This window comes from Pezoporus wallicus, unplaced genomic scaffold, assembly GCF_028554395.1.
Source record: "Pezoporus wallicus isolate ANWC-B61680 ecotype Strahan unplaced genomic scaffold, APGP_CSIRO_Pwel_v1 contig_7524, whole genome shotgun sequence".
In the NCBI taxonomy this organism is placed as follows: domain Eukaryota; kingdom Metazoa; phylum Chordata; class Aves; order Psittaciformes; family Psittacidae; genus Pezoporus; species Pezoporus wallicus.
Genome location: NW_026636854.1, coordinates 38,978 through 183,156, shown reverse-complemented (window position 1 = coordinate 183,156; position 144,179 = coordinate 38,978). Strand labels below are relative to the sequence as shown.

Below are 144,179 nucleotides of genomic sequence, written 5' to 3'. Positions count from 1 at the left end.
CCTGTGCGTCTCAGCGCTGAATAAAAAGAATACCTACTTTACAACTTTAACGAGTTGTGGAGTCAATCCGCATATCAGATGCATCATTACCCCCTTTTTTTTTTTCTTTTTCTCTGCCACCCTGATGCTGCTTGGGTGATGGTCAATAAACCTTGTGGTTGCACTACCCCTCTTGCTTTTTCAGTTAGCAGTTCTTGTTTCAACCGATCTATCTGTGTCCTCCAAGTCTTGGATTCACCCCCAGGTTACATTAAATACACTGAGCAAGGCTCCTACCACGCACCCAGCTTCTTGCAGGAGCTCTTTAGGCTTTGTCTGTGGTGTCTCCACAAACTGCCTCAATACTTCAATAGATCGAGAGGTATGTTGTTATGTATTATTATTATTATTTATTTGTTTTTGTTTTGTTTTTTCACTCCTCGGCTCTGGCGTCTATCTTGGCCGTTCCACCGGTGAAGCCCTGGGAGCCGAACTGGAGGGCAGCTTCTTTTGAACATGGGTACCGAACTCTCATCAAATACCTTTTTTTTTTCCCGAAGTCGCTCACCCTGCTTTGTGTGGCTACAAACGCCAGCCTGCTCAGCAGCAGCTACAGCTGCCTGCCTGCTTCAGCAGCAACCATAAATACCTGCTGGCAACTGCACTTTTGCATTAACCCTTTCTTGCCCGAAATGTTAAACTGCTACCCGTTAAAAACTTTACATAATACCATCTGCCCTCAACACACACACATATGGGATCTCACAAGCACACTCCACACAACTACAATATTTGAAGCACAAAATCAAGACAATCATTACTCCCACTACACAATCCCACGTACAGAACGTGGCACAAGGACCCTGTGGAGGCTAACAGGAAACCAGCCCACCAGCTCCGAGAAGCATCATCGCAGTGTGAGGCTGAAGGCTCATCCTTAACAGGCATCCCCGCAGAGGCTCTGCCTCCCCCACATCACATGAGGCTTGGGCTTTTATACTGACCAAAATGCACACTCATTCCGACACAGGTGGCCAGCCTATGTTGGAAGAAGTGGCCAGCAGTATCTATAAAGGTCTCCAAAGGTCGATAGAAACATGGACATACTTATATTTACCAACTTCTAGTACATGAGTATCACAGAGAGAGTGTATCAAATGAGTTGCATATGGGGTCCCAAGTCCACGGTCCATCACAGTATGCCCAATACCCCTGTTTAGGCCATACGAGAGACCTTCCCACCACCGGAAAATCACACAATACGTCTGTATCCCACACTGGTCTCGCTTCCCTGGAGGTTCGGGGGGGAAGGGGGGGCGGGGGAGGTGGGGGGGGGTTTTTTTTTTTTTTTTTTTTTTTTTTTTTTTTTACTTTAACCTAAAAAAGGTTGTTCCCTTCACTTTAAGAAGGACTGAAAACATCCATAAAACAGATGTCCTAATTTCAATTCATTCAATCACTGACAAGGGGGGTGTCCTGGGGCGATGCTGACTCTTTCCATGGTTTCACCCACCAAGCTGGCATCCACTGCAGACCAGAATCTGTAATTACACACATATAACCTCAACCAGTTAGTTTTACTTTCACACCATCTTTCCAAATGCCGGTTTCCAAATCCTTGTACTGGACCAGAATACCCGAAGTTTTAGTCATATAACCTGAACCTAATGCCTGACCGTATATTATAGCAGGGGAGTCATTAAAGTGTCCTGTCAATCGCACAAAATTCATATCATATGCAGCTTGAGTATAAGAGGATTTTAACCCATATGTGGTCACGGCTTGTCGGGCCTCCTTAACTATTTTGAGATCAAAAGCTTCCCACTCTTTACCTCCCTGCTGTGTAGTAAACACAGGATATGCAGAGAGGCCCATTGCAGAAAATTCACCTGTAATAATCGCATCTTTGATTAACCTGCGCCAACGGCGCGCAGGATTTGTGCCCCCCGATGCCTCTCCCACCCCCTCCCCCTGTTTGCCTTCTTTAAGGAAGGGTTTTTGCGGAGGATAAGGCGGTGGCGCCGATGGAGACGTCTCAATCCGAGTCTCGAGGGCTTCAAGCTTTTTTTATCACAGCGAGCTGTGCGAGGGTCAACGTCTCTGTCCTGAGATTATTTTTCTCCTTCTTGGAAAATCAGAGGGGATAGCGCAGAGACATCGCGATTCCCGACATCTCCCGATCCCCGAAGCCCCAGCAGCCCTTGCGAGAGAGAGGCTGACGTGGCGGGGGGCGTTTCCACGGTGACGGCGGGAGATTTAAAAGCGGCCTAAACTCCCTACTAGCATTCAGTCAGCTGATCGGAGCTAGCCTAGCTAGAGCCACAGCCGGCACGCTTCAGCGACGCGAGGGTCAACGGAGATTAGGAAAATCAGAGGGGATAGCGCAGAGACATCGCGATTCCCGACATCTCCCGATCCCCGAAGCCCCAGCAGCCCTTGCGAGAGAGAGGCTGACGTGGCGGGGGGCGTTCCCACGGTGACGGCGACCACTCCCCTGCTGCTTGCCTTGAAAAAGCCTTTGAGAGGGCAGCGACAGGTCGCTGCCCACCGGGCACAGGGAGGAACAAGCAGGTCGTGTTGCTGGTGTCCCAGACTGCGCACCAATATGGTTGCCTCCAGAAAGAGAGCTTGCAGTAAGGTGACTACAGCAACTCAGACAGAGACCCCGTCCCAGACCGTGGCTGTTCAGGTCTCTGGGTGCAGGGAGTGCCAGAGCCTGCTGCTGCCGGGGGAGGGAGGACAGCATTCCACCTGCGTGAGGTGTGAGCAGGTAGAAGATCTGCTTAGCCTGGTGGCAAGACTTAAGGAGGAGGTTGAGACACTGAGGACCATCAGGGAGTGTGAAAGGGAGATCGACTGGTGGAGTAACTCCCTGGCGGGCCAGTCGAAACGGTTCCAGGGAGATACCCCCCAAAAGGGGAAGGACCCCCTGCCTTCTCACACAGAGGGGGATGGCCCGAGGCAGCCCCTGCCCTGTAGCTGTTGCGCAGAGGTAGGGGACCAAAAAGATGACGAGGGTTGGAAGCGAGTTCCAGTTCGACGTCGTGGGAAACCCTCCCCCCTTCCTGCCCTGCTTCCCCAGGTGTCCCTCCGTAATAGGTTCGAGGCCCTGGATCTTGAAGGAGAGGTAGGTGAGAATGTGGGGCAAGGCCAGCCCACAAGGCCACATAGGAAAAGGGAGTCGACTTTGCACCTCAAGACTGCCTCTGTTAAGAAAGAAAGAAGGGTCATTGTAGTAGGGGATTCCCTTCTGAGAGGAACAGAGGGCCCGATATGCAGAGTTGACCCTCATCATAGGGAAGTGTGTAGTCTGCCTGGAGCCCGGATCAGGGATATCACCAGGGCGCTCCCCAACCTGGTGCACCCGACAGACTACTACCCGCTGCTGGTCTTCCAGACAGGTGGGGAGGAAGCTGCTTCCCGCAGTCTGAGGGGGATGAAGAAAGACTACAGGGCCTTGGGGCGGATGGTGAAAGAGTCTGGGGCTCAAGTGATCTTCTCCTCTCTCCTTCCATCTTCCACTGATGTGGGAAGGAATGGGAAGATTCAGTTCATGAACAATTGGCTTCGAGACTGGTGCTACAGGCAGGGCTTTGGATTCTTTGATAACGGCTGGTTTTATAGGGCACCAGTCTGGACAATGACAAGTGAGAAAGGTTTGTCTCACAGAGGGAAAAGGATGCTGGGGCACGAATTAGCAGGGCTCATTTGGAGAGCTTTAAACTAGATTCGAAGGGGGATGGGCTTGTAGCTGGGCTTGCCCCAGTGGGGCAGCGCTCCAGAATTAATGAAGACTGGGAGGCCTCCTACAATCCTAGGGTGAAATCGGTGTGCTCAGCTCGGTCCCTGAAATGCCTGTACACCAATGCGCGCAGCATGGGAAATAAGCAGGAGGAGTTGGAAACCTGTGTTAAGTCAGGAGATTATGATCTGGTGGCAATTACAGAGACGTGGTGGGACAGCTCACATGACTGGAATATAGTCATGGAAGGCTATGTCCTTTTCAGGAAAGACAGGCCAGCCAGGCGGGGTGGTGGGGTTGCTCTTTATATGCGGGAGGAACTACAATGCACCGAGTTCTGTCCAGGGACAGATGATGAGCGAGTTGAGAGTCTGTGGGTGAGAATTAAGGGGCAGGCTGGCAGGGGGGATACTGTTGTAGGTGTCTGTTACAGACCACCGGATCAGGGTGAGGAAGTTGACGAGGCCTTCTACAGGCAGCTGAGAGCGGCCTCACAGTCACAGGCCGTGGTCGTCGTGGGGGATTTTAACTTCCCTGATGTTTGCTGGAAGGACCACTCGGCAACCCAGCCGCAGTCCAGGAGGTTCCTCCAGTGTATGGATGATAACTTCCTCCTGCAAATGGTGGATGAGCCGACCAGGAGAGGAGCGCTGCTGGATCTCATCCTCACTAACAAGGAGGATCTGGTCGAAGCAGTAAGGGTTGAGGGCTGCCTTGGTTGCAGCGACCACGAGATGGTGGAGTTCAGGATCTTGTGTGGCAGGACTAGTAGAATACCAAGTAGAATTGCAACCCTGGACTTTAGCAGGGCAAACTTTGGCCTTTTCAAGCAATTGCTAGGGGAAATCCCATGGGCAGGGCTGCTTGAAGGTAAAGGGGCCCAAGATAGTTGGTTGACATTCAAGGACTGCTTTTTCCGTGCTCAAGATCGGAGCATCCCGACACGTAGGAAGTCAAGGAAGAGGGCCAAGAGACCTGCGTGGCTAAATAGGGAATTGCTGGGTATGCTCAAGTGGAAGAGGAGAGTTTACAGGTCATGGAAGGAGGGGCTGGCCACTTGGGAGGAATATAAGGCTGCTGCTAGAGGATGTAGGAAGGCAGCTAGGAGGACTAAGGCATCCTTAGAATTAAACCTGGCAAGAAGGGTCAAGGACAGCAAAAAGAGCTTTTTCAAATACATGGCAGACAAAACTAACACCAGAGGCAATGTAGGCCCACTGATGAACGAGATGGGTGCCCTGGTGACAGAAGATAAAGAGATGGCAGAGTTACTGAATGCCTTCTTTGTCTCTGTCTACTCTGCTGCGGGCAGTCCTGAAGAGCCCTGTACCCCTGAGACCTTAGATGAAGTCAGGTCGACGGAGCGGTTTGCCTTAGTCGATGAGGAATGGGTTAGAGACCAGTTGAGCAATCTGGACATCCATAAATCCATGGGTCCAGATGGGATGCACCCGCGGGTGCTGAGGGAACTGGCAGAAGTCATTGCTAGACCACTCTCCATCATCTTTACCAAGTCTTGGGAAACGGGAGAGGTGCCTGAGGACTGGAGGAAAGCAAATGTCACTCCAGTCTTCAAAAAGGGCAAGAAGGAGGACCTGGGTAACTATAGACCGGTCAGCCTCACCTCCATCCCTGGGAAAGTGATGGAACACCTTATCCTTGGTACCATCTTAAGGCATATCAAGGATAAGAAGGTTATGAGGGGCAGTCAACATGGCTTCACCAGGGGGAAATCATGTTTGACCAATCTCTTAGCCTTTTATGAGGAAATAACACGGTGGATGGATGATGGCAGAGCGGTGGATGTGGTCTACCTTGACCTCAGCAAAGCATTTGACACAGTCTCCCACAGCATCCTCACGGCTAAAATGAGGAAGTGTGGACTGGATGATCAGGTAGTGAGGTGGACTGCGAACTGGCTGAAGGAGAGAAGCCAGAGAGTTGTAGTCTATGGGGCTGAGTCTAGTTGGAGGCCTGTAACTAGTGGAGTGCCTCAAGGGTCAGTACTGGGACCGGTATTATTTAATATATTCATCAATGATTTAGATGAGGGAATTGAGTGTACTATCAGCAAGTTTGCTGATGACACTAAGCTGGGAGGAGTGGCTGACACGCCAGAAGGCTGTGCTGCCATCCAGCGAGACCTGGACAGGCTGGAGAGTTGGGCAGGGAGTAACTTGATGAAATATAACAAGGGAAAGTGTAGAGTCCTGCATCTGGGCAGGAACAACCCCAGGTTCCAGTATAGGTTGGGGAACGACCTGTTAGAGAGCAGTGTAGGGGAGAGGGACCTGGGGGTCCTAGTGGACGACAGGATGACCATGAGCCAACACTGTGCCCTTGTGGCTAAGAAGGCCAATGGCATCCTGGGGTGTATTAGAAGGGGGGTGGTTAGTAGGTCGAGAGAGGTCCTCCTTCCCCTCTACTCTGCCCTGGTGAGACCCCATCTGGAGTATTGTGTCCAGTTCTGGGCCCCTCAGTTCAAGAAGGACAGGGAGCTGCTGGAGAGAGTCCAGCGCAGGGCAACGAAGATGATTAAGGGAGTGGAGCATCTCCCTTATGAGGAAAGACTGAGGGAGCTGGGTCTCTATCGTTTGGAGGAGAGGAGACTGAGGGGTGACCTTATTAGTGTATATAAATATATAAAGGGGGAGTGTCACGAGGACGGAGCCAGGCTCTACTCAGTGGCAAACAATGATAGGACAAGGGGTAATGGGTACAAACTGGAACACAAGAGGTTCCACTTAAACTTGAGAAGAAACTTCTTCTCAGTGAGGGTGACGGAACACTGGAACAGGCTGCCCAGGGAGGTTGTGGAGTCTCCTTCCCTGGAGACATTCAAAACCCGCCTGGATGCATTCCTGTGTAACATTATCTAGGTGTTCCTGCTCCGGCAGGGGGATTGGACTAGATGATCTTTCGAGGTCCCTTCCAATCTCTAACATACTGTGATACTGTGACTTTCAGCTCGGGAACAGAGCTGATAACAAGGACTTTGTGAGCCTCATGCTCTGCCAGGGAGGAGGGGAAGCCAGGAGGAAGCAGAGACAGGACACCTGACCCAAACTGACCAAAGAGGTATTCCATACCACAGCACATCATGCCCAGGATATAACTGGGAGTGAGCCGGAAGGGCTGGGGGCTGCAGGGTTGGAGGAGGTATCAGTCGGTGCTTGGTCGGGCTGGGGGGGAGAGTTATCGGTCGGCTGGTGGTGAGGTGTTGTATTCTCTTCCCTTGTTATTTCCTTTATCATTATTATTATTGGTGGTAGCAGTAGTGATTTGTGTTATACCTTAGTTACTAAACTGTTCTTATCTCAACCCGTGGGAGTTGCATTCTTTTCGATTCTCCTCTCTGTCCCTCCAGGAGTAGGGGGAGGGAAAGAAGGGGGGGGTGAGTGAATGAGTTACCTGACTGGGTTTAAACCACAACAGTTCTTTTTGGCACCCAACGTGGGGCACGAGGGGTTGAGATAACAACAGATCTGACCAGATTAATAGTCATTCGTCACAATGCTGATTTATTGGCTCTCAGAGTTGTTCCTCTCGATCTCACAGTTTCAGAATCCAGTACATTACTTAGAGCCGGTATTTGCTGTGTTAGTGTTTATCAAGTGTGGGGCTTGGGCTAAGGTTCTTGTCTCACTGTACTTCATAGCGATGACTTGTAATACGGGTGGCCTCCAGTAGCAGGGCGGGACAGACGTGGCCGTGGACTTGTACCTGGCCGTCCAGCTGCTCTTCACCGTCCTGGCCCTCGCCCTCGCCTCCGTCTTCGTGAGGCTGCGGGGAGCCGAAGGGGAGCGGCCCCGGGAGCCGGCGGCAGCCGAAGCGGCTCAGGAGAGCGGCCCCGGGGACCAAGAGGCGGCGGGAGTGGGGCCGGAGGCCGCGAAGGGACGGCTGCCGGTGGAGGAGGTCGGGGCGGTCGAGGAGAGGAAGGGGGCGGCTGCCAAGCAGCGGGAGAAGGCGGCGGAGGAGCCGAGCCCCGCGGAAGAGCCGAGCCCCGCGGCCGAGCCCAGCCCTGCGACTGCCGAGAGCATTCCCCGGAAGCCGCCCGCCGAGCCCCAGGAGGATGCAGGAGACCACGCAGCATTTCCCAGCAAGGCAGAGGAGGAAGAGCTGGACTCAGGAAAAGAGAAGCTGGTGGTGGGAGAGCCGGCAAGCACAGCAGCTACACCAGCCCCAGTGACAAGTACAGCAGCATCAACTGAGAGTTCTGAAGGTTTTGAATGGCCTTTGGGTATCCTCGGGACCTGCCTGCTGATTGCGATGGGGATCAGTATGTTGGCACACACACAGGCTGTGTTCTACCCACGACCATTTTGTCTGATCTCAAAAGTTAAGCAGAGGCAGGTTTGGGGCTTGTCTGGGGTTAGACAACAATATAGGGGGACCAAGAGGTTTTCTCCAAGGCTGGACAGTCATGAGTGGCAGGGTGTGGGGGACAGTATGGGCAAGTATCTAGTACACTGGGCCCCTCCAGTGCTTTGGAAGCGTCGGAGATGGAAGGCAGCTGTATGGAGTCCCCAGCAACAAGCTGCAGAAACTGCTGAAGGGGACAGTGAATTATTTTAAGCCAGGTGGGCCCATGGCACTTCAGGCCATTAGGGCAGAGATGCAACATAGAGATGGACTCATGATCGAGGGGTGGACTTAGCAATGGACACTATTGCCCAGGTTATTCACGAGTGTGAACACTGCACACAGTCTCTCCTGCTCTGACTGTTACAAGAGATGGAGCCTGCCATCATGGACCAGATGGACTCAGCAGCTTTATAGGGACTGGTCCATGCACTAAGATAAGAGTATATTGAAAATGTGGGATCTGAGCATGACGTGAATGGTATGGAATAAGGGGTGGATAATGTCCTGGGTTCAACAGTAGCAGTCATTTTTCTCCTTCTTGGTAGCTGGTGCAGTGCAGTGTTTTGACTTTCGGCTCGGGAACAGAGCTGATAGTGATGTTTTGGTTTGGCCAAGGACTTTGTGAGCCTCATGCTCTGCCAGGGAGGAGGGGAAGCCAGGAGGAAGCAGAGACAGGACACCTGACCCAAACTGACCAAAGAGGTATTCCATACCACAGCACGTCATGCCCAGGATATAACTGGGAGTGAGCCGGAAGGGCTGGGGACTGCAGGGTTGGAGGAGGTATCGGTCGGTGCTTGGTCAGGCTGGGGGGGGCGAATTATCGGTTGGCTGGTGGTGAGGTGTTGTATTCTCTTCCCTTGTTATTTCCTTTATCATTATTATTATTGGTGGTAGCAGTAGTGATTTGTGTTATACCTTAGTTACTAAACTGTTCTTATCTCAACCCATGGGAGTTGCATTCTTTTCGATTCTCCTCTCCGTCCCTCTGGGAGCAGGGGGAGGGAAAGAAGGGGGGGGGGGGTGAGTGAACGAGTTACCTGACTGGGTTTAAACCACGACAGTCTTGAACACCAATCTCCAAAGTGTGGAGTGTTTCTGTGGATCTTTGGTCCCTTTACTAACCTTGCCATCACGGGATCACTTTAACAGCCTCTGTAAGGCGGCACTATCATATGGCAGTCCTCTCTTAGAGAGAATGTGTTGGAGGAGCTTCACCACCGCCTGTTCCTCTTTGGATAGCGAGTGCCCCATCTCCTCCCCTGCTGCTCACCTGATCAGGGAGAGATTCCCAAAGTTTTGCAGATGTCTGACTTCCCAGCGCCAGGGCAGCGCTGAATTTCGGCCGGCTCTCCGCCCCCTCCTTTTCGTCAGACCTTCAAACTCGTCTTTGTCGAGTTACCAGTCGGAGGGTCCCTGTTTGGGTGCCACATGTTGACGTGGGAGTCATGGACAACGCAGAGATGATCAATGTGATCAAGCAATTGCCAAATTTATTACAAAGCCTTAACACCTTATATACTATCTCTTACATGCACTTACAGTGACTTGGCATATTATGATTGGATACATTTCTTGAAGACCCTTAGTGACTAACATATAATTGGTTAAGCACATGTGTGAGAACTTGACCTCGAAAGCTTGCCAACAGTCCACAGTTCTCATTAACTCAGTGAATTCCAGCTTCTTCTTATCTTGCTTGCTTACGCTTCCTCGGGCCTCTCAAGGCCTTGCTGTATCTTTCAGGATTATTCAGAGTTTATGTACCAATTATCCATTCTCCTGTGAGAACACTGTCTGCACAGAGAGCAGTGAGACAGCCAGGTACAAGTCCACAGCCACTTCTGTCCATCCCTGCTGCTGGAGCCCGCCCGTATTACAAGCCATTGCCATAAAGTACAGTGAGACGAAAACCTTAGCCCAAGCCCCACACTTGATAAACACTAACACAGCAAATACCGGCTCTAAGTAATGTACTGGATTCTGAAACTGTGAGATCAAGAGGAACAACTCTGAGAGACAATAAATCAGCATTATGACGAGTGACTATTAATTGAGTCAGATCTGTTGTTATCTCAACCCCTTGTGCCCCATGTTGGGCGCCAAAAAAAGAACTGGTGTGGATTAAACCCAGCCAGACAGCTTGTTCACTAGCTCCCTCCCTTTCCTCCCTCTTTCTTTCCTTCCCCCTACTCCCGGAGGGATGGAGAGGAGAATTGAAAAGAATGCAACTCCCACGGGTTGAGATAAGAACAGTTTAGTAACTAAGGTATAACACAAATCACTACTGCTACCACCAATAATAATAATGATAAAGGGAATAACAAGGGAAGAGAATACAACACCTCAGCACCAGGTAACAGATAACTCTTCCCCCCCCCCACCGACTGATACCTCGTCCCACCCTGCAGTCCTAGCCCTTCCGGGTAACTCTCAGTTACCTCTTGGGCATGACGTGCTGTGGTATGGAATACTTCTTTGGTCATTTTGGGTCAGGTGTCCTGTCTCTGCTTCCTCCCAGCTTCCCCTCCTCCTTGGCAGAGCATGAGGCTCACAAAGTCCTTGGCCAAACCAAAACATCATTGTTATCAGCTCTGTTCCCAGGCCAAAGTCAAAACACAGCACTGCCCCAGCTACCAAGGAGAAAAATGACTGCTACTGCTGAACCCAGGACAAGTACATAAGCATGGGTGTGAAGACTTTGACGGGTTATGTTGCACGAATTTAAGTGACCACTCCAGTTCAATACATGCACAAATACAAAAGTTGAAGACCCTCACTAGCCAGCTAGCAGAAAACACCAGGTGGAACCACTTTCAGGGATGGTCGTAGGGTTGGGACTGGCTACGAAAAGCTGTTGTATTATTAGTGGTAATAGGTATTGGGTTTTTATGTATTTTATGTTATGCTCCTTGTCTTTTAGCGCTAATCTGTTCTCTTATAGGCAGCAGAGCAGTGAAACAGAGGGCTAGGGGCTTTATTTACTGCCTGGACGCGTCACAGTTCACCAAAAGACATCTCTCGGCATACTGAGATACTGCTTCAGGCCTTTTTATTTCAACAAAATTGTGGCTACAGTAGTATCTTGGGGGTTCAGGGGATCCTTATCCTTGCTGAGCTAGACTTGTGACTTATCCTAGCAGCCCTTCGGTATAATTATAATTGTAATTCACATTTGTCTATCACTCTGGATCTTAATGGATGCTTAGTGGATGATTGGCCTGACGATCAATAGTATCATGTTCTGTCTACTTGGGATGAGAGAACTGCATGTTAAAATAAATACTTCTACTATGCTAAAGATGCAGAAATCATAACTGGATCAATACAAAGTTCACCCATCAGTGCGAAGGGCCGGCACACAGCACAGAGGAGACCTGGCTGTTGTGCAGATGCAGCCCGCTTCACAAGTGCATTTGTCTGTGCCCTTTTTAAGTAGCCCAATAAGTCACACACATTTATCCACAACTAAATTCTTCCTAATCTAACCAGACAATTCTGAAACCTTTAATGGGCCCATGACTGTAAAATTATTTTGTCTGGGGTTTTGTGCAGTAATCTTCAAATTACAGGTCTGTAACAGCAATAATGGAACATGTCAGAAAAGAGTTTTTCCTCAGTGATCTATTATTGTCATAATGTATCTAGTCATCTCTACATTCCACATTAACCCTTTTTATGACAATTATGAGTAAAGTGCATCTCTCATTTTCATTAAATAATATCCTTGCAGCTCACTGAAACAGACTAGATAGGACTGAAAACAAAGCGACACACATCTGTTTTAGCAGGTTCTATCCATGCCACTAACTTGTTAAAATAAAACCCTCTAAAACGTAGAATTTTTCTTACACTTCGGTGTCCATGTAAGACTAACTTAAAATTCTGAGTCCCAATTGATGGCTCTAGGAAATTTCATTAGTAGAAGTTATACATTGCATATGCTGGAGCTATAGGCACATTATTTCATTTTAATACTTTAGCCAGAATTGGATCACAAAAAAGTCATGTAACACCACCAAAACAAAGCTCTGATAAAGTTTTACTGTGTGTAATCAAAAGATATTACAAGTTTCTTTTTTTTTAATATGCAGTAAGAAGATGAAGACATAAAATGATACAGCAGTGTTTACAAAGAGTGTGGATTTCATCAGTATTAGTACTAAAAATATTAAAATAACTTGTAACATTATCCTGTCCCTGTGAGTAATCTCTGACTACATATAATTTTATTACATTTTCCACATCAGTTCCCTCTTTATCTAGTTTTTCTAACTCATAAAAGCTTACGCTTCTTTTATAAGCATCTCTTTCTTCAGATTAATTCAGTTGAGATTTCTTTAAGACTATCATTTTACCTGTTCCACAAGTTCTTTCTACACATTTCTCTCTTTTTCACCATAAATGGATTTCAGTGCAAAGGTAGCACATACAGATAAGCAAGTCTGTGATTCCATATATTTTAATCACCACTGTTCTCTTTTGAAACCTGGCATTAAAGGTGGTTAGAAAACATGAGGTACAGTATGAGGCATTATTTGTCTCAACCTTACATAGTTTACCACTATTTTTACTTTTACAAGGGCTCATATTGCACCAGCACACAACACTATCTGGCTGGTTTTAATAAAGTTTACAGTTAGTGACAACTACACTCTCCCTGAAAGGTGTAGTGGGATTGAAATTCTGTTTAACATTATTCCTGTCTTTATCGTTACAGACCACTAAACTTCACAATGAACTATTTTCTGTACTCTTCTTTAGGAATTTGTCATTCATGTATTCTACAAAAGTCTGGAAAAAAACTCAGCTGTAATTTACATTCCTTTTATGAAATACGATGGGAATAAATATAAGTAACCTTGTATTATAGGAAAGCAAATCCAAATTGCTTGATGGAAGAATACTATAATAAGATCACCAATAATAGGCATTTTTCCAAAGAGAGTGCAAAGCTGTGGTGATATTCCTCTGCAACACTCTGAATGTTCAATGAAATACTGGTTTTGTATCAAGCAGAGCAGACTGAGTAGCAATTACATTAGCGTAATTGCTTGAAAAATAAAATAAAACCATTCTCTTTTGAAAGGGTTCAGTTGTCTTTGTATCTACGATCAAGGCAGCATTAATTGCATTTTAATTATTTTTTTTATACTTGTATCTTAGCTCTCTTAACAAAACTGAAGGTTTACATAACCTGCTCCATTAAGTAAATTAGGTCTTGTTTTATGTAACAGTGTTATTGAGATCAGAGTTTTGAAACATGTAGCATAATTAAGAGAAGATTATTAGACTTAATTTCTAATCCTCACAGAAAATATTTGAGGAAATTTATCAGGGCTTCTTATCAAAATTGTTAAGCTGTACTCTGTCAGTAAGCTCCACTGGACAGCAAGTCACCTGGTCACCTGAAAGGGACACAGCCAGGCCAGGACCAGCACCTCTTTATTTCTCCTTTTTACCTTTAAATATTTTCAGCCTGATTCAGTTTTAAAAGTATAACCTCATGGCACTGTATCAAGCCAATAATTATGTTGGTTGTTTCACGAGGCTCTCACCTATCCCCTGCTGACACCTATTGCTGCCTGCAGCACACTCCCCAGCTCCAGGTCCTGGGATCCTTTGAGCACCTTCCCAGAAACTCTGTGTACCTATGCTGCACTTACCTATGCATCTTACACAGATACAAGTTCCTACGAATTCATTCCACTTGTGACTCTACAGTAAAAGGCTATTTCAACACCACATGTACCTCCCCCGTGACTTTATCATTTAATAACTGTGTTTGGATTGATTTAAACTGTGGTGATCTGGGTTTTATTATCTACATACTAGAAAAGCACTGCAAGACAACAGCAAGTTCCCTGATCTACTAACATGTTAAATTGATTTCTTTCTTCTGCCTGTTCCTTTACATCTATCAAGGAGATGAGTTTGGATGATTTAATTTAGTTTATGATAAATCCTTTCATGCTTTGGTTATGTTAGGGGCTTACTCTCTCAGGTAACTGGAGTCATTAAAGGATTTATTGTTCTCCTTGACATACACAATCCTCAGTAAATGAGGGCTAAAGTAACTGAGAAGTGAGTTTCTTCTGCTTGTAAATGATAGAAGAACAATACCAAAATAAGGCTGAATCATGTGTCAGGTGTACAAATGTGTTTTCAGATTCCCCTTCGCATACAGAAATTCAGGCAAATAATGGGCTCAGTAAGGCCTGAAGTTGTCTTTATTGCTTCTTTTCTACAGAAGAAAATGAAACAAACTATCAAGAATCAAAATTTTTAGCCAAACATACACTAGCTGCATGAATTAATAAAGACTTATTTTAGAATTTAAGTAAGAGATCAAAGAGATTGTAATTAGAAACATGAAAGCATCTCTAAATTGCTATAGGACGAACACAGTGAATGTACATAAAAACTATCTCCTAGGGAGAGAACAAATATTTTCTTTGCTCAGTATGCATATTGTTATCACAGAAGATGAAAATAGCCACATGAGGTTGCTCAGCAATGTGCTTCCAGCCTCCAATTCCATGTTGCTTTTCAAAAAGAAAAAAAGAAAGAAAAAGCAAGCAACAAGCCAAAACACACCCCAAAATTAATAGCAATTAAATAAGGTGTTGCATACTATCAGGCATCAAATCAATCTAAAATTGAGCATGCATGGAAAAGCAAAACATAATTAGTGCTGAATTAGTGCTGGACAGAGACCTTCAAACGAGTTCAGTGACTGGTTTTTGTACTGTGTTGAAGAGTGGGGTTGATTGAAGAATAGGGTTGTAAATAAGTGACCTCAAGAACCTTGGGCTTTGCTAGCAACTATAGAGAAAATGAAAATTACTAAGATAAGCTTTGCCAGAACCACCTGGTGGTTACTCATATAACAATGATCCTAAAACAAAGTGATGAAGAAATAACCACCGGGGGTCCAAAAGCCCACTACCACATTTTTGTATGCATACAGGAGGCATTGTCTAAGAAGTATGATGTAATGTATGTAATCTAATGAATATGTATGTTTAAGGAAAATATAATCACAGCCTGGTTGATACCTGGTAGAAACAGGCTTGGAGGAGCTATCCCCCGTGTCTCTCAGCGCCGCAATAAAGAATACCTGCTTGTCAACTTAAAACTTTGTTGGTGAGTTCCTGGAGTTTTCTCCAAATCAGTGTGGAGAAGGGCTGGAAACAACTGCAGCACAGATGGAGAGGCTGCAGAGCTGCTTCCCTGTCACGCTACGCTGTAGTGTTCCCACTGCCAGCCTCAAAAGTGCTCCCTGGTGTAACATTACCCATTGGCTGTGAACACTAATAATTTTTAGAGCTGTCTTACACCCATACTTATGACTGGGAAACTTGTTCAAAGACTTAAGACTGATATAAATTAGCCAGACCATGACATTCAGCAAGATAAGCATAAACCATGCAGCAAAACTATTGTCAGAGATTTGCAGAAGAATCAAAGCTGCTGTAACCTTCAGTGGAGCTTAAAACCATGAAAAGTCAGATTTTCTTTTGCAGAGAAAACCCTGTAATCCAATATGGCCTTTAACTGTGGCTTAGCCTGTGCAGCAATGCTGTGGATGCTGTTGTGTGTTCGACCAAAGCATGGAAATAAAAGGAGAGCCTGTAGGAAATGGGCTGAAAAATGTGAAGGGAAAAATCACAGCAACAACTGTGTAAGAACCACATAGTAAGAAAGTAGGGGAATGAACAAGACAGCAGCTCTGTGGATTCAGACACACACTGTCTGCAAGTGTGCCTGGAGAGAAAAAATAAAATAAAAATTAAAAAAAGTAAAGGAAAATGAGAGAAAATTCCTGCCCTCACATTTCCCTTTTTCTGAAGGTAGAGTCATCTGAGATAACTTCCATATGCATCAAACTCTCACATGGGATCAATGGCACCCCCCTGATCTGACAGTTGTTTATTTATCCTTGAGGGCAAGGGAGCATGGTTGCATGCACTATTGCCCTGAGATGTCCTTTCCCTGATAGCTACATGGCTGTCAAAACTTTCCAGTTATTCCCTTAATAGAGTGGGAGATGAAGGTGCCAGACAGAGAGGCCAACTAAATTAATGAAAAATATTATTTTAACAGAAATAAGGTAATAAAATGGAAAAAAGTTACAACAGAATAACTTAAGCGAATATCCATCAGTATCTGGAGCAGCAGGCAGATGAGCAGGAATGATACAAAATGGTACCTACTTAAAATCAGAATTATAGGAAATCCTATAATAATTCCTATTATTAGGAAAACCTAAATAAATAATTACTATACAGAGTTCTTGGTCTGGGAAATCTCAAAAGTAAAAAGATGTTCCAAAGGTACTGAGGTGAGGGGGTGGGGGGAATCTACAGCAACAGGCAACAATAAAACCAACATATACATGAGTTTGTTTATATATTACACATTTATGAATTGTCTTAAACAGAAAGCAGTCAGTCTGGTAGACAGAACCAGCAGGGTCACAAATTCTAAATTAAATGTAGCTAACAGAAAAGTACTTTGATCTTGTACAGATTTGAGAGGAGTTTAGGTTAATACAATATATATACCTCAGAAATTCCCATGATACCCAGGTTGGTATATGAATTTACAGTTATCAGTGTGCAAATATCCTTCATTATGGCACTTTTTCCCACATCAGCATATTATTTGGTTTATCCATGTCTTGGGAGGTGCTGTGAAGATTAAACCAGTTTTAAAGCTTATCTGAATGAAATAGTAGGTATTTATTTATACTTAAATTTGTATTCACTTTGTGAGAATCATTTATAGACAGGTTGTGTTGATTTTTCAGTTAGCAACTCAACCAACCAGTTGCTTTGGGAGTTCAGTGCAACTAGCTTTTATGAACCTATCATTATTCACAGACCATCTTCGAACAAATGAACAAAAATAATTTTATGCATTCATGTTGTTGAGTACTAAAATATGGCAGCTCACATGTAATTTTCATGCAACTTTGAAAACCTGTGCATTTTAAAACAGTATTCTGCTACAGTAGCTTGTCAATTTTCATAAGTGACAGTAATCACAATGATTATTTTTAGTCTTAGTTATGCAATGCTCTTCTGCTCTAACTACACAAAAAATAGTGGTACTTAAGTCCATAAAAATGGCGCTGCACTAGCTTGAAAAAAAATAGTGATCCAAAGAGATAATATTTAATACCATTGCTTCATTAGCCAATATGGCATTGATCCATTTCCACAGCCACAGGTGTAGCAATCACAGATTCAATTCTTTTGGTCTCCCTCTTGCAAAGAACTTTTGTATTCCAATCAGTTAATTTGTTCTCCATCCTACATTCTCTGGACTTGATGGAAAAGCAGTGCCCATTGACTGCAGTGACACAGAGGTATGAATCACAAAGGTTTCCTGTTTCTCAAAAGCAAGGCACACTAGCAAATATTTATCTGCCAAGCAATTTTAAATTTTTCATCCTGTGTCCACAGATTTACTGAAAGTACAGTAATCCCAGTTGGAAACAACTACAATTACTCACTGCAGTGCTCACATTTAGCTCAGCACAGGTCTAGCCATATTTGTAGGCAATTTACTTCATGCATTTCAGCACAAAAGGGCTTGCTAGAATTTCTTCAAAGCTCTGTAATGTCCAGACTTCAGGGAACAAGAAGTTAATGCAAAAAACATATATAAATCTTGATGTGCAAGCATTCATGTTTTTAATATTACCAAAATATAACTTTGTATCATAAATATTTGTATTTACTGAACAAAGTATGCTCTCTTCCTTAGTGGCATTTTTCACTCCAGTGGTCATTACTGAATATTCTTCCTGAAGTTCTTCACAGGGAAGAACAGACACAGAGCAGAGGTCTGGATCAGTTTCAGATTGTACAGTACCAAACGAGAACTCTGCACCCACATTTGCTATGATCAGTGTCAGGCAGGCCTAAAGCCCAAAATCGATTTTTATGCTTTCCTGATGGCTCTGCATTCAGAGTTGATGAAATATGGAAACCAGCAGTAGCTGCATAATCAATTTATGTTAAATCATTTGGAAATTATTAAGTCAGAGATTCAACAAGATGTTATCAAAAGACGTAACTTAATCCTTCTCTTTTTTCTAGTCACGTAACACCAAATTTGGACCAATGAATCTAAAGTACAGTGTTATAGGTCTTACTAACACCTTTTTAAGAAACATGCTAACTCATAGCAGCCTTGGGGTCTAACCATTTCAAAATTGTGTTTGCAACTACTAATTCATTAATTCTTCCCTAATCTTCCAGGTTCTGTTTCCACAGACTGCAGCCAGAGAAACCACCAGAAGAAATGGAAATTGACCTAATGGGAAACAATATTAGAGAAGCATTAGGTTTTAGAACAGGGACAGATTTTGGCCATGGCAACCAAGACATTACACTCATTTTGACCAAGCACCCCAAGTTAACTATTCACCAAATAGTTTCCTTTTCTGAGTAGTCAGAGAACTGCAGGACACAAACACCTGTATATTTTTGCAGCTGGTTAGAGTCAAGAAGTAAAAATCTTTCTTTTTTTTAATTCAATATGCAAACCTTACACACCAGTCAAAATGGGTGCTTTTGCCACTTCTTCCCAGGCAGGCTGATTTCAACCTCCAGTACAGTCAACTCTTGGGATCCTCCTGTTAATCCAGAAATATAAATGGGTTCCACCCCTTGACAGCTTAATGGCATCAGGGTACACTGTGCACCGGTATCTGCAAGAGCATTATGTTTCTGTGGGACTGATGTGCCAGGCCATCTGATCCACAGTCCAGTAAATCAGATTGTCCCTTACCTCCACATGGCTGGAGGCAGGGCCTCTCTAATAGTGATCACATTAGTCACTTACGTCTTGTAGACAGGGATTAGTCTTTATCACAGGAGCTGGAGTAAAATCAGCTCTTCTACTCCCTCTGGGAACCTGCTCATCAGAGACTGAAGTCGCAGCTTTCATGGGATGATCGTCCTTGACTTTTGTTCTCCTCTTCAAATCACGCACCCATTCCTCCAGAGCTGAGGTAGGTTTTCCATCCCACTTTCTCATGTCTTCTCCATGATGCCACAGGTAAAACCATAGGGTGGCCCATGGCATATACCTCCTATATCTTCTCTCTTGAGCAGTAGGGCTCCTTTTGTTAATAGCTGAGATGGTGTCTTGGTACACATGGGGAGCTGGATAGATCAGATAGATAGATCGTCTCTCAATTGTCTGAGGTCGTGGGACAGTTTTTCCACAGCTGAAATGATGGAAAGGGTGAAACTGTCATTGAACTCTCAGAGTTGATGAATCATTTCATCCACTGTTGGTGGTACTATCTTATTCAAGGTTATTGTTGCCAATGAATGGGCATATGATGACAGCGAATTCCATGTAAATTTCCACACGAGTTGTGTACATTCAACTTCATCTGGATCTATGGGTGCATTCCCAGCATCCAGCCTGTGATGGATCATCTCTACGATGGCTGATTCCCTCAGAGACTAGATGCCTTTTTCTAGCATGGTCCACTTGGTTGAGCGACACATAACATCATCCTTTTAGGGAAACCTTTCCTTCACAGCTGCCAAGAGACATCTCCAAAGGCTGAGGGCTCATTTCTCTTTTGCAATCGCTTTGTCAATTCCCCCTTCCCTGGCAAGTGATCCCAGCTGCTTAGCTTCCCTACCTTCTAGTTCGTGACCGCTGGCCCCATTGTCCCAGCATCTGAGCAAACACATGATGATGTGCTCCCCTGGTTGATGGGTAAAACCTTTTTGCATATTCCGTAGCTCGGTTGAGGTCCGGGGTCGAGAAGTCATCTCTTCTCCTTCTTCTTCCTCTGATTCACGTAATAATAACTCCTGGCCAGATGCTGTCCTGTGTAGTAAGCGTATTGTTTCTTCATCTTGCTTCATCTTTCTTGCCTCTTCTTTTGCTTTTCCCCTTGCTTACAGGGGCAACCGATATTGGCACGAATCGGTCCTCTAGTTTAGCTGCGGTGATTATCACTGTGCTTGAAGTGGCTGCAGTATCTGTTGTCAGGGTTTGGGTAGCTGCTGTACTTGTTCCTGGGTTTGGTGTAGTTGCTGTGCTTGGAATTGGATTAGTTGCATTGTCTGTTGTAGTCAGAGTTTGAGTAGCTGCTGTACTTGCCACTGGGGCTGGTGTAGTTGCTATGCTGGAGCTGTAGTAGCTGCACTGTCTGTAGCGATTGGAGTTTGAGTAGCTGCTGTACTTGGCGCTCAGGTTGGTGTAGTTGCTCTATTTGGAGTTTGAGTAGCTGCATTCTCGGTTGCTTTGCCATCAGATCCAGAGACATTTTTTCCCCTTTTAAGGTTCTGGATAGTGTTGAACAAGGCCCTGTAAGCATAGGCCAAGCCCCAGCATGTTGCCATGATTTGACCCTCTCTGGTATGACCAGGATGAGAACATAACTCATTTAAGTGTTTTACTCATTTTTCTGGTTTTTGCACTTGTTCAGTGGTGAAGTTCCAAAGCACTGGAGGGGCCCATTTGCCTAGATACTTGCCGATACTATCCCACACACCCTGCCACTCATGACTGTCTAGCCTCAGGGAAAATCTCTTGGTCCTCCTATATTGTCATCTCACCCTAGAAAAGGCCCAAACCCGACTCTGCTTAACTTTCGGGATCAAACAAACACACACTGTATGTGTGCCAGAATGCTGATCCCCATCACAATCAGCAGGAAGGTCTTGAGAGTACCCAAACTCCATTAAAAACCTTCAGAACTCACAAATGATGCTGTAAATAGTCTGGTGGGGGGGCTGGGAAGGTAAGGGAATGTCACCTTCATAGGTTGACCACCCGAGGAGGGGAAAAAATGTGTAATTGCTAAACACTTCTATTGTATATATCCCAAAGTATAGAGGTGATGACCATACTGGGAACGCAAGCCACATCAGTTTCATGATCAATGAGTCTATTGTATTACAAGTCATTACTATGAAGTACAGTGAAAGAAGAACCTCAGTCCAGGCCCCCCAGCCGATAAACACTAAAACAGCAAATACTGGCTGTAAGTAAGGTAGGACATGCTGAAAATCCGAGATCAAAAGGAACAAGTTTGAGAGCCAATAAATCAGCATTGTGACAAATGACTATTAATCCAAAACAATGAATGCTTATCACAAATACAATTAGACACACTCTGGTCAGATCTGTCATAATCCTAACCCCTTGTGCCCCATGTTGGGTGCCACAAAGAACTGTCGTGGTTTAAGGCTAGCTGGCAACCCAGAACCATGCAGCCACTCGCTCAGTGTCCCTCCCCCCCCATCCTCCCCCTGCTCACAGAGGGATGGGGAGGAGAATCGAAAGAATGGAACTCCCACGCGCTGAGATAAGAACAGTCCAGTAACTAAGGTAGAACACAAAACCACTACTGCTACCACCAAGAATAATAATGAAAAGGGAAATAACAAGGAAAGAGAATACAACCGCTCACCACCTGCTGACCGATACCCAGCCCGACCCGAGCAACAATCTAGCCCTTCCGGGTAACTCCCCCAGTTTATATACTGGGCATGACATGCTGTGGTATGGAATACCTCTTTGGCTAGTTTGGGTCAGGTGTCTTTTCTCTGCTTCCTCCTGGCTTCCCCTCCTCCCTGGCAGAGCATGAGACTCAGAAAGTCCTTGGTCAGTCTAAACTTTACTAAGCAGGAACTAAAAACATCGGTGTTATCAGCGCTGTTATCAGTGCTGTTCCCAGGCTGAAAGTCAAAAACACAGCGTTGCACCAGCTACTATGAAGGAGAAAAATGACTGCTACTGCTGAACCCAGGACATCATGTCACTGACAAATATATTGAACAAGACTGGTCCCAATACCAATCACTGAGGGACATGACTTGTTACTGGATCCTGAATTCTAGTGAGTTCCCAGAACTCTTTTTTTTTTCTTGTGAAAGGACACTTCTAGTTGTTAAGTATACAAGAACCCTGACAGGATTTCATCACTCAAGTAATGGTTTTGAGAAATTACACTACCAACTTTGTCATGAAAATTTGCTGCCTTTTAGCGATATTTATATGAATTAAAGGGCATAGACTCAGGAGTCACAGCTTGTACAAAACTGTCCCATTGTCCATGTCACCAACAAAGATGTTGAACAAGACCGGTCCCAACACCGATCCCTGAGGGACACCACTCGTTATTGGTCTCCAGTTGGACATTGAGCCATTGACCAGAACTCTCTGCATGCAGCCAGCACTATTGAAGAGGCTTGGTACCAGCATGACCTAACTGCAGAAAGACTGAGCTTACAGAGAAAAAAAATAAAACCATGGCTTTAATCATACTGATTTTATCCAAAAGCTCAAAGTGCTTCATACAACATTAATTAACTCTCCCAGCAATCCTGTGAGATCAGTAAGCGTGATTGCAATTTTGCAGATGGCAAGAGATCAAAGTAAAGAGCAGCGTGTCCTGAGCCAAAGAGCAGCTGAGGAGCAAAGAGCAGGTCTCCCGATGCATAAGGTCAGTCTGACCAGTCGTGCTCTCGCTTGCTGGGAATTAAACCGACCACACTTGATGAGATGTGCATTATCAAATACAAGGCAAGGGCAAGGGGTCTACAAGCACCACTGGCTGTATTGTAGAGCAGCTGGTGATATGATGATTTACAGAGTACCACTGCTTTACTTCACCGGTTATCAACGTGATGGTGTAACATTTGGGTGAGGAGCAGAAGAAGGAATCTTATTCAGCTCACATTAAAAATAAACATGCAAACATGCAAATGTTGCCTTTTTGCATTTAATACTACTCAAAGAAAGATTCCTGCAGGTAAATGTCATAATTCAAGATGTTCATCCCAGACATTAAGACTTACATGTTGCTTTTGGGGCTACTGACAACTGTGATTTGGCTGCATATCTGAGTCCTGAAAATCTGACCCTCCAAATGTCTGTGTTTCCATTTGCTTCCATCCCTGCTGTGTGAGCCCCAGAAAATGCCTGAGGATCTGGCTGCTAAGGCTGAGACTTGTATTCATGGCTTTTAAGCTTTTTGTTTTTAGATCTGATGAAAGGTTCTTTGGTTTCTGCTGTTTACAGTAACACAAATTTGGAATAATTTCCCTGAACCTAATTCACAAGCAGAATTTCGCCTTTGATTTTTCAAGATGTCAACGAAAACCTTCCACCCTCAGCTGTGTCACTAATCGCATGGAGGACAGCACAGAGTGTTAATTACCACTTCTACTTGGGAAAGCCAGGTTTTATGTGACACATGTGAGAGGAGGTGACAGGTAGGTCTGGGTCCCGATAGGTGATAAACACCTCAGTATCAGACCCCTGGCCAGCATATGCTCAGACTGTAAGAAGGTTTAAAAAATAGATTCACTGACCTAACTGTCCTGGGTTCAGCAGTAGCAGTCATGTTTTTCCTTTGTGCTAGCTGGTGCAGTGCTGTGTTTTGACTTCCAGCCTGGGAACAGTGTTGGTGAAACCGATGTTTTCGGTTGTTGCCAAGTGATGTTTACCCTGACCAAGGACTTTGTGAGGCTCATGCTCTGCCAGGGAGGACAGGAAGCCAGGAGGAAGCAGAGATGGGGCGCCTGACTCGGGCTAGCCAAAGAGGTATTCCATACCACAGCACGTCATGCCCGGGGTGGGGGGTAACTGGGAGTTACCCGGAAGGACATGGGCTTCCGGGTGGGACTCGTTTCTTGGCCGGTGGTATCGTATTCTCTTCCCTTGTTATTTTCCCTTATCATTGTTGTAGTTGGTAGTAGCGGTGGTGATTTGTGTTGTACATTGGTTTCTGGACTGTCCTTGTCTCAACCCGTAGGAGTTGCACCCTTTCGATCCTCCTCCCCGTTCCTCCGGGAGCGGGGAAGGGGAGAGCCCCGGTGGGGGGGGACACACGGCCCTCGATTGTTGTCAGCTCGGCACCACTCACTGGGAGTGAGTGAACAAGTTACCTGACTGGGTTTAAACCACGACACCTAACTGAGAGGCTATTGAAGATCTGGAGAGGAGAAGGAAGATAAAAATGAAAAGAGGATTTTCCTGTCTGTCTGAACACTGAGCCGTGGGTGGGGCTGCAAAGCGCTGCCCGGATTTTCATCTGTGTAATGGGCTTTTTTGCCCCTAATGGCCATGGAGCCGCAGCCCCGCGCAATAAAACACAAGTACTATCCCCACACAGGCACCGCTGGGATTCGAACCCAGGATCTCCTGTTTACTAGACAGGCGCTTTAACCAACTAAGCCACGGCGCCGACAACCCCCTCCTACGTCTACAAGGCCATACTGCATCGGTGCGGCGACTACGCGGATCCCGCTGCTTTCTTGGTGTTCCTCCAGCAGCGCTGCCTAACGACCCTCGCAGGCTGGCAGAGCCCGCCGGCGGCCCCAGCTCCTGCCGAAGGTGAGCAGGGGTGGAGCTGCCGCCGGGAATAGCCGGGAAAGGAACAGCCTCTGCTCCGCCCTGCCAGCCCCAAGGCCAGGTTGGACGGGGCTTGGAGCAATCTGGTCTAGTGGAAGGTGTCCCTGCCCGTGGCAGGGAGTTGGAAGAGGATGAGCTTTAAGGTCCCTCCTATATTCCATTTTGTGATTTTGTGCCCCCTTGTTTCAAATTCCCCCCTTTTCCTGTCCTTTTGCAAATTCTTTTGCAACATTTTATATATTACCATTACCATCAAAATTCTTTCTGAAATAATTTCCTATTTCTACTTGGTGCTTAATTTCATTCCTTTTCCAATCATAGACCATTTACAATACCAGAGGGAACATTGTATCATACCACAAGTAATCAATATTAAAATAATTAACATCAATATTCCTGCAACCAGTTGCCTCAACCAGGAGAGATTGGGTAACCATGAAGTTAACTTTTTCCATATTTCTTCAAAACCCCAGGAGGTGTCACCTGTGGCCATTTCATGAAATATCTTAGTTTGTTTCCAAATTTCCTCCAGAGCTGTTTAGATTCTGCCACTTTGGTCTATATAGGAACAACAGCTTTCATTGATTATGGAACAAACCCCTCCTTGTGATGCCCATAACATGTCTAGAGCCATTTGGTTTTGTAATACCACTTTAGACAGGCTGGTTAAAATTGGGTATTACAGCACCTAAGGTGCATGCCCCCTTCCAGTTGGGGGGGGGGGGTAGAGTCTTATAAGCATTTTTTCCACATAACCAATACCATCCTTTACCTTTAGGAACGGGCCATCACTAAACTATGATACCATCTATATTAATAGTATGATTGCAATTTGAATGGTGACCTACATCTGTGGCATTTAAGCAAGATTTCCTACCCTGGTTCCTGGTGTAATACACCTTTATGCACAGGTGTAATATTTATTACCTGGATTAGGATTAACTATTCCAAATTTTAACCTTTCCTTCGAATACAGATTGCTGGTGTTCACCCACAAATCTGTCCATGAGACAGTGTTAGGAATTGGAACTCCAATTAATGGGCGATCCAGGCTTTCTCCTGATATAGGCAACTGTGCACACACCCAACAATCACTATGATTAAAAACATTAGTAACATTCTGCACTAATTTCAGGTATAAATTCTGGCCCCAATTTTGTGCGCCAGTTATCATATGAGTCCAAATTATGACCGACGAAATTTCACACGTAAGGGTCCTGAAGGTTCGATCCGCCATGTCTTCTCTGGCTCTGGTGCTTTCTTAATTCTTGAATAATGTATCCGAGCAGGTTGTTCCTTCATCTTCACTGCTGTAAAGGTGGTCAGTAATACCTGGTATGGTCCGCTCCACTTCTGTAGAGGATGTCCTGAAAAATTCTTAACGTAAACCCAGTCTCCAGATCTGAAAGGGTGAATCGGATAATCCAAACCTCTTGCTCTTGTCCCTACTATTCCCTTATTTATGTCCTCCAACTGTTTTCCCAGATTGATCAGAAACTGTCGGAGATAGCCTTCTCCCACTTCCGGAAGACTTTCTCCTTTAAATTGGGACTGATATGGTCTTCCATACAAAATCTCAAATGGACAGACCTCTTCTTTTGACCGAGGTTTAGTTTGAATTCTTAATAGAGTCAGTGGTAACGCCTGGTACCAATATAAATTCGTTTCCTGACATATTTTACTAATCTGTTGTTTAATCAGATGGTTCATCTTTTCTACTTGCCCACTGGCCTGAGGCCTATATGGAACATGTAGTTGCCAATCAATTTCTATTTTTTTTGCTAATTTCTTGTGACAATTTTGCACTAAAGTGTGAACCCTGGTCGGAAGAAATTGCCCCTGGTAGTCCAAAACGAGGTATTATTTCATTTAATAATGTTTTAATCACCTGTCTTGCATTGTTTATCCTATAAGGGAATGCTTCTGGCCAGCCTGAAAAAGTATCCATTAACACCAACAAATATCAATAACCCCCTTTTCTCGGTAATTCAGAAAAATCTGTTTGCCACTGCTGTCTCGGATAACTTCCTCTCCCAATTGTCCCAATTTGATTTCTATTTTCAGTTTTAGGATTATTCTTAAGACATACCTGGCATTGTTTTGTCACTAATTGAACTGTGGTGTATAGATTCCTTCCTACAATTTGTTTGTCTAAATATTTATACAAAGAGGTGCTACCCCAATGAGTTTTATTATGTTCTTCCTGAACTAAATTCCAGAGTTGGTTATAGGGGATTACAGTTCGCCCATCAGGTATTTGAGCCCAACCCTCTTTAGTTTCCTGCCCCTTTAGATCCTAAATTTGTTTTCTATCCTCTTTTGAATATCTAGGTTTAGATTTTTCAATTGTTAGTTTGCCCTCGGGGATTAAGGACATGATTTGAGATTGCTCAGGTGCTCGTTTGGCTTCAAAATCAGCCAAATTATTTCCAATTTCCTGATCAGAGTCACCTTGTTGATGTCCTTTACAGTACATAACAGCTACTTCTTCAGGTAGCTGAACAGCTTCCAGTAATCGTAGAATTTCTGTAGCATGTTTAATCTGTTTCCCTTGTGTGTTCAAAAGTCCTTGTTCTTTCCAGATAGCACCATGTGCATGTACCACACCAAATGCATATTTAGAATCAGTCCAAATATTTATCCTTTTATCCAATTCCAGTGTTCTCATTAATGCTATTATTTCTGCCTTCTGGGCAAAGGTGTTCCCAAGTAAAGGTTTAGCTTCTATTACCTGTGAAGTGATGGTAATGGCATATCCTGCCTTTTGTTTACCATTTTTCATGAAGCTACTACCATCAGTAAAACAAGAATCAGCATCTTCCAGAGGGTTTTCTTTCAGATCTGGTCGGCTCAAATATGCAGTCTCTATGGTGGTCAAGCAGTCGTGTGTTAGTGGTTCTGTCAATTGTTCCTGCAAAAAGGATGCTGGATTCACAACGTTAGTGATCACAATTCTATATCATCCTGTTCTACAGTGGTGGCCTGATATTTTAAAAAACGTGAAGGAGATAACCAGTGGGCTCCTTTCTGTTCCAGGACTGCTGATACCACATGTGACACTAGCACAGTAATCTTTTGTCCCAAGGTGAATTTGCGAGCCTCTTCAATATTCATGATGACTGCTGCCACAGCCCTTAGGCATCCGGGCAATCCTTTGCTCACTTCATCCAGCTGTTTTGAAAAATACGCCACTGCCCTTCTCTATGGTCCTAGTTTTTGAGCAAGGACCCCCAAGGCTATTCCTTGTTTTTCATAGGAATATAGCCAAAACAGTTTAGTCACATCTGGAGGTCCCAGAGCTGGAGCTCTCATTAACTCTATCTTTAAATTTCTAAAAGCCTCCTCTGCTCTATCAGTCCAGTCCAAAGAGGGAGGGTTTCTCTTCAACAGTTCGTATAGTGGTCTTACCAGAACACCATAATCATGGATCCAAAGTCTAACCATCCTGACATTCCCAGGAATGTCTGGAGCTCCTTGACGGTCGATGGTCGTGGAGTCTGGCAAATGGCTTCTTTTCTGGCAGTTCCAAGTTCTCTCTGTCCTCCTGTTATTTCATATCCTAGGTAGGAAACTCGGGTTTCAATTAGTTGGGCCTTTTGTCTGGATACCTGATAACCATTCAGTCCCAGAAAATTCAATAATCCCACCATTCACTGGACACATTCTTCCTTTGTTTCTGTAGCATTTAACAGGTCATCCACATATTGTAACAGAGTCCTCGTCTGAGCATGTGGCTTTCATAATTCTAATTCTCATGCTAACTGATTTCCAAAATTCACTGGACTGTTTTTAAACCCCTGTGGTAATACTGTCCAAGTTAATTGAGTTTTTCTTCCTGTGTCAGGATTTTTCCCATTCGAAAGCAAATAAATTTCGGCTTTCTTTGGCCAACGGTAAGCAAGAGAAAGTGTCCTTTAAATCCAGGATGGCAAGCCATTTCTGATTATTATTCAATTTAGTCAATAAATCATACAAATTAGCTACTACTGGACAAATATCCTCTTCAATTTTGTTGATTACCCTGAGATCGTAAACCAATCTGCAACTTTTCCCATCATATTTCTTTACTGTCCAGATACGAGTATTATATTCCAATTCACATTCAATTAATAATCTATATTTTAAAATTTATCAATTTTTTTTTTCATTCCCTTTGATCTTCTGATTTTAAGGGATACTGTTTTATTCTAATTGGGCAGGCCCCACTTTTTTATTTCCACTTTAACAGGCAAAGTATTTTTTGCCTTACCTGGAACTTCAGATGCTTGTACTCCCACATATACCTGATTAAGGATTTCTTCTATTTCAGGGAGGTCCTCCTGTTTGCTTTTCTGTTAAATTAAAGATAAACTCAAAACTGCAATTAATTGATTGTTTTTAACTCTAAATTCCATTTTGCCTTCTTTAAATGTTGCTTTTCGCCCTAATGAAGATTTTAGAGACTTTGGCGTGCATAAAAATTTAACACCAAATAAGTTGCTCCTGTATCCACTAAAATTCCTAAAATTCCACTTTATTTCCTCTAGTCCGTAGTTTTAATTTAATCAGCGGATCTGGTAGGGTAGATTCCCCCGGTCCCTGTCAGTCTGGTTCCAATTCAGTCACCAGAGCCACCCCATGGCACTGCCCCCCCCCACCCCAGGGCAGTCTCACTTCCAACGTCCAAACTCCCCATACCACGCACACCGATCCGGTTCCACAGAAGAGCCCACTCCCCCGCCGCCGCCCGTCGTCCCTCCTCCCATGCTCAAACATAGAAGCTGCCCGAGCTCCCCCCCTTTCCCCCTTGGTTTTCCCTTTTTTTTTCTGTTTTTCACAGCTGCTCACCCTGCTCTGCAGGGGTTGCAGATGCCTGCCTCTGCAACAGCGCTTCTGGTTTAACCCCTTCTGAACACTGAATGTGAATGTGTCGCTTGTTGCCAGTGACAGCAATCTCTTCCTCCTTATCAATATCAAATAGGACGGATACAGAGGCTGCTTCTCTCAGAGGTACCTGTGATACATAATTTTCAACCTATCTTCCTGATTACTGTTTTTTAACTTTAAACATCTTTCCCCAATATCACAGGTTGAACAACATCTCTTCAGCTTAACTTTCAGTTTTTCTCTGACCTTTTCCAAGGCCGAAATTAAGAAATCTGGTGGAGCTATATTAATTTTGCATTCAGTCTGTCACTCCGCGTGATTTCTTAAAGTGAAAAACATATCTGCATACATTACTTCATCCCATTTTCCTTGCCCCCTCAAAACAACATTAATTGTAACAATGTATTATAGTTCAGAGTTCCATTTTTAGGCCATTTTTCCTGATCTTCCAAAGTATACAAAGGCCACCATCGGTTACAATATTTTACCAATGTTTTCTTATTTTCCGAGCCCCCAGGAGACTCTCCAAGTTCTTTCCAGTGTGCCAAAATGCACCCAAAAGACTCTTTTTCAGGATGTCTTCAGTCTGCTGATTTTCCATTATCAATCTCACATTCACATACACACACGTACACAAACGGGATCCCACAGACACACTCCACACAGTTACAACACTTGAGACAGAGACTAAAATTCAACCAAACAAACAACAGTTAATAACACAGTTATAACATCCTGTCACCAGTACCAAAATCATTACTGTAAAAAGCCACAAAATAACACGAATACCAGTAGAATCAAAAGCAATACATCCTAACCCCTATGGCTCAGACCATCCCCTGCTTAGTTATAACAGTCTGTCACTCATACCAAAATCACAAGACCAAAATCCTTATGTAACAAGCCACAAAATAAATACCATCAAGATCCAAAACCATTTCCACAAGACACCCCCTGCATCTTTCAGGACCCAAAGGTCAAGAAGCCCCCTGCTTCTTATGGGTGCATGCCAGTAAAATCCAAAACCATTTCCACAAGACACCCCCTGTGGCTTGCAGGACCCAAACCACAAGAAGCCCCCTGCTTCTTGTGGGTGTATACCAAACGAACGCTAGCAGCCGGGTATACGCCTTTACCTACGAGATTTCCTATCTCGATTTACGGAAGGCTTCCAAACCATGCGTACACTTACCAATTTACCAAACCAATTTACCAAACTGAGATGCCCCCTGCACCTTACAAACTATATAAAAGAAAAGAGTGCCTTTTATGAGATGGTCCTTGTCTGCTCCTGCAGCGATCCGAATGAGTCAAGGGGTCCCTCCGGGAAAAATTCCCAAGGGCCCTAGGGAGCCCTGTCCTCAGCGGGTCCTGCAGCCGAGCAGAGAGGGTCCCATCTGGGTTGCCAAATTGATATGGAGAAAACTCCAGGAACAAACTTGCCAACAAAGTTTTCAAGCTGACAAGCAGGTATTCTTTATTGCAGCGCCGGGAGACATGGGGGATAGCTCCTCCTAACGTGTGTCTCCCCAATTGCCACACAAGCCGTCCTTTTATAGACACTGGGCATACATACATATTCATGAGGCTACGCATGGATTACATCATTTTCCAGAAAGTTCCCCGCATACGTACAGAATTGTGGTGGTGGTCTCTGAGAGTCGTTTACTTCTTCCAACAATTTTCATCACTTCTGGCAGCCTTTGAAGCATGCGCAGTAGATGTTCATAACAGTTTAATTGGTTCGTTAGTACCAGAGACATAATAATCCTCCTATCCTCCTACTTATCAGTTAGTTTAACTGTAGCCCATCCTGGACACCTGCGGTTCCCAGATACTCCTTATCCCTGTGTCCTGTTCTTCTAGACTGTTTTTCTTAAACTATGTCACAACTATAACAATTTATCTTGTGAGAATTCTCAGTATGTTCTCTAGCTGTACTCTATTTATTTTTCTATATGTATCATGCACCTCAGTAATTTTCCATTGCTACTGTTACAGAGCCATCAAACTTGACATTACTTAAATCTAATTCTAAAGGTTTCTATATTCCATTTTGTGATTTTGTGCCCCCTTGTTTCAGTCTAAAACAGCCTTACATCTTTGTCATAAGGTAGGAACAGAGACCGAGGGTTTTAGTCAGACTACAGGGGTACAAGAGCCAGAAAAATGCAGAAAATGTTGATAAAATATTGTAACCACTGTTGGCCTTTAAATGCTTTGGAAGATTACAAGAAATGGCCTAAAAATGGAACTCTGAATTATAATACATTGTTACAATGATACGCGGATAGACTCAACAACTCGGTAAAAGTTGTAAAGTAGGTGTGCTTTTTATTCACCACTGAGAAGCACGGGGATAATTCCTCAGAGTCATGCGTACCTCAGTGTTGTTTCCCTCTACATTTATTCTCTAAAGTTATATATATTCATAAGGTTGCACAATATGCCTATACATATTCATGTCCTATCCCCGCTTGGTATTATAATGAGCTAGAAGGTCCTTTGCACCTGCGCAGTGCCCCCTCTGGTCATGGGCAGGGGTCTCAAGATGAAGTAACTTAGTCTTCCTCCTGTGGGTAGGGGTCTTCAAGATGAAGTAAATGAGTCTTCCTCTTCTTGAACTTTTCACCTTTTAGTCTTCAGGTATGGCCTTAGGGTTTGGTAGGTGTCCCAGCCATAAACCATCTGCTTCTCCCCCTTCAGGCATCTGCTTTTCCTTGTCAATAGCAGCTTATCAGTAGAATCAGGCCTCTGCTTTTCTTTGTCAATAGAACCAGGTGTCTACTTTTCCTTATCAATGGTTAGTGCCTTTGTTCTACTTAGTAGGCATGATAGGTACAGACAATACTTTTGTTTAAGCAAGCAAATTCCTCTAACCCCCTTGTACAACCCCCTTGTATATTGGTTAACCCTGTATCAATGAACGTTGGTTTTGAGGTGGCCAGGAAAATGGGATGAAGTACTAGATACAGATATTTTTTTCACTTTAAGAAACTGTGATGAGTAAATTCCTGTTTGTTAATCAAATCTTGCTTGGTTAAGAGTTACTGGAAAATTACGACACTTCAATATTTTGCTTACAGACCGCAGGCGTCCAGAAAGTAAACGATGTATGGGGGAAGGAGATAAGGAGCCTTCCTCCCCACACACTACGGGAGGCAGAATGAGACTACTTATCAACAGGCCGGAGCCTGTTTCTTCAAACCCCCAGGAGATATTATTATTGGCCATTTTATGAAATATTTTAGTTTGTTTTCAGATTTCCTCCAGATCTTTTTCAGGAACAGCAACTTTCATTGATTCTTGTTCCACTTGGATTATATCAATGGTTTTACTTTCTATTTCCTCTATGGTTGCTGAGATATTTATGATTGCCTTCTCTAATTCACTTATTCCCAAAGATGGAATTAGCCAGCTCACAAAACATCTCACAAAATGCAGTATTCTGTTCAGCAATAGGGTTAAACCCTCACTTAACCAATACCGTCCTTACCCTTCAGGAACAGGGCACCACTGAACCACGGTAACATCTATACAATCTGAATAGTGACCGACACCTGTGGCATTTAAACAAACATAGCCTCCTATTCTGGTTTCTGGTGTAATATATCTTTGTATACAGGTATAATATTCTTTACTTGGATTAGGATTAACTATTCCAAATCTTAAAATTGTCCATGAGATAGTGCTGGAAATTGGAACGCCAATTAATGGAAGGCCCTGACCTTCTGATTCAGGCAACTGTGCACACACCCAACAGTCACTACAATTAACAACTTTAGTAATATTCTGCATTAATTTCAGGTAAGTATTGGTTCCAAGATGGTATGTCAGTTATCACATAAATCCAAATTATGACTGATATAATTTCATATACGAGGGTCCTGAAGTTTCGATCCGCCATGTCTTCTCTGGTTCTGGTGTTTTCTTTATTCTTGAATAATGTATCAAGCAGGGTGTACCTTTATCTTCACTGCTGTAAAGGTGGTCAACATTATCTGATACAGTCCACTCCACTTCTCCTGTCGAGGATCTCCTGAAAAATTCTTAACGTAAACCTAGTCTCTGGATCTAAAAGGGTGAGTCGGATAATCCCTTCTTTTGGACCGAGGTTTACTTTGAATTCTTAAAAGAGCCAGTGGTAAGGCTTGGTACCAATATCTTGACATATTTTACTAATCTGTTGTTTGATTATTGTTTTTCTACTTGTCCACTGGTCTGAGGCCTGTACGGAACATGCCACATATATGTACTTAAAAAATTAAACATATTCTAGTTTTCTACAAGTGGTGCTTCTGCACTGTAATTGGCTGCTTAGATAGGAGCATTATTAAACCAAGGCAGGTAATATTCATGTGCTCCTGGACATAAACCAGCTAATAGGAATTCTGAGGAGTGTCTTTTCAAAGCTGAGACGTGTATTCTGACTTCTAAAACATGAATTAGATAGAGGTATTAGGAAAAAGAGAACATTAACAAGCCTAATACTATTGAGACATGCTTTATATTACTGTTCCTCAGTTGGTTTTGGTAGTGGATTTGCAAGAGCTTGTGTACATTTTCCTCCTTGTCAATAAGCATTAACTGAAAGTGCATTAAAAATAACTTTTTTTCTTATTTCTATGATATTTTTATCAGACTTTCTTTTGCAGTAGCAAGTTTTCAAAAGCATGTAGCAGCTTTTTAAGCTTTTAAATAAGTTTTATAAATGTGCCAGCAGTGAAAATGTGTACATTCCTAAAAACATCAATTAACAGAAATTTGAGGATATGGTTAAAATTGGTACAGAAAATTATTTTTTTTTATGCATTTTAGCAATACTTAAAGCATACCAAACAATTAAAAAAAGGTCTCAAACTTTTTGTAAGTAGTTTCACAAGTAGGAAATTGACTCTGATAGAAGTGCCTTAAACTTGTGAATTTGTGTGTAGTCAGTAGAAAAACTTATTTGTACTGACTGTAGTGGATTAATAGTTCATCTAAAATTATTGTAATTGACAATTTTCCATTTGTTATTTTTCTTTTTTCATGTCTCCTTTAGTAAGTCAAAAAAGGAAACAAAAAAAGCCCCATACCATCTAGTGCTAATCACCATGAGAGGACAGCTAGAAGTTGAATACCCATCAAGCCACCCAAAAAGTAAATGTCCTGGGTTTAGCAGTAGCAGTCAATTTTTCTACTTCTTAGTAGCTGGTGCAGCACTGTGTTTTTGACTTTCAGCCTGGGAACGGTGCTGATAGCACCAATGTTTTTAGTTACTGCTCAAATGTTTGGTCTGGCCAAGGACTTTCCGAGCCTCATGCTCTGCCAGGGAGGAGGGGAAGGCGGGAGGAAGCAGAGACAGGACACCTGACCCAAAATGACCAAAGAGGTATTCCATATCACAGCACGTCATGCCCAGGAGGTAACTGAGAGTTACCCAGAAGGGCTGGGACTTTGGGGTTGGACTAGGTATCAGTCAGCGCTTGGTCAGGCAGGGGAGGGTGAGTTATCGGCCAGCGGGGAGTAAGGTGTTGTATTCTCTTCCCTTCTTATTTCCTTTATAATTTTTATTATTGGTGGTAGCAGTAGTGATGTGTGTTACACCTTAGTTGCTAAACTGTTCTTATCTCAACCCATGGGAGTTGCATTCTTTTAATTCTCCTCCCCATCCCTCCGGGAGCAGGGGGAGGGCAAGAAGGGGGGGGAATGAGTGAACGAGCTGCGTGGCTGGGTTTAAACCACGACAGTAAAGTGTCGTGGTTTAAACCCAGTCAGGAAACTTGTTCACTCACTCCCAGGGAGTGGTGCCGAGCTGACAACAATCGAGGTCCGTGTCCGTCTCCCCCCCCCCCCCTGCACCGGGGCTCTCCCCGTCCCCGCTCCCGGAGGAACAGGGAGGAGGATCGAGAGAGTGCAACTCCTACGGGTTGAGACAAGAACAGTCCAGCAACAAATCACCACCGCTACTATCAGCTAAAACAATGATAAGGGAAAATAACAAGGGAAGAGAATACGATACCACCGGCCAAGAAAGCGAGTTCCACCCGGAAGCCCCTGTCCTTCCCTGTAACTCCCAGTTACCCCCCCACCCCGCGCATGATGTGCTGTGGTATGGAATACCTCACCGGCTAGCCCGGGTCAGGCGCCCTGTCTCTGCTTCCTCACAGCTTCCCCTCCTCCCTGGCAGAGCATGAGCCTCACAGAGTCCTTGGTCAGGGTAAACGTCACTTAGCAACAACCGAAAACATCGGCTTCACCAACACTGTTCTCATGCTAGAAGTCAAAACACAGTACTGCACCAGTTAACACAAAGGAAAAAGATGACTGCTACTGCTGAACCCAGGACAGCTGGAGAGTACGCAACTCTGTCCGGGGACAGGTGAGCAGTCCACAGAGAGTTTGTGGGTCAGGGTTAAAGGGAATATAGCTATGGGAGACATTACTGTGGGCATCTGTTACAGACTGCCTGATCAAGGAGAACCTGCGGATGAAGCACTCTATAGACAGATAGGAAAAGCCTCACACTCGCAGGCCCTTGTTCTCATGTGTGACTTCAACCACCCTGACATCCGTTGAAAGGACGGTATAGCCCGACACAAGGAATCCAGGAGGTTCCTCAATTGTGTAGAAGACAACTTCCTTCTGCAAGTAATAGAGGATCCAACAAGGACACGTGCCATGCTTGACCTCGTGCTCACCAACAGGGAAGGGCTCGTTGGAAATGTGATGCTCCAGGGCAGCCTTGGATGCAGTGATCATGAGATGCTTGAATTTGAGATCCTCAGGACAGTGAGAAGAGCGTGCAGCAAGCTCACTGCCCTGGACTTCAAAAGAGCAGACTTTGGCCTCTTCAGGAACCTGTTTAGTAAGTGTCGTGGTTTAAACCCAGTCAGGTAACTTGTTCACTCACTCCCAGTGAGTGGTGCCAAGCTGACAACAATCAAGGTCCGTGTTCGTCTCCCCACCCCCCCTGCACCGGGGCTCTCCCCTTCCCCGCTCCCGGTGGAACGGGGAGGAGGATCGAGCCTCCCGGCTAGCCCGGGTCAGGCGCCCCGTCTCTGCTTCCTCACAGCTTCCCCTCCTCCCTGGCAGAGCATGAGCCTCACAGAGTCCTTGGTCAGGGTAAACATCACTTAGCAACAACCGAAAACATCGGCTTCACCAACGCTGTTCTCAAAACTAGAAGTCAAAACACAGCACTGCACCAGCTAACACAAAGGAAAAAACATGACTGCTACTGCTGAACCCAGGACATTATCCACCCCTTATTCCATACCATTCACGTCGTGCTCAGATCCCACATTTTCAATACACCATCGCTCTCCCACATATATACATCCATATACATACAGACCAAGAGGAAAAAAAATCATTTTCTTAGTGCATGGACCAATCCCTATAATGCTGCCGAGTCCATTCGGTCCATGATGTTCCAAGTTCATTCTCTGTTGGGATGATGGCTGGAGGGAAGTCAGGGCCAGTCGCTGGTGACCTGGAGACATCTAGTTGATGGGCTATAAAAGCATTACACAGCAGGCAACAGCATACAATTGAGTTCACTGGCTGTTTTCCCCTAAAATCAAATCCCCTTGAGGTATACATCGGACTTCCCCATCTTCCCGCATTACCCACCAAGTATATCCAGGTCCCTGAGCAAAAGCAATCCCACGAGTGGGTTTGCCTTTACCTGAAGCAGGAATAACCCAGACTGTCTTCCCCAGCAAATTCTTCATATGCACCACGGGAACTTTGTCCCCCTCTACAATATGTAAAAGTTCTGACTGGGCTGGGCCGGCCCTGTTGGCAGATCCTCTGGTGTTGACCAACCAGGTGGCCTTTGGTAAATGTGTATCCCAATGCTTGAAAGTTCCCCCACCCATCGCTCTCAGTGTAGTTTTTAACAGCCCATTGTACCGTTCGATTTTCCCAGAGGCTGGTGCATGGTAGGGGATGTGATATACCCACTCAATGCCATGCTCTTTGGCCCAAATATCTATAAGGTTATTCCGGAAATGAGTCCCATTGTCTGACTCAATTCTCTCTGGGGTGCCGTGTCGCCACAAAATCTGTTTCTCAAGGCCCAGGATGGTGTTCCGGGCAGTGGCATGGGGCACAGCGTATGTTTCCAGCCACCCGGTGGTTGCTTCCACCATGGTAAGCACATGGCGCTTGCCTTGGCGGGTTGGTGGCAGTGTGATATAGTCAATCTGCCAGGCCTCCCCATATTTATACTTCAACCATCGTCCTCCATACCAAAGAGGCTTTAACCGCTTGGCTTGTTTAATTGCAGCACATGTTTCACACTCATGAATAACCTGGGCAATAGTGTCCATTGTTAAGTCCACCCCTCGGTCACGGGCCCATCTATATGTTGCATCTCTGCCCTGATGGCCTGAAGTGTCATGGGCCCACCGGGCCAAAAATAATTCACCTTTATGTTGCCAATCTAAGTCCATCTGAGCCACTTCAATCTTAGCCGCTTTATCCACTTGTTGGTTGTTCTGGTGTTCCTCAGTGGCCCGACTCTTGGGTACATGGGCATCTACATGACGTACCTTCACCACCAGGTTCTGCACCCGGGCAGCAATATCTTTCCACAGTGCAGCAGCCCAGATGGGTTTACCTCTGCGTTGCCAGTTGCTCTGCTTCCATTGCTTCAACCACCCCCACAGGGCATTTGCCACCATCCATGAGTCAGTATAGAGATAAAGTACTGGCCACTTTTCTCGTTCAGCAATGTCCAGGGCCAGCTGGATGGCTTTCACCTCGGCAAATTGACTCGATTCACCCTCTCCTTCAGCAGTTTCTGCAACTTGTCGTCCAGGACTCCATACAGCTGCCTTCCATCTCCGATGCTTTCCCACAATACGGCAAGAGCCATCAGTAAACAAGGCATACTGCTTTTCACTTTCTGACAGTTTATTATATGGTGGGGCCTCTTCAGCACGCACCACCTCCTCCTCTGGTGACATTCCGAAATCTTTGCCCTCTGGCCAGTCCATGATGACTTCTAGAATGCCTGGACGACTGGGATTTCCTATTCGAGTTCGTTGTGTAATTAGTGCAGCCCATTTACTCCATGTAGCATCAGTTGCATGATGTGTAGAGGAGACCCTGCCTTTGAACATCCAGCCCAGCACGGGCAGCCGGGGTGCCAGGAGGAGCTGTGCTTCAGTGCCAATCACTTCCGAAGCAGCTCGAACCCCTTCATAGGCTGCCAGTATCTCTTTCTCAGTTGGGGTATAGCTGGCCTCAGATCCTTTGTATCCCCGACTCCAAAAGCCGAGGGGTCGACCTCGAGTCTCCCCTGGAGCTTTCTGCCAGAGGCTCCAGGTAGGACCGTTCTCCCCAGCTGCAGTGTACAGCACATTTTTTACATCTGGTCCGGTTCGGACTGGTCCAAGGGCTACTGCATGAACTATCTCGCGTTTAATTTGCTCAAAGGCTTGTTGCTGCTCAGGGCCCCATTTAAAATCATTCTTCTTCCGGGTCACATGATAGAGAGGGCTTACAATCGAACTGTAATTTGGGATGTGCATTCTCCAGAACCCCACTGCACCCAAGAAAGCTTGCGTTTCTTTCTTATTAGTTGGTGGAGACATTGCTGTTATCTTGTTGATCACATCTGTGGGGATCTGTCTACGTCCATCTTGCCATTTTATTCCCAAAAATTGTATCTCCTGTGCAGGTCCCTTGACCTTACTCCGTTTTATGGCAAAACCGGCTTTCAGCAGGATTTGGATTATTTTCCTCCCTTTCTCAAAGACTTCTTCCGCTGTATCGCCCCACACAATAATGTCATCAATGTATTGCAGGTGTTCTGGAGCTTGCCCCTGTTCCAGTGCAGTCTGGATCAGTCCATGGCAAATGGTAGGGCTGTGTTTCCACCCCTGGGGCAGTCGGTTCCAAGTGAACTGGACACCCCTCCAAGTAAAAGCAAACTGTGGCCTGCACTCTGCTGCCAAAGGAATGGAGAAAAATGCATTGGCAATATCAATCGTGGCATACCACTTGGCTGCTTTTGACTCTAGTTCATACTGAAGTTCTAGCATGTCCGGTACGGCAGCACTCAATGGTGGTGTGACTTCATTCAGGCCACGATAGTCTACTGTTAGTCTCCATTCTCCATTAGACTTTCGCACTGGCCATATGGGGCTATTGAAGGGTGAGCGGGTCCTGCTGATCACCCCCTGACTCTCCAGTCTACGGATCAGCTGATGGATGGGAATCAGGGAGTCTCGGTTGGTGCGATATTGCCGCCGGTGCACTGTTGTGGTCGCAATTGGCACTTGTTGTTCTTCAACTTTCAGCAACCCCACAGCAGAGGGATCTTCTGAGAGACCAGGCAAGGTGGACAGCTGCTCAATTTCCTCAGTCTCCAAAGCAGCAATACCAAAAGCCCACCGGTACCCTTTTGGGTCTTTGAAGTACCCTCTCTTGAGGTAGTCTATGCCGAGGATGCATGGAGCCTCTGGACCAGTCACAATAGGGTGCTTTTGCCACTCCCTCCCAGTCAGGCTGATTTCAGCCTCCAGCACAGTCAACTCTTGGGATCCTCCTGTTACTCCAGAAATATAGATGGGTTCCACCCCTTGACAGCTTGATGGCATCAGGGTACACTGTGCACCGGTATCTACTAGAGCCTTATACTTCTGTGGGACTGATGTGCCAGGCCATCTGATCCACACAGTCCAGTAAATCCGATTGTCCCCTACCTCCACCTGGCTGGAGGCAGGGCCCCTCTAATGGTCGTCACAGCATTGGACACTTAAGTCGTGTTGAAAGGGATTATTCTTCGTTATCACAGGAGCTGGAGTAAAATCAGCTCTTCCACTCCATCTGGGAAACTGCTCACCAGAAACTGAAGCCGTAGCTCTCATGGGACGATCAGTCTTGGCCCTTGCTCCCCTCTTCAGTTCACTCACCCGTTCCTCCAAAGCTGAAGTAGGTTTTCCATCCCACTTTGTCATGTCTTCTCCGTGATCCAGCAGGTAAAACCATAGGGTACCCCGTGGCGTATACCTTCTGTATCTCCTCTCTTGAACAATAGGACGTCTTTTGTTAATAGCTGAGACGCGTGTTGGTACACGTGAGGAGCTGGATAAATCAGATACATCGTCCCTCAATTTGTCGAGGTCCTGGGACAGTTTTTTCACAGCTGAGATGATGGAAGGAGTGAGATTGTCTTCGAACTCTCGGAGTTTATGAACCATTTCATCCACTGTTAGTGGTACTATGTCATTCCAGGTCACTGTTGCCAATGAATGGGCATATGATGACGGTGCATTCCGTGTAAGTTTTCGCCACATGGGTCGTGTACATTCAACTTCATCTGGATCTATAGGTGTATCCCCGTTATTCGGCTTGATGTGATAGATCATCTCTACGATGGCCGATTCCCTCAGAGACTGGATGCCTTTGTCTATAGTAGTCCACTTGGCCGAACGACTCGTAACATCGTCCTTGTACGGAAACCTTTCTTTCACAGCTGCCAAGAGCCTCCTCCAAAGGCTGAGGGACTTTTTCTCTCTTGCAATTGCTTTGTCAATTCCCCCTTCTCTAGCAAGTGATCCCAGCTGCTTGGCTTCTGTACCTTCTAGTTCGTGACCATCGGCCCCATTGTCCCAGCATCGGAGTAACCAGGTGATGATGTGCTCCCCTGGTTGACGGGTAAAATCTTTTCGCATATTCCGCAGCTCGGTTGAGGTCCGAGGTCGAGAAGTTACCTCTTCTTCTTCTTCTTCGTCATGTGAGGATGACTCCTGATCAGATTCTGGACCGGGTGGTGAATTCATTGGTTCTTCATCTCGCTTCACCCTTTTTGCCTCCTTTTTGCTTGTTCTCTTGCGTACAGGGGCAACCGATATTGGTACGAATTGGTCCTCTGGTTTGGCTGCAGTGATTATCACTGTGGTTTGAGTAGCGACTGTACTTGTTGCTGGGGGTGGTGTAGCTACCGTGCTTGGAGCTGGGGTAACCGCGCTGTCTGTTGCAGTTGAAGTTTGAGCAGCTGCTGTACTTGCCACTGGGGTAGCTGCGCAGTTCATTGCAGCCAAAGTTTGAGTAGCGACTGTCGCTTTGCCCTCAAATCCGCCGACATTCTTTTCCTTTTGAAGGTGCTGGATAGTGTTGAACAAGGCCCTGTAAGCATAGGCCAAGCCCCAGCACGTTGCCGTGATTTGTCCATCTCTGGTATGGCCAGAATGACCACACACCTCATTTAAGTGTTTTACTAATTCTTCTGGATTTTGCAGTTGTTCGGTAGTGAAATTCCAAAATACTGGGGGGCCCACTGACCTAGATACTTGCCCATACTATCCCACACACCCTGCCACTCATGGCTGTCCAGCCTCTGGGAAAATCTCTCGGTCCTCCTACATCGTCGTTTGACCCCAGACAAGACCCAAACCTGAATCTGCTTAACTCTTGAAATCAGTAGTGGGCAAAACACACTCTGTATGCGTGTTAGCATGGTGATTCCCATCACCATCAGCAAACAAGTCTCAAGAGCATTAAAAGGCCATTTAAAAAATTCGAAACTCTCCGGGTCAGGCGCCCCGTCTCTGCTTCCTCACAGCTTCCCCTCCTCCCTGGCAGAGCATGAGCCTCACAGAGTCCTTGGTCAGGGTAAACATCACTTAGCAACAACCGAAAACATCGGCTTCACCAACGCTGTTCTCAAAACTAGAAGTCAAAACACAGCACTGCACCAGCTAACACAAAGGAAAAAACATGACTGCTACTGCTGAACCCAGGACAGTAAGGTTCCATGGGATACAGCCCTAGAGGGCAGAGGGGCCCAAGGCTGTTGGTTGATATTCAAGGATCACCTGCTACAAGCTCAGGAGTGTTGCATCCCAACCAGAAGGAAGTGCAGCAGGAGGGCCAGGAGACCTCCTTGGATGGATAAGGAGCTCCTGAGGAAAATTCAAATGAAAAAAGAGGCTTATAATAAGTGGAAGCAAGGACAGGTGGCATGGGAAGAGTACAGGGATATTGTCCGAGAAGCGAGGGACCAGGTTAGGAAAGCTAAGGCTCAGTTAGAATTAAACTTAGCTAGAGGTATTAAAGATAACAGGAAGGGATTCTACAGGTACATAGCAAATAAAAAACAGACTAGGGAGAATGTAGGCCTCCTCAGGAAGCTTTCGGGAGAACTAGTTACACAGGATTGGGAGAAGGCTGAGGTTCTGAATGACTTCTTTGCCTCGGTCTTCACTGCCAAAGGCTCTGACTGCACCACCCAAGTCTTGGAAGGCAGATGCAGGGACTGTGAGAATGAAGACCTTGCGCCCACTGTAGGAGAGGAACTGGTTCGAGACCATCTTAAAAATCTGAATGTGCACAAGTCCATGGGTCCTGATGAAATCCATCCACGGGCCCTGAAGGAGCTGGCAAATGAAGTTGCGAAGCCGCTGGCCATCATATTTGAGAAATTGTGGCAGTCAGGTGAAGTTCCCAATGACTGGAAAAAGGGAAATATAACCCCCATCTTCAAGAAGGGGAAAATGGATGACCCGGGGAATTACAGGACAGTCAGTGTCACCTCTGTGCCTGGCAAAATCTTGGAGCAGATTCTCCTGGAAGGCATGCTAAGGCACATGAAAAACAACAAGGTGGTTGGTGACAGCCAGCATGACTTCACTAAGAGGAAATCCTGCCTGACCAATTTGGTGGCCTTCTATGATGAGGCTATGGAACTGATGGACAGGGGTAGAGCAGTTGATGTCATCTACCTGGACTTGTGCAAAGCGTTCGACACTGCCCCACACGACATCCTTGTCTCTAAATTGGAGAGACATCAATTTGATGGATGGACCACTTGGTGGATAAAGAACTGGCTGGATGGCCGCATGCAAAGAGTTGTGGTCAATGGCTCGCTGTCCAATTGGAGACCAGTAACGAGTGGTGTCCCTCAGGGATCGGTGATGAGACCGATCTTGTTTAACATCTTCATCGATGACATGGACAGTGGGATTGAGTGTGCCCTCAGCAAGTTTGCCGATGACACCAAGCTGTGTGGTTCGGTTGATACTCTGGAGGGAAGGAATGCCATCCAGAGGGACCTCAACACGCTTGTGAGGTGGGCTGATGCCAACCTCATGAGGTTTAACCATAACAAGTGCAAGGCCCTACACCTGGGTTGGAGCAATCCCAGGCAGAGCTACAGGTTGGGCAGAGAAGAGATTCAGAGCAGCCCTGTGGAGAAGGACTTGGGGGTGCTGGTCGATGAGAAAATGAACATGAGCCGGCAGTGTGCGCTTGCAGCCCAGAAAGCCAACTGTATCCGGGGCTGCATTAAAAGGATCGTGACCAGCAGGTCGAAGGAGGTGATCCTGCCCCTCTACTCTGCTCTTGTGAGACCTCACCTGGAGTACTGTTTGCAGTTCTGGTGTCCTCAATATAAAAAGGACATGGAACTGTTGGAACAAGTCCAGAGAAGCGCCACAAGGATGATCAGGGGACTGGAACGCCTCCCATATGAAGACAGGCTGAGGAAGTTGGAGCTGTTCAGCCTGGAGAAGAGAAGGCTGCGTGGAGACCTCATAGCAGCCTTCCAGTATCTGAATGGGGCCTATAGGGATGCTGGAGAGGGACTCTTCATTAGAGACTGTAGTGACAGGACAAGGGGTAATGGGTTAAAACTTAAACAGGGGAAGTTTAGGTTGGATATAAGAAGGAAATTCTTTCCTGTTAGGGTGGTGAGGCACTGGAATGGGTTGCCCAGGGAGGTTGTGAATGCTCCATCCCTGGCAGTGTTCAAGGCCATGTTGGAGGAGGCCTTGGGTGATATGATTTAGTGTTAGGTGTCCCTGCCCACGGCAGGGGGGTTGGAACTAGATGATCTTAAGGTCCTTTCCAACCCTGACGATTCTATGATTCTAAGTACAAATATGGGGAGGCCTGGCAGATTGCCTATATCACTTTCCCACTGACCCTCCAAGGTAGGCACCATGTGCTTGATATGGTGGAAGCAACCACTGGATGGCTGGAAACATATGCTGTCCCCCACACCTCTTCCCAGAACACTGTTCTGGTTCTTGAAAATGAAGTCCTATGGCAAAGCGGTACCCCAGAGAGAACTGCGTCAGACAATGGGAGTCATTTCCGGAACAGCGTTATGGACACTTGGGCCAAAGAGCATGGCATTGAGTGGGTATATCACATCCCTTATCATTCACCAGCCTCTGGGAAAATTGAACGGTACAATGGGCTGTTAAAAACTATACTGAGAGCAATGGGTGGTGGGGCTTTCAAACATTGGGATACACATTTACCAAAAGCCACCTGGTTGGTCAACACTAGGGGATCTGCCAACAGGGCTGGCCCAGCCCAATAAGAACCTTAATGTGCTGTAGAGAGGGACAAAGTTACTGTGGTACACATAAAGAATCTGCTGGGAGAGACAGTCTGGGTTATTCCTGCTTCAGGTAAAGGCAAACCCACTCGTGGGATTGCTTTTGCTCAGGGACCCAGATATACTTGGTGTGTAATGTGGGAAGATGGGAAAGTCCGATGTGTACCTCAAGGGGATTTGATTTTAGGGGAAAACAGCCCGTGAACTCAATTATATGATGTTGCCTGCTATGTAGCACTTTTAAAGCCCACCAACTAGATGTCTTCAGGTCACCAGGTACTGGCCCTGGCTTCTTTCCGATCATCATGCCATCAAAGAGTGAACTTTGATGAAACCTGATGAGTTCTGCGGTATCATCAGCAGGCAACAATCCAGCTCTGCACATTGCCTCTCTTGCTCTGAAAGACTGTTACAAGAGATGGAGCCTGACAACATGGACCTGATGAACTCAGCAGCTTTATAGGGATTGGTCCATGCGCTAAGGAATGATCTCTCTCTCTTTGTGTGTGGATGTATATATATATATGAGACAAGAGTGATGGTATACTGAAAAATATGAGATCAGAGCATGATGTGAATGGTATGGAATAAGGGGCGGATACTGTCCTGGGTTCAGCAGTAGCAGTCATTTTTCTCCTTCTTAGTAGCTGGTGCAGTGCTGTGTTTTTGACTTTCAGCCTGGGAACAGTGTTGGTGAAACTGATGTTTTTGGCTGTTGCTAAGTGATGTTTACTCTGACCAGGACTTTCTGAGTCTCATGCTCTGCCAGGGAGGAGGGGAAGCTGGGAGGAAGCAGAGACAGGGCACCTGACCCAAACTAACCAAAGAGGTATTCCATACCAAAGCACATCATGCCCAGTATATAAACTGGGGGCAGTTACCCAGAAGGGCTACATCACTGCTCAGGTTGGGCTGGGTATCAGTCGGCAGGTGGTGAGTGTTTGTATTCTCTTCCCTTGTTGTTTCCATTATCATTATTAGTATTGGTGGCAGCAGTAGTGGTTTTGTTTTATACCTTAGTTACTGGACTGTTCTTATTTCAACCAGTGGAAGTTATGTTCTTTCAATTCTCTTCCCCATTCCTCCGGGAGCAGGGGGGGGAAGGGGGGGAGTGAGTGAGCGGCTGCGTGGTTCTGTGTTGCCCTCTGGGCTTAAACCAAGACACCGCACAACAGAAGGATTCTCTGAGAGACCAGGCAAAGAGGACAGTTGCTTAATTTCCTACCTCCTCAAGGCTGCTATACCAGAAGCACATGAATACCCTTTTGGGTCAGCCTCCAGTACATTCAGCTCTTGGGATCATCCTTTTACTCCAGAAATATAAATGGGTTCCACCCCTTGACAGCTTGATGGCATCAGGGTACACTGTACACTGGTATCTACTAGAGCCTTATACTACTGTGTCAGTCCATCTGATCCAAACTGTCCAGTAAACTTAATTGTCCCTCTCCTACCACCTCACTGAAGGCAGGGCCCATCTAACAGTGATCATAAGATTCTCCACTTATGTCTTGTAGAAAGGGATTAGTCTTCCTTATCACAGCAGCTGGATTAAAATGAGCTCTTCCACTCCACCTGGGAAACTGTTCACCAGAGACTGGAGCAGCAACTTTCATGGGGGTACCATCCCTGACTGCTGTTCTCCTCTTCAGTTCATGCACCCGTTCATCCAGAAATGAGGTGGGTTTTCCATCCCACTTTTTCATGTCTTATCTGTGATCCCACAGGTAAGACCATAGGGTGGCTTGTGGCATGTACCTCTGTCGTGGTTTAAACCCAGCCAGCAACCCAGAACCACGCAGCCGCTTGCTCACTTCCACCCTTCCTCTCCTCACTCCCAGAGGTATGGAGAGGAGAATTGAAAGAATGTAACTCCCACGGGTTGAGATAAGAAGATTCCAGAAACTAAGGTATAACACAAAACCACTACTGCAACCACCAATAATAATAATGATAAGGGAAATAACAAAGGGAAGGGAATACAACTGCTTACCACTTGCTGACCAATACCCAGCCTGACCCGAACAGTGATCTAGCCCTTCCGGGTAACTGCCCCCAGTTTATATACTGGGCATGACTTGCTGTGGTATGGAATACCTCTTTGGCTAGTTTGGGTCAAGTGTCCTGTCTCTGCTTCCTCCCGGCTTCCCCTCCTCCCTGGCAGAGCATGAGACTCAGAAAGTCCTTGGTCACAGTAAACAGTACTTAGCAACAACTTAAACCATTGGTGTTATCAGCACTGTTCCCAGGCTGAAAGTCAAAACCACAGCACTGCACCAGCTACTAAGGAGAAAAATAACTGCTACTGCTGAACCGAGGACAACCTCCTAGATCTTCTCTCTTGGTCAATAGGGTGCCTTCTGTTAATAGCCGAGGCATGGGTTGATACACATGGAGAGCTGTATAGATCCTCTCTCAATTGTTTGAACTCCTGGGACATTTTTTCCACAGCTTAAATAATGGAAGGGGTGAGACTGTCTTCGAACTCTCAGAGTTGATGAGTCACTTCATGTAGTGTTGGTGGAGCTATGTCATTCCAGGTCATTGATACGAATGAGTGGGCATATGATGATGGTGCACTCTGTGTAAGTTTCTGCCACATGGGCCGTGTACCTTCAACTTCTTCTGGATCTATGGATGCATCCCAGCATCTAGCCTAAGGTAGTTCGTCTCTAGAATAGCTGATTCCCTCAGGGACTGGATGCCTCTCTGTATCATGGTCCAATTGGCTGAGCGACTCATAACATTGCCCTTGTAGGGAAACCTTTACTTCACAGCTGCCAAGAGCCGCCTCCAAAGCCTGAGGGCTCGTTTCTCTCTTGCAATTGCTCTGTCAGTTCCCCCTTCCCTGGCAAGTGATCCCAGCTGCTTGGCTTCCCTACCTTCCAGTTCATGACCATTGTCCCCATTTTCCCAGCATTGCAGCAACCAGGTGATGATGTGCTCTCCTGAAAGATGCCTGAAATCTTTTTGCATATTCTGTAGCTCGGTCGAGGTCTGGGGTCGAGATGTCACCTCTTCTTCCTCTTCCTCTGATTCATGTATCAATAATTCTTGTTCAGATGCTGTCCCCTGTAGCAGAGTGCGTTGCGTCTGCCTCTTTCTCCACTGCACGAGTTGCTCTTTGTGACTCTCGTTTGCTTTTCCCCTTCTTAAAGGGGAAACCTACTATGGCACAGATTGGTCCTTTGGTTTAGCTGCAGTGTCTATCACTGTGGTTGGAGTGGCTGCAGTATCTGTTGTTGGGGTTGGTGCAGCTGCTGTGCTTGGGGATTGAGTAGCAGCTGCAGCTGTGTTGTCTATTGCTGTCTGGGTTTGAGTAGCTGCTGTACTCGTCACTGCGGTTGGTGTAGCTGATGTGCTCGGAGTTGGAGTAGCTGCATTGTCTGTTGCTTTGCCATCAGATCCAGAGACATCTTTTTCCCTTTAAAGGTGCTGGATAGTGTTGAGCAGGCATAGACTAAGGCTCAGCACATTGCCATGATTTGTTCCTCTCTTATTACCAGGATGGCAACATAACTCGTTTAAGTGTTTTACTATTTTTTCTGGATTTTGCACTTGTTCAGTGTCGAAGTTCCAAAGCACCGGAGGGGCCCACTGGCCTAGATCCTTGCCAACACTGTCCAACACACCACGCCACCCATGACTGTCCAGCCTCGGGGAAAATTTCTTGCTGGTCCTCCTATATCATCACCTAACCTTAGACCAGACCCAAACCCGAAGCAGCTTAACAGTCAAGATCAGACAAAATAGGGCATTCTCAGGGTGGTATGGCTGTGAGCAAAACACATGCTGTATATTTGACAACATGCTGATCCCCAGCACAAGCAGCAGGCAGGCCTCAAAGGTATTCAAAGGCCACCCAGAACCTTTAGAACTCTCAAAAGCTGCTGTAAATAGCTTTCTGGGGGAGCAGGGGGTGTAAGGAAATGTCTCCTTCACAGGCTGACCCCCCTGAAGAAAAAAAAAAAATGTGTAATTGCTAAAAGTACAGTGAAACAAGAACCTTAGCCCAGGCCCCCCAGCCGATAAACATTAAACAGCAAACACTGGCTGTAAGTAAGGTAGGACATGGGGAAACTCTGAGATCAAGCACAACAACACTGAGAGCAAATAATTTTACAGGGATGCTGTCCATGAAGCTAGGGACCAGGTTAGGAAACCTAAGGACCAGTTAGAATTAAACTTGGCTACGGATGTAAAAGATAACAGGAAGGGATTCTATAGGTATGTTTCGAATAAAAGACAGACTAGGGAGAACATGGGCCCTATCTGTAAGGTATCAGGAGACCTGGATACCCTGGATTTGGAGAAAGCTGAGGTTCTCAATGACTTCTTTGCCTCACTCTTCACTGGCAAATGCTCTGACCACACCACACATGTCTTGGAAGGCAGACACAGGGACTGTGAGAATGAAGACCTTGGGCCCACTGTAGGAGAGGATCTGATTCAAGACCATCTTAAGAACCTGAATGTGCACAAGTCCGTGGGACTTGATGAAATCCATCCACGGGTCCTGAAAGAGCAGGCTAATGAATTTGCTAAGCCACTGTCCATCATATTTGAAAAATTATGGCAGTCAGGTGAAGTTACCAACAACTGGAAAAAGGGAAATAAAAGCCCCATTTTCAAGAAGGGGAAAATGGATGACCCAGGGAACTACAGACCAGTCAGGCTCACCTCTGAGCCTGGCAAAATATTGGATCAGATTCTCCTGGAAGGCATGCTAAGGCACATGAAAAACAACAAGGTGGTTGGTGACAGCCAGCATGGCTTCACTAAGAGGAAATCCTGCCTGACCAATTTGGTGGCTTTCTATGATGGAGCTAGGGAACTGATGGACAGGGGTAGAGCAGTTGAAGCCATCTGCCTGGACTTGTGCAAAGCATTCGACACTGTCCCGCATTGACATCCTTGTCTCTTAATTGGAGAGACATCTCAAAGAATTAAAGAACAACAAATAGCTTTCAAGACTTGTTTTATTGTTGAATGGATGGCTTCACTACAATTTCTTTTCCTTCCTGAGGGCCTGTGGAGCCACTGCCTCTCCTCCCCAGCACCTTTGGAGTGTGCAAGGACCAAGGGGGACAGGGCAGCAGTTGTGGAGGATCAAGCTTTACAAAGACACCCCCATCATGGATTTCAGCAGAAAGCCAGCCAAGTTGTGCAGTCTTTCCCTTTGTGAAACAAACATGACAGTTCTCTGGGACACAGCTCCCTCCTCCATCGCCACTGGCTTTCTCTGCCCAGCACCAGCTGCATGGAAGATTATCTGCAGCAAAATTTTCAAAGCATTCACATCTTTCCAACAAAGAATGCAGGCACTTAGTCCTGTGTTCACACAAGCAAGGCTCTTCAGTCACCTCCATTTCAAGAGGACACCAGGCACCTAGAAGCCATTGTGGACCTGGGCCTTAAATGCTTTATCTCAAACAGCAGTTGATTGGAATGTGGAGTCCTAGGCACTTCTGTGCTTCTGAAAATTTTACCTCACTTATTCCTGGCCAGGCCAACCAAAGCCCCGAAGTTCCTAAAATCTATTAAAGCACAGTTCAGAGTGGTTCTGTCCCACTTCTTCCCTAAAGTATGGTTTGTATCTTTGTGCCTTAGGCATAAAAACCTATCATTGCATTTGGAAGCACTGAAAAAACTTAATTTCAAGTGGTTCTGAAATTCTACCATCTGCATGGCACTGATGGTGTTCACATTTGCTCATTCAGCAGCGAGCAGGGAGGGACTCAGCCCCGACTGGAAATGTGGATTATAGCAAAACCTCATAAAGTACAGTCAGCAAGGAAATGAGGTCCCTGCAGCACAGATTTGGCAGTCTGACTAATCAAAACAGGCATTCAAGAAAGAAAAGAACTTTCATTTTAGCAAAAAGGCTAACCAGCACTCCAGTTTGGGATTCAGTCTGTATTTGGAAAAAAAGTCAACAAGAAAAATGATGGATAGAACTGTCTTAATTCACACATTGTACTCCAGAGGTTCAAGAGAAACACTTTTTTTTTTAAAAAAAATGTGTATCTCTGGATGACATTCAGCACCCTTGCATTAGCAAAGGCAGCAGGTGAAAGAGCTTGATTCTGGGACCTGTGTGCAGACCTCTCTGCTCCTATTTTGGTTAGTAGAAAGAAAGAGTAGGATTTACATTCTTTCAGTTCTCCCCAGAAGGTGGGGGAGTGAGCAAGAAGCTGCATAGTTCTGACTTACTGGCTGGGCTTAAACCATGACACATACAAATGTCACAAGCATGTAACTGAAGTGGAGCAGAGATTCCCAGTGGATGATCCCTAACCAAAAACATGAAGTGTGGCCCCAGATGTTCTCAGAGCAGAGCTGACATGTGGCAAGCAAGATGCATTTTTAAGAGTTACAGAATAAGACCAAACTTGCTGTCCAAATAACTTTTTTTTTTTTAATAAACTGGCCCCAAGTTCTCTTCCAATCTTTTAAGATAGCACAATATTTCCAAAGTGAATAAAACTTTCAAAACCAACACTGATTAAAAAGAGATGTTTGATGATACCTTAAAAAACACCCAGAATATGAAATTAATCCCAGTCCAATGTTATAATTAGTTAAGAATACCTCCTGAAAATTATATCCCCACAAAAAAAATGTGGGTACTGAAGTTAAAAGCATCAGAAACTTGAAAATACCACCAATCTTTTAACATTTAAAGACAAATCAGAACATTCTTTGGAATCACAAGGTTATTAAAACATGTGAGTTTCTCTCTGGTCTCCACACTGACCTTTCAAATCAGTCTGTGTACGGATTAAGTGTTTGAGCAGTTTAATATCCACTGTTGGAAAATAGAGTCTCTGACCAGCAAGAGGCTACATTGAACAGGAAAACATTGGCATTCTCTTTCTAGTACTGACTTCTCACAAAAACTTAAGCACAAGACAAAACAGCCCTGGTTTAGGAGATACTTATTTGCTCTTCTTTTCTAAAATGCATTGTATGTGTACTTCCACTGCAAATTTTTTCAGCACTTGTGACAGGCAAGAAGGAAAGGGGAAGAAGAGAGACAGTCTCCTATGATCTTGCTTGGAGGAACCAACAGCCATAGTGCACTGAACTACTAGCTCTCCTTATTCTTGAAACCAGTTTCCATTGCTGGCAACTTGAAATAGTTTATTAAAGATTTCATTTTTAAGATTAACAGATAACAGATTAGCATGAAATCTGGCGGTGGCTATGGTTCTATGTGCATGAAGATTGGTTGGAGATTCTTTCCCCTTTCAGCATTGGCTGTAGTTCACTGAAAACAAGTCTGGTATTTCTCCATGTGTCATGAAATGTGAGAGACCTGTCTGACTCGGGTTTGTATCTCCTGTCGACACAAATGGCAGGTCTCCAGCTGCAAGGCACACTCCATACACAGATCACTGCAGGAGAAGAAAAATCAGTTAAAGGTTGCATTTACAGTGTGAAAAACTCAACAAAACAAGAAAGAAAAACTCCAAGCACTAAGCAGTTTAGTTACCCTGCTAGGAACACCCAAGTCTTTCAGCGTGGAAATTAGGAATTGCAAGTCAGGTGTTGTGGATCCACAGGCTTTGAGAGGAGCTCCTGCTGGTCAGCATTTTACAGACTCAGCGCCATTGGTCAGGATTACACTTTGTTCATCTGGACACTGGGTCTGGAGAACAGCGGTCCCAATGCCCTGTGGGGAGCTGTTGCCACTTCTTGTGGACAAACGCTGGGCACCTCTCTCCTCTTTAACTTTCCAGCATCCAAACCCATGGCAAGACTGCTTCCATGAGTGCTCTAAAAATACTAAGGAACTGGATTTAGCTGGATTAATTTCCTAGTAGGCTCCTTAAAGGCAGGAAAGCACTATTATGGTATTATACTGCTGTCCTATTTTTAGCTTTTAGAGGAATTTGTGACTTGAGACAATCCATTTGTTAAACATTTAATGAGTGTTTGAGCATATAATGAATTTTCTGTTCTCTTCATGTGATCTGGATTTCACAGCACCAGTACTAAACAAGCACTGATCTAGTGGAAGGTATTCCTGCACATGGCAGGGGGGCTAGAACTAGATGAGCTTTAAGGTCCCTTCTAACCCAAACCATTCTAGGGTTCTAAATAAACCTTTGATATCAGGGAATAAAGACTCAGTAGCCCAGGGGTAGCATATGTATGTAGCTGTAGTACTTCCCCAACCCAAGACACACACAATTAAGTATTAAATCTCAGTTCTATAGTGAAGGGAACAGTGGGAATGCTATGCTTAACTTCTGTTACATCTGGAAGAGAAGGGGTTATTTCCTTTATACTTGGGAGTCAGTCAAGATAAGCAGGGACTGCATCTGATCTCACGTAAGCTGAATGTCAAATTCACATTTTCCCTCTTTTCTTTGGTTTTGGGTTGTTTTTAAGGTTTTACCTGTGTCCGCATGGCCCAAGTTCTGTGTCTGCTACCTCATCACAGCAAAGCGTACAACAGTTCTCTCGGATACTCACTTGCTTCAACAAAGCCAGGCGCCTGTGTCTGAAGGAGAAGACATCCCTCCCATTAGTCTGACTCAAAATAATAGATTCACACCTATTCCAATGATTGCATCAAGACCAGTGCAACACTTGCCTGTGCTACGCAACACTACTGCTGATAAACATCGATCATAACTTCCCCCAAAAAAGGGCTTAACACACCCAGAGATGTTCAAAACAGTCTTCAACTCCCTATTCTGGTCTGTCAGAAAGGGTCAAAGAGGGTGTCAGATTGTAATTTTTCTAGCTCCCACAGCAGAATACTTCAAATAAATTGTTCTTTAGTATCTGTGTACTTTTAAGAGTTGTGAAAAAATCCACAAGTAAACCACACAAACCCTTGCATCAACAAAATTCAGAAACCCTACAATGCTGTAACACAGTTTAGTTTAAAAGAATAGAAAATGAAAATAAAACCAACAGCCCAGGGTTGAGTAAAAAAATCCCCCATTTGATGAAATAAGACAGTTCAGATGTGGAAAACACATTACACATCTAAACTGTTCAATGGCAAGGTGAGTGTCTAGCCCAGACTACGACCCAAAGCTGGACACATTAAGTTCAGTAAAACTCTACATGAGTTCATGTTAGGTCCTGTGATGGATAACTAGGGTCCAGTCAGACCCTTGCTTTTATTCCTATCACTTTTAAGATCAATGCTATATATTAATTTAGGATTGGTTTATAGTTTCCAAACAGTTTGGGCCGTAAGGCAGGGATGATGTTTGGGTAAACAAAGAACAAGTGTCCCACCTTGAACGGAGTCTTTCAGTGCTATCACATAGTAAACAGGCTCTGTCACATGAGGCAAAGTTTCTCCCATCAGGCATCAACAGAAAAAGTTTCCCCCAGTTTCTCTCCACATCTTTTAGCACAGTCAAACAACAACTCTCAGCTAATGCTTAAACACTGCAAGAAAAGTGCCAGAATGATATCGACAGCGATCACATCTGATCATCAGCACCTCTACTGTGAAGAAAGGCTGAGAGCTGGGCTTGTTCAGCCTGGAGAAGGCTCCAGGGAGACCTGAGAGCACCTTTCAGTGACTAAACTACCAACAACTGGAAAAAGGGAAATAAAAGCCCCATTTTCAAGAAGAGGAAAACGGATGACCCAGGGACCTATAGACCAGTAAGTCTCACCTCTGTGCCTGGCAAAATATTGGATCAGATTCTCCTGGAAGGCATGCTAAGGCACATGAAAAACAACAAGGTGGTTGGTGACAGCCAGCATGGCTTCACTAAGAGGAAATCCTGCCTGACCAATTTGGTGGCTTTCTATGATGGAGCTAGGGAACTGATGGACAGGGGTAGAGCAGTTGAAGCCATCTACCTGGACTTGTGCAAAGCATTCAACACTGTCCTGCATTGACATCCTTGTCTCTTAATTGGAGAGACATCAGTTTGATAAATGGACCACTCGGTGGATAAAGAACTGGATGGATGGCCACACACAAAGAGTTGTGGTCAATGTCAGCTGGAGACCAGTAACGAGTGGTGTCCCTCAGGGATCGGTGTTGGGACCGGTCTTGTTCAACATCTTTGTTGGTGACATGGACAGTGAGATTGAGTGTGCCATCAGCAAGTTTGCCAATGACACCAAGCTGCGTGGTTCGGTTGAGATGCGGGAGGGAAGGGATGCCATCCAGAGGGACCTCGACATGCTTGTGAGGTAGACTGATGACAACTTTATGAAGTTTAACCATGCCAAGTGCAAGGTCCTACACCTGGGTCTGGGCAACCCCAGGCACAGCTACATGTTGGGCAGAGAAGAGATTCAGAGCAGCCCTGCACAGAAGGACTTGGGGGTGTTGGATGACGAGAAACTTAACATGAGCCAGCAGTGTGTGCTCACAGCCCAGAAAGCCAATCATACCCTGGGCTGCATCAAAGGAGCATGACCAGCAGGTCAAAGGAGGTGATCCTGCCCCTCTACTCTGCTCTTGTGAGACCTCACTTGGAGTATTGTGGGCAGTCCTGGTGTCCTCAACATAAAAAGGACATGGAACTGTTGGAGCAGGTCCAGAGGAGGGCTACGAGGATGATCAGGGGCTGGAGCACCTCCCGTATGAAGACAGACTGAGAAAGTTGGGGCTGTTCCGCCTGGAGAAGAGAAGGCTGCATGGATACCTCATAGCAGCCTTCCAGTATCTGAATGGGGCCTATAAGGATGTCGGTTAGGGACTCTTCATTAGGGGCTGTAGTGATAGGACAAGGGGTAATGGGTTAAAACTTAAACAGGGGAAGTTTAGGTTGGATGTATGGAAGAAGTTCCTTACTGTAAGGGTGGTGAAGCACTGTAATGAGTTGCCCAAGGAAACTGAATGCTCCATCCCTGGCAGTGTTCAAGGCTGGGTTGGACAGAGCCTTGGGTAACATGATTGAGTCTGAGGTGTCCCTGCCCATGGCAGGGGGTTGGAACTTTATGATCTTAAGGTCCTATCCAACCCTAACTATCCTATGATTCTATGACATGACACGGAGGAATGGCGTTAACCGGCCAGGGGGGAGACTGTAATGAGATCTTAGGAGGAAGCCCTTCCCTGTGAGGGGGGTGAGGCCTTGGCACAGGTTACCAAGAGAAGTTGTGGCTGCCCCATGCACGCCCCTGGCAGTGTTCAAGGCCAAGTTGAATAGGTCTTGAAGCAGGTTGGTCCAGTGGAAGGTCCCCTTGCCTGTGGCAGGGGTTTGGAACTGGATGAGCTAAACTTCATTAGGTGCAACAGTTTTCTTTATTTTTCAACCGCAAACATCAGCACCCCTCTGTTGTGCTTTAATCGAAGTGGCAAATCTGAGGAATGCTCTATCCCAGATTACACTATGAACTTTGTACGCTGCTTGTGTTCCCATAAGTTATTTCATTACTAATGACCCAAACAAGAAAAGTTATTAGTTTTCATTCCTAGCAAAAATTTGGTAAGTTAAGGAAAAATATACCCAAAATTGTTCTTACCGGGCTTGATTTTGTTTAGGTGGGAAAGTACTTCCAAATCTGAATAACCTTTGTCAACACCGTCATTCAGAAATGGGGAATGTCATGGTTTAGGCACAGCTGGTAATTCAGAACCACACAGCCCCTTGCTCGCTCTCCCCCGCTCCCAGAGGGATATGGAGGAGAACTGAAAGAATGTAAATCCCATAGGTGGAGATAAGAACAGTCCAGTAACTAAGGTATAATACAAAACCACTATTACTACCACCAAAAATATTGATAACAGAAATAACAAAAGGGAGAGAATATAAAACTAAAAGGGGAAAGGAAAAACAAAATGCAATAAACCCAAGAGATGCACAATGCCCCATTCTACCCTCCCCTCTGCTCCCAGAAAGATGGGGAGGAGAACTGAAAGAATGTAAACCCCATAGGTGGAGATAAGAACAGTCCAGTAACTAAGGTATAATACAAAACCACTATTACAACCACCAAAAATATTGATAACAGAAATAACAAAAAGGAGAGAATATAAAACTAAAAGGGGAAAGGAAAAACAAAACACAATAAACCCAAGTGATAAACAATGCAACTGCTCACCACCTGCCGACCGACACCCAGCCCAACCCAAGCAGCTATCTGCCCCTTTGGGGTAACTCCCCCCAATTTTTATACAGGGCATGACATGCTGTGGGATGGAATACCCCTTTGGCTAGTTTGGGTCAGATGTCCTGTCTCTGCTTCCTCTCGGCTTCTTGTGCCCCTCCTCACTGGCAGAGCATGAGACTAAAAACTCCTTGATGGGGGTAAGCATTACTTAACAACAACTAAAAACATCTGTGTGTTATCGGCATTCTTCTCAGACTAAACTTGAAAACACAGCAGTGCACCAGCTACTAAAAAGGAGAAAAATAACTGTTAGAGCTGAACCCAGGACAGGATCCACCCCTTATTCCTTACCATTCACATCATGCTCAGATCCCATATTTTCAAATATACCATGGCTTTTTGTCTCTCATATATATATATATATATATACCCCCCCACACACAAACAGAGAAATATCATTCTTTAGTCCATGGACCAATCCCTATAAAGTCGCTGAATTGATTCAGTCCATGATGTCAGGCTCCATCTCTTGTAACAGTCTTTCAGGGCAGGAGAGATGGTGTGTAGTGTTGGATTGTTGCCTGCTGATGACACCACTGGTGAAACTCGTCTGGTTTCATCCAAGTTTATTCTTTGTTGGGGTAATGATTAAAGTCAGGGTCAGTCAACAGTGACCTGAGGACAGTTCCGCTGCTGCTGGCTTTTCCCATGACTACTCCCTGATGATGACCATGACAGCACATAACTTCTTTTCATAGCCCAGAGTGGTAGAGATGGGCATCTAGCTGGTAGGCTACAGAAGTGTTATAGAGCAGGCAAAAGCACATAACTGAGATCACTGGCTGTTCCCCCCCCCCCTCAATTAAATCCCCTTGAGGTACACACCAGATTTAACCATCATCCCGCATAACCCACCAAGAATACCTGAGTCCCTGAACAAAAGCAATCCCATAAGTGGGTTTGCCTTTACCTGAATCAGGAACAACCGACTGTCTCTCCCAGCAGATTCTTTATGTGTACCACAGGAACTCTGTCCCCCTCTACAGTACATTAAAGTTCTTATTGGGCTGGGCCAGCCCTGTTGGCAGATCCCCTAGTGTTGACCAACCAGGTGGCTTTTGGTAAATGTGTATCCCAATGTTTGAAAGCCCCACCACCCATTGCTCTCAGTATAGTTTTTAACAGCCCATTGTACCGTTCAATTTTCCCAGAGGCTGGTGAATGATAAGGGATGTGATATACCCACTCAATGCCATGCTCTTTGGCCCAAGTGTCCATAACGCTGTTCCAGAAATGACTCCCGTTGTCTGACGCAGTTCTCTCTGAGGTACTGCTTTGTCATAAGACTTCATTTTCAAGAACCAGAATAGTGTTCTGGGAAGAGGTGTGGGGGACAGCATATGTTTCCAGCCATCCAGTGGTTGCTTCCACCATATCAAGCACATGGTGCCTACCTTGGAGGGTCAGTGGGAAAGTGATATAGGCAATCTGCCAGGCCTACCCATTTTTGTACTTCAGCCATCGTCCTCCATACCAGAGAGGCTTTAACAGCTTGGCTTACTTAACTGCAGCACGCTTCACACTCATGAATAACCTGGGAAGTAGCATCCATTGTTAAGGCCACCCCTCGATCGTGAGCCCATCTATATGTTGCATCTCTGCCTTGAAGGCCTGAGGTGTCATGGGCCACCAGGCCAAAAATAATTCACCCTTATGTCGCCGATCTAAGTCCATCTGAGCCACTTCTACCTTAGTAGCTTTATCCACTTGTTGGTTGTTCTGATGTTCCTCAGTGGCCTGACTCCTGGGTACATGAGCATCTACGTGGTGTACCTTCACCACCAGGTTCTGCACCCGGGCAGCAGTATCTTGCCACAGTGCAGCAGCCCAGATGGGTTTACCTCTGCGTTGCCAGTTGCTCTGCTACCATTGTTGCAACCACCCCCACAGGGCATTTGCCACCATCCATGACTCAGTATAAAGCACAGGCCATTTTCCTCATTCAGCAATGTCCAAGGCCAGCTGGATGGCTTTCACTTCTGCAGAATGACTTGATTCACCCTCTCCTTTAGCAGTTCCTGCAGCTTGTCCTAGGGGACTCCACACAGCTGCCTTCCATCTCTGATGCTTTCCCACAATACAGCAGGACCCATCAGTAAACAAGGCACACTGCTTTTCACTTTCTGACAGTTTATTATATGGTGGGACCTCTTCAGCACACATCACCTCCTCCTCTGGTGACATTCCAAAATCTCTGCCCTCTGGCCAGTCCATGACGACTTCCAGAATTCCTGGACAACTGGGATTTCCTATTCGAGCTTGATGTGTAATCACAGTGCAGCCCACTTACTCCATGTAGCATCGGTTGCATAATGCATACAGGAGACCCTGCCGTTGAACATCCAGGCCGGCACGGGCAACTTCAGTGCCAATCACTTCTGAAGCAGCTCCAACACCTTTCATAGGCTGCCAGTATCTCTTTTTCAGTTGGAGTATAGCTGGCCTCGGATCCTCTGTATCCCTGACTCCAAAAGCCAAGGGGTCGACCTCGATTCTCCCCTGGAGCTTTCTGACAGAGGCTCCAGGTAGTACCATTCTCCCTGGCTGTGGTGTAAAGCACATCTGTCACATCTTGCCCGCTTCGGACTGGTCCATCCCAGATCTACTGCATGAACTATCTCTCCCATTTAATTTGTTCAAAGGCTTGTTATTGCTCAGTGCCCCATTTGAAATCATTCTTCTTCTGGGTCATGTGATAGAGAGGGCTTCCAATCAGACTGTAATTTGGGATGTGCATTCTCCAGAACCCCACAACACCCAAGAAAGCTTGTGTTTCTTTCTTATTAGTTGGTGGAGACACAGCTGTTATCTTGTGATCACAAGATCCCCACAGGTATTTACATTCTTTCGATTCTCCTCCCCATCCCTCTGAGGCTGGACAGTCACAAGTGGCAGGGTGTGTGGCATAGTATGATGTCATGGTTTAAGCCCAGCTAGTAACACAGAACCACGCAGCCTCAGGCTCACTTCCCCCCCTTCTTTCACCCCCCTGCTCCCAGAAGAATGGGCAATTGAAAGAATGTAAATCCCATAGGTTGAGATAAGAACATTCCAGTAACTAAGTTATAATACAAAACTACTACTACTACTACCAATAATAATATTGACAAGGGGAAATAATAAGGGGAGAGAAAATAAAACTAAAAGGGGAAAAGGAAAACATTAAACACAAGTGATGCCCAATAGAATTGCTCATCACCTGCTGACTGATACTCAGACTGACCCGAGCAGCAATCTGGGCCTTTCAGGTGACTCCCCCCTGTTTCTATACTGGGCATGACTTGCTGTGGGATGGAATACCCAGTTTTGCTACTTTTGGTCATGTGTCCTGTCTCTGCTTCCTCACAACTTCTTGTGCTCCTCCTCCCTGGCAGAGCTTGAAACTCAAAGGTCCTTGATCGGGGCAAGCATTACTTAGTAACAACTAAAAACATCGGTGTGTTATCAGCACTGTTCTCAGACTAAAGTCAAAAACATGTCACTGCACCAGCTACTAAGAAGGAGAAAAAATACTGTTACAGCTGAACCCAGAACACCTACTCATTAAGTTGCACTGGAGTCTTTTCTAAAGGAGACCTTTGGAGGTGTGACCCTGTTAATGTTGCTACGTACAACATAAAGACTTTGCTACACACGGCATCTAGACAGGAGGATTACCTGGGCAAAATGATCTTCTCTTCTGCTGTCAGAAAGGCATAATCATTAAAAGTACTAAATTTCATTGATGGTGGGTATTTGAAAGGTTTTGCCCCAAAGTTGAACTCACATTGTTGATAGGACATGAAACTAGCTGCAGCAAAAAAGCCAGATCTGCAATATGAGGAACAGACATTTTAGAATGACTTAAACTATAGGAGAGATTTCCAGACATTACTATTATTAGCAGACAAAAATATACCCTGAAACAAAGAGACAAGTTCCTTCAATAGGAAGTTCTACAGCTAATTGCAAGAAAAGCCTCTAACACACCCAGTTTCAGATGCACATGTTCACCTTATTTAGTTCTCAGCTTTTGAATTTACTAACAGAGTTTAGCTGAATTTACTCTGAGTCAGCCAATAAGGGCTGCGTACTCTACAGTTAGGATTAGTCACACACTAAAAGCAGATACATTCATCTGAACAGTCTACAGCCTGTTCCTCTTTACACTGATCACCTCAGATATCTCCTCCAGCACTGGAAAAAAGTATTTTTCTTCCAAACAGCTGCTGTTTAGCAGAGCTGTGTGGAGCAATACCAGCTGCAAGGGACACCTCCACATCCACTGCTCCCCTCTGCTTTATTTGAGCAGGCAGGAACCTGGAGAGCTTGCAATGCTCATACACTTGTGTGGGATGAATCCAGGTCTGAGCACAACAACCATCTGCTCCTTCATGCCCTTGCAGGATTACCTCAGGACAGCTGTCTTCTTCACAGCCACCTTGTAAAAAACACCACAACTATTGCCTCTTTCAGTTTTATTTACTGAAAGGGCCAGAGTTGAGTAATACCTTAAGTTCTAACCAAGTAACAGAATCTGTTGAGTATATAAGTGACATAGTCCACATGAAGAACTATAAGTTGAATATACAAGATATTCTGCAACTCTTTAAACTGAACTACTCTTTGCTTGCATCTTGAACTTAATTTTAAGGAGAAAACATGAATGAAATTATTAGCTCAGTATTATTACTTTACATAGTACCGTAATGGTTAGTTAAGCTACACAAGAAGCTTCTTTCTCAAGTATCACACCAGCTTATCTTCTCAGAACTAAAAAGCTGAATTCCTCCATGAGCGTCAGAGGAGTTGGCCATGTGTTAATTTTAACAGAGCTGTCAAAATAAGCCTAACACCTTTCTATAATGATACCGAGACACCTTCCCATGAATACTCAATATGCTACTGCAGGAACTGGCCTCAGTGAGCAGCAGTAAGTAAACATTCTTCAGCACTTGCAGGACTAAGGTGCCTTGCTTTGCCTCCCCCCCCCCCCCCCGATAAAAAAATTCCTCAAGCACTACTAGAAATATGTTCATCTTTGCTACAACCTCATTCTATTTCAGTGCTGTGCTCATTTGACAGTAGAAAACATCGAGTTAAATCTACTTTGGAAAGTTCAAAGTATTTATTTTAGACCCTGAAATCCACCTGTAAAATGATCTCACTGATTTCTAAGCAACTTTCAGTTGGGAAACCTGCTTAATGATGGCTTCAAGTAAGCAAATATGAATGTACATCTCAAATGGGAAACACTTCATACAATTAAAATAATTATTGTGCAGGTCACTGTCCTTCTAAGTGAGCACATACTTACATAGAAGATGAAAATACTTGCTTCTCAGCAGGAAGCTGGTTTCCATTTAAATAGAAAATCATTTGCTTTTCCTGCAAGTCTAGTAGAAATCCTATTATGTCTCCTTATATGCAAAACAAAGATAAAGATTTCAGTCATTAAATGTCAACAGCTGAAACAGTTATTGTTTTAAGTAACACATATCTCAATATGAGTTGTCTCACTTAAAAGGAATCGTTTGCAAAAGCATAAGGGAAGAAACACTGATAGAAAAAGATAGAAAGAAGAAAACAGGAGAAAATAGTAAAATATTAAAATATTTTAGTCTGCCAGAGCACTAATACTGCACAATTGTAGAAGGATTGCAGAGTATTTGCCAAAGCCAGAAAAAAACTGCACTCTGTCTCTCCCTGGCTGTTTACACCTGTTGGAGCTATTCTCAGAACACATATTTGCTTAAATCTGTTTCTAACATGCTTGTGCTATTTAAGAGGCGTTTTAATTTAGCCATCCTTGGGAGAAGTTTTTAATAGAAGAGAAAGCAGCACAGTTCACACAAGCATGGCATGCACAGACTCCTACCAAGATTTCAAAGCTGAGATCAAAAACAGAACTTTGCTGTCCAAGTAGTTATCCAAGAATTTAAAGTAAGCAAGACAGCGCGATGCCTCCTTAAAAAAAACAACTCTAATTCAGAGATCAGGGTTTGGTTGTTTGGGTTTTTTTTTCCATTCTCTAAAATAACTCTTTCAACCCAGAAGGAAGATTTCAACCCCGTTTTGTAGGATTGCAAACATCTGGGCAGAAGCTTTATGATTGAATGTCCAGCAATGTTAGTTGGGGCTATAATTTGTACTCTGCTCGTTAAAAGAAAAAGCATTTAACCAAAAGATTCTTTTTAAACAGACTGGAGCAAAAGCATGGTGCCCACTTTGTACATTTAAACCACTGCAAATACTAGTAAAGGCACAATAATTATTAAACTTTTGGTATCATTGAGATTAGGCAGTAACTGCTCTGTTCCCACCTACTAACAAAATGATTTCTAGACACCTGCAAGAGTGTCCTGTGCAGAAATCCAGATCAACAGCAGAAGATGGACTGAATACCTTCTTTCCAACAGGGATGGGAATGTGGTTTACTTCTGGCATTATACCAAATCAGCTGCCGGCAGCCATCGTAGGCACAGGAATATTCATCATCCCCAATGCCATAACCTTCCTTTAGAAAAAGAGTAAAGCATTTCAGTCTGCAGGCAGTCCTCACACAGAAGGGCTCAAGTGTATTTTTATTCAGCTACACTACTCATCCAGAGCAAGAAGGGTTCTCCCACCTACATAGACAATTCTTTCCAACTAGTCTTAAGTTTCATTTCACATCAAAAGGAATCTGTTGGGATAAGGAGGGGGAAAGAAAGGGATATTGTCTCCTAAGTGTTTTTCATTCTCAGTGAGCTCAAATCAACCCTGTCTATTAAAATATTTAGAAATCAGAAGGCTAGTACCCAAATAGCTAGGTTAATTTTTTTGCATCTTAAAAAGTTAAACAGAACTGTAACTACCCTCTTATCTTGAAGTCCCATTACCAGACCTGTAGTACCTTCCCCCACAAGATATCCCAGTGCCACGAGAACGTACAAAGAGAGCAAACCCAATGTCCCTTCACCGGATTTATTGCATATTGAAGCCCTTTCAGTGCCAGCCTCCATCAGCTTGCAAAGAGGTTATCAAGTGACAGTGCCAAGGTCCAAGACAAATGCAAAACTAAAAGTTTCAGAGTGGGAGAAGAATCTGTCATGTAGGAGAGCCCAAACATGCAACCCAAAAAGCTTGTGCTAAGAATGATTTTTCTGAAGTGCAAATATTAGACAGCGCATCTGATTACACAAGCCTCCAAGTTCTCAAATTAAAGCTAAGCCCAGTTAATGGGTGTTTAATGTCACATTTAAGAATAGTCTTTTTGTTACACATGCTGTAAATAAGGAGCATATGGCTACTCTGATGACTGTGTTTGCAACATGCCCAGAAGATAATACCATGTATTTCAGGTACACACCCAATGAGCTTGAACAACAGCAGCATTTAGCGAACCAGCTGTAGCAACAGAAAAATCCTCCTGCTCAGATGTGACACTTCCTGTTTTCATACCTTGTACAGGAAGCACAGACAGAAAAATGCATCTACACCAAGCTCCTCACCAGTAAGTGTGAAAATTCTTGTAAGCCTCTTAGCAGTTTAAAGGCAGACACACAGCCTTTTATTTCAGTTTCCATTACACTCAACATCTACAATGCCTGTGCTCAGGGCAGATAAGTAAGAACCTTCTAGAAATGCAGGACTGGACTGTGGATGTGATGTAGATGTCATACACCAGTAGAGGACAATGCTAATGACATGAATAATTAGGAGAGATAAAGCAAGATGACTGAACTCACAAGGAAGACTGAAGTTAAATGGTAAGAAAAGCTACTCTCCCATTCCTTGGTTTTCTTGCCACTGGCGTTTGTTTCATGTCCTTGATATATTTCTGTCATACCCCCCACCATCAACATTTACTCACATGGATGTATTTAGCCTATCTTCATATTAGCTTCTGCATTTGACCCAGCTATAGAATGACTTTTTCCTATAACAATCAGAAATAAGCAGTTTTAACTGCTTATCTCTACATTAAATATATAAATATAATTCTTCTCCTAAATTAAATTCCAAGTAGAAACAGAAAGCCATGCAATTACAACAATAAAGAAGAGCTACAGGTACATTTCTTACTCAAGCTCAGCCAGTAGTAATGTCAACTTAAAATCCCAGCACTGTATTTCCATTGTGGTTAGTGGTGGTAGGCTGGCCACACTCGCCTTCTGTATTGCAATTCTACCTTGCACTTGAATGAATTTCCATTAAAGTTTGGAAGGCTGATCATATGGGAAGTCCTCCCTAAGCTGAAGCAGACAAGTTTTTTGGGTAGTAATCATTACACTTTCTTAGTATTATGGAAATACTCAAGTAAATTATGCTACAGCATACTGAGTTTACAACAGGCATACAGAGTTACTACAAAGATTTAAGAAGAAAGAAGTTCTAGTTACATCTCTACTAATGGTCAAGATTATTCTTTGACTATAGGCTTGGACTTCATGTGCACATGGCACATATTGCTTTAATGCTAATAAGTACTTGATTTTAATAGTAGAAAGAAGAATACTTAGAATTAAGAATAAGATATTAAGTTATCTAGATGAGAGGGAGAGGAAAGCAAACTATAAAATAAGACAGTGTACTTATGCTGTATTATCAGAATTAAGGCAAGAAGGGTTTCATGTTTTTGTAATCCTAATTTTTTTAAAAAGGAAGCTGTCACACCCAAAACGTACCATATTTCTGTTACCAAGTACATGTACTCACATGATTGAGAAATTTGCTGTCTCTGGTAGCCCATCCTATTTGCATCACTCCTGAAGTAATGACTGTAACTTCATAGTACCAAACTCCAGAATCAATGCAGAATGTACATCTAACACTTTCAAAGGATGAGGCATCACATCGAGCCTACCAAAACCAAACAAAAAATTAAGTTTCTACAAAATGAGCATTCAAACAAGCCCCTTTCTTCCCTGGATCAAGTTTCTGCATATAAGAATACAACAACATAATTTTAGAGGCACTTCAGACAGAAAGTGACCCCTCTTTATAGCAATAATTGTCACACAAACTAGTAGTATGCAAGACTGAGAATTGTTCAGTGGTAAGCCACAAGGGAAAGAAAAAAAAGTAGAAAGTTGACAGAGTCAATTTAAAGAATAAAGACTAAGACAGCCAGGATAGGAAGACCCAAGTCACTGGTTATTGACTCCTGGTATGAAGGACAAAGAGGTATTTGAATGTTAATGCATGAAAACCCATGTGTAAGTAGTCAAAAGCATTCTTAGAAAAAGTAGTGTGTGAGAGAAAGAAAAAAAAGCCACATGGCTGAGACAAAAATCCTGCTATGGGCTTTGCAAGACTAGACAATTAACAATTAGGAATTATATAAATCCCTATATTATTTAAAAAAATCCTATATTATTAAAAAAATAATTTTTATTAAAATAATGTTTATTATTATAAATTATTATAGATGAATTATACTTTGTGAACAATTTTAGTCAAAATGCATGAAGAGCCATCTGCCTCCTAAGCAACCTTGGAGAGGGGCTTTGGAAAAGGGCCTGTAGGGACAGGATAAGGGGGAATGGCCTTAACCTGTCAGAGTAGAGACTGAAATGAGATCTTAGGCAGTTCTTCCCTGTGAGAGTGGTGAGGCCCTGGCACTGGTTGCCCAGAGAAGCTGTGGCTGCCCCACCCCTGTCAGTGTTCAAGGCCAGATTGGATGGGGTTTGGAGAAACCTGCTCTAGTCAAAGGTGCCCCTTCCCATGGCAGGGGGATGGAACTGGATGAACTTTAAGGTCCTTTCCAACCTAACTAAACCATTCTAGGATCCTCCTCACTCTTCTGAGGTACTGGGGCACAGATACAGATGTTCCTTCAGTGTGAACCTTTCTGTAGCTGAGATCAGTATAGTGATGTTAGGACCCTCTGACAAAGCAAAGCTTCTATACAAAGCCAGCAGAGAATTTTGATTTATTCCAGGAAATAACAGGAGCAAGTAGCAATCAAAAAGAGTTAAAAACTGCCTTTTTCTTCAGGCTCCTTTTTAGCTTGGAATCATGAAATTATATCCTACCTCTAATCCATGTGGAGATATCTTCAGGTATTCACTGACATCGTTACTGTTCAGCATAGCCCTAATGTTGGTCAAGTCAACTTTCTCATATGTAAACTGCCTGCCTTCTTTCAAAACTGCAAAAGAAAACTTGTTTTAATTTCAGCTGCAGCAAACCTTTATTTTAATCATTTCATACCTGGACAATCAATCTCACTGGGATCCAATTAATTTTTGGCATACCTGAATGAGATATCGACATTTTGCCAGCATGAAAACAGCCTCACTTCCTATACACTGTGTGCTAAATAGCTGCTAAACATGAGAGCACAACCTAGACCTCTGACTAGAACACCTACAGTCTAGTTTCTACTTTCAGGAAACCCACGGGAAAAAGTAAGGCATCCAAGTTCATATCAAGAAGCCACTGCTACAGGATTTATCATTGTATTTGTATATTCAGCTGGGCAAAGTTCTTTTGATTCACCACAGCGGACAAGATGTTGGGGGTGGGAAAGGAGGGAAAGAGGAAAACAAGAAACCTGAACTGAGCTGAAGCAGCTCCTTCTCCTTGCACCCCCTTTTCACGTGAAAGGATCAGAAGTATTTATCTTGAAGGTTATACACCTACACAGATGTTTACTAAACACAACTGACATTGGCCTTTCATAAGCTGGCTAAAGCCCAACAAGAAGATTTACTTAAATTTCCCCAAAAGACATTAAAAACTACAAGGTCTTTAGAGTTGCACCCTCCAAATCAAAACTAAACAAGCAAATATGATGATTATTCATCATCCAAAAGGAGAGATCTCGGCAAGTGCTTTCTCAAACACACTTTGATTTTTATCACAAGACTGCATCTATACTTTAAAAAGTCCTTAATAATTCTCTATAACTGTGAACTGCTGGAGTATGATAACAGCAGTGACTGTCACCAGGATGTCAGTAATACAGCTGTTCCAGACACAGATCTGTACTACTCAGCAATTCAGCACATAAGCTGAAGAATAGGCTACAGGAATTACAGTACAAAGAACAATTTTCATTGCAGCTCATATTTGCAGAGTACAAATAACTTCATTTCACAAACATTATACTTGCTGTCATGGTTTAAAACCCGGCCGGTAACTCAGAACCACGAAGCGGCTCACACACTCGCCATCCCCCATTCTACCCTCCCCTCTGCTCCCAGAAAGATGGGGAGGAGAACTGAAAGAATGTAAACCCCATAGGTGGAGATAAGAACAGTCCAGTAACTAAGGTATAATACAAAACCACTATTACAACCACCAAAAATATTGATAACAGAAATAACAAAAAGGAGAGAATATAAAACTAAAAGGGGAAAGGAAAAACAAAACACAATAAACCCAAGTGATAAACAATGCAACTGCTCACCACCTGCCGACCGACACCCAGCCCAACCCAAGCAGCTATCTGCCCCTTTGGGGTAACTCCCCCAATTTTTATACAGGGCATGACATGCTGTGGGATGGAATACCCCTTTGGCTAGTTTGGGTCAGATGTCCTGTCTCTGCTTCCTCTCGGCTTCTTGTGCCCCTCCTCACTGGCAGAGCATGAGACTAAAAACTCCTTGATGGGGGTAAGCATTACTTAACAACAACTAAAAACATCTGTGTGTTATCGGCATTCTTCTCAGACTAAACTTGAAAACACAGCAGTGCACCAGCTACTAAAAAGGAGAAAAATAACTGTTAGAGCTGAACCCAGGACAGGATCCACCCCTTATTCCTTACCATTCACATCATGCTCAGATCCCATATTTTCAAATATACCATGGCTTTTTGTCTCTCATATATATATATATATATAACCCCCCCCCACACAAACAGAGAAATATCATTCTTTAGTCCATGGACCAATCCCTATAAAGTCGCTGAATTGATTCAGTCCATGATGTCAGGCTCCATCTCTTGTAACAGTCTTTCAGGGCAGGAGAGATGGTGTGTAGTGTTGGATTGTTGCCTGCTGATGACACCACTGGTGAAACTCGTCTGGTTTCATCCAAGTTTATTCTTTGTTGGGGTAATGATTAAAGTCAGGGTCAGTCAACAGTGACCTGAGGACAGTTCCGCTGCTGCTGGCTTTTCCCATGACTACTCCCTGATGATGACCATGACAGCACATAACTTCTTTTCATAGCCCAGAGTGGTAGAGATGGGCATCTAGCTGGTAGGCTACAGAAGTGTTATAGAGCAGGCAAAAGCACATAACTGAGATCACTGGCTGTTCCCCCCCCCTCAATTAAATCCCCTTGAGGTACACACCAGATTTAACCATCATCCCGCATAACCCACCAAGAATACCTGAGTCCCTGAACAAAAGCAATCCCATAAGTGGGTTTGCCTTTACCTGAATCAGGAACAACCGACTGTCTCTCCCAGCAGATTCTTTATGTGTACCACAGGAACTCTGTCCCCCTCTACAGTACATTAAAGTTCTTATTGGGCTGGGCCAGCCCTGTTGGCAGATCCCCTAGTGTTGACCAACCAGGTGGCTTTTGGTAAATGTGTATCCCAATGTTTGAAAGCCCCACCACCCATTGCTCTCAGTATAGTTTTTAACAGCCCATTGTACCGTTCAATTTTCCCAGAGGCTGGTGAATGATAAGGGATGTGATATACCCACTCAATGCCATGCTCTTTGGCCCAAGTGTCCATAACGCTGTTCCAGAAATGACTCCCGTTGTCTGACGCAGTTCTCTCTGAGGTACTGCTTTGTCATAAGACTTCATTTTCAAGAACCAGAATAGTGTTCTGGGAAGAGGTGTGGGGGACAGCATATGTTTCCAGCCATCCAGTGGTTGCTTCCACCATATCAAGCACATGGTGCCTACCTTGGAGGGTCAGTGGGAAAGTGATATAGGCAATCTGCCAGGCCTACCCATTTTTGTACTTCAGCCATCGTCCTCCATACCAGAGAGGCTTTAACAGCTTGGCTTACTTAACTGCAGCACGCTTCACACTCATGAATAACCTGGGAAGTAGCATCCATTGTTAAGGCCACCCCTCGATCGTGAGCCCATCTATATGTTGCATCTCTGCCTTGAAGGCCTGAGGTGTCATGGGCCACCAGGCCAAAAATAATTCACCCTTATGTCGCCGATCTAAGTCCATCTGAGCCACTTCTACCTTAGTAGCTTTATCCACTTGTTGGTTGTTCTGATGTTCCTCAGTGGCCTGACTCCTGGGTACATGAGCATCTACGTGGTGTACCTTCACCACCAGGTTCTGCACCCGGGCAGCAGTATCTTGCCACAGTGCAGCAGCCCAGATGGGTTTACCTCTGCGTTGCCAGTTGCTCTGCTACCATTGTTGCAACCACCCCCACAGGGCATTTGCCACCATCCATGACTCAGTATAAAGCACAGGCCATTTTCCTCATTCAGCAATGTCCAAGGCCAGCTGGATGGCTTTCACTTCTGCAGAATGACTTGATTCACCCTCTCCTTTAGCAGTTCCTGCAGCTTGTCCTAGGGGACTCCACACAGCTGCCTTCCATCTCTGATGCTTTCCCACAATACAGCAGGACCCATCAGTAAACAAGGCACACTGCTTTTCACTTTCTGACAGTTTATTATATGGTGGGACCTCTTCAGCACACATCACCTCCTCCTCTGGTGACATTCCAAAATCTCTGCCCTCTGGCCAGTCCATGACGACTTCCAGAATTCCTGGACAACTGGGATTTCCTATTCGAGCTTGATGTGTAATCACAGTGCAGCCCACTTACTCCATGTAGCATCGGTTGCATAATGCATACAGGAGACCCTGCCGTTGAACATCCAGGCCGGCACGGGCAACTTCAGTGCCAATCACTTCTGAAGCAGCTCCAACACCTTTCATAGGCTGCCAGTATCTCTTTTTCAGTTGGAGTATAGCTGGCCTCGGATCCTCTGTATCCCTGACTCCAAAAGCCAAGGGGTCGACCTCGATTCTCCCCTGGAGCTTTCTGACAGAGGCTCCAGGTAGTACCATTCTCCCTGGCTGTGGTGTAAAGCACATCTGTCACATCTTGCCCGCTTCGGACTGGTCCATCCCAGATCTACTGCATGAACTATCTCTCCCATTTAATTTGTTCAAAGGCTTGTTATTGCTCAGTGCCCCATTTGAAATCATTCTTCTTCTGGGTCATGTGATAGAGAGGGCTTCCAATCAGACTGTAATTTGGGATGTGCATTCTCCAGAACCCCACAACACCCAAGAAAGCTTGTGTTTCTTTCTTATTAGTTGGTGGAGACACAGCTGTTATCTTGTGATCACAAGATCCCCACAGGTATTTACATTCTTTCGATTCTCCTCCCCATCCCTCTGAGGCTGGACAGTCACAAGTGGCAGGGTGTGTGGCATAGTATGATGTCATGGTTTAAGCCCAGCTAGTAACACAGAACCACGCAGCCTCAGGCTCACTTCCCCCCCTTCTTTCACCCCCCTGCTCCCAGAAGAATGGGCAATTGAAAGAATGTAAATCCCATAGGTTGAGATAAGAACATTCCAGTAACTAAGTTATAATACAAAACTACTACTACTACTACCAATAATAATATTGACAAGGGGAAATAATAAGGGGAGAGAAAATAAAACTAAAAGGGGAAAAGGAAAACATTAAACACAAGTGATGCCCAATAGAATTGCTCATCACCTGCTGACTGGTACTTTCTTATTAGTTGGTGGAGACACAGCTGTCATGTTGTGATCACATTACTGTGATCTTGTTGATCTGTTGCCTTCCATTGTGCCATTTTATTCTCCAAAATTGAATCTCCTGTGCAGGTCCCTTGACCTTGCTCCATTTCATTTCAAAACTGTCTTTCAGCAGGATTTGGATCTTCCTCCCTTTCTCAAAAAACTTCTTTTGCTGTATTGCCCCCATAATAATGTCATCAGTGTATTGCAGGTGTTCTGGAGCTTGCCCCTGTTCCAAGTGCAGTCTGGATCACTCCATGGTAGATGGTAGGGCTGGGTTTACACCCCTGGGGCAGTCAGTTCCAAGTGAACTGGACACCCCTCCAAGTAAAAGCAAACTGTGGCCTGCACTCTGCTGCCAAAGTAATTGAGAAAAATGCACTGGCAATATCCATTGTGGCATCCCACTTGGCTGCCTTTGACTCCAGTTCATATTGAAGTTCTAGCATGTCCAGTACGGCAGCACTCAATGGTGGTGTGACTTCATTCAGGCCACGATAGTCTACTGTTAGTCTCCGCTTGCTGTTAGACTTGCGCACTGGCCATATGGGGCTATTAAAGGGTGAGTGGGTACTGCTGATCATTCCTTGGCTCTGCAGTCTATGGATCAGCTCATGGATGGGAATCAGGGAGTCTTGGTTGGTGTGATATCTCTGCCGGTGCACTGTTGTGGTCATGACTGGCACTTGGTGTTCTTCAACCTTCAGCAACCCCACAACAGAAGGATCCTCTGAGAGACCAAGCAAGGCAGACAGTTGCTTAATTTCCTCCATCTCCAAGGCAGCTATACCAAAACCCATCGGTACCCTTTTGGGTCTTTGAAGTACCCTCTCCTGAGGTAGTCTATGCCAAGGATGCATGGAGCCTCTGGACCAGTCACAATAGGGTGCTTTTGCCACTCCTTCCCAGGACGGCTGATTTCAGCCTCCAGTACAGCAAACTCTTGGGATCCTCCTGTCACTCCAGAAATATAGATGGGTTCCACCCCTTGACAGCTTGATGGCATCAGGGTACACTGTGCACCAGTATCTACTAGAGCCTTATACTCCTGTGGGACTGATGAGTCAGTCCATCTGATACAGTCCAGTAAACCAACTATCCCTCTCCCCCACCTGGCTGATGGCAGGGCCCCTCTAATAGTGATCATAAGATTCTCCACTTACTTGTAGAAAGGAATTAGTATTCCTTCTCACAGGAGCTGAAGTAAAATCAGCTCTTCCACTCTATCTGGGAAGCTGCTCACCAAATACTGGAGCAGCAACTTTCTTGTGAGGATCATCCTTGACTGTTCTTTTCCTCCTCCATTCTCACACCTGTTCATCCAGAACTGAGGTAGGTTTTCCATCCCACTTTGTCATGTCTTCTCCATGACCCCACAGGTAAAACCATAGGGTGGCCTGTGGCGCGTACCTCCTTTGTCTTCCCTCTTGGGCAATAGGGTGCCTTCTGTTAATAGCTGAGGCACAGGTTGGCACACGTTGGGAGTTGGACAGATCATCTCTCAGTTGTTCTAACTCCTAGGTCAGGAGCTTTTCCACAGCTGAAATGACAGAAAGGGTGAGACTGTCTTCAAACTCTCGGAATTGCAGACTCACTTCATCCACTGTTGATGGTGCTGCCTCACTTCAGGTCATTAATAGTGTTAGGTGTCCCTGCCCATGGCAGGGGGGTTGGAACTAGATGATCTTAAGGTCCTTTCCAACCCTAACGATTCTATGATTCTATGATTAATGCCAGTGAGTGGGCATATGATGATGGCACGCTCCATGTAAGTTTCTGCCACATGGGTCATGTACATTCGACTTCATCTGGATGTACGGGTGCATTACCAGTACATGACTTATGGTAGATCATCTCTAGAACAGCTAATTCCCTCAGGTACCAGAGGCCTCTCTCTAGTGTGGTTCACTTGGCTGAGCAACACATAACATTATCCTTGTAGGGAAACCTTTCCTTCAAGGCTGCCAAGAGCCTCCTCCAAAGGCTGAGGGACTGTTTCTCTTTTGCAATCACTTTGTCAGTTCCCCCTTCCCTGGCAAGTGATCCCAGCTGCTTGGCTTCCCTACCTTCTAGTTTGTGACCCCATTGTCCCAGCATCAGAGCAACCAGGTGACAATGTGCTATTTTCCCTTATTGCACGGCTTGGTCGAGGTCTGGGATCAAGAAGTTACCTCTTCCTCCGATTCTTGTAGTAATTCCTGTTGTTCAGATGTTGTCCCCTCTAGTTCATGCATTGGGTTTTCATCTTCCTTCAGTGCACAAGTTGCTTTTTGTGGCTCTCTTTTGCTTTTCGCCTTGCTTATAAGGGCAACTGATATTGGCATGGATTGGCCCTTTGGTTCAGCTGCAGTTTCCATCACTGTGGTTGGAGTAGCTGCTGTGCCTGTTGTCAGAGTTTGAGTAGCTGCTGTGCTTGTTGCTTGGGATGGAGTAGCTGCATTGTGTGTTGCTTTGCCATCAGATCCAGACACATCTTCTTCCCCATGAAGGTACTGGATAGTGTTGAGCAGGGCTTTGTAGGAGTAGGCCAAGCCCCAGCACATTGAAATAATTTGTTCCTCTCCGGTACTGCCAGGACAACAGCACCCATTTCCTAATTTTTCTGATAATTTTTCTGGATTCTGCATTTGTTCAGGAGTGATGTTCCAAAGCACTGGAGGGGCAAAATGGCTTAAGTGCTTGCCCATATGTTCCCCCACAACCTGCCACTCATGACTGTCCAGCAGCAGGGAAGATCTCATGGTGGTATTCTTTGACAGTCACTTAACTTTAAACAAGACCCAAGCCTGACCCTGCTGAACTTCCAAGATCAGACAAAATAGGGGGTTCTCAACGTGGTATGGCCATGGGTAAAACACATGCAGCATGTGCAGCAACATGCTGATCCCCAGCAAAAGCAGCAGGCTGGCTTCAAGGGTATTCAAAGGATATTCAAAATCTTTACATTTTTGAAATGCTACTGTAAATAGCCTGGTGGGGTAGCGGAGGGTGTGAGGGGATGTCTCCTTCATAGGTTGACCCTCCAAGGTGGAAGAAAATGATGTGTAATTGATAACGATTCCCATTAAATGCCTCCCAAAATACAGACATGACAGCCACATGGAGAACGCATGCCAGACCAGTTTCATGATCAATGAGTCTATTGTATTACAAGTCATTACCATCAAGTGCAAAAAAACAAGAACTGTAGCCCAGGACCCAAACCCGATAAACACCAAAACACCAAATGCTGGCTGCAAGTAAAGTATGAAATGCTGAAACACTAAGACCAAGCTCAACAACTCTGAGAGCAAATACATCAACATTGTGATGAGTAACTATTAATCCAAAACAATGACTGTTTATCACAAATACAATTAGACACACTCTGGTCAAACCTGTCGTTATTTCAACCCTTTGTGCCCCACCTTGGGCACCAGAAAGAACTATTGTGGTTTAAGCCCAGCCAGTAACACAGAACCACGCAGCCTCTCGCTCACTCTCCCCCATTCTTCCCTCTCCTGTTCCCGGAGGGATGGGTAGGAGAATCCAAAGAATCCCACAGGTTGAGGTAAGAACAGTCCAGTATCTAAAGTACAATACAAAACCACTACTACTACTACCAATAATAATAATGATAAGGGAAATAACAAGGTGAGAGAATATAAAACTAAAAGGGGAATAAGAAAACAATGAACACAAGTGATGCAAAATACAATTGCTCACCACCCGTCCACTGATACCCAGCCCGACCCGAGCAGCAATCTGGGTCTTCTGGATGACTCTCCCCAGTTTATATACTGAATCCATCACTTTCTTATACCTACACAGATTGTCTAAACTCCACTGGGCACAGAACCCAACCTGACGTTTTAAATAGTCTGGATTATCTGTCCACTTCTCAAGCAGGATCAGTTGGTCGCTAATGCATGATTGAGAAACTGTCAGTTTATTTTCACCTGCAATGACAGCAAAAAGTATGTTATAAACTAGTGACAAGTTCAGTTAAAAGTAGTAACATTCTACAAATGCAGTAGATCCCCCCCTTTAACCTATTACAAACAGCATAAATTTCTTTCCCCAAGCAGATGTGCATTGACTTCACGCTCCAATATACCAGTCCTCAGCACAGAGATTCATCAAGAGACTATTATATCACAGCTGTTCTCCATCTCTCTAACAGAGATTTATTTCCTTTCAAATAACCAAGGTCTTACATCATAAGTCTTTATGCAGCAATTTTGAAGCTGAGAAGAACTGAGTTTCCACAAATCCTGTAATGGTTTGTGGGTGGGGTGTCGTTAAAGCAATAAGTATTTTTTCCTGCTTGCAAATACCCAATCATAGCTGTTCTCTACCTGTAATAGATTTATTTCAGTGACAAAGGCCTCATGGCATGAGTCTTTCTACAGCAATTTCCAACTGGGAAGGACTGCACTGAGTTTCAGCAAATATTTCAAGAGTTTGCAGGAGTAGAGGGATGTCAATAAAGCAATAAATATTTCTTGTCTAAGTGGACAAACATTTTTCTTCCATATTTGTGTTTACATCAACCCAGCCTCTCATGCTCCCAACTTACAGTAGAAGCATAGTATAGCTGTTAAGAGCAGTATCAGGCTAATACTTACTTGTTTGTGCAAACTTCTCCAGTGCTATTAGTGCAAAAAGCATCACTGTCGGATGGGACTGGAAGTTCTAAACATGGGCAGGAAGAAAAGTTATTTAATAAATACCCAGCACAGATGGGTAGGAGAAGCTGTTAGTCTGCCACAGAATGCTTAAGGTTGAAGGGGAACTCCACAGCTCCTCTAGTTCAGCCTCCTGTGGAAAGCTGGTTTGAGATCAGGCTGCTCAGTGCCTTGTCCTAGTGACTTCTAATTATCTCCAAGGATGGAGATACTAGAGACTCTCTGGAATCTCAACTTTCTGTAACAGATATTACCAGTATTTACCAAATATGACCCTAATTTTTCACAATAATAACAAAAAAATGCATTTTAATTGCTATAAATAGATACATACAAAAAGATGGAAGACACTTACCAGGCTGTAAAGTAAATATTCCAATATGCCTGGGCTGAGTAAGCCTATGCTTGCAGGACCTACAAGGACATTAAAAGATAAACACATCCATGGGAACTATCATATACTCATCATTGCACAGACCTTTTAAACACAAGACAAAAACTAAAGAACAAGAACTTCTCAGCAAAGCAGAACTATAATGTAGAATCCTTGAATCATTTGCTGTGGAAGGGACCTTACAGCTCATCCAGTTCCAACTCCCTGCCATGGGCAGGGACACCTTCCACTAGAGCAGCTTGATCCAAGCCCCGTCCAACCTGGCCTTGAACACTGCCAGGGATGGGACAGCCACAGCTTCTCTGGGTAACTTGTGCCAGTGCCTCAGAACCCTCAAGGGGAAGAACTTCTGCCTAAAATCTCATCTCAATCTCCCCTCTGGCAAATTGCAGCCACACCCCTTATCCTGTCTCTACAGGCCTTTGTCCAAAGCCCCTCTCCAGGTTTCGTGTAGCCCCTAAAGTAGTACCTAAACTGGAAGTTGCTCTAAGGTCTCCCCAAAGCCTTCTCCAGGCTGAACAAGCCCAGCTCTCACAGCCTTTCTCCAGAGCAGAGCTGCTCCAGCCCTCAGAGCATCCTTGTGTCCTCCTCTGGACTCTCTTGAGCAGGTCCAAGTCCCAATGTATGTAGAACAATTATCATTGTTCCCAGTCAAATATTTGGTACACATTTAATAATTACACAGTTACTGGCAAATTACAAACATATTTGGTTTACTGTGGAGACAGTGTTCTCACAGGAGAATGGATAATTGGTACATAAACTCTGAATAATCCTGAAAGATACATCAAGGCCATGAGAGACCTGAAGAAGCCCTGAAACACTGTGTGCTTAATCAAGAGAGAGGTACAAGGGAACCCAACTCTGGCATCTACAAACTCAAACAAATTGCAGTGAGTTCCAACACAGCATTAACAGATTTGCTGCCTGAGCTGATACAGCAAGATCTCTGTCCACTAAAATGAAAGTAGAGACAGTATCTAATTTTGACTTAGTGATGGGACAAGGGGTAATGGGTTCAAACTTAAACAGGGGAAGTTTAGGCTAAATATATGGAAGAAGTTCTTTACTCTGAGGGTGGTGAGGCACTGGAATGGGTTGCCCAAGGAAGTTGTGAATGCTCCATCCCTGGCGGTGTTCAAGGCCGGGTTGGACAGAGCCTTGGGTGACATGGTTTAACGTGAGGTGTCCCTGCCCATGGAAGGGGAGCTGGAACTAGATGATCTTAAGGTCCTTTCCAACCCTAACTATTCTATGATTCTATAACAGGGTAGAAGTATTACAGTATGAAAAAGCTTCCTGCCCTTGTTCTTTACTTTTTTTGACAGAAACACTGAATTTTTCTAATAACCATTAGGTGATACCAGACAACCACTTTTTATTCCTTTTCCTGTCCACTTTCAGAAAAAGATCAAAGAGGTAGATAAAAAAATCAACCATCAGCAGGAAAGTAACTAAATCGTCAGTTTCCAGCAGGGTACTAGAAATGGCAAGGAATAAAAATGTATGTATGAGAAGACACCTTAAAATAGAATCCCAGCAATTTTCTTTTAAGTAACATAGAAGAGGGAATCTTTTCTGTGACCTACAATAGAACAATACATATTTAGAAGGAAAAAAAAAACATTTTTTGTTTCTATACAGCTTCTAAGTTTACTAATTTGATACTCCTGCCTACTGGTAAAAGAACTATGTGTTCTCAGTAATTCACACACAGCCAGAGTAGATCCACAGAAGAGACTGGTGACCAGTACTGAGGCAATATACCATAAGCAAACACTGATCCACAATCACTAACCACACATCAGAAAGATTTGATGCTTTTCAAGTATGTGGGATTGTGAACGGCTCATTCAGACCCAAGCTAGGGAGTGCTCAATGTTTTAATCACACAGTAGATTTTCACACGAGGTCTCCCCGCAATGTGAAACATTATTCAGTTCTAAGACAATGTTTCTGAACTTGTCTGCAGTATGAGTGCTACAGCAGATGGTGCCTCAGTGAGCCAAGTGCAAGCTTCCTGAAGAATCCCACAGCTTTACCTGCTAATTTCTCTGCTAAGCAGCCCAGCACTGCCGTTGTATTCCGGTGTTTGGCAGGGTGACAAGCATCCTGGCAAGCAGCAGCTCCACTTAAGTTTAATATTTCAGTTAACTTCTGTAATGCATCCTGAAAAAGATAAATCAGAAGTCTCATCATCAGTGTCAGATACAATTTTCCCCCTAAATCAATATAGTATAACCAATTATTTTTATATTATATTACTGAAGTCAGTATCACATCACAGACAGCACAGGATGGTTATCTTTTAAGATAAGAAGGTAATACAGAACAGATGGGAAGAAAAGTTCAACATAACCAAGAGTTATAACTTTACAATTAGCACCAAATTGGTCACTGGTGTGATCAACAACTCAGGACACTCTGGACACTGACAAGTAACCTACCTATAGCAATACAAATTAGACAAGTAGACAAAGGCAAACTACCAACCAGCATATCTGGCACACCACCTACTCTGTTTCCAGTGTCCTAAAACTCACACCCTTTCCAAACTAAAAGGGCAGTTTCAGACTTTAGAATTCAGAATCGAAGAGATAATTTCCCCAAAAAAGAGCCCACAATCCCCATCATAAATTTAGGAAGCTGTCAGCTTTGCAAGATATCATAAATTATGTTCTTGAGAGAATAAATGGCTTTCTGTAGCCACATTAATTTAGGAAGTCACCAGTGAGGGTAATTGTCCTGGGTTCAGCTATAGCAGTTATTTTCCTCCTTCCTAGTAGCTGGTGCAGTGACATGTTTTCAACTTTAGCCTGAGAACAGTGCTGATAGCAACAATTAAAAACATCAGTGTGTTTAGTAATGTTTACGCCGATCAAGGAATTTTAGTTTCATGCTCTGCCAGTGAGGAGGGGCACAAGAAGCCAGGAGGAAGCAGAGACAGGACACCTGACACAAACTAGCCAAAGGGGTATTCCATTCCACAGCACATCATGCCCAGTATGGAAACTGAGGGGAGTTACTCAGAAGCCAAATCTCTGCTCGGGATTAGTTACTGGACTGTTCTTATCTTAACCTGTGGGATTTACATTCTTTTGATTGTCCTTCCCATCCCTCTGGGAGTGTGGGGGGAAGGGGGGGGGGAGGGAGTGACCGATACCCAGCCTGACTGGATCAGCGACCTGGCCTTTCAGGTAACTCCCACAGTTTCTATACTGGGCATGACGTACTGTGGTATGGAATACCCCCTTGGCTAGTTTAGGTCAGACGTCCTGTCTCTGCTCCCTCCTGGCTTCCCGTACCCCTCCTTGCTGGCAGAGCATGAGACTGACAAGTCCTTGATCAGGGTAAGCATTACTTAACAACTAAAACACTGGTGTGTTATCAGCACTGTTCTCAGGCTAAAGTAAAAAACACAGCACTGCACCAGCTACTAAAAAGGAGAAAAATAACCATTACAGTTGAACCCAGGACAAGTGGTCAGTGAAAGGTATTCTAATTTGCCAAAACTCTTATCTAAATATTTCATAGTTAAAAATACTTCACGTGTTTAACTTAACACACACTGGTGTTGTATTGCTTATGCACAGGGCAGTAACAAATTCAGTAGGGACTTGTGAATGTGCAGCTTCCAGAACTGGAGAACAGAAAGACAGAACTTGGACTACTTTCATGGTATCTGCACAGCATACATGTACCACAGGGCAGTAGAGGACAGCAGGAAAAGCAGCTGAAGACCAAAGGCCTCTTGTTCTTTGCCATCAACAGCATACCCCCCACCCCCAAGCTTCTAGCATTAAGTAGCAATTATCATAGAATCATAGAATAGTTAGGGTTGGAAAGGACCTTAAGATCATCAAGTTCCAATACCCTTGCCATGGGCAGGGACACCTCACACTAAACCATGTCACCCAAGACTGTCCAACCCGGCCTTGAACACCACCAGGGATGGAGCATTCACAACTTCCTTGGGCAACACATTCCAGTGCCTCACCACCCTTACAGTAAAGAACTTCCTCCTTATATCTAATCTAAACTTCCCCTGTTTAAGTTTGAACCCATTACCCCTTGTCCTATCACTAGTCTCTAATGAAGAGTCCCTCCCCAGCATCCCTATAGGCCCCCTTCAGATACTGGAAGGCTGCTATGAGGTCTCCACGCAGCCTTCTCTTCTCCAGGCTGAACAGCCCCAACTCTCTCAAGTGTGCCTTCATATGGGAGGTGATCCAGTCCCCTGATCATCCTTGTGGCCCTCCTCTGGACCTGCTCCAACAGTTCCATGTCCTTTTTATGTTAAGGACTCCAGAACTGCACACAATACTCCAAGTGAGGTCTCACAATAGCAGAGTAGAGGGGCAGGATCACCTTCTTTGACTTGCTGGTCACACTCCTTTTGATGCAGCACAGGATACAGTTGGATTTCTGGGCTGCGAGCACACACTGCTGGCTCGTGTTCAGTTTCTCATTGACCAACATTATATATCATACCAATTTATAATTATATAGCAAGTCACCACAAATTACTCCAAATTGCAAGTCACAGCCATTTTCTGAACAGCTCACAGTTTTGCATCACTGGTGAAACCCTCTCAGGAGCTATCATGGGTGTGACAACCACGAATAACTGAAATTCAGCCACAGGTAAATACGTTTGCCTTAGACTCACTTTTGTTGGCAGCGGACATTCATCAAGTAGCAGTGTTATAACAGCTGGTCCCAGGGGATCTTCTAATGGAATAACTCTAATTAAAGATTGGACCACTTCCAACCAGCCTTCATCTGTCAACCACAAAACAGAAGTAACACTCGGAATTAACACTGCAATCCTGAAATGTTCAAAATACATCCCTAAATGTAAATTGAAGAACAACCCAACAGTTTACCTTTTACATCAATATCTTAGTTGGCAGTAGGTTAGAAGTTTAAATTCAAGGAGAAAAAAAGTTTACAGCAGCTTGGATAATAGTGAACCCCTCTCTTGTTTGGAGAACAGTCTTGCCCAGGCCAGAGCATCCTTGAGCTCCCACTGGTATTAGGAAGGAACACTCATGACCAATATGGACAAGCACTTTGTTCCAGTGAGATACTCTAAGAGTTCAGTGTCCAATATCAACACTTAAATGTGAAATGCTGCATTCATGATGACACTGAGGAAGTATTTCTTCTAGCAAGAATCGGAGGACTCTTCCTGAGTTCCCTCAAGTGGGAAGACATGGGCCTCTGAGGAACTGTATTAGTTTGTCCCATGCCTGGTGGTCTAAAGAAAATATTTTCCTAAGGAACAGCTCTCACTGCTTAATGAGTAGACAACAGCCTCTATTTGCAAGTATACAATAATCCACATATAAGATGTTAAACTACTAATAGAGTAAACAGATTTGGATTTACAAGAAAGTAGTTCCCTTCAAAGTGAAAATATAGACAGAGTCTGTATCTGCATATAGAAGAGTGAGGTTAAAGACACTTAGTGCTCCCTTCAACAGTGACAAGTAAATAGGTAATACACTGGAGTTTGAGTTTGCTTGAACATTCCCCTGAAAAACATTTACTGAAGTGTTGTAATATCTAATCAGGTTGATTTAATTATGATGATCTAGAAATATATTTCTTAAGACCAGTAGCAACTCTACCAAGAGACAAAAATCTTGAGCTGAGAGAATTTCTCCAACTGTAACAAAGTTGAAACAGCCTGTGCTGACAAAGCTCATAATGCAGAACTTAGGGACAGGGTTGGAACAACTATATCAATAAAGGAGAGGTGAGCACAGCAAAACCCCAGACAAAAAGTATGTACTATTTGCCAGCACAGGAGCACATGGGTTTAAACCATGTCTACCATACACATCTAGGTTGGCTCTGCCTTGCTGTAGACAGACATGCTTTGTAGCTTATGGTTTAATGCCGTTATGAGTTTTGGGCATCCGCTGGATGCTTCTAGAGAATTCACATGGGAAGTTTAACAGAGTTCAAAGCTGAGGCAAAGGCAATAAGGCTCAGTGAAGCTTCTGAAGAGTAGAACCGTATTCTGGATCCCAACTCTCTAGAGCTACATCAAATCATAACTCATATTGCTCACATGCATTTGTCCTTGCAAAGAAAAGGGGGTTGTGGCTTTTTCTGGGCTGTTTTTTTTTTGGTTTTGGTTTTGGTTTTGTTTGTGCTTTGGAGCCACAACTGAAATGCCCAACACAATGCCTTGATACCTGTTTCTGCCATTTCATGCAACGTGATCATTGAATAAGGAGGCTCCTGGTCACTGAAAGAGATATTACACAGGTCAAATTTTATGCACAATCATCAACATAATACACTAAATGATAATACACAGACAGAAAATTACTCCAGTATTTAACAAAAGGAAGTTTCATAGGCTGCAGACTGCTAATGCCACTTTCAGATCTGAAACACAGATGGGAATGGAGCCTCTCTCTGTCTCAAAATCAACATTTTCATATCTATAATAGCTGATGAATAAAATGGTGATCCATATCTGCATATCTAAAAGCTGAACATAATCCTTAGGCTTAGTGCTGCTCATTAGCAGGGTTCCCTGGAGTATGATACGAGACTGCCCTTGGCTCACTTCACAATCTCTGGTACAGTGCACAAGGGACACAGCTTAAACATACTTTCCCCCAGAAATTCTCTGCTAAATATATAAACACTAAAACCGAACAAAACAAAAAACACCCACAAAACTGAAATGTAAGCCACCTGCAAGCATCACAGACTTCAAACTCAGTAACAAGAACGTAAGAGGTAGGTAAGACAGTTGAACAGAAGCTATTTAACCCAGTCGCCTTTCCAACATGAAAACCATTAAGAGTTCAAATTAGATCAGTTCCTAAGGCTTGGTGCTGGAGCAAGGACAAGAAGCTATGGCCAGGTCTGCCCATTTGAGCATTCACTGCTACTGGGAGTTCCTAAAGCAAGATCTCAAAATCCTATTCAGTAAGCAGCACAGAAATCATTCACGACAGCATGTCCTAAATGCTATGTTTGGGCACTGCAGATTAACCCCAGGCTTAGAATGATACGTGCCATGCTCAACTTCTATCACACAGCTCTGAAATTAAATTAGAAATTTAAAATACAGATAAATTTTAGAAAATTTCAACACAGATTAATCATACAGATAATAAAACTTTCCATAGAAGGAAAAAAGAAGCTTATAAAAGGTGGAAGTGAGGACAGGCTGCCTGGGAAGAATACAGGGACACTGACCAGGAAGCTAGGAACCAGGTCAGGAAAGCTAAGGCCCACTTAGAATTGAGGCTGGCCAGGGATATCAAGGATAACAGGAAAGTCTTCTATAGATATGTTGCCACCAAAAGGAAATCTAAGAATAATGTGGCCCTCTCTGGAAGGAAACAGAAGCACTAGCTAGCCTGGATTTGGAGAAGGATGAGGTTCTCAGTGAATTCTTCGCCTCAGTCTTCACCAGCAAGTGCTTTGGCAACACTGCTCAAGTCTTAGAAGGCAGATACAGGGACTGAAAATGAAGACCTTAGGCCCACTATAGGAAAGGATCAGATTTGAGATCATCTTAAAAACCTGAACATGCACAAGTCCATGTGACCTCATTAAATCCATCCGCGGGTCCTAAAGAAGCTGATGGATGAAGTTGCTAAGCCACTGTCCATCATATTTGGAAAATCATGTCAGTCAGGTGAAGTTCCCGATGACTGGAAAGAGGGAAATATAACCCCCATTTTCAAGAAGGGGAAAATGGATGACCCAGGGAACTACAGACCAGTCAGTCTCACCTCCGTGCCTGGCAAAATCTTGGAGCAGATTCTCCTGGAAGGAGGCACATGAAAAACAACAAGGTGCTTGGTGACAGCCAGCATGGCTTCACTAAGGGGAAATCCTGCCTGACCAATTTGGTGGCTTTCTATGAAGGGGCAACGGAACTGATGAAAAGAGGCAGAGCAGTTGATATAATCTACCTGGACTTGTGCAAAGCCTTTGACACTGTCCTGTACGACACCCTTGTATCTAAGCTGGAAAGACATGAATTTGTTAGATGGACCACTCTGCTTCAAGTCTAGCAGAACAGCTCCTTAAACTTTTTTTTCAGACATATTTAGAGAGTTTGCCTTGTTAACAGACCCCTCCATTATTCATAACCATAGCTCTTTGTCTTATCTGCAAGAACTTGCAATATTTAGCTGCATTATAAAACTAGCTGGGGCTTGCCAGCTGCTTTAATACAAAACAAGGGAAACCAATATTCCAGTACAGACCATGTTTGGGCTCCTCACGACCAGACATCAAAGGAATGAGTCTAGCAGAAGGCTTCCAAGATGGCTGATGGCTGAAAATAAGTCACAGAAGCAGAAGCTATGAGAAATAGGTTTGTTCATCCATAAGGGGGAGCAGTGGAAAGGAGAAGAAATCATACTGCTGTCTGCAACTATGTAATGGGAAAGAGCAGAGAGGATATTCAGACTTTTCAGAGGTGCATGCAATAGGGGTGTGTTAGAATATGGTAAATTCCAACTTTTAAAACTATTTACTATTTAAGTCATGGGCATGGGCAAACACTAGAACAGGTACCCAAGGATGCGGAGGATTCTCTATATCATGAAAATGTTCAACACTTGACTGGGTAAAATCGTGAGCCACCTGCTCCTGCTAGACCTGGGTTTTAAGCAGGAGGCTGGAGTGGATGATCTTCATAAGGTCCCTTCCAACCCATGTGGTTATGGGAGTCTCAAAGTATTTCACTGGAGTCTGTATTAAATAAGAAACACAGTAGCTTCAGGAATTTATCAGAAACAGGACTCCAGGATCAGCAAAATAACTGCTCATTTTCCCCCTGTAGCATAAGAAAGCACTTACAAGATTACAAAACTGACTGCATGACCCACAGGAACAGGATCAACTATGCATGAAGTGTTGTGAAACAGCTTAAGAAGCTGAACTTAGGGGAAAGGGGAAGGCATGCAACATTAGGGAGAAGCTTTCAAAACAGTTTTAACTTTATGATTTGAAGACAGACCACAAAATAAAACCTGTTAAAAAACCCAAACCCCTTAGATTTAAATGCTCAGGGGGAAAAAAAAAAAAATCCTGGTATTTCCATTTAAAGCATTTTACAGCAGGAAGACAAACTCTGCAGGCACATTTCAAAGTAACAATGCAGATATATGAATCAAGGCTCACATTCTGAGCCTAGTCCACCTTAAAATCAAACCCTAGCTGTGAAGCTAGAATAGTTCCTTTCCTTCTGTTTTGGCCTTTCCAGTTCCTAATCCAAAAGGTGATGAGCTAATTTATCCCATCATTTGAAAGGTCCTTTTAAAACTTTGTAGAAAACAATGCAAAACAAACAAACAAAAATAAATATCCCCCACACCCTTAATGAGTGCTTTGAGCATGCAAAGAACACAGTTGAACAGTCACAACATGCAGTCACTTAAAACTAGAGAGAAAACCTCAGTCTGTTTATACAAGCTAACAAAGATCAAAGCTCTTAGTTTTACTTAACCATTTCCAAAGAAATGTAAATACAGCCTGAAAACAAAAAACTTGCACAACAATCAATTTTTAGGAGAGAAGTTCCCAAACTCTTAAGTGTTTGTTGCTTCCTAAACTGTGTATCTATGCCAGGTAAGAAACACTGAGCACACTCCTCATCCCACCTGGGCATAGTGCCATACAGGAATTGTGAGAAAGCTCTCAGGTCCTGGAAGACTCTGTACCTGTGCACTTCGGAGCTACTTCTATTACCTAGGAAAGGTGCTCCTCTCCTAAGCCTCCAGATGGAAACACGCAGCTGCTTCAGGGAGGGTCAGGTGCAGACTAGTGAGGATGGAGCCACAGTTTGAAAGGAGACAAGAACATTTTCACTCATGTTGGATTATTCCTTGAGGAGGTACTTACTTATCTACTAATGTCCGAATTACAGCCAATGTGTCGAGTACTAGTCCATCCACATTCTGTTTTTTCCTTCTTGGTTCATGAGGCCCTCGACCCCTCCTGGGTGGACGGACAGGATCCCTTAGGTGGCTTCTTGCTTCAGGTACATGTACTCTACTGGTCTCCATTTGCAGATTCCGAGATTCCACATTGTCTTCTGCTCCACTGTCATTGCGGCAAACGCATGAGTTTCCCATACTGCCAGCCCCCAGGGCTCCCAGTAAATGGGGAATGTGGTGCTCTAATGTCAACTGTAAACTTTGAAAAAGGCTTCTGCTAGCGTAGAACACAACCAAAGCAACTACAATCATCTAGAAAGTTTTAAGAGTAATGTTCGTGTGATCCTGAATCGTGACTTTTTTGCATTATAAGCATTGCTACCAGCTGGAATGAATGGGAAGTCAGAGACTTAGTTTCCGATACAATCGGTTAAAATACACATTGGTCATCCAGAAGGAGGTCTGAAAAAGCAAATCCAAAACAGAAGTCAGTGTTTCTACTTCTAATGAATAGCAGAAGAATTCCTATTTTAGTCAACAGAATCAGTCTTGGCAGATAAAGCACCTCAGAAACAAAGTTTGTACCTGAAATCTCTTGCAGGGAAGAGGAAAGGAAGGAAGAGGAGGAGAAGGAAGTGCCCTGGGTAAAGTAGCTCTCACCCACACACCATTCCTTTCTATACTACCTATTATTTCCCCTTTCTTCCATGGTTTTCTGGATGCAGAGAAACAACTTTGTCTAACACAGTGTCTAGCACGCTTTAAATCTATGACACTGCAACCCTTTAAGTACTACGTATTACCAAACCAATTTCATTTGTTCTTTACCCTTTATAAAGGCATACTGCTTAGACCATCCAAATAAAGGCTAAATACTTAAGGGTCTCATTTTGCATCAGGAATATTCAGTATCATTTCCAGAATCTACAAAATAGCCAACATTGTAAAGAACTGAACTTACAGTTATAGCATATCTCAACAAACTGTAGATTTAACAGTGAACCGTTTAGTCCATCTGCACATAAACATGTATTTTGGAATGTGCCTACATCAACTGGATCCTTACCCAAAGAAGCACCAAGTACCAACCCTGAGATAAACAGGAATTACAGACACCATTTTAATGCCTACAGATCTAACTGGGATTTTGAAAGGGGTGTTTTCCGTGCAGGTTTATGCTTGTTCAGATCTAGTGTCAAACCAATCTTCCCTTTTTGAAAACAAGAGCTAATTCAATTATTCCTTTGTTCTTTATACAAAGGGTTTGGATCAAATACAGGCCCACAAGCAACTGAGATTGTAGGGCAGTCCCTCCGAACCATTACACTGAGAATGCTAGCAAGAGAAAAAATATTCAGACCCCCATTTCATCAGAAGTGATTTTTCAAGCCATAGGGTGTATGATCTATAGATCATTAAAATCTCACCTAAAATAAAGCCTTACAAAAGATATAATTTCACTACTTAAGCGCTTCAGGCATGCCAGAATAAATAACTTTTAAGACTAAGCACATTTTATACTTTTAAGAATCAAGTTTAACTGGAGTTAAGCTACAAGTTATGGTGAATATCCTGTAACAGGTTATTACTATTCTACAGTCATTAAATAATTTATTTAACAGTACACATGTGGCACCATGAAGTTAAAAGAAAGGCTTTCAAACATGAAAGGCTGCCATTTGGGACAAGATCATAACAACATTACTTGGGAAGCAAGACAATGGTCATATGAGCAAGTCTCTGGATGTCCAGCTGCCACTGGAGAGCCCTGCAAACAAGCTCTTGGACTCTTCTCTAGTTTGAAGTACATTATCTTCTTTTAGCACAGTGAAAGGTTCTGCATTAAGAAATTAACTGAAGGCTAATTAGGGAAGAAAAAAATCCATCAAAGGATATTAATTGCAAAAAAAAAGTAATTAAAAGATCTTGACAACTTGTTCAAGAAACTCCTAAACCACAGATCATTAGAAGGGTTCTGGCACAACAATGTGCTTGCCTTACTCTCTAAGCAGTTGGATCACAACAAGAGGTAGGACACAAGGCTCAGGAGCCCTCCCATCTGAGACAACATAGCTGTTGGCTTCATAGTCAGCCAGTCAAAAGTACATGTGAGGGAGCCAGTAGAGATTGCATAGATCTTAAACAGAATCATGCAAGATCACAACAGGTTCAAATGGTTGGGGGTGTGTGTGGGGGTTATTTTTTAAAAAGAGCTAGTTACACTAAACACAAAACATGTCTTCCCAAGGAAAAAAATATGCATGGATCTATGAATCAAGATAATTTAAGGGCATTATAGTAACATAATACTTAAATGCAAAACAGTTACAGATTTCAAACCTGAATTAAGCTGTTCTATAACTTACAAAAACGTTAACACAGTGAATCACTTCTCATTAAAATGAGCATGGAAAAGCTGTATTTTATGAATTAGCAGTGAGTAAGAACCTACCTAAGGAAGAAAAATAGACATAAGACAAGATCAAAACTGAAATCCTGAAATCTAGGTTTTTCTGGTTGACAAATTAAAAGCACGATTAAAAACAAGTGGTTCTGATCAACTCACCCTTAGGTATGTTGGGCTCAGGAACAGCTGGGATTGCTCACAAAGAGCTGTAACAGAAGTGGACTGTACTTCAGGGCGTAGATGCAGTTGTATCTGGAACAGCAGCACTCTGTAAACCTTTATGGTGGGCAGTGAGTCATTAGGGCTGACCCTGCTTTCACTTTTAGGAACTATGCTGAAGAGTCTCTGAAGACAGATGGAAAAGAATAAACAATTCACTTGGAAACTGCCTCTAAGGTAGATGTTTTCCACCTCCTCCCTCTCCCTACACCTCCCATGACACCAAGCCATGCTGTTATTTTCAGCTACATTCAGCCTTACAGGGGAAATGCTCTTGAGGTTTCAAAAAACAGTTTGCCACCTACTAGCTTTAGGACTAGACACAGCTACAGAAAAACACAACCTGTTTTTTACGGCCTTGGTATTTGAGACACCATAGCACCAAGTGCAGAGCAGTGACTAACACCTTGCCTCAAATTACTGCTTACAGGAAGAAGAGGAGCACAATAGTATCTGTTCCAGGTCACCCTCAAGTAAGGAAAGCAGAACATAAAAGCAAGTACACCATAAAAGTTGATTATATGAATGGAAAAGTGACAGGATAAACTCCCCTTATTTAGTAGAAGCCAAATTTGACAGCACTGCCTTGGCTGTTGCTTACCATCATTTACAAGTTCTTTGTCAAGCCTCAGACAAACCCAGAAGCTCAATAATTAGGAACATAAGATAGAAGGCGGAGAGAGATGGGCCTGTTCAGCCTGGAGAAGGCTCTAGGGAGACCTTAGAGCAGCTTCCAGTGCCTAAAGTGTCTACAAGAAACCTGGAGAGGAGCTTTGGACAAGGGCCTGTAGGGACGGGATAAGGGAAATGGCTTTAACCTGCCAGAGGGGAGACTGAAATGAGATCTTAGGCAGAAGCTCTTCCCTGTGAGGGTGCTGAGGTGCTGGCACAGGTTGCCCAAAGAAGCTGTGGCTGCCCCACCCCTGTCAGTGTTCAAGGCCAGATTGGATGGGGTTTGGAGCGACCTGCTCTAGTCAAAGGTGTCCCTGCCCATGGCAGGGGGTTGAAACTGGATGAGCTTTAAGGTCCCTTTCAACCCAAACCAGTCTGGGATTCTATGAAGAAGAGACTGCTACAGATCTGCCTTGCAAACCAGATTATCTGAACAGAGTATCAGTGCATGAGGAAAGGTTCTGATGTGCAGAGGAAAAGCTCTTTAAGAGAAGTCTTTTAAAACAGTGATGCACTGGACTGCATGAGAGCTGGGGCATTTTTTTAAGGGCAGCTTTACAACATGAACTTCAGCATTTGGCTGACAGTGGCCATCCTGACTCCCTCACCCCCACTGCTGAAGAAAAGATGATGAAGGCATCAAACTTTAGTTCAGGTCAGCTTCATGATGGAACAGTGGGGGGGAATACAGCAGAGAGGGAGATGCAAGTGATGAGTGATCAATTCTGCTTCTGCCCAAACTTAGAGACCTCAGAGGCACAGCCAACACACAAAAACAAAAGCATTTTGTACATCATGAAAGATGTACAAGATATTATTGTTTCAGTATGATGTAACAATCTCTGCATACAGAGATGGAAAGAAATTTAAAAATTCACTTCAAGCCTAATTTTGGAACATCTCTGCTCTCAGTAAAACCTTGACACAAAAATGCTTTGTTTGGCTTTTAATTATAAAAATACTTCACAGTCCACTTGAAAATACTGCAAGAATAAAAGGGACCTTTTAAAATACTTTGTCTAAAAGAAAAAAAATATTTCAAGGAACAAACCAAGAAAGTTACAACAGCAGCACTGAGAGAGGCCAAGAGAAGCCTCCTGTCTTACCTGGCAGCAGACAGCTAAAGCCATACTAAGACAAACAGGCACTTACCTACTACTCAGCAGTTACACAGTCGAGTACCTGCAACTGCTCTGAAAATTCAGCAGTCTTCCATAAGGCCACGACCAACTGTTAACCAAAGAGTGCCAGTTTCCTTATAAATTATGCTACTGGAGAATTTAGTGTGGCTTGCTACTTTTACCTTTTGTGTTTGAACATCCCCTCCAAACACTCTTTAACCCAAACATAATGTGAGCTAACAGCTAAGATTCAACTAAGCAACAGAACCATTTTCTTTAACAATTAGTGCAGATCAAAGTGCAACTGAAAGTCTTCAGATGAAGCTGCTGTGTGTGCAAATACCAGCAAGACCTAAGCTACAGGAAAACAGATTCTCCATGCTAAAAAGCTGTGAGCCTTTTCATAGAATCATAGAATAGTTAGAGTTGGAAGGGACCCTAAGATCATCAAGTTCCAACTGCCTTGCCATGGGCAGGGACACCTCACACTAAACCATGTCACCCAAAGCTCTGTCCAACCCAGCCTTGAACAATGACAGGGATGGAGCATTCACAACTCCCTTGGGCAACCCATTCCAGTGCACTCAATCCCACTGTCCATGTCACTGACAAAGATGTTGAACAAGACCAGCCCCAACACTGAACCCTGAGGGACACCACTCCTTACTGGTCTCCAATTGGACAGTGAGCCATTGACCACAACTCTTTGCGTGCAGCCAGCCAGCCAGCCAGTTCTTTATCCACCAAGTGGTCCATCTATCAAACTGATACCTCTCCAATTCAGAGACAATGAAGTCGTGTGGGACAGTGTCGAACACTTTGCACAAGTCCAGGTAGATGGCTTCAACTGCTCTACCCCTGTCCATCAGTTCCATAGCTCAATCATAGAAGGCCACCAAATTGGTCAGGCAGGATTTCCTCTTAGTGAAGCTATGCTGGCTGTCACCAACCACCTGGTTGTTTTTCATGTGCCTTAGCATGCCTTCCAGGAGAATCTGCTCCAAGATTTTGCCAGGCACTGAGGTGAGACTTACTGGTCTGTAGTTCCCTGGGTCATCCATTTTCCCCTTCTTGAAAATGGGGCTTTTATTTCCCTTTTTCCAGTTGTTGGCAACTTCACCTGACTGCCATGATTTTCCAAATATGATGGACAGTGGCTTAGCAACTTCATTTGCCAGCTCCTTCAGGACCCGTGAATGAATTTCATCAGGTCCCATGGACTTGTGCACATTCAGGTTCTTAAGATGGTCTCGAACCAGATCCTCTCCTACAATGGGCCCAAGGTCTTCATTCTCACAGTCCCTGTGTCTGCCTTCCAATACATGTGTGGTGTGGTCACAACATTTGCCAGTGAAGACCGAGGAAAAGAAGTCATTCAGAACCTCAGCTTTCTCCAAATCCAGGGTAGCCAGGTCTCCTGATACCTTATAGAGAGGGCCCATGTTGTCCCTAGTGTGTCTTTTATTTGCAATATACCTATAGAACCCCTTCCTGTTATCTTTCACATCCGTAGCCAAGTTTAATTCTAACTGGGCCTTAGCTTTCCTAACCTGGTCCCTAGCTTCCCAGACAACATCCCTGTATTCTTCCCAGACCACCTGTCCTTGCTTCCACCTTTTGTAAGCCTCTTCTTTCCCCTCTAAGTTTCTTCAGCAACTCCTTATTCATTCATGATCGCTACAACCAAGGCTGCCCTGAAGCGTCACATTTCCAACCAGCCTCTCCCTGTTGGTGAGCATGAAGTCAAGCATGGCACCTCTCCTTGTCAGTTCCTCTATTACTTGCAGGAGGAAGTTGTCTTCCACACAATCGAGGAACCTCCGGGATTGCTTGTGCCGGGCCGTATCATCACTCCAACAGATACTGGGATGGTTGAAGTCCCCCATGAGGAGAAGGGCCTGTGAGCGTGAGGCTGTTCCTATCTGTCTATAGAGCGCTTCATCCACAGAGTCCTCTTGATCAGGTGGTCTGTAACAGATCCCCACAGTAATGTCCCCCATAGCTGTTCTCCCTTTGACCCTGACCCAGGAACTCGCTGTTAACTGCTCACCTGTCCCCAGACAGAATTCCGTACTCTCCAGCCTATCACTGACATAAATAACCATCCCACCATGTTTCTATGATACCAATTATATCATATCCCCATAGACGTGCATACATCTCTAATTCTTCTTGCTTATTCCCCATAGTATGGGCGTTTGTATAGAGGCATCTGAGCCGAGCTCCAAATGAAGCCAGCTCATTGGCCGGAGCAGCTGAAATATCTCTACATTACTCTGAGCATTTATTATAGGTGCTGGCAACTGACTGGGTATGTTGGGTTGGAATGATGCCCCCCTCCCCCAACACATCTAGTTTAAAGCTTTCTTGTCCAGCCTGGCACACCTTCTACCAAAATAGCTCTTCCCCTTAGACCAGCTCCACCAGCCTCCAGTAGACCTGGCCTCCCAAATCGAGTCCCATGTTCTAAAAACCCAAACCCCTGAGTATGGCATACCCTTCTAACCATTTATTAACCTGGCCAATCCTCCTAGCCTTTTTAAGGTTCTCCCCTTTATCCTGGAGAACTGATGAAAAGACTGAGCTCCAGAGTCCCTAACCACCTCTCCCAGTGCTCTGTAGTCCTTCCTTCCCTCACAGTTAGATTTTGTGTCACTCAGACATACTGCAATACTAGAAAAGCCCCATCCCATCAGTTTTGCACTGGCCTGAGGAATGTTTTTTTAGCAAATTTAGAAAGAAATAAACTACTATGAGAGCTGTCCACAGCAGCAGCCAGGTTGATAAAAGTGGTAACACTGCTTTACAGTGCTTTTTAACTAAAAGCTGGACACCATGCTTTGAAGTGCAGAAGATGGTAAAGGTAGCAGCAGCCAGTACCTGCTTTCCAACAGGCAGGGTCATCCATTCACCCTGAATTCTAACCATCAGATGCTACTTGTGCCACTGGGAGCATCTACACCACAGTGATGCAGTCACTCTCCTGGGCAGGTTCAAGCACATACACAGATGCACAAAGGAGATGCAAGCTGCACAGGCTGACCAGCTTGCCACTGCGGGAAACCCAAGTGAGCAAAATGAGCTCATCCTATAGTAGAACAAAGTGCTGTCCAAGTGGATATGCACCTGCAGGGCAGTGAGGATGACCAGCTGACCCAAGACTGGCCTCCCCTGCATCAACCCATTGAAACAAGGGGGCACAAAATCACAAAATGGAATATAGAAACCCTTATAATTAGTTTTAAGTAATGTTAAGTTTGATGGCTTTGTAACAGTAGCAATGGAAAATTACTGAGGTGCATGACACAGAGAGAAAAAAATAGACTACAGCTAGAGAACATACTGAGAATTCTCACAAGATAAATAGTTATAGTTGTGACATAGTTTAAGAAAAACAGTCTAGAAGAACAGGACACAGGGATAAGAAGTATCCAGGAACTGCAGGTGTCCAGGATGGGCTACAGTTAAACTAACTGGTAAGTAGGAGGATAGGAGGATTATTATGTCTCTGGTGCTAACGAACCAATTAAAATGGTATGAGCATCTATTGCGCATGTTTCAAAGGCTGCCAGAAGTGATGAAGATTGTTGGAAGAAGTAAAGGACCCTCAGAGACCACCACCACAACTCTGTATGCATGCGGGGAACTTTCTGGAAAATGATGTCATCCATATGTAGCCTCATGAATATGTATGTATGCCCAGTGGCTATAAAAGGACGGCTTGTGTGGCAATGGGGAGACACACGTTAGGAGGAGCTATTCCCCGTGTCTCCTGGCGCTGCAATAAAGAATACCTGCTTGTCAGCTTGAAAACTTTGTTGGCAAGTTTGTTCCTGGAGTTTTCTCCGAATCAGAGTATGCCCATGAAGTCAGCTCCAAGTGGCATTAGCCTCCTTCTCTCTGCAGTGTGCAGCCCAAGAGCCAGTGATTCATCCCCTCAAATATCCACTTAGAGCCAACCATAATACTGCCTCATGATGAAAATTGCCTTTCCTTTCCATGAAATGGGAGTGCAATGCCAAGGAAATAAAAAGAACCTCACACACACAAATAAGCAGAGAAGGTTTCAGCCACCAGAACCAGTTTTCCAGCTTCTGCCACTGTTACAAGAGTAAGACCAACAATTTCTCCTCACAAGAGCAGAGTAATGCAGAAGTACAGTCAGCAAACCACACAGTTAAGCTGACAGCTTTTCACGTGCAAAATAGAGTTTTGGGCAGCAGCTTCTTATTAAAGAGATAAAATAACTACAAATTTCTCCTCAGTATTTCTTTCCCAAAGACACAATTCTCCTAAAAGGGCAGAAGAGATGGAAATACTTGTCATACCAGTGGATGAAAAGTTCAAACTACCACAAGAAGGAAACACAGCTGATGAATTGCTGCAAGATAATTTACTTTAATACAGGAATGAGAGGGGGAAGCAGACTGTTTTCAAGTACAAGCTTTTACAATATGGAGAGGATATCAGGGTGGAAAAAACTGGAATAGGTGACGAAACCCAAGAATTTCCAATAAAATAAATACAATTATCACAGAACCATAGAATCCCAGACAGGTTTGGGTTGAAAGGGACCTTAAAGCTTGTCCAGTTCCAACCTCCTGCCATGGGCAGGGACACCTTCGACTAGAGCAGGTTGCTCCAAACCCCATCCAATCTGGCCTTGAACACTGACAGAGGTGGGGCAGCCACAGCTTCTTTGGGCAACCTGTGCCAGCACCTCAGCACCCTCACAGGGAAGAATTTCTGCCTAAGAGCTCATTTCAGTCTCCCCTCTGGCAGGTTAAAGCCAATCTCCCTTATCCTGTCCCTACAGGCCCTTGTCCAAAGCTCCTCTCCAGGTTTCTTGTAGACACTTTAGGCACTGGAAGCTGCTCTAAGGTCTCCCTAGAGCCTTCTCTTCTCCAGGCTGAACCAGCCCATCTCTCTCAGCCTGGCTCCAGAGCAGAGCTGCTCCAACCCTGTCAGTTTCTCCATCACCTCCTCTGGACTCACTCCAACAGCCTGTCCTGTCTGGACTCAGGTCCAGCAGCTCCCATGTCCCTCCTGTGTTGTTGCCCCAGAGCTGGAGCAAGACTGCGGGGGGGGAAGTACCACCCCAGAGTGCAGCAGAGGGGGACAATCCCCTCCTTTGACCTGCTGCTCATGCTCTGCAGGTGCAGCCCAGCACATGGGCATGGGGGGAGTGGGGTGGTGTTTCTGGGCTCAAGCTCACACTGAAGCTGGGCCATGGGGAGCTTCTCATCACCCAATACCCCCAAATCCTTCTCCTCAGGACTGCTCCATCCAATCTCCCCCAGCCTGTGTTTGTGCCTGGGATTATAATGTGAAATTAAGACTTTCTCAGAAGACTGCATTGAGAACAACTCTAAGACTAGTGCAACTAAAGAGAAACAACTACTTGGCATCCAGGATGGCTACCATGCAGCACATGCGTAAGTGGACCACAGCCTTCGGGAAGAGCAAGTAAATGCTGTGCCAGTCCTTGTGCATGCAGTAACCAAGCACTGAATTGTGTAATTGAAAACAAACCCCTAATTCAACTCTTTATTTTAAAAAATCTTGGAGAGTTAGAGCTAGTGTAAAAACCTCAGTGGAAGACAGCATTTACTCCTGTGCAGTGTGTCAACATCTGATGGACAAAGCCATTACCCCAGTCATTTGTTCTCTTGCTGCAGTCAGAGCACCCTAAACCAAAAGCAGACTGATCATGCCTGTTCCACAAAAAGGTAAAGAGGCTGAACACATCTGGAAAGTTTCCAGCTTCTGCCAAGGTACTTGGCAGTGAAACCCCCCAGGGGTGTGCAGGGGTTATGCTTAAATTGGGCATTAAACCTACAGTCTCCTCTAGGCAATTTTAGCATGGTCAGAAACACTGAGTAGCTGATCTCTCATTTGACTTGATGTAACAGTCAAAAGAGGAAGACACAATAGACACTAAGTACCACCACAGTAGTTTCTTCCCCATGAGGGTGGCAAGGCCCTGACACAGGTTGCCCAGAGAAGCTGTGACTGCCCCATCCCTGGCAGCGTTCAAGGCCAGGTTGGACAGGGCTTGGAACAGCCTGGTCTAGTGGAAGGTGTCCCTGCCTGTGGCAGCAGGTTGGAACTGGATCAGCTTTAAGCTCCCTTCCAACCCAAACCAGTCTGGGATTCTGTGAGTTTTATGTAGACTCATTGTGAAAGTCAGAGTTTATCATTGTTGGACTATTTTGTCTTTTTATTTCCTTTAAATCTGTTTATTAAACCAGTACAGGAATGCTAAAATTGCAACATCGATGCAAAGCGAACGTTACATTCTCACCTAAACGGATATCTCCAAAGTAGGCCTAGTAAAGAGACTCCTACCCTGACCAGGTTTTTCCTTACTTCTGGGTAGAGGCACACCCATGCTCAGGGCTCCTCAGGCACCAGAGACTATTCTGCTACAGCTCTTTCTGAAGAAGAAACTGAAGCAATTACCACCTTCTAAGCTTCCCCATCTCAGAGGTCCTAATTTGTCACCTCACAATCATTTAGGTGGAACTGTCCTTTGTACCCCAGCCTCCAGAAAAACTCAGCTTCACTTCATGTCTAAGCCACCCATTCAATGCTGGTATCAATCATGCTTCCTGATTCTCATCTCCCCAAGATATTGACAGGTCATTACATTTCTATTCAGAGACAAAGCTCAATGTTAGGCTTTGAGGCAAATGAATACACTTCTGAGATAAGAGTCTTTTAACCAGATAGTTGCATCTGATGGCTCCAGGGCAGCTGAACAGGAGCTGCCTCCAGCAGGTTGACCTGGTGTGGCAGAGCAGTACGATCTCAGCAGTTGCCCGAGGATCAGAGTATAATGCACTGTTTCAGAAGTGGCAGGAGGATAAGGATAATGCCCTGCAGATGGCAGGGAACACTAATCCTACAGCCTTAAGGGATACAAGTGATACAGGGTTAACCAATGTACAAGGGGGTTAGAGGAATTCACTTGCTTAAACAAAAGTATTGTCTGTACCTATCATGCCTACTAAGCAGAACAAAGGCACTAACTATTGATAAGGAAAAGCAGACACCTGGTTCTACTGATAAGGAAAAGCAGAGGCCTGATTATACTGATAAGCAGCTATTGATAAGGAAAAGCAGATGCCTGATAAGGGGGAGAAGCAGATGGTTTATGGATGAGACACCGACCAAACCCTAAGGCCATACCTGAAGACTAAAAGGTGAAAAGTTTAAGAGGAAGACTCATTTACTTCATCTTGAAGACCCCTACTCACAGGAAGAAGACTCATTTACTTCATCTTGAGACCCCTGCCCATGACCAGAAGGGGGCACTGCGCAGGCGCAAAGGACCGTCTAGCTCATTATAATACGAAGCGGGGATAGATACTAAATATGTATAAGCGTATCGAGTAATCTAATGCATATGTATACCTTAAGAGAATAAATGTAGAGGGAAAAACGACCCTGGGTGTGCATACTTTGAAGGAACTATCCCCATGCACCTCAGCGTAAAGCATACCTACTTTACAACTTTAACGAGTTGTGGAGTCAATCTGCATATCACAAGCATGCGGAATAAAACTGATAAGCTATACCATATTAAGTTTTGGCACACTCATTTGGAGGCTTAAAAAATAAATCCTTCAATTAATTCAAGTTAATCTTCTTTGCTTCCCTGAAAGTTACAGACCTTAACAATAAATTAATTAGCTAAATTTTGACAAAAGGATTCCCAATATCAGCATTAAAAAATTAAGGGGGGAAAAAAAATCAAGAAATTTCAGAACAGACAGTGCTGTTAAGAATGTGCAGACTCTGGGTACCAGAGAGGTATAGAATTGCAAAGAAACACCACAAACAACACATTGTTTTTTAAACTTTTTCTAGTAAATTTAAATAAGTCTGTTTCAGAAAGGATAAGGCTTTACCTATATTACTTACCCAGAAACCAATCAAAGTCCTCAAATTATGGGGAGATCAACTCCTTGTAGTAAACTGCTGTAATACATAAAGCACCTCATACATTAATAATACATAAACCCCAAAAGCATTTTGGAGGGACAAATCAAAAGACTGAGCAGCTCAGTCACATAGGGTAGTCCTGGTGTGGAAACTAGATCTTGGGTTGACACCCAACGCTACATCCATATCATATATATATCATATATATATATGTTGAGACAAGGAGACACAAAAGCACAAAACGTAATCAGTTCTAAGTAATGTTAAGTTTGATGGCTTTGTAATGGAAAATAACTCTGCCCTGCTTGAAGGTAGTTGACATAGTTTCAGGTCCTTAGGACCTTAGTACAAAAGGTGTAAGAAAAGCAGAATAGAAAAACAGGACCTGGGGATGAAGAGTATCTGGGACTAGCAGATGTCCAGGGTGGGCACAGTTAAACTAACTGATAAGTAGAAGGACAGGATGATTGCTATGTCTGTAATGTTAATTAAGCTGGTTATGAAGATTGTTGAGAAAAGTAAACGACCCTTAAAGACCACCATCACATTTTTGTATGCATACGGGAAACTTTCTGGAAAATGATGTAATATGCCCAGTGACCATATAAGGATGGCCTGCATGGCAATACGGGGACACACGTTAGGAGGAGCTATCCCCCGTGTCTCCCGGCGCCGCAATAAAGAATACCTGCTTGTCAACTTGAAACTCTGTTGGTGAGTTTGTTCTTGGAGTTTTCTCTGAATCAATATACACCCAAGATCATCCCATGGGCTACAGAAAGATGTTACAAGCAGGGTGTGCTGGAAGCAAGGGCAGATCCTTGTCAGCCAACCACCAGCTTCACATAACTGAGCCGGTACAGTGACAGCCCAAAGTTGTGCCATTTCTCGTCTGTAAACTAATCTTAGTGCTTTTGTTTCTTCTAAGTCAGAGATGGGCTTGTTTTCAAAGGAAGTCAGGTACAGAACTACTCTGCAGAAGGCAGAATAGTTTCCTGCTGTAGACCACAGAGAGGAGCCCTGGAAGACAGCATGACTAAGCTATTATGAGTGCGTAAAACACTGATAACAGTTTTGAATGTGTGAAAGATTTTGATAATGTTGCTGAAAAATTCAGTGATGCCTTAGTTGGAAGCTTGCATTTTTGGCTGTTTTGTCACCTCAGAGAGCAGAGCACAGAGCAGACAATGTCTAGACCCTCCAATTCTCAGCCTCACCAAATTTGTCACTTTGTGACACTGGTTCTCCCTAACATAAAAAAAATCTAACAAGTGCAGCAGGAAACAGGCTGAAGAAAGCTCCCCTTCTTGATTAATTGAAGCAGCACTGGAGGATTGCCTGATCTGTTGGTACCTATAGCTGAAAGCCAGAGTTGTGACCTTTATTGCTGGCCACAGAAAGCTGGCAGCTCTTTGCTAGCTCAAGTTCAGGACTTCAGCAGAGTAGAAGACATCTTTCTGATTCTCTTTCCTCCTGTAAGTGGATATGGTGACAGCTACTCAAGAGACTGTCATTTGAGTCAGATCTAACATGCAAGTAACTAGGTTAGCAAACCTGCCTCAGAGGCACTCACAGAAAGCATGATCCCTGATCTGTCGGGGGCATCCAGACCTGAAGTCTAATGTATGTACTTGATGCATGACTGATGCAGAGGGATGACCAATGTACAGGGGGGTTGTACACGGGGGGAAGGGGGGGGGGGAATGATAAAGGAATTTTGCCTGTTTAACAGAAAGAATTGTTTGCAAATACCTGTCAAGCTTGCCATGCAGTACCAGGACAATAGGCTATTGATAAGGGGGAGAAACAGTCTGATAAGGGGAAGAAACAGACTGATAAGGGAGAGGAACAGTTACTTAGTTCCAGTGAAGATCAGCTTCCTGGTTTGGACTTTGACCAGACTCCTAAAGAGCATGCCTGACGGCTAGAGGTGAAAAGTTCAGGCTTGAGGAAGACTCATTTACTTCATCTTGAAGAACCCTACTCACAAGAGGAAGATTCATTTACTTCATCTTGAGACCCTCACCCATGACCAGGGGGGACACTGCACAGGCACAAAGGACCTTCTAGCTCATTATAATATGAAGCGGGGATAGGACATGAATATAGGCGTATTGTGCAACCTCATGAATATATATAACTTTAGAGAATAAATGTAGAGGGAAACAACACTGAGGAACACATGCCTTTGGAGGAGCTATCCCCCATGTGTCTCAGCGCTGAATAAAAGAATACCTACTTTACAACTTTAACCAGTTGTGGAGTCTATCTGCGTATCAACTCTGGGCAGGTCACTGGAACCCCTTATCTCACCTATTCAAAAGGAAAGGAAAAAAAAGCAAACCCACATAAAACCCACAATCAAAAAAAAAAGACAAAAAAAAAAAAAACACCAAACCCACAATAAACGAATAGACAAAAAAAGACCCCCAAAACCCCTAACCACAAACAATCCCACACAAGACCCCAGCTTTGTTTCTCCCCATTTGTCTCTTCAGGTTCTTTCTCAAGGACCTTTTCTCTCTGCTCTGCTACAAGTCTACCAGGAAAGCACACTGCAGGAAATCCTGATGTGGAGTAGGTTAGGGGGTTAGGAAGGGGGATGAAGACAAATGTATATATGTTTCATCACAGTCTAAAGAAATGGCTTAAACAAGAGCATGTACCCATTTAGCTTGTCATCACTGCACACCAAAAAAGGCAGAAAGCACAACACAATTTAAGCAGGTTTCAAAAAGCTGTAATTACATTACTGATACACTGACCAGAGTTTGGGTGCAAACACACACATCATTCTCCACTCAGATGAATATTGTTAAAAGCATTGAAGAATTCTAAGCTTTCGGCATGTCAACAGACAGCTTTGCTTCTAAATAAAAATGAGCATCAGTATACCTGCTGGGTTTTCCTTTTCCATTATCACTTCCTAGCACATCCCACTGTCTAGAACATGTAAAACACACGCAAATTGCCCAGTCTTCCAGCACATGGTTCATTGGCTGTCCTCTAACCTGTGTTTCAAGCTATTTTAATATCAGTTTGTGCACATGCACTGAAGGAAGCAATCCCAAAATCTACACCAATGCTTCAGAATTTCCTCAGCTCTTGTCCTCCTCGTGTCTATCAAAACATCAAGATCCTCAGAAACTTACAGCAAGAGCAAAGTGTTTCCTATGGCAAAAGCAGCCTTAGAAAGGGAGAAAAATAACTACAGTTGCAAGTGTCTTGCATCTTTCCCCTTGGGAGAAAATGCATGCATCAGGAAAAGGACGGATTTCTTGTCACTGACCACGGTGGCCCACTGAACCCCCATTAATAAGGATACATTAACAATGAGGCATCCCAAACTTTGAACTGTCAGGTATCATCAAAGGCTCCTAGAATGGTTTGGATTGGAAGGGACCTTAAAGCTTGCCTGGTTCCAACCCCCTGCCATGGGCAGGGACACCTTCTACTAGAGCAGGTTGCTCCAAGCTCCGACCAATGTGGCCTTGAACACTGCCAGGGATGGGGCAGCCATAGCTTCTCTGGGCAACCTGTGCCAGTGCCTCACCACCCTCACAGAGAAGAGCTTCTGCCTAAAATCTCATCTCAGTCTCCTCTCTGGCAGGTTAAAGCCACTCCCCCTTATCCTGTCCTCACAGGCCCTTGTCCAAAGCCCCTCTGCAGGTTTCTTGTAGCCCCTTTAGGCACTGGAAGCTGTTCCAAGGACTTCCCAGAGCCTTCTCTTCTCCAGAACAAATAAAACCTATCAAATACACAAAGTTCCCATGGCAGAGTTGTGCTTCTAAAGCACAAGTTTGGCCACAGTAGCGGTAGATCAAGCAGGGTTGAAGAGAGATAATGATGCATTGGTCAGTCACACAATGAGTCACACATGAACATATGGAACATATGACTTTTTTTAGACCTCAATACCATAATGAATAATAGAAAAGGCAATAAAGATTACACTGGCAAAGGCACTACTGTGGCACGCCAGCTTCACAGCCACCACATACAAACTGGGAATTGGTAGGACACAAGGAAACACAAAGCACAGCAACATGACACAATGAGATACTCAAAAGACACAAATCCCAGCACAGCACCTCTGCCTGCACTACATTAAAGCAAGGAATAAATTCAAAGTCTATTGAGCAATCATAAGCTCAGGAGAAGGAAAACTAAAAAACACCACCATCACCACAAACCCAAACAGTTTAAAATGTTGAAAACCAGCTGACAATGGAGCAGAACAGGACAAAAACATCACGTTAGCTTGCCTTGAATTTATTACAAGGTGACAGCGTTTTACCTTAATGCTCCTGTGTCAAGAGGAAAATCAAGCAGTGCATATGATGAGCTCTGCTTCACTATGTGAAGACACCAACACATGTTGAAGTGACTTGGAGACCAAGAGGAGAAATTTTAAAACACAATATGTTAGCAGCTAGGGGAAATACTGATATGAAAGTAAATCTGAACAGAGAAGCCTAAAGAAGAGAACGCCAGTGATACAGGATTAACCAATGTACAGGGGGGTTGTACGGGGGGGGGGGGGGTTAGAGGAATTCACTTGCTTAAACAAAAGTATTGTCTGCACCTATCATGCCTACTAAGCAGAACAAAGGCACTAACCATTGATAAGGAAAAGCAGACACCTGGTTCTATTGACAAAGAAAAGCAGAGGCCTGATTCTACTGATAAGCAGCTATTGATAAGGAAAAGCAGATTCCTGAAGGGGGAGATGCAGATGGTTTGTGGCTGGGACACCGACTAAACCCTACGGCCATACCTGAAGACTAAAAGGTGAAAAGTTCAAGAAGAGGAAGACTCATTTACTTCATCTTGAAGACCCCTACCCACAGGAGGAAGACTCAGTTACTTCATCTTGAGACCCCTGCCCATGACCAGAGGGGGCACTGCGCAGGCGCAAAGGACCTTCTAACTAATTATAATACGAAGCGAGGGATAGGACATGAATATGTATAGCCGTATTGTGCAACCTTATGAATATATATAACTTTAGAGAATAAATGTAGAGGGAAACAACACTGAGGCGCGCATTACTTTGAGGAATTATCCCCGTGCGTCTCAGCGCTGAATAAAACGCATACCGACTTTACAACTTTTAACAAATTGTGGAATCTATCTGCGTATCAATTTGGCGAGCTAGCCAGGAGATCTCTGTTCGGCTGCAGGATCGGCTGAGGGGCGGACATCCTAGGTGCCCCAGGCTGCTTGTCTGGAGGAGCTCCGCTCCTCATCCGCTCACTGTGGGGACAGACAACAACCTGTACCGGCTGTGGAGAAACGGTATGCTTGAAATTTAGGCAATTTAGGGGGCCTGCAAGGCGTATGCGTGGCCCGGGGCTACTGGTAAGGCGCGCAGAGACGTCTGGTGCACAGCGTAGTTCCCCTTGGCAGGTAGGGCTTGCAAGTAGGGGACTCGCCGACCGGTAGAGCAGATGCTAGCGATCCTGAGGGTGGATCGGGTGAGTCCTGGTTTTCGCTGCATCCCAAGTTTTGGGAGCCAGGAAGGATCTGCTAATGACCGTAGTGGAAGCAGGTGAAGGGTAGGAGAACCCACCAGGTCTCCACTGCATCTGAAATTTTGGGAACCAGGACGGACCTGCTACCATAAGAAGCAGGAGAAGGGTAAGGCAGAACCATAGTGTGAGTGTGTGGGATCCCATGTGTGTTTGTGTTTCTGTGTGACTGAGACATAACATAGCTACAAAGCGAGTGTGGAGTCCTGATCCGCGGTTCCGTGTTCTCCGCGAGGAGAGTCTTTTTTTTGTGTTGTGCCTAAGTGTTTTGTGTGTGTGTATGTCTGTCGTTAGTGTTAAAGATTACAGCGTTTAAGTGGTGAGGGAGGAGTAGACAAAAGTAAACTGTGGCTAATGGGGGGGGTTAAGGAGAGTTCCCTCTCTGTGCCCCAGTGGCTGTATAAGAGAAGTATAACCTCTAATATCTGTAGTCCTACTCTTGAGACCTGGACTTTACACTCAGTACCAGAGGCTTGTAGCTTCACATATGGGTGCATAGTAACTTCTGAACAGTGGAACCTGCCGTGGATACTAGGACAGTGTAAATTGTGCTGGAACCGAAACTATGATCTAACAACAGGAGAGTTGATCTGCAGAACCCAGATATTATTTTACTGAACCCCTGAGAATATCATAAAACTTGTGTGTAGGTGCTCTCATATTTTTAAGTGCACTTGCAGAGCACTGGGAAAGAGAAGCTACAGAGATTTGTAAAAGATTGTTTGAAATGGGAGCTGGTCAAAACAAGGGAATTCTGAAGGAAAGCCCATTGGGTTACATTTTGGCACATTGGAAAGAACTGGGAGGGTCTTCTGGGGGCTCGGTAAACAAGAAAATGTTGATAAAATATTGTAACCAATGTCTGGTTTTACTTAGACTGTTGCCAGCTTAAAAGTTACAATTCTCCACTCCTGTAATTTTGCATGATGTACACCCCTGTTACTTTTAATTTTTAAAATTTGATATGAAACTTCTCTGGATAAAGTTGAGTACTTGATGCGTACGTGTGGAAATATCAGGTCTTGTGTGCAGGTGTATCTTTTTATGAAGACTGTGATGTTCCTATCTGTGTATGAATTGTATCTGTAAAAATACTGTGAGTGTAAAAAGCTTGCTTTTGAAAAGTTAATTGCCAAGCTTGTGATTGTTTATTAGATTGGGAAAGTTTTAATTGGGATTTTGGTGTGAAGTCTCTGAAGAGGACAGGTATTAGCCCCCTATTTATTATATGCTCATCCGTAAAAAACCCATAAGACATTCAGGAATGATATGGAAAGAGAACAGTGTGTCAATGAAACGGCTCTTTCCCATGGTCAATACTTGAACTTTCATTTCATCTATAAAGAAACAGTGATATTAATTAAATATGTTTGATTTGCCTTTCCAGACTTCGATTGCTCTGGAGACTGCTAAGCATTTTTCCAATTTGATATGGAATTTTCCATGGCTTGGATTCCTCCTTCTGCCTGTTGTGTGTAAGGGTTTGATAGCAGTTCTTTAAAGATGTTTGATGCCTAAGGCAGAGAATCCTTTATGGCAGTGTGTACATGTATAATTTATTTATTTTAAATTTGTCAGATCAGAAAATGGGGCTACAGCTCCCATTGTCTGGTAACTCTTAGTGAATTTAATTATATAAAGCAATGAAAATGGTTGAATTGTAGGAGAGAGATTTAAAAAAAACACATTTTAATCTCATAATGACATGTCTCAAGCTGGGCATGGGGAGGTTTAGTCTGGGTATTAGGAAAAATTTCTTCACCAAAGGTGATCAGGCATTGGAACAGGCGGCCCAGGGAAGTGGTGGAATTAGTGTCCCTGGAAGTGTTCAAAAAACATTGAGATGATGTTGCAGAATGACTCTAAGAGCAGGACCATAGAGTTCTGGAGGACTGTGCAAGCAAGGCAGGGGGTGGCCCCCACAGGTGGCAGGAGACCGGACCTGGGAGGAGAATGTGGAGGAATCTGTGGAGGCTAACCAATACTGTTATGCCAAGAAGGAGTGGCTGAATACCACTCCTATATATGTGTGAACTGCGTCACAAATAAAGTAGAAGTTGCTTATCACCCATATTGGGTTGGCCTGTCTGCTTCTCCTCGCCGCTTACAAGATGAGGCCTTTAATGACATGGCTTAGTCGTGGCTTTGGCAGTCCTGGGGTAATGGTTGGACTTGATGATCTTAAAGGTCTTTTCCAACCTGGTTAATTCTACAATTCTGTGATCAGGAGAAATGGCCTAAAAATGGAACTCTGAATTATAATACATTGTTACAATTAATGTTGGTTTTGAGGTGGCCAGGAAAATGTGATGAAGTAAGATATACAGATTCACTTTAAGAAACTACCCAGAGTGGCAGACAATGTGAAATTAACATAGCTCTGCCAGATCCCTAATTTTGGCTTTGGAAAAGGACAGGGAAAAACAGAAAGCTAAGCTGGAGAGATGTTGTTCAGCCTGTGATATTGGGGGAATGAAATAAATAGGAAAATTATATATCACAGGTACCACTGAGAGGAGCATCCTCTATATCTGTCCTATCAGATATTGATAAGGAGGAGGAGATTGCTGTCACTGGCAACAAGCAGCACATTCACATTAAACCAGAAGTGCTGTTGCAGAGGCAGGCATCTGTAACCCTTGCAGAGCAGGGTGAGCAAAAAAAAAAAAAAAAAGGGAAACCAAGGGGGAAGGGGGGAAGCTCACGCAGCTCCTGTATTTGAGCATGGGATGAGTGCTGAGGCAAGCAAACAAGTGGGAATAGACATGTTGATAGACGAGACTGAGGGGTTGTTGAATGCTTTGAAACTGGTGGAGAAGGAATGTCGGGCAAAGGTGGGGGAAGTGGGTTCTTCTCCTATGTATGGGACTGGATCGGCGTGTGTGTGCTGCGGGGAGTTTTGGACGTTGGAAGTGAGACTGCCCTGGGGAGGAGTGCCATGGGGTGGCGCCGGTGGCTGCATTTGAACTAGACTGACAAGGGACCTGGGGAATCTACTCTTGCAGATCCACTTTTTACATCTGGCCCGGTCCAGACTGGTCCAAGGGCTACTGCATGAACTATCTCGCGTTTAATTTGTTTAAAGGCTTGTTGTTGCTCCGGGCCCCCATTTAAAATAATTCTTCTTCCGGGTCACATGATAGAGAGGGCTTACAATCAAACTGTAATTTGGGATGTGCATTCTCCAGAACCCTACAGCACCCAAGAAAGCTTGCGTTTCTTTCTTATTAGTGGGTGGAGACATTGCTGTTATCTTGTTGATCACATCTGTGGGGATCTGTCTACATCCATCTTGCAATTTTATTCCCAAAAATTTAATCTCCTGTGCAGATCCCTTGACCTTACTCCGTTTTATGGCAAAACCGGCTTTCAGCAGGATTTGGATTATTTTCCTCCCTTTCTCAAAGACTTCTTCCACTCTATCGCCCCACACAGTAATGTCATCAATGTATTGCAGGTGTTCTGGAGCTTGCCCCTGTTCCAGTGCAGTCTGGATCACTCCATGGCAAATGGTAGGGCTGTGTTTCCACCCCTGGGGCAGTTGGTTCCAAGTGAACCGGACACTCCTCCAAGTAAAAGCAAACTGTGGCCTGCACTCTGCTGCCAAAGGAATTGAGAAAAATGCACTGACAATACCAATCGTGGCATACCACTTGGCTGCCTTTGACTCTAGTTCATACTGAAGTTCTAGCATGTCCGGTACGGCAGCACTCAATGGTGGTGTGACTTCATTCAGGCCACGATAGTCTACTGTTTGTCTCCATTAGACTTTCGCACTGGCCATTTGGGGCTATTAAAGGTCGAGTGGGTCCTGCTGATCACTCCCTGACTCTCCATTCTACGCATCAGCTGATGGATGGGAATCAGGGAGTCTCGGTTGGTGCGATATTGCCGCCGGTGCACTGTTGTGGTCGCAATTGGCACTTGTTGTTCTTCAACTTTCAGCAACCCCACAACAGAAGGATCTTCTGAGAGACCAGGCAAGGTGGACAGCTGATCAATTTCCTCAGTCTCCAAAGCAGCTATACCAAAAGCCCACCAGTACCCTTTTGGGTCTTTGAAGTACCCTCTCTTGAGGTAGTCTATGCCGAGGATGCATGGAGCCTCTGGACCAGTCACAATAGGGTTCTTGTGCCATTCCCTCCCAGTCAGGCTGATTCCAACCTCCAGCACAGTCAATTCCTGGGATCCTCCTGTTACTCCAGAAATATAGATGGGTTCCACCCCTTGAAAGCTTGATGGCATCAGGGTACACTGTGCACCGGTATCTACTAGAGCCTTATACTTCTGTGGGACTGATGTGCCAGGCCATCTGATCCACACAGTCCAGTAAATCCGATTGTCCCCTACCTCCACCTGGCTGGAGGCAGGGCCCCTCTAATGGTCATCACAGCGTTGGACACTTAAGTCGTTGTGAAAGGGATTATTCTTTGTTATCACAGGAGCTGGAGTAAAATCAGCTCTTCCACTCCATCTGGGAAACTGCTCACCAGAGACTGAAGCCGTAGCTCTCATGGGACGATCAGTTCGGGCCTTGCTCCCCTCTTCAGTTCACTCACCCGTTCCTCCAAAGATGAAGTAGGTTTTCCATCCCACTTTGTCATGTCTTCTCCGTGATCCCGCAGGTAAAACCATAGGGTACCCCCTGGTGTATACCTCCTGTATCTCCTCTCTAGAGCAATAGGACGCCTTTTGTTAATAGCTGAGATGTGTGTTGGTACACGTGAGGAACTGGATAAATCAGATAGATTGTCCCTCAATTGTCTGAGGTCCTGGGACAGTTTTTCCACAGCTGAGATGATGGAAGGGGTGAGATTGTCTTCGAACCATTTCATCCACTGTTAGTGGTACTATGTCATTCCAGGTTACTGTTGCCAATGAATGGGCATACAATGACGGTGCATTCCGTGTAAGTTTTCGCCACATGGGTTGCGCACATTCAACTTCACCTGGATCTATGGGTACATCCCTTTTATTCGGCTTGATGTAATAGATCATCTCTACGATGGCTGATTCCCTCAGAGACTGGATGCCTTTGTCTATAGTAGTCCACTTGGCTGAACGACTCATAACATCATCCTTGTATGGAAACCTTTCTTTCACAGCTGCCAAGAGCCTCCTCCAAAGGCTGAGGGACTTTTTCTCTCTTGCAATTGCTTTGTCAATTCCCCCTTCTCTAGCAAGTGATCCCAGCTGCTTGGCTTCTGTACCTTCTAGTTTGTGACCATCGGCCCCATTGTCCCAGCATCAGAGTAACCAGGTGATGATGTGCTCCCCTGGTTGACGGGTAAAATCTTTTCTCATATTCCGCAGCTCGGTTGAGGTCCGAGGTCGAGAAGTTACCTCTTCTTCTTCTTCTTCGTCATGTGATGATGACTCCTGATCAGATTCTGGACCGGGTGGTGAATTCATTGTTTCTTCATCTTGCTTCACCCTTCTTGCCTCTTTTTTGTTTGTTCTCTTGCATACAGGGGCAACCAATATTGATACGAATTGGTCCTCTGGTTTGGCTGCAGTAATTATCACTGTGGTTTGAGTAGCGACTGTACTTGTTGCTGGGGGTGGTGTAGCTGCTGGGCTTGGACCTGGGGTAGCCACGCTGTCTGTTGCAGTTGAAGTTTGAGCAGCTGCTGTACTTGCCACTGGGGTAGCTGCCCTGTTCATTGCAGCCAGAGTTTGAGCAGCGACTGTACTTGTTGCTGGGGGTGGTGAAACTGCTATGCCTGGAGCTGGAGTAGCTGCGCTGACTGTTGCTTTGCCATCAGATCCACCGACATTCTTTTCCTTTTGAAGGTGCTGGATAGTGTTGAACAAGGCCCTGTAAGCATAGGCCAAGCCCCAGCACGTTGCCATGATTTGTCCATCTCTGGTGTGGCCAGAATGACCACACACCTCATTGAAGTGTTTTACTAATTCTTTTGGATTTTGCAGTTGTTCGGTAGTGAAATTCCAAAGTACTGGAGGTGCCCACTGACCTAGATACTTGCCCATACTATCCCACACACCCTGCCACTCATGGCTGTCCAGCCTCAAGGAAAATCTCTTGGTCCTCCTACATCGTGGTTTCACCCCAGACAAGATCAAAACCTGACTGCTTAACTCTTGAAATCAGTCGTGGGAAAAACACACTCTGTATGCATGTTAGCATGGTGATTCCCATCACCATCAGCAAACAAGTCTCAACAGCATTAAAAGGCCATTCAAAAACTTCAAAACTCTCAAATGTAAATGGTCTGGGGGGAGGACTGGGAGGGTAAAAGGATGTCTCCTTCACAGGTTGAGCACCTGAGAAGGAGAAAAAAGATGCGTAATTGCTAAGCACTTCTATTATATACCTCCCAAAGTATAAAGGTGGTGACCACACTGGGAACATAAGCCAGATCAGTTTCATGATCAATGATTCTATTGTATTACAAGTCATTACCATAAAGTACAATGAGACAAAAACCTTAGCCCAAGCCCCTCACTTGAAAAAACACTAATACAGGAAATACCAGATGGAAGTAAGATATGATATACTGAAAGTGTGAGATCAAGAGGAACAACCTTGAGAGCCCATAAATCAGCATTGTGACCAGTGACTATTAATGCAGAGAGATCTGTCATTATCTCAACCCCTCGTGCCCCACACTGGGCGCCAAAAATTAACTGTCATGGTTTATACCCTAGCCAGACAGCTTGTTCCCTCACTCCCAGTGAGTGGTGCCAGGCTGAGAGCAATCGAGGCCCTCCCCCCCTGGGGCTCTCCCCTTCCCCGCTCCCGTGAGGGATGGGGAGGAGGATCGAAAGAGTGCAACTCCTACGGGTTGAAAGAAGAACAGTCCAGCAACCAATGTACAACACAAATCACCACCGCTACCACCAACGACAACAATGATAATAGAAAATAACAAGGGAAGAGAATACAATACCACCCGCCAAGAAACGAGTACGACCCAGAAGCCCCTGCCCTTCTGGGTAACTCCCAGTTATCCCCCACACCAGGCATGACGTGCTGTGGTATGGAATACCTCTTTGGCTAGCCTGGGTCAGGCGCCCCGTCTCTGCTTCCTCCTGGCTTCCCCTCCTCCCTGGCAGGGCATGAGCCTCGCAAAGTCCTTGGTCAGGGTAAACATCACTTAGCAACCACCGAAAACATCGGTATCACCAGCACTGCTCCCAGGCTGGAAGTCAAAACACAACACTGCACCAGCTACCACAAAGGAGAAACATGACTGCTACTGCTGAACCCAGGGCAGGTGTGCAGAATGCAAGGTACTGCATTAAAAGATTCTGAAGGAGCTTCCTAAGCAGATGATGGACAGCACATGTTGAAAGCAGAACCTTGAGAGTGTGTTTGGATGAAAAGGGGAGAGACAACAAGAAATAATCACATAAATACAATAGAGCTTCATGTATCTGGGAAAACAAAACCAAACCACTCCACAAAACAAAACCGGACATCAGGAGAAATACACAAGTATTCAACCAGACCTAGGAGAACAAACAGCAGAGATTAGGGCATGAAGGAATAACAGTAACATCCTAAAGAAAGAGACACAGGAACAGGTGCCAGCAGGAGAGAGGACCTCTTTTACTGAGTGGGTAGGTAACATACACACAGAAAAGCACTTGCAGAAGAATGGACCGGATTTAGATCAAAAAGATGAATTCTTTACATTTGGATAAATGCAAAAGAAAAATACATTTAACAGCATCCTGAATTCTCAAAAAAGAAGTATGAGACTCAAAGTAGTTTTCTTGCACAGTCCTGCAGAAATCCAGTCAAATACTGGAGTCCAGGAGGAGACAAGACATGAGGAAATATTTCCGATGGCTCATAGGTGCTGAGAACATCCAATGTGAACAGATTTCTTACGTTTAGCAGGGAAACAACAAAAAATTTTAATCCTAAGAAGTAAACAGGGGAATAGTCACAGGACACAAATGGATGTAGATCTCCATATGACAATAACCTCATAGCACTGATCTACATACAGAACACTGTAATGCAGAACTGAAGACCAGCATGAAGAAAAGAAAAACACACACACACACAAAAAAAAACAAACAAAAAAACCAACACCAAAACAAATGCATTCACTGTGAGACAAAGGACAGAAAAAATAAAAACATGAGGCAAAGCTAGTGCTAAGTGGAAAAAAAATCTTACGTTGAAGAAAACAAACACTGACACAGACCTAAAAGGAAAAAACAAGCCACCAAACAAACAAGGATTCAGAAAACAGTGCAGTATCTACAAGGCTGAATAAATTTAGAAGAGAAAAAGCAGCTCTTCTGTCCATGCTTCTCCATGGAGCAAAGTCCTCCTGTGCGAGAAACACTGACAAATGCAGGCTGAGCACAGAACGAGCTCTTGGCTCGGGCGGATACAGAGAGCTTCAGTGCAAGATTTTGGAATAACAGAACAGAAAATGAAACCCAGGATGACTACAGTCATTCTCAGTAATGTCTCCGCTATATTAAAACTCTACCCAGAAGGTACACTGCACCTACTGCTGCACAACAGCAGTATTAAAGAAAGAGAAGTGAGGAAGATATGCAAGATAGAAACAGTGATGAGCAGGACGGAATCAAAGTGCTTAAAAGAGAAATGCATGCCTGATATCAGCACAATGCAGGCAGTGCAAAGACCTGCTTTGTAAGCTGTGAACTAAGAGCAAAGCAGCACCCTGGTGTTACCGCTACACAATCCAGTGCCCAAACCAGAACCTCTAGGTAAAGAGCTGCACTTGGTAGCTCAATCCACATCTTCATATTTTCTCTGTAAGAGCAAAAACTTGCTCTGCAGAAATATTTTTACACTAACAGCAGTAAACAGTTGTAGGATTCTGACTTTTTACCTCAATATAAAAACATCCCAGGGCTCAACAAGATTTTTCCGAGTGTTCCCGAGCTCCCAGGAAATCCCAGAGCAGCCGGTCACCTCGCCCCCAGCCCACCCCGGACCGCTGGAGTAAAGCCCATGTTTGGCAAGTCGTACAAGCACCAGGACGAGCTCTCAGCACCCGCCGTGACACCGAACGGCCCCTGCCCCGAGGCGCCCGATTCCACCAAACCCCCATTTCATCCCACCCATCTCTTCCCGCTGGCTGCGTTCCTGCGGGGTACGGGAAATCCCGGCGAGACAGCGCGCTGCCACAAGAGCCAAGGGAGCGCAGCGCCTCACCCGGCAGGTTCCAGCCCTCACCCCCTCCCTCGGGATCCTGACCCAGTAGCGGCGGCACACGTGGAAGCCAGACGATAGGGTAGGGGCAAGCACCATACTCTCCCCTCGTTAACCCAAGGCCGGCCCCCAACATACCGGACCCGCCGCAACAGCGATCCCTTCCCTTCCCTTCCCTTCAGCACCAGCCGGTGTGGCGTGGTGTCGTGTCGTGCCGTGCCCTGCCCTGCCCACTCCATCTCAGCCTCGCGGTGCTCACCCACCCCTACCGTCCGAGGGCGGGGTGCTACTCGCCCCGCCGCCTCACCTCAGAACCAGTGAAACGCAGCAAGGCCGAGGCAGTGCGGCACGAGCCAACCACTCTTCTGTACCACAACGACACACGGCAAAAAGATGGAAGCCGACTCACAGCCCGTCCCCACCCCCCACCATCTCCCAGGTGGCCCGCTCCTCCCTCAGCACGAGCGCTTCACCTAATCGGGATGTAGGGACACCCTGACGTCACCTGTCGTCTGCCGTGCGCGCGGCCGTTCGCGTGTTCTTTCTTCCGTAAGAGCAACGGGGATTGGCCATCGGAGGGAAGGGGACGCTTAAGGAAAAGTTTGGTTGGATTTTATTGGCGGAAGGGGTGGTGTGGCTGCTAGCGGCGAGCGAGTTGGGGCGGACTGTTTAGAGGGGATCAATGGTGGCGTGCTGGGTCTGGTTGTGCTTCTCATTGTGACGGGCCGGCGGCTACGGTGCGTGTGGGCGGTGGCGGGATTTGCAGCGGGGCTGGGGCACTGCGGGCGTGGTGGGGAAACTGGCCATGCCTGGGCTGCGGGGCCCTTCGGGTGCAGGGGCGGAGAGAGCCGAGGCCGGGTCCTGCGAGTATGGCGAGCCGTTCTGTGGGGGGAGGCAGTTCTCGGAGCCAGTGGCGGTGGGGGGGGAGGTGGAGAAAGGAGGCCACGATGAGGGCTTGGCGGCGCGGGCTGGAGCAGGCCCCTGCTCCGCACTCCAGGCCTGCGCCAGGGAGGCTCGCTCGCTCCGAGCGGTACCGGCAGCGGCGAGGCCGGATCTCGGTGGCGTGTTCTTGACTGGGTACACCGTGGTTGGAGCGACGCCTCGCCCTAGCTCTGCGGTGGCTCCAGACTCGGGGCACTGCACTGGGTTTGATGTGCGGCGAGGTGCGGGGAGCGCCGCCGGGTGTGTTGCAGTGGTGGGGAGCGGGGCCCTCTGTTGAATGAGCTCTGAGGGTGTCGGGATCTGTACAGGGGTACCCAGGAACGGCTCCAGATCCCTTCCAGCCTGGACAGTGGCAAGGGCTGTGCAGATGTTGGTTTTGTTTTGATCCTGGGAGTGCTACCATCCGGTAGTATCAAGAGGTGCAGTTTACCGCTGTGACGTGGGCTTCTGTCATTCACCATGGCTGGGTGTCACTCGCTAGAACACAGTCATAAGTGCAAGTGGACTTAAATGTGATGCTGCTTGAGTGTTATTCTCCCCTCCCCCCCCATCCTTGTGCCCTGTGACGTGGTTGTCGGGTATTATTATTTGCTGAAATGCATTTGTTCAGCCACCAGTTTCCAGGAATGCAGTGCAAAACATTGTATGTCAAAACTTTAATCTGCTTTAGGTGTCTTAAAATATGATGTCTAAGTGAACTGGCTGTTTTCCAGAAGGCAGGTGGTTTGCCGTTAAAAGCTTTAGTCCCAGATGATACTGTGCCCTTGCTGAATCCTTCTCTTCCGGTTTGTTTTTATGACTTTCTGTCACCGTTGTATTGGAACACTTCATTTCCTCTCTAAATGGACTGTCTGAGGTGACGCAAGTGGAGAACCAGGTTATCTTGGGTTTACAGCACATGGGCAGGAAAGCTGGCCATGTGATTAGGACCTCTAGTCAGGAGGGAGATTAACTTCTCATTTTCTCTATATGTTTCCAGCTTGAATTGCCTTCAGAAATTACACTCAAAGGGCTAGTGTTCTGTGCTTTTTGGAAAGGGGACTTGGCTTAGGTTGTTTATTTTGTTAAATATTAAAAAATAAACAAAAGAAAGTTAAAAAAAAAGGCACCCTTGGCCTGACCTTCCTTTCCCCAGCACTTAAGAGGATCCTTCTGTCTTCTCTTGATAATTCCCACCTTAAGAATGCGTTCTTGTAAAAAATATTTGTCCAGTACCTTAAAGTGGATTTCTCCTGAGACTTCAATTTGTCATTTGTATTGCAAACAATACCCCACAGAAGTACCAGTTTTTGTAAGAACTTTGGGACTCTGCTTCCTGTAGGAGTGGTTCCTAGTAGTACAAAGGAGGGATAAACTTAGTTCTTCCATTAGCTGGGTTACTGAGTTCCTCCCTCCCTCCCTGGAAGAGTAAGTGTTCTAGGTTCTCTTCCAGAGCCAAAATGCAGGCAGGTTGAGATCCTAAGTGAATAATGCTTGGCAGTGCAGGGGTCAGTCATCTGTAGTCCTTGAGGTACCTGTTGAAGTTATACCAAGGAAATAAGAAGCTAGAAGAAAATGAGGTTAGAATGAATTGAAATGAACAAGTGTGTTTAGGTTGTGTCTACCTTGTACTTGCCTATACAGGCTTGGTGTAAGAAGCAAAAACAGGCATTAATGCTCTGTTCTTGTCATGGTTTAAACCCAGGTGGCAGCCAAGTACCTCCATTTTACTCAGGAGTTCTGGCAAAGTATTTACCACTTTCGACTTGTTGTCTAACCTTTTTGTCTTTTCCAATCTTCATAATCAATTACGGAACTTTTACAATACCAAAAAGAACACTGTATCATGCCACAAGTAATCAGTATTAAAAAAATTAGTATTAAGATTTCTGCAACCAGTTGCCTCAACTAGGAGAGATTAGGTAACCATGAAGTTAACTTTTTCTACATTTCTTCAAAACCCCAAGAGGTATCATCCTTGGTCATCTCATGAAATATTTCCATTTGTTTCCAAATTTCCTCCAGATCTGTTTCAATTCTGCCACTCTGATCTATATATGAACCATTGATTATGGAACAACCCCCTCCTTGCGAAGCCAATAAAAGTAAGATTGAGTACCACAGCACCTAAGGTGCATGCCCCCTTCCAGTTGAGGTAGTCTTATGAGCATTTTCTCCACATAACTAATATCATCCTTTCCCTTCAGGAAGGGGTCACCACTGAACTATGATACCATCTATATTAATAGTGTGATTGCAATTTGAATAGTGACCTACACCTGTGGCATTTCTTTGTACACAGGTATAATATTCTTAAACCTGGTCTCCAGATCTGAAAGGGTGAATCGGATAATCCAAACCTGTCGCTCTTGTCCCCTAATATTCTTTTTAACACCAACAAATATCAATAACCTCCTTCTCTCAGTAATTCAGAAAAATCTATTTGCCACTGCTGTCCCGGATAACTTCCTCTCCCAGTTCTCCCAATTGGATTCCTATTTTCAGTTTTAGAATTATTCTTAAGACAGAGCTGACATTGTTCTGTCACTAATTGAACTATGGTGTGTAGATTCCTTCCTATAATTTGTATACAAAGAGTTGCTACCCAATGAGTTTTATTATGTTCCTCCTGAACTAGCTTCCAGAGTTGATTATAGGGAATTACAATTTACCCGTCATGTATCTGAACCCAACCCTCTTTGTTTTCCTGTATTTTCAGATCTTCAGTCAACTTTTCATCCTCTTTTGAATATCTAAGTTCAGATTTCTCAACTGTTAGTTTGCCATCAGGGATTAAGGACATGATTTTAGATTGTTCAGATGCTCATTTGGCTTCAAAATCGGCCAAATTATGTCCAATTTTCTTATTAGGGTCACCTTGTTGATGCCCTTGTCCTGGGTTCAGCAGTAGCAGTCGTTTTTCTAATTCTTAGTAGCTGGTGCAGTGCTGTGTTTTGACTTTTGGCCTGGGAACAGAGCTGATAACACTGATATTGTAGTCTGACCAAGGACTTTCTGAGCCTCATGCTCTGCCAGGGAGGAGGGGAAGCTGGGAGGAAGCAGAGACAGGACACCTGACCCAAGCTAGCCAAAGAGGCATTCCATACCACAGCACATCATGCTCACTATATAAACTGGGGGCAGTTACCTGGAAGGGTGAGAGGACTGTGGGGTTGGAGGAGGTATTGGTTGGTGCTTGTTCGGGCTGGGGGGGCAAGTTATTGGTCGGCAGGTGGTGAGGTGTTTTATTCTCTTCCCTTGTTATTTCCTTTGTCATTATTATTATTATTGGTGGTAGCAGTAGTGATTTGTGTTATGCCTTAGTTACTAAACTGTTCTTATCTGAACCTGTGGGAGTTGCATTCTTTTGATTCTCCTTCCCATCCCTCCAGGAGCAGGGGGAGGGCAAAAAAGGGGGGGAGTGAGTGAGATGCCCGAGTGGTTTTAAACCATGACAGCCTTCTACAATACGTAATAGCTACAATACATAACAGCTACTTCCTCAGGTAGTCTCTGTAGCATGTTTAATCTGTTTCCCTTGTATGTTCAATAGTCATCTTTCTTTCCAGATGTCACCATGTGCACGTACCACACCAAATGCATATTTAGAATCAGTCCAAATATTTATCCTTTTGTCTTTAGCCAATTCCAGGGCTCTCATTCTACCTTTTGGGCAGAGGTGTTTGTGGGTAAACGTTTAGCTTCTGTTACCTGTGAAGTGGTGGTAACGGCCTTTCATTCATCATTTTTCATGAAGCTACTACCATCAGTAAACCAAGAATCAAATCTGGTCGGCTTGAATGTACAGTCTCTACAGTGGCCAAGCCGTTGTGTGTTAGTGGTTCTGTCGATTGTTCCTGCAAAGAGGATGCTGCATTCACAACATTAGTGACTGCAATTTCTATATCATCGTGTTCCACAAGGGTGTCCTGGTATTTAAAAAAACATGAAGGAGATAACCAGTGGGTTCCTTTCTGTTCCAGGACTGCTGATACAATATGAGACACCAGTACAGTAATGTTTTGTCCCAAGGTGAATTTGCGAGCCTCTTGAATATTCATGACAACTGCCACCACAGCCCTTAAGCATCGGGGCCATCCTTTACTCGCTTCATCCGGCTGTTTTGAAAAATATACCACTGCTCTTTTATAGGGTCCTAGTTTCTGAGCAAGGACCCCAAGGCTGTTACTTGTTCTTCATAAGAATATAGCCAAGAGGGTTTGTTTACATCTGGTAGTCCCAGAGCTGGAGTTCCTATTAGCTCTGTTTCTGAATTTCTAAAAGCCCCCTCTGCTGAATCAGTCAGTTTTAAAGAGGGAGGGGTTCCTTTCAACAGTTCATATAGTGGTCTTACCAGAACACCATGATCATGGATCTTAAGTCTGCAGCATATGGTCATTCCCAGGAACATCCGGAGCTCCTTGACGGTTGATGGTTGTGGAGTTTGGCAAATGGCTTCTTTTCTAACAATTCCAAGTTCTCTCTGTCCTCCTGTTACTTTGTATCCTCAGTAGGAAATTCAGGTTTGAATTAGTTTGGCCTTTTGTTTGTATACCCGATAACCATTCAGTCCCAGTGTTATCAATATTGTAGCCAATTTTGGTTTAAAGTATAAATTTTATTAAACTGAGTAAGCGATAGCAGATAAAACAGCGCTGGGTGCGCCGGGGAGCCCTCTGCTCCGCCCAAGACACATCTGCGGTCTCTGGGAGGTGGTCCTTTATCTTTTTCGGTTCAAGGCCCCAGCCAGTCCTGTCGCCCCTCCTCACTCGGATGTTGACATGGCTCTTCCCCATTGGTTCCCTTTGTTGCAGGGGTCTCATTGCCGAGAAGTTTCGGGAAGTTTCGAGAAGCGTCCACTGCCAGCCTCCTCACCGTCGCAGCACCCTCCCCTCAAGCGTTGCAACAAGACACCACTTCGAGCCACCCAGCCCCCCTTTTCTCTCTCACAATCCTGTGCAACAATACAACTGACCTCCCCCCATTACTTACAGAGTACAACAGTTACAGAATCAAAAAGGAGTATTGTTTCACATAAGACAGCCACAGAGAGCCTCCCTCCCCCCAAACTTCTTGATGAACAAACCCCACACATTACACCAGGAAATTCAATAATCGCACCATCCACTGGACACATTCTTCCTTTGTTTCTGTGGCAATTAATAGGTCATTCACATATTGTAACAGAGTCCCCGTCTGAGTGGATGGCTTCCATGATTCTAGTTCTTGTGTTGATTTCCAAAAATCGTTGGACTGTTTTTAAACCCTTGAGGTAATACTGTCCAAGTTAATTGAGTTTTCCTTCCCGTATCAGGATTTGCCATTCAAAAGCAAATAAATTTTGGTTTTCTTTGGCCAATGGTAAGCAAAAGAAAGCATCCTTTAAATCCAAGATGGCAAACCATTTCTGATTATTATTCAATTTAGTCAATAAGGTTTACACATTAGTTACTACTGGATGAATATCCTCTACAATTTTGTTGATTGCTCTAAGATCTTGAACCAATCCACAACTTTTCCCATCATATTTCTTTACTGGCAAGATAGGAGTATTATATACCAATTCACATTCAATTAATAATCTATATTTTAAAATTTAACAATGATTTATTTTATTCCCTTTGATCTTCTAATTTTAAGGGATATTGTTTTATTCTAATTGGGCAGGCCCCCCTCTTTTTGTTTCTACTATAACAGGCAAAGCATTTTGTGCTTTACCTGGAACTTCAGGTGCCATACTCCCAGATATACCTGATTAAGGATTTCTTCTATTTCGGGGAGGTCCTCCTGTTTGCTTTTCTGTTGAATTAAAGACAAACTCAAAACTGTAATTAATTGATCGTTTTTAACTCTTAATTCCATTTTGCCTTCTTTAAATGTTGCTTCTCACCCTAATAAAGATTTTGGAGAATTTGGCATGCATAAAAATTTATGCATTCCTGTTTGTTTTCCCAATTTGTACTTTAAGGGTTTCAGAAAGAATGCCTTTTTTTTTTTTTTTCCTTTTCCTTGGCAGCCAGTAGCTGCTAGAACTATAACAAATTCTTTTCCCTCTGATTTAACGCTGAATAAGTTCCTCCTGTATCCACTAAAAATTCCACTCTATTTCCTCTAGTCCCTGGCTTTAATTTAACCAGTGGATCTGCTAGGGTAGATTCAGGTCCCTTGTCAGTCTAGTTACAGTTCAGTCACCAGAGCCACCCCATGGCTCTTCCCCCCGGGCAGTCTCACTTCCAACGTCCAAACTCCCCACAGCACGCACAACGATCCGGTCCCACAGGAGAAGAACCCATTCCTCCACCTGAAATCTCTCCTTCACCTTTGGCTGACATTCCTCCGCAACCAGTTTCAAAGCAACCACCATAGCCGTGGCTATAGCACGACTCAGCTTTTTCTTTTCTACCTGTTCCTGATTCCTATACGCTCTCCATGCGTCCTCCTTCACTCCCGTCCTCATTAATCCAAACAAGCCCTCAGTACCGTCTGTCAACATGTCTGTTCCCACCTGTCCGCCTGCCCCAGCACTCATCCCATGCTCAAACACAGGAGCTGTGCGAGCTCCCCTCCTTTCCCCCTTGGTGTTTACCCTTTTTATTTTTTCCTCACAGTTGCTCACCCTGCTCTGTAGGAGCTGCAGATGCCTGCCTTTGCAATAGCACTTCTGTTTTAACCCTTTCTTAACTCTGAATGTGAATCTGCTGCTTGTTGCCAGTGACGGTCATCTCTTCCTCCTTATCAATATCAGATAAGACAGATGCAGAGAGTGCTCTTCTTCCAGGTACCTCTGATACATAATTTTCCAACCTGTCTTCCTGATTACTCTGGGGTTTCTTTTTCTTTTTCTTCTTTTTTAACTTTAAGCATCATTCCCCCAGTATCACAAGCTGAACAACATCTCTCTAGCTTAGCTTTCTGTTTTTCCCTGTCCTTTTCCAAAGCCAAAATTAAGGGATCTGGCAGAGCTATATTAATTTCACATTCTGTCTGTCACTCTGGGTGGTTTCTTAAAGTGAAAAACATATCTGCATACATTACTTCATCCCATTTTCCTTGCCCCCTCAAAACAGCATTAATTGTAACAATGTATTATAGTTCAGAGTTCCATTTTTAGGCCATTTTTCCTGATCTTCCAAAGTATACAAAGGCCACCATTGGTTACAATATTTTACCAATGTTTTCTTGTTTACTGAGCCCCCAGGAGACACTCCCAGTTCTTTCCAATGTGCCAAAATGCACCCTAAATAACATTTTCAAGATCTGTCCACTCTGCTGATTTTCCATTATCAATATCACATTCACACACATATGGGATCCCACAGACACACTCCACACAGTTACAACACTTGAGACAGAGACTAAAATTCAATCAAACAAACAACAATTAATAACACAGTGTCCTGGGTTCAGCAGTAGCAGTCATTTTTCTCCTTCTTGGTAGCTGGTGCAGTGCAGTGTTTTGACTTTCAGCTTGGGAACAGAGCTGATAGTCATGTTTTGGTTTAGCCAAGGACTTTGTGAGCCTCATGCTCTGCCAGGGAGGAGGGGAAGCCAGGAGGAAGCAGAGACAGGACACCTGACCCAAACTGACCAAAGAGGTATTCCATACCACAGCACATCATGCCCAGGATGTAACTGGGAGTTAGCTGGAGGGGCTGGGAGACTGCAGGGTTGGAGGAGGTATCGGTCGGAGCTTGGTCGGGCTTGGGGGGCGAGTTATCGGTCAGCTGGTGCTGAGGTGTTGTATTCTCTTCCCTTGTTATTTCCTTTATCATTATTATCATTGGTGGTAGCAGTAGTGATTTGTGTTATACCTTAGTTACTAAACTGTTCTTATCTCAACCCATGGGAGTTGCATTCTTTTCGATTCTCCTCTCTGTCCCTCCGGGAGCAGGGGGAGGGCAAGAAAGGGGGGGAAGTGAGCGAACGAATTACCTGACTGGGTTTAAACCACGACAGTTCCTTTTGGCGCCCAACGTGGGGCACGAAGGGTTGAGATAACGACAGATCTGACCAGATTAATAGTCACTCGTCACAATGCTGATTTATTGGCTCTCAGAGTTGTTCTTGTTGATCTCACAGCTTCAGAATGTTGTAACTTACGTAGAGCCGGTATTCGCTGTGTTAGTGTTTATCAAGTGTGGGGCTTGGGCTAAGGTTCTTGTCTCACTGTGCTTTATGGCAATGGCTTGTAATACGGGTGGGCTCCAGCAGCAGGGCGGGACGGACATGGCCGTGGACTTGTACCTGGCCGTCCAGCTGCTCTTCACCGTCCTGGCCCTCGCCCTACTCTCCATCTTCGTGAGGCTGTGGGGAGCCGAGGGGGAGCGGCCCCGAGAGCCGGCGGCAGCCGAATCGGCCCGGGAGAGCGGCCCCGGGGAGCAAGCGGCGGCGGGAGCAGGGCCGGAGGCCGCGAGGGGACGGCTGCCGGTGGAGGAGGTCGGGGCGGTCGAGGACAGGAAGGAGGCGGCTGCCGAGCAGCGGGAGAAGGCGGCGGAGGAGCCGAGCCCCGCGGAGGAGCCGAGCCCCGCGGCCGAGCCCAGCCCTGCGACGGCCGAGAGCATTTCCCGGCAGCCGCCCGCCGAGACCCAGGAGGATGCAGGAGACCACGCAGCATTTCCCAGCAAGGCAGAGGAGGAAGAGCTGGACTCAGGAAAAGAGAAGCTGGTGGTGGGAGAGCCGGCAAGCACAGCAGCTACACCAGCCCCAGTGACAAGTACAGCAGCATCGTTTGAGAGTTCTGAAGGTTTTGAATGGCCTTTGGGTACACTTGGGACCTGCCTGCTGATTGTGATGGGGATCAGCATGTTGGCACACACACAGACTGTGTTTTACCCACAACCATTTTGTCTGATCTCAAAAGTTAAGCAGAGGCAGGTTTGGGTCTTGTCTGGGGTTAGACGACGATGCAGGGGGACCAAGAGATTTTCCCCAAGGCTGGACAGTCATGAGTGGCAGGGTGTGTGGGACAGTATGGGCAAGTATCTAGTCCACTGGGCCCCTCCAGTGCTTTGGAAGCATCGGAGATGGAAGGCAGCTGTATGGAGTCCCCAGCAACAAGCTGCAGAAACTGCTTAAGGGGACAGTGAATTATTTTAAGCCTGGTGGGCCCATGGCACTTCAGGCCATCAGAGCAGAGATGCAACATACAGATGGACTCATGATCGAGGGGTATACTTAGCAATGGACACTATTGCCCAGGTTATTCACGAGTGTGAACACTGCACACAGTCTCTCCTGCTCTGGAAGACTGTTACAAGAGGTGGAGCCTGCCATCATGGACCAGATGGACTCAGCAGCTTTATAGGGACTGGTCCATGCACTAAGATCAGAGTGATGGTATATTGAAAATGTGGGATCTGAGCATGACGTGAATGGTATGGAATAAGGGGTGGATAATGTCCTGGGTTCAGCAGTAGCAGTCATTTTTCTCCTTCTTGGTAGCTGGTGTAGTGCAGTGTTTTGACTTTCGGCCTGGGAACAGAACTGATAGTGATGTTTTGGTTTGGCCAAGGACTTTGTGAGCCTCATGCTCTGCCAGGGAGGAGGGGAAGCCAGGAGAAAGCAGAGACAGGACACCTGACCCAAACTGACCAAAGAGGTATTCCATACCACAGCACGTCATGCTCAGGATGTAACTGGGAGTTAGCCGGAGGGGCTGGGAGACTGCAGGGTTGGAGGAGGTATCGGTCGGAGCTTGGTCGGGCTTGGGGGGCGAGTTATCGGTCAGCTGGTGCTGAGGTGTTGTATTCTCTTCCCTTGTTATTTCCTTTATCATTGTTATCATTGGTGGTAGCAGTAGTGATTTGTGTTATACCTTAGTTACTAAACTGCTCTTATCTCAACCTGTGGGAGTTGCATTCTTTTCGATTCTCCTCTCTGTCCCTCCGGGAGCAGGGGGAGGGCAAGAAAGGGGGGGAAGTGAGCGAACGAATTACCTGACTGGGTTTAAACCACGACACACAGTTATAACATCCTGTCACCAGTACCAAAATCACAAGGCCAAAATCATTACTGTAACAAGCTACGAAATAATTAAATACCAATAAGACCCAAAACCATTTCCACAAGTCACTCCCTGTGTCTTGTAGGACCCAAACCACAAGATGCCCCCTGTGGGTGTATGCCAGCAGCCAGGTATATGCTTTTACCTACCACCTGTGTATCGGTACACCAAACCCTTTGGGTGAGCACCCGTGCTCTTTACCTCGCATAGGACATCTCCTTACGACTTACAGGTATCCCCTTTACCTGGTTCAAACATACCTGATGATTCACTAGTGATGGTCCTTGTCTGCCCCTGCGGTGATCTGAGTGAGTGGGGGAGTCCTCCTGAGAAATCTCGGGTGCGCCCAGAGGAGTCCCGTCCTCAGCAGGTCTCGCACCCGGACAGAGATGGTCCCATCTGGGTGCCAAATTGAAGCACAGAATCAGACTCTACAACTCAGAGAGAGTTATAAAGCAGGTATATTTATTACAGCACCGGGTGCAAGGGGGATCCCTCCTCCTAACTTGCACCCTGAGGGGTTAAGCAAGCAGATATTCATTACACACAAACATACATATTCATTAGGTTCTCGATCGGGGGGGGGGGGGGAATATTACAATTAGTATAGGTACTCATTATCATAAGTTTCCTCCCTTTTGGCACTTGCGCACTGCCCTCTGATGGTCATGGGCAGGGGTCTTCAAGATGAAGTAAGCAGTCTTCCTCAGGGTGCACTTTTCACCTTTGGCACAGTTGGATGCCCCAGTAATCACAAATTAGCTGAAACCAGCCATATCTGCAAGTTTCTGATAGCTGGCAAAGATTTAAAACAGTGCATGTGCCCTTCATGTACAAAATTTATTGCCTCCCAAGCTAGCAGATGTTCGGGAGTCACTGTCTCCAAACTAACTGATAATTAGAAGGATGGTAAGAAATACTTCACTCATTAGAAGGATGAAAGGAAACAATTAACTCTTGTTAGTAAGACTACTAAGTTCTGTTATCTCACCACAGACTTACAACACAAACATTGTTCTCTATCTTAGACCTAAGCTAAGTTAAAAGTATTTTAACCCTATGTTTTCCAGGCACTTGCTTTCCTTATATCAGGGTGTCGGTCTGCAGGTGGTGAGCGGTTATCTTCTCTTCCCTTATTATTTCCCTTATCATTATTGGTGATAGCAGTAGTGGTTTTGTATTATACCTTAGTTACTGGACTGTTCTTATCTCAGCCCCTAGGAGGTACATTTTTCGATTCTCCTCCCCATCCCTCTGAGAGTGAGGGGAGGAAGAAGGGGGGTGAGTGAGCAAGTGGCTGCGTGGTTCTGGGTTGCTGACTGGGCTTAAACCACGTCAGTAGGTATCTCAATCAGTGTGGTGGTCTTTAGAGAACTGAAATTATTACCAGTGCTGCAGGTCTGTTTTTCAGTTTGTGTAGTAACCTGTTATGCACTGATAAGTGAAATCAGGTCTGTGACGTCTTTCATATTGTGTTTTTAGGATGGGCTCTTCCACAATGGATGGGGCAAATGATACTGCTGACCTTGTGATTAACAAGAGATTTGTGTCTGAATCTGAGCTAGAGGAGCGATGGAAGAGGAGGCAAGAGGAATGGGAAAAGGTCCGAAAATCTGAGGATCCAGAAGGTATGGGATAAATTTTAATAATTTTAGGAAGGAGATCTGAGAATATTTTGCTTTTGTGGAAAACAGAAATAAAAGGTAATAGTTTGTATTCTACGATTTCAAAAGGTTTCTACATAAAGGAACTAAGATCTGTTGGTGTTTTAGTGTTTCTAATGTATGGTCTCATTTCTCGATTTGTTCCTTCCTTTCAGAATGTCCAGAGGAGGCATACAGCTCACATTCCTTGTCTGAAATACTTCAGGAACAGAGAGAAAAGAAGCAGAAGGAGTTTGAGGAGCAGTTTAAATTCAGTAAGCACCAGTAGTTACTATTTTGAACCAAAACCCAGCAAGCTGCATGTATTGTGTGCAACAGCTGTGTACAACATCTGACTGAGGGACATATCTGTGTTTTGTCTGTCTCTGAGAGATAAATAGAGGCTTCAGAAAAGTATTATTCATGTCTTGTATTGTTCAAGGGTGGTAGATGTTCCTGCAGACAACACATTGTCCTGGGCCCTGTGACAGCACTGTGCAGGTGTGACCCTCAAAAGTTGCTTGCAGTTTCAAAGCTGCATTCCTGTAAAGCATGGAATGCTTGGCTTATTTTGCACAATTAAATCAAAAAATTCCCTGATACCAATTCCTGGAGGAGTGGAAATGTAATATGGTTTTGAGACTCTTGAACTTTGTCCTGGTTTCAGCTGTAACAGTTATTTTTTCCCCTTCTTAGTTGCTGGTGCAGTGCTGTGTTTTCAACTTTAGCCTGAGAACAGTCCTGATAACATAATGTTTTTAGTTGTGAAGTGATGCTTGCTCCGATCAAGGGCTTTCTGAGTCTCATGCTCTGCCAGGGAGGAGGGGAAGCCAGGAGGAAGCAAAGGCAGGACACCTGACTCAAACTAGCCAAAGGGGTATTCCATCCCACAGCATGTCATGCCCAATATAACTGGGGGGAGTCACCCAGAAGGCCCAGATCACTGCTCAGGTCAGGCTGGGTATCAGTCGGTGGGTGGTGAGCAGTTGTATTTGGCATCACTTTGGTTTATTGTGTTTTGTTTTTCCTTTTAGTTTTATATTCTCTCCCTTTGTTATTTCCCTTATTATTATTTTTGGTGGTAGCAGTAGTAGTTTTGTATTCTTTCGATTCTCCTCCCCATCCCCCCAGGAGGGGGGGGGAGAAAGGAGGGGAGTGAGCAAGCAGCTGCGTGGTTCTGAGTTACCAGCTGAGCTTAAACCACAACAAACTCTATTTGAATCAATAAAAAAAAAAGCCCTGTGTTCAGCAGCTGTTAGATTTCCAAGCCATAATTAGTTGACACAAAAGTGAGTTGAAGCTCAAGATGACTAAACATGCAGGAGTTGATTATTCTAAAAGTAGGTGTTTAGCTCTTCTGATGAAGTAGAAACCTAATTTCTGCTGATGTTTGAATTTCTGGTTTTATAGAAAAATCCTTTGCATTGTATCACCTGTATATGTGCTGCTGAGTGCAAAGATGATAATGAGAACTAGAAAATTATTAGTCCACCATTTTGGGAAAAAGGGAGCTATTGGCTCTTATCTAAAGAGAAGTGGGGATGATACTGTGAGACTCCATTTTAAGGTGGGTTCTGATCCATTTTTGTTCTTTAGCTGGAAGCCTTACCCCTAAATGATTGTGTTCTTTAAGCTCAAATTTGCCTAGCTGGATTCTGTCTAGAATTTCTCTTGCATTTGTGATGTGACAAAATCATGTTTTACCTTTATGTTTGGGACAATCTGAGTTTCCTTAGGTAATGCTCCCTGCCCCTGCAGATGCTATTGAGTACAGCACTGATGACCATGACTGCCTTTTGCTGTTTTGTAGTAGATGCTTTTAGAATCATTCCTATAGCCAAATTTCTGTGGGAGGAACTGGCTAACTGACAATTAGTGTTGGGTGGACTTTGGACCACTAGTTTTACCTCATCAGAGTTCATCTCAATTTGGCCACTTGTGACAAGATTTGTCCCCTTATATGCTTGAATTTGCCTTAAAATGTTCATAAATAATTTTTCTATCCATGGGAATTTTGGAGGTGTAGAAAACGAGTTTAGTGCACTGTCATTCTGATCTGTCAGAATTGGTGATGGGACTTGGGAGGAGAAACACCTTAATGCTGAAGAATTGTGTTCACATAAATACACAAACTTAGTTACACTCTGAACTTTTTGTGCAGATAAAAACCGGTACGCAGACTAGCAGTTCTTCTTTCTGCTGGGTTATTCAGCATTGCAAGTATGTCTTCCTTTTCAAAGTAAAGTAATTTTAGTAGACTGTTACAACATTTTAAATGAAGAATAATCATAGAATCACAAGAGTGATTTGTGTTGGAAGGGACTTTAAAGCTCATCTAGTTCCAACCCCCTGCCACGGGCAGGGACACCCTCCACTTAGAGCAGGTTGCTCCAAGCCCTGTCCAACATGGCCTTGAACACTGCCAGGGATGGGGCAGCCACAGCTTTTCTGGGCAACCTGTGCTAGCGTCTCATCACCCTCACAGGGAAGAATTTCTTTCCATTCTCTATAATTCAACTTTAAAAAAATTATTTCTGACTGATTATGTAACTAAAATAAGGAGAAGTGGAAGTTATTTCCTGTCTCTCAAGTGTCACTTGTATTTTTGGTGGTGAAAAGTGGAAAGTACAGATGGCAGCATGAATGCATAAAAGTCTCCAACTGTGCCTACAGGATTCTTTCCAGCTGGAGAGTTTACAGTTTACTGAGGTAAACTCTTGATTCAGGTCATCATTGGTGATTTGACTAAGCAATTCTTGTTCAGGTAGCCACCAGGAAACTGACTGCTAGCAAAGTGGATGGGAAAGACTTCTAGTCTTTCTACTCCTTAATTACAGAATCCAGCTGCTTCCTAAGTGGTTTTAGCTTATCAACATGCATTCTTTTCCTTTATTCAGAAAATATGGTAAGAGGCTTAGATGAAGATGAGACTCATTTCCTTGATGAAGTTTCTCAGCAGCAAGAGCTACTAGAAAATCAACCGATAGAAGAAGAGCTGAAAGAACTAAACGAATACAGAATATCCTTTACGTTAAAATGGCTGGTGGTTGTATAGAGGAGGAGAAGAGACAGGGCTAGTTTTATTCTGTGATAAACATTGCTTCTATAGAACTGCATTACAGAACATGTGCTATGATAGACTTTTTAACATTTAATGTTTTCATTGCAACTTGGATCTCCCACTGTAATGTTTGATGTTCCTCCCTCCTCCTCAGCCTACACATCTTTGGTACTTTTCTTTCCCCCTCCACTTGTTTGGGATTTTGGTTTAGTTTTCCCTGTTATTAAGGGCATGAAATACCATAGCTAAAAAGAGTAAAAGAACATAGAGGAAAATTAGCATATTACTGCTAATCTTTTGCTTCTTATTGGAAAGTAAATGTTCTTGTTTCTTTTTTTAACTGCATATTGGCTGGTTTTAACATGCCTGTTTGAAATAACATTTGAATGGTTCTCTGTTATTGTTTTGAAGTCTTATCTACTTTCTCTCTTGCTGATAACTGCAGGATGAGAAATTACATACATCTGTGCAGATGTGCTGACTTTCTTCTGGGAAGTCAGTGCCCATGGAGACTCAGCTCCTTTGGGTAATACAGACTTTTAGGCAGTATTAGGAGCAGGATAGTTTGGCTTTGCTGTTAAATGCCAATTTTTCAAGATGTGCTAGAAAATAATATAGGATGTGTTTTCTCTTAGATCATGCCAGTCAAGGTAGGTTGGAATGATTTGAGGATTTCTGTGCTAAGCTAAGCATTGTTTTTTTGAGGTTTACTGAATCTATGCAGAACCTGATGGTCTCTTGCCTCCTGATAAAAACCATTTTAAGTCATCAGTGAGCAAAGCACAAGTTCTCCAGGTTGCTTTAACATAAATGAGTTTGTTGGCACAAGGAGGTGACTAAAACCAGTCAGCAAGTGAAGCTGAATAGTGCCAATGCTACAAAGGTCTGCATTACCTTGTATTAGTTAATGTTTTACAATTTAGAGCATGTGTTCTGAGAAGAGCATCTAAGTTATCTCAGCAATGTGTTTATGAAAAAGCAATAATCCTAGAATGGTTTGGGTTGGAAGGGAGCTTAAAGCTGATCCAGTTCCAACCTGCTGCCATGGGCAGGGACACCTACCACTAGACCAGGTTGTTCAAAGCCCTGTCAATGCTCATGCATTTTTTTCACTTCAGAAATAGGTTGCAGTTGGTTGAATGATTTGGAATTTTTTCTTGATTTCTTGGATCTCATAATGGGATGCCCATAGGATAAATTAATTCGGAGAAATCTCCAGGAACTCGCCAACGAAGTTTAAGTTGACAAGCAGGTATTCTTTATTGCGGCGCCGGGAGACACGGAGGATAGCTCTACCTAGCGTATGTCTCTGTATTGCTACACAAGCCGTCCTTACATAATCACTGGTCATACATATTCATTACTACATACATATTCATGAGGTTGCGAATGAATTTCATCATTTTCCAGAAAGTTTCCCCGCATGTGTACAAAATGTGGTGGTGGTCTCTGAGGGTCGTTTACTTCTTCCAACAATCTTCATCACTTCTGGCAGCCTTTGAAGCACCCGCAGTAGATAATGTTTATACCAGCTTAATTGGTTCAGTTACACTGCAGACATAGCAATCATCCTGTCCTTCTTATCAGTTAGTTTAGCTGCAGCCCATCCTGGACACCTGCTAGTCCCAGTTACTCCCCATCCCCACGTCCTGTTTTTCTATCCTGTTTTTCTTACACTTATTGTTGTACTAAGGTAATAAGGACCTAAAACTACGCCAACTACAACAGTTTATCCTATACAATAATTCTTATTATGTTCTCTAGCTGCACTCTACTATTTTTTTTTCTGTGAAACATGTACCTCAGTTATTTTCCATTGCTACTGTTACAAAGCCATCAAACTTAACATTACTTAAAACTGATTCTACTTATTTACAAAGGTTTATTTTTCATTTTGTGATTTTGTGCCTCCTTGTCTCAATATTTAGTTTTGGTGATTGTTACTTGTGGGTCTGGCTGATTCAGGGATGTGCCATATAAGATTGTCCTGTGGAAGCAGCTGACAGCTCTAGTTAGGTCACATACATCTGGGGTGAACCATACTAGCCCAGAGGGAATCTTAGGCTGTCTTGAATTAGCCACATAACACATGGATCCCTGAATTTAGTGAGCAGGGCCTGTTCAACATGTACAGTCCATCTAACCTCAGTATTTGCAGTCTTGGAAATATTGTCTGGCTTTGTATCTGAAGTCTTGCTGTAAATTAAACTGCAGAAGTTATTACTGATGGAGTGGGTGCAGGGAGAATGTTTTATAGTTGCCTCATTTCATGAGGAACTGAGAAGTTTTGCTCATTCCTTTCCATTTTTTAATTTTTTTTATTTTTATTTAACCATAATATTTCAAGTAACCTCAGGGAAACTTGCAAAATGACTCACCTGTGTTTTGAAAGTTTTGGTGGTATGCTTTTGAAATAGAAAAGGTGTTTTTGCATCTGCAGGTTGTTACTAATGGTTTATCAGTACAGTGACAAAAAACAGTGGATGCTAGGTAAATGTGCTGGATCTATAGGCACTGTTCAAGTGCTCTTCCAAACTAATAAGAGGAATGTCAACCTCTTGGGTTTGATTATTTGGTCTTTTTCTTGGTATAACACCCAATTTAAGCTACCCAGAGGAATTACTTTCAAGGTAAAAACCTCTACATGAAATCATGTTCCTTAAAGGATAAATATGCCGTGGAAAATTTTAATGCACTCTCAAGCACAAGAAATTCATATGCATGGATGCATAGGAATTTTACTTTCTCCTACATGAACAACTAGGGGGTTTTGCTTCTTGCCCTATCCAGACCCCGCTGGTCTGACAGTGTTTCATAGAATCATAGAATAGTTAGGGTTGGAAAGGACCTTGAGATCATTGAGTTCCAACCCCTCTGCCATGGATGTCTCCCACTAGACCATGTCACCCAAGGATTAAAGATTTAAACTTTAAAGATTTATTTTTTTATTTATTTTTTAAAGCCAGTCCCAGGAAGTGTTTGAAAACAGCACCCTCTTGTCTTAAATCCTATGTAAATGTAGGAAAAGTCCCACTCCCAAGAAGCAGGCTTTTCTGTAGGACAGCTTTTTAAATGCTGCTGACATTTAATATCAAGAGGTTTATTTCTAATGTAGTCTTCCTGAGAGGGGATGCTTCTTGTCTAGATAGTGTTAAATTTGCTAATGGTAGCAGTACATAGAAAATATCTATTAAAAATGCGCTGTGTCTCTGGTAGTTGAGGTGTGTCAGGAGAATGGCATCCTGGATGGAAGTGAAAACCCTGTAATTTGGTATTGTTTAAAAGAAAAGTCTTTGGGTTCCTCAGCCTGGCTTTTGTAGCACAGTGTTAGAATGCAACAAGGTAACGAATGGACACACAGAAGTTGAACACTGGTGTGTGGAATCGTGTGTTGCAACATCAAACCATGTTTGACACAATGAGCTTTCAGATTGCTTCTGATAGCCACAGGATGGCACTCCTCTGCCATCTGAAATAAAACTTAGCAGGGGTTTTGGCTGACATGGCTTTCAGTTGAGATAGGGAGCAGTCTGGGTTACTACTGTATCCTCAGGAAAATCCAAGAAGGAATGGCATCAGAATACTCCTAATTGTAAAGTGATTGGAGACTTTGAGTGTGTCACTTCAAAGGAAGGTGTAAGGCTTTTTTGATTTGCAGATGTTCAGTGAGGAAAAAACTATGACTTCATGGATATGGTCCATTGGTGTAAAATTCACTGTCCAATTTGTCTGCAGTAACTGGGGCACCTGTGAAACTCCAGCTTGTGGTGATGTCATATGATCAGTGGAATTGCAATCAGGTTAGATTTAGGTTTATAAACAAATACCCTTTTAAATCGGGTTGATTTGCCTTTGCTATGTGGAGTTTAAAAGTTTTGCAGAAGTTTTTGTGACTCTACTGGCACCTCATTAACAAACAGGATCTTTGACAGACCTTGCTTCATCAGGGATAGCTTGGACATGAACAGTTATCAGGGTGGGACTAGGTCCTGCATGGAAGGAGACCTGTTTAGTGTGATTGTGCCTTAATAACAGACCAAGCTCCTCCTTATCCTGTCTAACAACCTGCTTAAGCTTCTCTTCCTCATTACAGGTTTCAGCTGCATCCCATGATTCTAACACTGTTTCAAGCTACTTAGTTTTCCTGTGCTGTCACAATCTTTTTGGATGAATCTTGAACCACATGCACCCTTTAGTCAGATGTGTCTCCTTCCTCTTGGGTTTGGTGTTCAAACTGGCAGTAGTAGCCTTGTGGCACTTACAGAGAGATGAGATAAAAAGTTAGAGTAATAAGTACCAAACCATAAAGTTGAACTGTTTTGCTGTGGTAGGCTGTCTGCTGGACTTAGCAAAAGGAGGTTTGGAGGAATGGAAGTGAGCCCACATATTGCTACTTATATTTTTTGTAAGGATTTAGGGGTTGAAGCAGCAAATTTGAATTACAAATGCGTTGATCCCCATAGAGAGGGGAAGTATTGTATTGTGCTGCTTTTTTTTTTTTTTTTCTTTCCCCTGTGTCCTGGGTTCAGCAGTAGCAGTCATGTTTCTCCTTCTTGGTAGCTGGTGCAGTGCAGTGTTTTGACTTTCGGCCTGGGAACAGAACTGATAGTGATGTTTTGGTTTGGCCAAGGACTTTGTGATCCTCATACTCTGCCAGGGAGGAAGGGAAGCCGGGAGGAAGCAGAGACAGGACACCTGACTCAAACTGACCAAAGAGGTTTTCCATGCCACAGCACGTCATGGCCAAGATGTAACTGGGAGTTAGCCGGAAGGGCTGGGAGGCTGCAGGGTTGGAGGAGGTATCGGTCGATGCTTGGTCGGGTGGAGGGGGGCAAGTTATTGGTCGGCTGGTGCTGAGGTGTTGTATTCTCTTCCCTTGTTATTTCCTTTATCATTATTATCATTGGTGGTAGCAGTAGTGATTTGTGTTATACCTTAGTTACTAAACTGTTCTTATCTCAACCTGTGGGAGTTGCATTCTTTTCGATTCTCCTCTCCATCCCTCCTGGAGTAGGGGGAGGGAAAGAAGTGGGGGGAGTGAGTGAATGAGTTACCTGACTGGGTTTAAACCACGACACCCTGTTAGTCCAGTCTGACCTTTCTGATTTCCTAAGACCTTTAGGAAAAGGCAGGATGCTGGGTATGTTTATGGGTGCTGGATGTGTCGTGTGTTGCACCTTTCTGCCTTCAGAAAAGCATCTCCTGATCTGCTGCCTGGATGTCTTTACAGGGAGAGCTGATATTAATACTGAGAGAACTCCACACCCAGAGGGTGAAGTCTCTGCTGTCTTGGCCAAAGATGTCAGTTAAATGTCATTACAAATAAGGTTATTTTGATAGACTATGTGAATGAACTTCAGTTGCTGCTGTCAGCAGAGCTGGCTAAATATATCAGGAGAGGAAGTATCTGTTCTCGCCATTTCTTCCTGGTTGATCCTTAACCCTTAGTTCACAGCACTCTCACTGAAGTGGGAGTCAGTGTGGACCCAAAGAAGGAAACTGAGAAGAAATTGCCCATGAAGTCCATGGAAAACAAGAACACATTCTCTCAGGCAAAGCTGTTAGCAGGAGCTGTGAAACACAGAAGGTTAGTTTTGCACCTTTATAAATTCGTGAGTAATGTAACCCAGTTAGTAGTGTAAAGTGAGGCAGGCCAATACTGCCTTCAGAGAGTGAGGTGTGAACTCTAGCCCTAAAGAAAAAAGGGGGGAGGTAGAAGAAAAGACCAGCCTTGTTTCCATAGGCTCTCACAAACTGTGGGAGAAACATGACGCAATTCAAATAGGTAAGTGTGTGTAAAAGCAAGTGGGTAGACTGTTTATGCTAGACTGCCAGGCTTGACCAATCTCGTTTGGGGATCTAGGGGGAATCTATTTTACGTCTCTCTTTATAGATATCAGTGTCACCTCACTTGTGTGATTTCCTTCAGCTTTGCATAGTGTATCAACTGATTTTTATCTGTGTTTTAATTGCTGCTGGGGGCAGCATGGGGGAGACAGAGGTTACAAGAGAAGAGCTTGGTGTACCAATTTGATCCTGAGGGTATCAGGCAAACTTCCCTTGTTCCTCACTGATTTGCACTCTTTCCATCCCAGGGAGATGGTAGTTGGGTTTGTGACCTGTTTGCTGTTTTGATCATGGCCTGCAAACACAGCTGCTGGTGTGCTACAGGTTCTGGAGAAACTAGGCAATGTGGGACCAGGGTTCTTTCCCACAGATGAGTCATCTAATACTTAAGATGATTACTGACATCTCAAAATTCAGTCAGTGTTTTTGTCCCAAAGAATGAGAGATTATTTTAGAAGCTTATCTTGTAGGGTGATGTTTAGCTACCAGTACAGCAGTAATTGCATGTCTGAAAACTGAAGTAAGTACTTCTACCACCTAATGTGTGTAGGGTTGGGTAGTAGTTTGGGTTTTTGGAAGGCAGAGAAGAAAAGCCTTGAACTGATAACAAGCAGCCAAAAATGTTTTGGGGTGTGTTTGGTTTTGTCGTTGTTGTTGTTTTTTTGAGGGGGGGGGGGGGTTGAGTGGGTTGTTTTTTTTTCTTATAACTACTAGTACTTAACACAGTAGAATGTAGAGAAGGAGCTGGCATGTGCTTAATGGCACATCTGAAGTCTGCAGATGGCATCGATTTGAAGAGAGCAGATTAACTGACATGTCAGTGCCATCACAGACTTGCTTTGCCGTCTTCTATTTTTGCTGTCTTATCTTTTATTGCAAACTGTACAAAACCAAGTGTAGCATGAGATCAACATCTGCTCTCTGAGCTTTGTAGTTTCCTGTAAAAGATGTATTATTATTAAAACCTTTTATCTTTACTGTATGCTCTGACAGGGACAGGAAAGAGTTAATGCATAAGGATGCTCATACATTATCACTTTAGTTCATCACAGCTGAAGCTGGGAAGCATTTGTTTATGTGGATGGCTTAAGATTGGGAACATACAAGAGGGGCGTAAAAAGAAACTGAAACTATAGAAGGGAAGAGACATGGGTGTTGCACCAGCAACTATGGTCGTCATCCACATGAGCAAGCCTGTGGGCATGTGGAGTGGCTAAAGCTCAGGTCATCATTCATGATCTCCTTTGAGGTACTTCCAGCTGAATAGGCAGCTCTGGGCTGCTGTGCAAGAGGTCTAACTTGGACTCCCAGAGTCCAAATTTGTCTGTTTCCCAGGTTAACCTACTTGCAATGTAGGTGTTGGCTATGTCTAGGATCCTGCATGTTCCCCAAGGAGCTCCACTCAATAGCAGTTAGAAGTGGTGATGGTCATCAGGGGATACCACTGGCATTTGCTATAGCATTTGAGGCAAAGATGTGACTTTAACTTCACAGTAATTAAATGATTACCTTATGAGGAACAAGACACTTTCTTATTTTGTCCACAGTTCAGATGGTGGTAACAGTGTGAAGAGGTTGAAACTAGATACTGATCATGACGAAAAGAATCAAGGTATGTCCTCATTTCTGCATGTGGCAAGCTGGCTGTCTCTTGCCTGAACAGCAACTGACTTGGTGTTAAATCTGATAGAGGATTTGCTTGTCTGGTCCTTCATTATGCAAGACAGCACAGATCACAGTTAGCATGTTCTCTCTTAAAGCAGCAGAAATGGTAACTATAGGTACTGACAACAGTCTTCATAGAAAATAGGGCTGGAGGGAACCTCTACGGGTCATCACTCTGTCCCCTGCCTAAATTATTCCTGATGGGCATTTGTCTAAGCTGCTCTTAAATCTCCACAGATAGAGATTGTGCACCCTCCTTAGGCAGTTTATTCTAATGCATAACTGATTTTACCCTTAAGGAGTTCTACCTGATAACTAATAAGAGTCTCCTTGGCTGCATTTTGAGCCTAATGCTTGTTCTGCCAAAAGGAGACATGGAGAACATATCAACCCTTCCTCTTCACAGCAGCATTTGATGTATTTGTATATATCCGCTATTAGCTTTTCATGTGATGGAGTGATCTTTTGCATCCTGAAACCAATTTGTTTCAGAAAATTATGGGGAACTAGAAGCAAAATTAAGTTGCATTTCAATCTTAGCTGTCAGGGCTGCAGTTGACTTGCTGTCAGGATACTCTGACACAAATAGGATGAGCTGCAATTGTATAATAGCAACCCAAGGAGCTTCCTGAATCTCCTTCTGTTCAGTAAACTTTCAGAACACTAGAAATAATCAGCTGTGGAAGATGGGAGATGTTGGCTGGCAGAATAAAGCTTTTCCCCAACTATGCTGTTAAATTGCAAAAAAATACTCAATTACACAAAGCAGAGCTATTTCTTCTTATTTAGTGGCTTTGGTACTTGACAAGCATGAAACTGACAACTTCAGAATGAAAATCTGTAATGCCAGCATAGAGCTGGACTGAAACTAGTGATGAGAAAAGGAAAATAAAAAAAATACCCTGAGGTAGCAAGTCCTTCCTGTCAGAATAGCTTCATTGCAACATAAAGCTGCCTTATGCTTTAATTAAATCCTGCAGTCATTCACTGCTGTGGCAATAGCAGGTAACTGCCACAAGGCTGATTAAAAGCCTTTTCCCCATGTACTCTTTTTTGACTGTGGTACCTCTTTTTCAGAAAAAACATCCTGTGTTCCCTTGGGGAGCAGCTCGGTGGGAGGCTCCACAGTCCACTGTTCCTCAGCAGCCGTGTGCATTGGGATCCTGCCTGGCCTGGGCACCTACTCGGGCAGCAGTGATTCAGAGTCCAGCTCGGATAGCGAAGGCACTATTAATTCCACTGGGAAGATCGTCTCTTCTGTCTTCCGTAGCAACAATTTCTTTGATAGTCCATAATGAAATCCCTCCATGTGTAATGTAGTGCAGAGTATCTTCCAAAGCCCTGATGGATGCTTGATGCATCCTTCTGCCCCAAATGGAATCTTTCTAGCTAACCTCGCAATGTTAATACACTCAGATACTCCTAAAATAACTCATTATATTCCACCCCCACCCAACTTTCCATTTCTGTAAGAAGGCTGCCATCCTAAACCAGAAAGCACACCTAGTAACTGTCATGGCTTAAGTCCAGCCAGTAACTGAGAACCACGCAGCCGCTTGCTCACTCCTCCCCTCCTCCCCCCACTCCTGGAGGGATGGGGAGGAGAATCAAAAGAATGTAAATCCCACAGGTTGAGATGAGAACAGTCCAGTAACTAAGGTGTAATACAAAACCACTACTCCTACCACCAATAATAATAAAGGAAATAACAAGGGGTGAGAATATAAAACTAAAAGGGGAAAGGGAAAAAAACAATAAACACAAGTGATGCCCAATATGATTGCTCATCACTCACCAACCAATACCTAGCCTGACCCAAGCAGTGATCTGGGCCTTCTGGGTAACCCCCAGTTTCTATACTGGGCATGACCTGCTGTGGTATGGAGTATCACTTTGGTTAGTTTGGGTCAGGTGTCCTGTCTCTGCTTCCTCCCAACTTCCCCTCCTCCCTGGCAGAGCATGAGACTCAGAAAGTCCTTGATTGGAGTCAACATTACTTAGCAACAACTAACAACATTGGTGTGTTATCAGCACTGTTCTCAGGTTTAAAGGGTGGGGCCAGTTCTGCACAAGCTGCACTTCACCTAAAAAATCCACTGCACAGGCTGGAAGGGCTTACTCTCACTTGTCTGTATGGACGAGCAAGGGTCGAAACGGTAGGTGACAAGGTGCATGGGAAGCTGCAGATCCAACGTTGCATGTGGGCGGACCAGCGCATGGGTAGCTCGAGTTAGCTCAGGAGTTGACAGTCATGGTTGGACACTTCCTGATTGCCTAAGCAGCCTTTTTTTCCAACCAGATTTGCATATCCCACATGCCCTTGGTCATCGTGCTTGTAGTAAGCCCTTCCCAAATCTTCGCTCACGAAGCCAAGCCATCAATCAATCTCAGACTAAAGTCAAAAACACAGCATTACACCAGCTACTAAGAAGGAGAAAAATAACTGTTACAGCTGAACCCAGGACAGAACATAATGAAGGTCTGAGGGTAGGGAGGAGAGAGCCTTATCTTTAAAATTTTTATGGAAAGAATGAATTCTGGTGATCTAAGAAGTTTGCACAAGACTAACAGGCAAAAAACACTCACTTGACGCAATGAAGTCTTATAGAAAGAGCTATGTGTTCTGTTTTAAAACGTTATTTTTATTCTGTATTTGAGAAATGGGGCACAGCAAAATTCAAGGTTACTGAGTCCATGTCTCATTCACACACTGATCACCCCCATATTCCCGCCTAACCAAACAATACTTACAGTCCGTTTTCTTGTCCAGGTCTTCATGCATATGAATTACAGGCAGCTGCGGTTTTCCTGGGAGCCCTTCCCTGCTTTTGCTTTATGAGTCCCTATCTTTGCCCAAGTTATAACCTGCAAGCACCGATGAGACCAGAAGAAACCGAGCAAACTGCCGAAATTGGCAGGGCAGGGCACACCTTTCACTCAGATTACCCTAGGCCCACGGAAGCAAAGCAGGCTTTATCCTGGATGAGCCCCCATTTGTGAAATACGAACTCACTCCTCTAAACAAGATAACAAAGTTTTATTGAGGGACAAAGTCAATAAAGCAAAAGCAACAGCGCTGGGCGCATGACCGTAACCAGAGGTGCAAGTGATTAGTATTTGTTACAGGTTTATATACTTTCACTATTGCATTAGTCACATACATATTCATAATTCCCGCGTATAGGTGGGGAATATTATAACTAGCTCCAGGAACTTATGATAATAAGTCTCCTCCTCTTGGCGTCTGCACACTGCTCTCCGGTGATTGTGGGCAGGGGTCTTGAGGATGAAGTAAGCAGTCTTCTTCTTGTGAGTAGGGGTCTTCAAGATGAAGTAAGCAGTCTTCCTCACAGTGTACTCTTCACCTTTGGCACAGTTGGACGCCCCAGTAATCACACAACTAGCTGAAACCAGCCATATCTGTAATTCTTCTGATAACTAGCAAAAATTTAAAACTGTGACCTGCCTGCAAAATTTATTGCAGGATGGGCAGACAAGGAGTATCCCAAGCTAGCAGATGTTTGGGAGGCTCTGTCTCTAAACTAACTGATAAGTAGAAGGATGGTGTGAAATAACTTGTTCACCTTTAGTGGGGCCACTAAATCCTGTTATCTCACCACAGACTTACAACATAAACATTGTTCTCTTTCTAAAACCTAAGTTAAGCTAAAAAGTACTTTATGTTTTCCAGGCACTAGCTTTTCTTATATCAAGTCCGTCCCTGTCCCCATCCCCCCCCCCTTTCTTTTACCTTTACAAATTATTTTGCTATGTGACTCCGTTTTGCTCAAGGGTTCTGGCCCTTTTTGTCTAATCTTGTGTCTTTAGCGAGCTTTGTTTCTGTTATTGTAAACTCCTACAGTTATATCCACATAACCACACCTATGATTTGCGAAAGCCAGTACATTTATGTGTTTATCACAGCTTTGTCCCTCAATAAAGCCCTGTTATCTCGATTAGAGGAGTGAGCTCGTATTTCACACCCCCTCCCTTCAGGTAGACCTGGCCTCCCCTGGCTCGCTATGGGGGGCTGTGTATGGGGGGGCGGGGCAGTGCCGGTGGTAGAACTGGCCTCTACTTTTTTTTTTTTTTTTTTTTTCGGTACCTACCGCACCAGTCTGTGGCATCGAGCCGGCCTCCGGCCCTTCCGACCCCCCTACTCATTTAGGTCTGCACCGCGTCTGTCCATCCAATCGATTTGTTAATGATTTTGTGAATGATTCGTTCATGGATTCATGCATTTGTGAATTCGTCCTTTAATTCCTATTTCCATTTCTTTTTACTGAATCCATATTTTTTATTTTTTTTCCATTTTATTCATTCATTATTTTTTCTATCTATCTATCTATCTATCTATCTATCTATCTATCTATCTATCTATCTATCTATCTATCTATCTATCTAATCTATCTATCTCCCTCCCTGCACAGCAATGCACTCCTCCCACTGGCCCCGCACCCCCCTTCCCCCCCTCCCTCCCGTCCCGGTGGGAAGGCTTCTGTGTAAAGAAACATGCACGCACCCCACTCCTTTTTGTATTCTCCTTCCCTTTCTCTCTCGTGTTCTGGTCTCGGTCTCCCCGTCCCTTCCTCCCACTCTCCTTTACCGTACGCCTTCATTTGATCCTGTTTCTGGTCGCTGGGAGCCTGCCCGTCTTTCCCGTCCGGCAATATCCAGCTCTGCCGTTGGGGACAGGGGATGTGCGCGTGCCGCGGGAGGTGCGGTGGGGGGGGGGGGGGTTCACATCACAGTCTTACCATATTGCTCGTCCAAATGAAGAGTGCCCATAGTGGAACATCAGCTGGTTTTCGAGAGGCCCAGTAATAGGAGGATAAGGCACCAGCAAGGGTCCACTGACCCAATGCAATTGCAAAGTTCACCAGCCAGAGAAAGACAAAGGCTAACTGGAAGATGAAGATGTACTTATGGTACAGGCTTTCTCCTCCATAAAAAGCAAAAGTACACTGAGCACCTGGACACAGTTTAGTGACATTGGTTGTGTTAAAAGTCTGTACAGGAAGAAAAATCAATACCACAGTGATAAGCACTGAATTCTGTGTTCACAGGCTCTGAAATTTAGCAGCTCCATACAAATCACATCATTCTGCTTGATGTCTCATTAGATCATTCAACACTGCACTCCCATACTATGTAACCTGTTTACATATATAAGGACTTGTAGTAGTGTCTAATGCAGGTGTTTAAACTATACGGTTGGCAAACAGGGCTGCTTACCACACGACTGAAACCTAGAGATATGGAATTTGAATGTCAGAAATAATCTTTTAAGATACACAAACAAAGAAAAGCTGCTCACATAAAAAGTAATAGTGAGGAAATAAGAACAATTGAAAACCAGAGGCCAAATCAAAACCAGAAGCTTGTGTAAATCACCACAACCAAACTGAAATCAACTGAGCTGTGCCATTCTGTACAAGCTGTGGAAATGTCACAGTTTCTGTTACCTATCTCACAATATTAAAACAGGAGTAGTCTTTGCATCAAATTACTCTTCCCTAATTATGTTGTTCAATTAATGTATTTTCTCAGTTTGGGTGTTAAAACCAGTACCTTAGGTTAAATAAATTTAACCCATTAGGTTAAATAAAACCTAATCCCTTTCTTTTTTAGTGTTTGGGTATCAGGATGGTGGGGAATTGTCTGGGATGTACCTAACTACAGCAGTACATTGAAATTTAAACACCTGAAAATAACCCTGATATAACATTTGATAAATATTTCTAATTTTCAAAAAACACTTCAATTCAACCCCACACTCAAGTAAAAAAACAATTATTTTTGGATCTTCATTAAGGTCATCACTGTGCAAAAGCAGCTAAGCCTCTGCTTTGAAACCTGGCTGGTCTTTGGGCAAGTTTGAGGCAGAGCTTTCAAATTCTTCCACTGTCTTTTGAGAACCACAATGATAGAAATTCTCATGAATTCGAGAACACTTTTCCAAATAAACCTGTGTTTCTGCATCTTCCTTTCTCACCCAGTAAATGAGACTGGTTGATACGCACCTGCTCCCAGGACTATAGTGGGTAAACACAAGCTCTAAAACACTTGTGCCGGTAACAGAAAAACTGCTCTTGCTATGCAGAGATGTGTAGGAAGGGTCACAGACAAAACTGAATACTTTCATTACTTACATAACTACGGCAAACTTCATCCCAGAGCTGTATGCCCTGGCCAGAATGGGCAAGGGGAATAACCTTGAAAGTTGACTCAGTCTCTCCTGCACATCCACTTCTGACAAGGCACATTATGCAGTAGTAGTTCTTTGAGAGTTTGGATTTTGGTGGAAGTAGACACAGAGCATAAGGATACATCAACACTGTCCTATACAGCAATAACTGACCCTCTTTGCATGAGAAAGAACAATTTGTTTGCAAAAAGCAACGGTCCCCTTTCTGACACCTTACCAAAGCCTTGCTTTTCCAGGAACAGACACTGGCTGCTGTCAGGCAATTTAGAGCACTTGGAGCACTCTATGTTCTCTCATTCTTTTCCTACATTATTCTGTACAAAACACATGTGGAGCCCACCCAAGCTAACTAAGTGACCAGAATTTATACCTGAAATTAGTGCAGAATGTTACTAATGTTTTTAATCGTAGTGACTGTTGGGTGTGTGCACAGTTGCCTAAATCAGGAGAAAGCCTGGATCTCCCATTAATTGGAGTTCCAATTCCTAACACTGTCTCATGGACAAATTTGTGGGTGAACACTAGCAATCTGTATTCAAAGGAAAGGTTAAAATTTGGAATAGTTAATCCTAATCCAGGAAATAAATATTACACCTGTGCACAAAGATGTATTCCACCAGGAACCAGGGTAGGAGATCATGCTTGTTTAAATGCCAGAGATGTAGGTCACCATTCAAATTGCAATCATACTATTAATATAGATGGTATCGTAGTCCAGTGGTGGCCTGTTCCTAAAGGGAAAGGATGGTATTGGTTATGTGGAGAAAATGCTTATAAGACTCTACCAGCTTACTGATGACACTAAGCTGGGAGGAGTGGCTGACACGCCAGAAGGCTGTGCTGCCATCCAGCGAGACCTGGACAGGCTGGAGAGTTGGGCAGGGAATAACTTGATGAAATATAACAAGGGAAAGTGTAGAGTCCTGCATCTGGGCAGGAACAACCCCAGGTTCCAGTATAGGTTGGGAAACGACCTGTTAGAGAGCAGTGTAGGGGAGAGGGACCTGAGGGTCCTAGTGGACGACAGGATGACCATGAGCCAACACTGCGCCCTTGTGGCCAAGAAGGCCAATGGCATCCTGGGGTGTATTAGAAGGGGGGTGGTTAGTAGGTCGAGAGAGGTCCTCCTTCCCCTCTACTCTGCCCTGGTGAGACCCCATCTGGAATATTGTGTCCAGTTCTGGGCCCCTCAGTTCAAGAAGGACAGGGACCTGCTGGAGAGAGTCCAGCACAGGGCAACTAAGATGATTAAGGGAGTGGAGCATCTCCCTTATGAGGAAAGACTGAGG

General features: G+C 44.4%; 2 protein-coding genes and 1 non-coding gene across 4 annotated transcripts; 1 reads left to right on the top strand and 2 right to left on the bottom strand.

Moving 5' to 3' along the window:
• Positions 1 to 24,249: 24,249 nt before the first annotated feature.
• TRNAT-AGU (transfer RNA threonine (anticodon AGU)) lies at positions 24,250 to 24,323 on the bottom strand. Its single transcript has one exon. It is a non-coding gene; the product is annotated as a tRNA-Thr (tRNA).
• Positions 24,324 to 51,358: 27,035 nt separating this feature from the next.
• Positions 51,359 to 113,845, bottom strand: LOC130595284 (RING finger and SPRY domain-containing protein 1-like). 2 transcript variants are annotated; one of them, XM_057401880.1, is made up of 16 exons: positions 113,812 to 113,845; positions 89,046 to 89,231; positions 86,445 to 86,941; positions 82,760 to 82,812; positions 81,223 to 81,335; positions 78,596 to 78,722; positions 76,515 to 76,573; positions 76,100 to 76,166; positions 75,299 to 75,430; positions 66,806 to 66,921; positions 65,487 to 65,630; positions 63,192 to 63,303; positions 62,104 to 62,206; positions 60,465 to 60,617; positions 53,104 to 53,208; positions 51,359 to 52,096 (listed from the first exon to the last, which is right to left on the bottom strand). In XM_057401880.1, the coding sequence occupies exons 3-16, from the start codon at positions 86,789 to 86,791 to the stop codon at positions 52,000 to 52,002; spliced, it is 1,728 nt and encodes a 575-aa protein (XP_057257863.1). In that variant the 5' UTR covers positions 86,792 to 86,941; positions 89,046 to 89,231; positions 113,812 to 113,845; the 3' UTR covers positions 51,359 to 51,999. The 2 variants fall into 2 exon arrangements, with proteins under 2 accessions (XP_057257863.1, XP_057257864.1); XM_057401881.1 differs by lacking the exon at positions 113,812 to 113,845 and adding an exon at positions 87,441 to 87,569.
• An 829-nt stretch (positions 113,846 to 114,674) lies between these two features.
• On the top strand, positions 114,675 to 138,725 carry LOC130595283 (PSME3-interacting protein-like). Its single transcript, XM_057401879.1, has 7 exons — positions 114,675 to 114,695; positions 125,949 to 126,094; positions 126,286 to 126,384; positions 129,007 to 129,128; positions 134,624 to 134,757; positions 136,565 to 136,629; positions 137,760 to 138,725. Coding segments are annotated over exons 1-7 (786 nt in total). The 5' UTR covers positions 114,675 to 114,693; the 3' UTR covers positions 137,978 to 138,725.
• The last annotated feature ends 5,454 nt before the right edge of the window (positions 138,726 to 144,179 follow it).

What these genes read in the sequence shown, in the direction of transcription:
- LOC130595284 (XM_057401880.1), bottom strand. Translation starts at nt 86,791, where the DNA reads ATGATTGTAGTTGCTTTGGTTGTGTTCTACGCTAGCAGAAGCCTTTTT. An exon ending in TATCTCCACATGGATTAGAG is followed by an intron (nt 65,631 to 66,805) that starts GTAGGATATAAT and finishes TGGTTTTGGTAG; the next exon opens with GCTCGATGTGATGCCTCATC. An exon ending in CCATCCCTGTTGGAAAGAAG is followed by an intron (nt 62,207 to 63,191) that starts GTATTCAGTCCA and finishes TTTGCATATAAG; the next exon opens with GAGACATAATAGGATTTCTA.
- LOC130595283 (XM_057401879.1), top strand. An exon ending in TGAGGAGCAGTTTAAATTCA is followed by an intron (nt 126,385 to 129,006) that starts GTAAGCACCAGT and finishes TCCTTTATTCAG; the next exon opens with AAAATATGGTAAGAGGCTTA. An exon ending in AAGAACTAAACGAATACAGA is followed by an intron (nt 129,129 to 134,623) that starts ATATCCTTTACG and finishes CCCTTAGTTCAC; the next exon opens with AGCACTCTCACTGAAGTGGG.